Below are 132,500 nucleotides of genomic sequence, written 5' to 3'. Positions count from 1 at the left end.
CTCAGACCTTGCTGCAGTTTCAGTGCATTTCAGTGTATTGAAGATCCATTCATCTATAATTTTCAAAGCTCCCTCCTGGAGTGTTGCAGAGTGAGGGGGAGCAGGGCTTCCTTTCGTCCGACGGACAGGCCCCTGGTCCCCATCTTCTCCATGTGCAGTAATCCTGAGAGGAAGGTCCTCCCCAACGGCTTTTTCCACTGTCAGACGCCCAGCCATAATGCCACAGCGTGTTCCCTCACCCTGCAGGACAATACTGACTCTCTGCCAGGCCAGGACACCCCTCACACACACACACACACAATATCACACACACACACACACACACACACAATATCACACACACTTGACACGCATACGCACACACACAAATCAAATGTTTGGCCATCCTCTCTGCAGTCCCAGCATGCACCCTGACTACCTGGCTCCTGTCCCACTACCAACAGCAGCTGCCTCAGGACTGAGGGCGATGTACTGGAGGATCCACTGTACGCTTCAGAGAGCCACAGGCTAGAGTTTATAGGACCAAACACCCCATACTGGCCCCTTACTGTATATAATATGAGATAAATCTTTGTCATGTGATATTTGTTAGTAACTGTTTGTTACTGCAATCATCAGAGTGGACTCGTGCTGAAATGCGTTGTGTGTTTCTTTCATTCTTGTGGATGGCTTTTAAAATGTACACAGAGGTGTTGGGTAGCAGATGGTGAGGTTCATAGAGAGAATAGCATGATCAGGACACCTGACCTGCATTATGAAATAAGAGAGTAATTAGTCCTGTACTTCTGGACCGTTACCGGCACATTTGGGTGTAAAAAAAGTGAAATTATGTGAAAGAGCGCTGTGGGTGTTGGGACTGCATCTCTGCTTGTGCTGCAGTGAGGGTCAGTGCCTCTGGAGGTTATTACATAACAGCAGGGCTATCTCCATGACTCTCCCTCCAGCCACAACGACATACTGCTCTGCTCTGCTCTGCTCCAGCCTGCCTCTCCCCTCTCCCAGAAACAAGCAGCCTGGACACTGCACCACTTATTTCAGGGGATGTACTGTGACAATATCATATTGTGACATATTAGGATCTTTGTCTTTGACCAATGAGAAGAACTGCTTTGGTTGGTGAAAGTTGAGACAAGCTGGAAATGCTACGTATGTAAAGATGACAATGGTCCTCCAAAGACTTTAGGTTAATGGAAAATATGGAGGGGACCTTGAAAATCCTTTTGAAAATCCTCATTTTTGCAAAGAGTGCAAAATATTATGCATAGATCTCTCAAACGGGCATTCTGAGGGACGTCTAAATGGCCTGCGAGGCCCTCTCAGGGTCCTCCTCATTACCTGCTGAAGTGGAGGTGAAAGCAGTTTTGCCATGATGAGTCAGAGGATGGTGAAGCTTAATTACTGTACAGTAGCTGGGAAAGTTCTGACTGAAGTCAGCCAAATATGTGCATAAGCCCTGGGCACAAGGACATACAGCTTGCAATGTTAGCTATATGGAATGTAATTATATTTTACACTTATCCTGTTAACATGGGGAGGCCTTTGCTGCTTTAAGAACTCAAAGCTGACACTGCCCTTCTGGTTTGTATCCAAATGGAGGTTAAAAGATGACAACCTTTAAGCAACTCTGATAAAGTTCATCAGAAAATGTCACATTTTCAATTACGTGTATTGATAAATAAAGGATATACAGTACAAGTACAATGCATGAGAACGCAATATACTAAAACATGGCTTTAGATTCAAATACATTATAGATGGTGTATGGTTTCCGACACATTCACATGTAAAAATCAATATGCAAATTATAACATCTTAACATAACTCTCATTGAAAACAATGGTATAATACGTATGGTTAATCTGTCAACAAAACCACAGGGAGTGCCCAGCTTGGTGCTTGCACTGATTTTCTGTGTATGACGTGTAAAGTGGTGCAAGGGCCGGCAGCCCAGCTGCAGACTGCAGTCCTCTCTTCTGTGAACATGTGGACCAGCCTGCAGCAGCAGAGCAGAGGGCTGCCATCAGCCAAGTCACCTCCTCCCACACACAGGAAGGCTGTAGGAGGATGGCATGGGGTGAAAGGACCAAAGTACTTGTCTAGTGGCTCTGCTGTTTGTACAGAAATCATAAAGGTGTACCATCACGTCAGAGACATGGGTGAATACTTTTAATACATAAGCCTATTGAAATAATGACTGCCTCTAACAGACCACAAGCACAAACATCATGGCCTCCAATTCAGCCAACCTTGGGCGTCAATCTGAAGGCCAGCTGACTTGTACTGTACCAATTAACCACATCTGCTGTATATATTATTGACTGAGCCGTCATCTGCAGCTTTCCAACACGCTGACACAGGCAGACTACAAGGCCACCACTGACCAAATGCTTAGACTCACTTCAGTTCACCCTCATAGGGACGATGGGCGAGGAACAGACATTCACATTTATGGCATTTAGTTGACGCCTTTATCCAAAGCAACTCACACCAAATACATTTGTTTAAGTGAATCATCTATCCATCAGTCATCATAAGATAACGTAATCAATGCTCAGACCAGGGGCCACTGGCAGTCACAATGCTAACAGCCAGCCACTTTAACAGTCAGCTGATTCTAACCATCCATGTCGACCTTGTCAAGTTTAAAGTTTATCGTTGATGGGTGCACCTGTTAACTGTTTACCTGACTAGACTGAGTACTCATGGCATGGTTCAAAGGCATTTTATGACAAAGGAGAAAGAAGTCTTGCCTTTTTTATTATTTTTTTTATTAAATAACTGCAGTGCTGTATGAAAACTCATTCCACCAGACACCGCTGGAGGACAAGGACTTCAGACAGTCTCTTCCTTGGTAATGCAGTCCTTGAGTAGTCCCTGTAGGAGAGGAGATGGTTCAGTCAGTGATAGAGGCATCAGCAATTAAATCACTACAGTTAAAATAGTGGCATGAGGGGCAATGTTCCCAGAGAGTGAACAGGGAACAGCACAAGAAGGTACCGCTCCCCTGCCTCACTGAAGTTTTATATAGCACATGTATAAAAAGCCTAGTTCATACTGAGCAGGCGAACCAGGTTCCGAACAGTGCAAGGGGGCATGAATACAGTAGTACATCAGAAAAGAGTTCAAACATACCAAGAGCGCCTTCATTTCCTCCACTGCCTGAAATGGGAGGCATTTGTGGTGATGTACCCTTGATCATCAAGCTCGATAGCTCATCCACACCAGCAGACTACAGGGGATAGAACAAACATTATTCAATAATTCAAACATTTATTATAACCAAGGGCTTACATTATTATATTGACATGGGGCAAACTCACCTTGCACAGGGTGACCACGCTCTTCGTCCCCATCACAGCTCTTCAGCATGACAGTCATTGATCACCATCTCCATACTGCAAGAGCTCAGAGTGCTCTTGTTGGACAGCTCACTCAGTAAGAGCTCACCAGCGTGCCATCCTTGGTGTGGTAGCACCACTGGCTGATCTTGTAGATCTGGAACAGACAGAACTATTTAGGTTGCAATTTCAGAGCGTTCCTGCAAGTGTCCAGTGATGGGTTCCATTCTTTGTCAGCACCTCCCATGTCACTCACCTTGTTGATCTGGCACTGCACAGGCCACTTTACACCAACCACAACAGGTTTTAGGTGGGAGCTTCTTCAGTTCACCGCCAGGGTAGGCAACCTCTACATTGATAAAACTATAGCCGAGGAGAGGGAACTTCAACTGGACGCAGATTCTAATCATCCATGTCGACCATACCAAGTTAGCTTTTAACTTCACAAAAGTACCTGTTAAATCCATTTACCTGGTTAGGCTCACAGTACATAATAAAGGAGAAAGGCAGGACTTCTTTTGGTCTTTTTATTAAATAACTCTGCAGTGCTGTATGAAACATGCTCATTACACAGACAGAGCTGGAGGACAGGGACTTCAGGCAGTCTCTTCCTTGGCAATGCGGTCCTTCTTGAGTGGTCCCTGTAGGAGAGAAGAAATGGGTCAGACAGTGCCAATACAGAGATCAGCAATTAACCACTACAGTGGCATGAGGGGCAATGTTCCCAGTGAGTGAACAGGGAACAGCACAAAAAGGTACCGCTCCCCTGCCTCCCTGAAGTTCTCTTTAGCACTGGAATGGAACCCAAGTTCATACTGACCAGGTGAACCAGGTTACGAACAGTGCAAGGGGGCTGATGGAGTAGGGTGATGTCGCAAGGCGTGAAAGCAATAACAGCCATTTTCAAACATACCATGAACGCCTTCTTCTCCTCCACCGTCTGGAATCGGCCATGGCCAAACTTGGAAGTGGTGTCGATGAACTTAAGGTCGATCTTCTCAGTGGCACGACGGCTTGTCTGCACAAGCAGAGACTACAGGGGACAGAAAAAAAAGCTCTCAATACAAAAACTATTAAATCATAATTTCAGGGGCCTTCAGAACTCTTGTATATTGCAATGGGGGGGGGGGCAGACTCCTCACCTTGCGCAGGGTGAGCACCCTCTTCTTGGTCCCAATCACACAGCCCTTCAGCATGACAAAGTCATTGGTCACATCTCCATAGTGGACAAAGCCTCCCTGAAAACATACAAGTGCAACATTTAGCCAACTGTTCTTCTTCATGACCACAAACTGTGACGGAGGAACAGACTCAAAAAGAGCCTTACAGATGTTCGAGGAACTTACCAGGGGATTGATGCTCTTGTTGGACAGATCATACTCTGTGGAAGCGTTGTTCTTCACCAGCTTGCCATCCTTGGTGTGGTAGCCCTGGCCGATCTTGTAGATCTGGAATGGACAGAATACAAAGATTAGACTGCAATTTCACAGAGCAAGATGGATTTCTGCCAGTAACAGGTTCCATGTTCCATGTGTCCAGTAACAGGTTCCATTATTTCCTTTATTCTCGTCACCTCCCATGTCACTTACCTTCTTGTTGATTTCTGTGCGGTGGTGGTAACCCTTCTGACCAGCACGGGCCACAGAGAAAGCCACACGGGCAGGATGCCAGGCACCGATACAGGCCACCTTACGCAGACCACGATGGGTCTTGCGAGGGAGCTTCTTTGTGCCCCAACGGCTGGTGACACCTGTAGAAAAAGTAGTGTGAGTGCAACTTCCTGAATCCAACACACAGTTTGGTCAAATGAATAAGTGCAACTAGTCTCAGAAGGAAGGCAGCATGGAATATTTCTTCACGCGTATCAGGCGTCGTGCCTGACGCAGATTTCCGTGGTCTCATCACCGACAATATTGCTACAATCTCTTGCTTCTACCCAATCGATACAAGTGCCATGTCAGCTTTTCCCACCCATTCATTAGAGCTAAACTGTACACCAGTTAAGCCAACATACCCTTGTATCCGTGACCCTTGGTGACTCCAATGACATCGATCATCTCGTCCTGGGTGAAGACGTTGGTGATGGGAACAGCCTGCTCCAGCTTCTCACGGGCCCAGTCGACCTTGTCACCGATAGAGCCTCCGTTCAGCTGCACCTCCATCAGGTGAGACTTCTTCTGCTTCAGGGGCAGAAGGCGCATCTGTGGGGAGGAGAGAGGGGCAGATTAGAGACTGGTCCAGGTACACAGGCCTTCACCTTAAGAGTTACACTAAATGAGGGAAATTTAACCTGGGACAGGAGTTCTTAATGGCAAAATCATGATACTAAGGAAGTGGTCTCAGAAGGAAGGCAGCTGGAACGGTCCTCATGCGTGTCGGACGTCATGCCTGACGCAGTGTTCCGTGGTCTCATCATAGACACACAAAGGGTGGCAGAATACATAAGGGAAGGTTCTGGCTATTCCATGTCAATAGTGGGGTGTCAGAATACTTAATTCAGACCAACCTGAGTGTGGGCAATGATGCGGACGACCTGGCAGTACTTCTTCATGGAGGCAAAGTCCTTCTCTAGCTGCTTCTTGCCCTCATCATCCTGCCACTTCTTGCAGTACTTGGTGAAGGCCTTCTTCTTGGACTTGTACCTGAGAGCATGCAGCGCGAGCGGAGGGTACACAGGAGCAGACACGCACACGGTTTGGCACAGGTCCTTCATAACCCCAGAGGGACAGCGGAAGAACACTGCGCACAGCTGCTTGCCTTCCCCTTACAGGGGGCAAAGACAGCTTGAAGGAGGTTTCGGCTCATGGCACGGTTTCTAAGAAGCCCTTTCCACCGGCCAGAGGAGCCCGGAGCTCATCAGGGCACGAGGCACCTGAGAGGAGCTGCCACAAGGGGGCACCGTAATGTTAGACATGCTCAGTAAAACACAGGACATGTTTTATACACTGGGCAGCAACATAAAAGCTCCAACATCCAAACAAACTAGTAAAATGCATTTAACAAACATTTTAAGACTGCTACAGTAAGTTTCACAAATTAATTTGTTGACAATGTCTCACCAGTTTCTGTAGAAGCGACGCTTGCACTCGTCACTGACATGCTCGGCGAAGATGGTCTTGAATGAACGCAGGCCACGGGGGGTCTCGACGTACCCAACAACACCAACCACAATCATGGGAGGAGTCTCCACAATGGTCACTGCCTCAACCACTTCCTTCTTGTTCACCTCTGCAGAAAAGGAGGGGAGAAAACTGGCGGTTACAGGTTGAATACAACTCAACATCCCCATTAGTCTCATGGATTACTTTTAGCCAATGACATTAGCCTAATGTGCCAATTGTCATCATAGCTCGGGATAATGTAGACTGCGCTCAGTGCTCGACATTCAGCAAGGGTTAGACCCAATATGTCCGCCCGTCGAGGGTATCATCACAGGCAGAAATCTAAATCAAACTAAATCCCCATACAACAATTTCATTCACGTCCAGCAACACCCAGAATCCTGAGGGCTCCAACTCACTTGAGCCAGGTCTGTCAACTTCACGCACGATGTGGGTCATGCCAGCCTTGTAGCCGAGGAAGGCGGTCAGGTGGACGGGCTTGCTGGGGTCATCCTTGGGGAAGCTCTTCACCTTACCACGGTGACGTCTGCTCCTCTTGCGGGGCAGGAAACCAAGGGAACCGTGGCGAGGAGCCGAGAACTTACGGTGGGACTGTGGATAAAACAAATAGCATTTAGATGTGGCATTTACACGCATAAAGGTCACCGAGTAGATGGCTAACACTCGCACGTTAGTATACGTCAGTACTCGACATTCAACAACGCCAGCACGAAGCTTGCCAGTCTGTCCGCCCGTCGAGGTAATCATCATTCATATATAGTTGCTCAAAAGAACAGAAAAGTATTATAATCCTGCCTGCAAAGTAAAAAGTAACTAGCTACTGAACTCTGGCTACATAGCATCAGGCTGTTTAGGCCCTGCGTCATCCTTAGAAACGTCACTGACCCATAGATTAAATTAACTAAAAACAGATCTATTGGTACTACACATTCCTTGATTTAGACCAACCGTCCCTAAATATAAACAGTTTGTTGCTAAATTGCACTCTAATCCTGATTAGGCCTCAGTGACTACTTCCAGCTACCATTTTGGAAGTGACCGGTGTGACAGTGACTGCGTGTACTATCCAATAATTATACCATATCATAGATATCACACGTCAATGACATAGTCTGTGTGTAAAGCACTAACACATTGTTATTATCATACTAGTTGCAAGACGAAAAAATAACGGATGGCTTGGATGCCTGTCGGATTGAAGTCATAACTTTGACAGCGGGAATGCGGACTCACCATCTTGTCTCCGATCCGAATGAAAGAGGCCAAAGAAACGGGGATGGCTTGTATTTATACAAGGACGTGACCAACACGTGATTGAGCGTGACTCCGCCTTGTGCCATGGATTCTGCTGCTACTTCGATAATCTTTGGTAGCCGCTTGGTGTCGCTCTCACACAGCAGGAGCTCAGGAAGCTCAAGATGCAGGATTCGTTTTTTATACCATTGAGAAATCTACATTTGATATAGATTACGTATACTTTGACAACATGGTTAATTGGAAATGTTGTGTGAAAAGTACTGACACAAAGCTTATTTACAACTGACACCAAAATCACTATAAAGGCATGGAAATAAACAGAGAATAGGATCACAGCATAACATTTTTTTCTTCCATACATTCAAGTTAGGTAGACAAATAAGGCAATTACACAAACAGTTCAGAAGGCAATAGTATTCTGTCATATCCAGTTTATTTGTAAAGACCTGTGAGTCCAATTTCTGGGGTGTGACTTATAAAATTAACTATGCACACCTATCTAGATGTGATTTCTAGATGTGTCAATCCAAATAATGGATATCCATGGAGGAAAAGCCATGCAAGAAAAGGTATCCCCACCGCTTCATTTTCTGACCAACCCTAAGTACAACTTAAATGCTTCCAAATTATTCGGACAAATAAGAAAATACAAATGTTGTCATAACACTATGTTGACCCCAACTTTCCCCCCATTCGGAAATGCATCGACTGAATACAGCACACATTCAACAATGTAAAAACAAATATTATTACCCTCTAACAAATAGATTAGTTTCACTGTGGCCACATTGAGAAAGTTAAGTGCTGAGGATGGTCGAATCTTAAAGGCTTCATTCCTCAACCTCTCTGAATGACCCATGTATGGATAAGTGTTTCTTAATACTGGCCAAAAGGTATTGGTGTTATGGGCCATTTCATTTAAAATGCAACCAAACATCTTAATTTTTGTGCAGATTCCAGGTGTATTTTCTGTATGAGTTGGTAATTTGACATCTGAGGTACCACTTGGTCTAGTGGCTAGCTGCACATTTAATTACGTATTTTGCTGAATTCTGGCCTTACCATTGAACATAACATGAGAACTTTCATTGTTTTTAGGTGTTCCATTTTTCAGGAGTATTTGGAACATCCCTTCACAAAAACTGATGGGTAACTCATCAACTGGCACACTGTCCAAACGGTCATGGTACATGAAGAACAATAAACTATGTATTCTAGCTTCACCATGCATTCGAGGTGGTAAGGATCTTGATTGAGTGACTGAAAATGCATGTAGGTTTTTGTTGTCTTGTCCAGACTATGATTTAAGCCTAGACACATTCCCAGGTTTTAAAAGCAGGGGGCTCTCCTGGCAAAGATGAACAACACCTAAACATGCACCAGTGCTGTTCAGTCCTTCAGATGGGCATTTACACAAGTTACACACCCAGATCAAGTGAGTGCTAAACAGTCTGTTTAGGAGCCTCTATCATCATCATCATCATCATCATCATCATCATCATCATCTCCATCTGTGTGGTTTCCTATGCAGGCCAATGACATGCGACAGTGTGCTTTGGTATCATTCCCATCTAAGGCATCAAAGGAGGTTCTCAACAGTGCTGTCATTTTAAATCAAAGAGCTGAAAACTTTACAGGAATCATGTTCAATCATGGATACCCATTTCACATTTCAGAGTGTCAAAAATACACCATCACAGTTTTGAGTTTGCACAACAACAGACATCTGAAGATTTAGTGTCAATGTGACAATGTTCACAGAGTTGTAAGGAGCAGCAGCCTCACTGAAATGTGGGTCCACATATGGGCCAAATAAACTCTCTATTCTTGTCTTCGCCCATGTCCATATTGAAAGACTAATTCCAGGGTATATTTGCTCAGGTTTTGCAGTGCAAAGACCAGGGTGGTCTTGCACAGTGTGTATGTGGTTTGCCGATAGTCTCTTCCCATTGCACTACAGAGGAAGCCAGCTAACCCTCCTGTACACACACAGCTCTTCAACATGCCTGTTGCTCCCGGTCAAGGTTTAGCTTCTGAAAGAAGGTCTTTCCAAACTCGTAGGTGCTGATCATGACAGCACAGGCTGGAGCCACCTTGATCACCCTGGGCAGGAAACCTGAGGGTGATACAGACACAATTCACTTTCAGGCTGCCATTCATTCAGAATAGACAACATAGCATACAACATTAGAATGTTGCCTGAGATTACTGAAATGTAGACTGACAAAAGAAGAAGTCTATCCTATCCCACAGCTGAAAAGTTCTACTAAAAAAACATACTGTGCACGTTGTGGTAAGATCATATCCACTTTGACTCACCGGCAAATAGGCCCCTGTAGCCTGATTCAGCCATAATTCCCTTCATGATGTGCCATGTGGATGTGGGCTTCTTAATGGGGGCTAAGAAGGAGAGGAGCAGTACAGAGAGACAGAGAGAGAGAGAGAGAGAGAGAGAGAGAGAGAGAGAGAGAGAGAGAGAGAGAGAGAGAGAGAGAGAGGTTTAATGGAGAATCCTATACACAATCAGAGGAGAAGAGAAAATACAGTCTCACAGAAAGTGCGTTGTCTCTCACACTCACACTCTCTCTCTCTCACACACACACACACACACACGGAGGCAGAAATCGGGGGATGGGCTCATCGTAATGCATGGAATGGAATGAGGATTACAATGAGCCCATCCTCCGATTTCTACCTCCACCAGCCTGCACTGGCACACACATACAACCCCCCCCCACCCACCTCCCAGTGTCTCCATCTCTCCCAGTTGAATCTGTCTCCTTGTCTTCACCACGTCAAAAGGCAAGGTCATGACTGCAGCAACCTGGAATAGAAGGCAGACACATCCTGCATGTTAGCAAGCCATGTCCACTCACGTGTGCTATTACTGAAAACAGCGGTGTTACACAAATGGAACAACTCCCATGTTGTAATTGTTCCATTTTATTCAGTCAGCTTTTCTTTCACCAAGTCACAGCAACTTCCAAATTGTTCTACTTTCCACTCACTCTTCAGGATTTCGTGGAGAATTTCCTACAACTCTTGTAAATCTCATTTCATATAATACAAATATATACACAGTACTGTAATATTGTTGTGCAACGAATGCATACTCACAGCCCCAGAGATGGCCCCTGCAGTGAAGCTGATGGAGAAGGTGGCCTGAGACACGTTGTGCTGCTCACACAGCCTGGCCTTCACCAGCTCATAGTTAAACCAGTACAAGGCTGCACAGAACACAACCAAACAGAAACAAAGTCAGGGCTGAACACAGAGAGAGACAGAGAGAAGAAACACTCACTGAGATCACATTCTTTCTCCACCCCCTACAAGCTGTTGTGTGGTGTGTGACACTCGCAGGTGGGGTAATCATGATAAGTATAGTATGAGTGACAGTCAGGTGACGGGGTTATGACGTGACATCCACGGTGGTGACCTTACCTGAGAAGGGGACGTCCCGTAGGACAGTGGGGCCCCAGCCCCTCCACAGGGAGAGCCAGCCGTCCTGGGCCACGGCGGAGCGGATGCACACCCGCAGCTCGCTGTAGGTCTGCCGGCGGGACTGCATCTTAGTGCGCACCAGCTCCAATGGGCTGATCACAGTCACAGCTCCCACTGGGGCAGACAGAGGGTCGGGGAGAAGGGGGGGGGGGGGGGAGAGAGAGAGAGAGAGAGAGAGAGAATGCCAATGAATGGGAGAGGGATGTCATGTCACTGTTGATCTATTCACTTAGGGGAGTGAGTTTGGGTGTGAGAGAGATAGATAGATAGATTGATAGAGTATACTGTGTGAACAGTATTGTATCTCAAAATTGTATCTCAAATTTAAATGTGACTTTTGTCCCAGGCACACTCACATCTAGCGAGACCTCCAGCTACGAGGGGAATATGGTTGCCCTGGAAACCCATCCCATAACGCAGGAAGTCCCTGAGCTGGTCGTAGCAGGTGAAGTAGATGACCGTGGCAGGCACGGCCATGACCCTACAAACAAACAGCAGGAGAGAGGGTGAGACGTCTTCAGTCCCGGGGGTTCTACATGCTGCGGCATGCAGTCGAACCAAACGACAACCTTTGAAGCCAAAATGTCACAGTCGCTATACTTTCTGCTAGTGCTAGTACCCTTTGTCAGTTTAACTGTTTTGTCCATATTTACTTCCTTACCAACTGAAAAAACTACAGGAGGAGGTGTCAATGTTAATACTTGTTTTCTTCATGTAACAGGTTGATTGAGTTTATGAAGCTTGTTTCATGATCATCCACTGACTTGCAATAGCAATGTGACTCACAGTGTGGGGGGCAGCCCGCTCCACAAGGACCGGGCTCCCTCATGACGCGTGATCTTCACAAAAGCATCCTGAGGGGAAAAGAAACACAACCCGTGTGTTAGTCCTTCACGATAGTGAATAATCAATTCAAACTAAAGATAAACATTTGGGACTTCCAAAACAGGCAGGCACTGTTGATTTGAGTTCATGAAGGGTGAACATGAGGGTGAGTGGCAAAGCTCTTACCAGCGTCCCACTGAAGTGGGTTGGAGTTTTGTACCAGCTGGAGCAGCTGGCCCCATTCTGACACACGTAGATGTGATCCATCAGTCCATTACAATACAGAAAACACTTCCCTAAGAGACAAGCACAGGGAGAGGGTCACCAAAACATAACAACAGCTTACTGCATGATCCAGGGTAATGTGGACTTTGTTTTTTTAAAAAGGGTGATAGTGAGCCCACGAGGAGTTTTATGACTGAACAAACATCCACAATGTAAAAATGCACTCGCTCTGATGTAGGGACATTCTTCAACGTGTAATGAATACGTAAGGATTCATAGATTGCTTCGAGTGAATCCACTGCCACGTTAATGTTTTTTTATTCAAGTTGATTTGAGGATGTCCCTGATGAAGGTAAGATAAGCTATTACTAACAGAGGTAACAGCAATGACCGTGCAGACACTAGAATGATAACATCAAGGTTGCTCTCTGCGCTGGTTTACTCAGGCTTGTTTACTTCAGAGATATTTTTAGGTATTAGCAAATGTTTCAGAGAAAAATCGAACAAATCAAAAAACAAACAAATAACACACTTCCTGGTCGTCCGTCAATCAAACCTTAGACAGATGAGTGAATCAACAGGTAAACGCCAATCAATTAATATCACCGATTGAAAAGCAATACTGATTTTCACAAATTTGGCAGTACTCTTTTATTTTTTATTTTGCTTCTTAACCTTGCTAACTTTGCTAAACTTAAATAACATCACCATGTCATCGTAAATCTGTGTGACACTTAAAATCGTGTTAGTTAATTGAGTGGACGTGACTTCATCATGTATTTTTATGTTGATTTCTGTCAGTGTTCAGTCAAGTCACAGTGTGTCTGAATGGAGAGACAGAAATAGGCCACGACAGTCACATAACTATTCACTATCATTAACTGAGCTGAAGGTTCACTGGGAGAGAGGGCACACACAGACAACCAGACAAACAAACACTCCTAGGGACCAAACCGTCTCTCTGCCAACTGAACTCACTGGATCTCTTAATCCGTTTAGTCAGCCACTGGTCTGGTGTGCATTTGTTTTTTTATCTGAGTAACCTTGTTTGTAAGTGGGTCATGTTGGCACACTGACAGAGCAGTGCCAGACTGGCACGTGTTGTCAAACTGGGCAAAGGTATGGGCATGCAGCAAGCGACGGGTCACATACTCACACTTAGAGGGACGGAGAACACCACTCCAAGGAGCGGATTCAGAGGCTAAAGCTAGGAAACATAGCAAAGGTAGAGAGAGAGAGAGAGACAAAGAGAGAGAGAGAGAGCACATGAGACACACAGGACCAGCATTGGGCAGAGAGTTAGCTAAAGCATGCCTAACTGTCGGTCCTCACATTACAATAAATGCTGCCACATATCGCAATCTATGGTAAAAACCCCTCAACTTAGCCTTCCCTGTCATTGTCCACTTAGGTACAGGTTAACTTGAGCAGACAGGCCTTGTAAGGGCAAGAAGCTAAAGGCAGCTATTCTCTTCAATAGAAAGGCAAGGACAGTGCAGATTTCAGTGTTCTGGAAGGAGGACCTACTTTTAATCATTATCAACTTAACTCTTAATAAGAAGCACAAGCAGAGACATGTGCCCTGTTGCCCTGTTCTACCTTGATAGAATGGTGTTTGCTGGGCCTGCAGTCTTATCTTCACAACGTCCAGCGGTGTAACTGCAAGAAAGGGAGACAGACTCAATTATACTGATCCAATTACATGAGAACACGAGTCTTTTCAATGAAGAGCATGTGTGTGTGTATGTGTATGTGTGTGGGGGGGGTACTGTAGGTTCATAAATTGATTGATAGAGGGCATTTTGTTACGTCTCTATTCTTACCAAAGACAGATGTGAGGAGGGCACCAGTTCCAGAGGCCAGCATCTGCTGCACTGGAGTGATCCCAGCCGCGGGGATGACAACAGGTCGGTCCTCCATCCTGACCACCTGAGAGCAGCAGGGAGAGGCAGAAACACAACACCACTTTAATCACACAGGCCAAAGCCTGCTTGTCATTGTCTCACATTCTTTCATCTCCTTAAGGTTCCTAGATCCTCCTGATGCTCTTGTTATGGTGAATAAACACAGCTGTTGGGGAGTGTGGTGTCAAGAGAATCAACTGCTGCACACTGCTGAGTCTGGGGTTGCTAGGTCAGTGTTTTGTTTCTTTAATCTGCAGTGTAACGGATATCCTGGAAAATGGGCTCATCCACTGCCGCCTCTGCTTCAGGACACGACAAGACTGTGTGGTCAACAGCATTGAAAACGATTGGAAAGCTTAACACTGGGCTTCTGAACATGCCTAGTTAATCCAAAATCCAAACATGTGGTATTATGCTGGAGACTATACCAGTGTGTGCTTAAAGCCATATAAGATACATGCATATTCATATGACCAGACCAGACATCTATTCACATGGGTTAGAAGGAGGAGGTTATAATAGATAACTTATCTGCAGTGCACAGTCAGCCCTCTCCTCGTACACCCAGTTTTCAAACCCTAGACTCCCATATACTCCACTGATAATACAATGGCATGGCTGGTGAAAGATAAACACACAAAACTCCCATCCCCACAAAGAGACACAACACCTGAGTTTGACTCTAATTGTTTAGTTGCTCAAAATAAATGCAGCACTGGCAGATTTAGAATTTGGCCAAATAAGTCTACTCATGTAACATGCTTGAGCAACAACAGTCTTTCCTGCAAACCAAACGGTAATACTTCATCAAGCGTACTGTTGTTAATGTAAAAGCCTACAAGTGTCTGTTGCTTCTATCTAGATACAGAGACATTCAAAAGCGTCTTCATCAGAGGGAACGCTCTCATGCATATGGTCGGATGTGCTGAATGTGCACTGCGGCGATCCACTGAGCGCATAATCAAGACATGCTGTGTTTGGTTCGTGCTGTACTTAATGGTCACGTTACTATCCCCCTGACTGGCATTTCCCCCACTGCAGCTACTGGAGATCACCATCAGAAAAAGAAATCCCACTCCAATTCCAATACCACATAAGCAGCCTAAATGCACAAGAGAATGTTTGGTTTCAGGGCTTGATCCATGTCATGACACTCATATCTGTGTTTTCTTTTGGAATAGGCGTACAGCCTAAATTGTTCCAATACAAATGGCATGCTCCTCTCTACACTTTTATCTGAAACACTGACTGCCTTGCCTCACTTCTTAAACGGGTCATATACAGTGTAGAAATAGCTATATTCCGATCCAGAACAATATCACGTACAACACACTAGAGAGAGTGTGCATTCATTGCATGATATTGCATCTCATGTAAACCCAAACGCCAATTTTTCTGACCTTGTAGCCCGTGGTGTGTGTTTATGCAACAACTGCCATACACTGATGTCGCCGTACCCCCTATACACAATTACAAAACACTCAGGGGCTAGCCAGTAAGCGTCGATGGTGGTTATTCGGTAGGCATCCCGTATAGACTTGCCCTTAAGGAGATTGTTCCTAGATCAAAGGAACGCAGTCCTTCGTCATTCACTCTACACGAAGCAAGCTAGCTGCTAAGATAGCATAGTTGGCTACTCACTCAGGATGAATTCAAGCTAGCTAGGCAAGTTAGTAGTGATTCGGATAACGTCGTTATGTCGCAAAACACAGAGCAGAGAGAAGAGCTCAATACTGAACTCACCTCAGTTGCCTATCTCAAAGGTTGTCTGTAAAGTGAATTTGTTGGGGTTTCATCAGGGCTGTTTTCTTCTTCCCCTGGTTGTTGGATTTCCATGCTTGTCCCACCACCAGACAATCTGAGTACGCAAGCTAAGCAGCTAGCTACTCAGGATCACAGATGGTAAACTGCGCAGAAGCAGGTTGTCGCCGTGCCCCTTCCCTGATGGTAAATGTTAAGTGGGATCCATGGGACGACCCGACTCTCATGTCACCCATTTAAAGTTTACATTTAAAACAGTGCGGGAAGGGTTAGGTCATGGTAAGGGTTATGGTTACAAGTTCTTTCCAGGCTTAGATATATCAGTATATCCCCTTCATCTTTGGTGGTAATGTGTGTTGAGGTGAGCTATGCATTGAGTCATGTAATTCATACTCATAAAACATTTTTAGAAGTTGTATTATTAAGAAGAAAAAAAATATAAAAAATTGCCATACCATCAACATTTTTGAAAATGTGATATGATATTTAGGCCATATCGCCCAGCGCTACGGGGTCGTCCAAAGGATCCCACTGAGCATTTTCCTTCCCTGTGATGCAAAGTGCACTTCCATACTCCGGATGTAGTTGCACTGTGTGTGGGTGTGTGGGTGTGTGAGAGAGAGAGAGAGTGTGTGTGTGTGTGTGTGAGAGAGAGAGAGAGAGAGAGAGAGAGAGAGAGAGAGAGAGAGAGAGAGAGAGAGAGAGAGTGAGTGTGTGTGAGTGAGAGAGAGAGAGTGTGTGTGTGTGAGAGAGAGAGAGAGAGAGAGAGTGTGTGTGTGTGTGTGTGTGTGTGTGTGTGTGTGTGTGTGTGTGTGTGAGTGAGAGAGAGAGAGAGAGAGTGTGTGTGTGTGTGTGTGTGTGTGTGTGTGTGAGAGTGTGAGAGAGAGTGTGTGTATGTGTGTCTGCAGAGAAGGAGGAGATGCCTCTGCCCGTGCAGGTCTTTAACTTTCAGGTAAACTTATCCTTCTAAAACTACTTTCTCGCTGTTTGTATTTGAAGGAGAATATCCTACCGTGATCCTCGTTTCCATAGAACTGGACAATGTGTTTGTTTCTAGTTAGCGTTAGCTAACTAACACGCTAAGCTAGCTTGCTACATGGCTAGGGCCCTTACAATGTAGCAGAGGTAGCTAGCTAACTAGTATGCTACCCTGCCGATCAAGTCAGCAAGTCAGTAAAGTTCAGCGTTAGCGCCGGTTGAACCGTTGCGAAGCGAAGGTTATGTCTTCTTTAGATTTGCTTTCTTCTGAGTGGTATGAGTCTAAAAAGCAAAGACGTATCTGGCATATTTGACAGGTGTTTAGAAAATGTAAACAATTCGATGGAACGTGTTGAGAGTTGTTTGATAGTATCTGTTTCATGTTATATCTTGCAAGATTTAGCAATTACACATACCGACGAGTTACAGAAGCAGTTTAAACAAACATGCTAAGAAATAGAACCCAACTAAGTTAAGTGTGCCGGCTTGAAGAACAGAATAGATTGCAATCGAAATGTTTTAAAAGTCATCATCATAGCAAACGTTAAATGGGCAGTCAGGGATTAAAACAACAACAATAATAAAACAGTCACCCCCTTTTCGCCACTTTTATAAACACCTGAAGAATGGGGCTGAAGTAATTTAACCACTCTGAAATCCATAGATGGAGCTATGGATGCAACGACTGACCATCCATGAGATCAACATGATAGTTTTAACCATGTTTTGAAGCTATACAGTGTTTGTTTACAAACAATGGAGTAAAACCAGCATATATTTTGGGTTCTGATATGGTAAGACAGTTAAACTAAGCTCATGAGGCATTTATAAGTTATATTCTTCAAGAATCAGTGGATCAAAAATGGATGTATGAATCCCAGATTGCTTCTAACCGGCGATTGGATTAAATGGTTGTCACTCAGAAAAAGGCTCCATTGCAATCGTAGTGACTGCGCCTCTGCATGTACAAGGCTCTTAGAGAGAGAGAGAAAATGTTAATTATCTAAGAACAGTACCTCTTCTGTTCATGATGACCCACCTTTTTGATCACTTATCACGTGTGCAAGCGATTAAGTATTAAGCGATGACATCCTCATCTCACTTGGACAGAAACCCATGTAAAGTGATTGACCACCCAGATGTGTTTTTTGTTAGAAAGGTGAGGAATCACTTGTATCCGGTCCCCCTTTCTCCCCTCCCTTCCCCAGGAGAGTGCCGTGTCAGGGCTGGGGGTTGTTGCAGGGGCAGAACAAGTTCAGGCACAGGATAGAGACAGGGCCAGAGAGAGGGAGCGAGAGAGAAGCAGCAGGGCTAGTTCGACTACCAGCTCAGCGCAGGCCTTAACATCCACCTCAGACCTGTACTGCACACGCCACAGCAGCAGGTCCAACCTGCTCCTCCCATTCACGGCGGGGGACTATGTGCTCAGCACCAGCCTCTCTGCATGCTCCTTGCTTTCAGAGGTAACTAACGCATCATAGCACAGCATGGAACAGAACAGGTCTGTCCCTAGCAGACATTGCTAGAAAGAAAGGGGATGTTGCTTTATAACTACAAATGTGACTTTCCAAACAAATAGCCCAGTTAATGTACTTGATCATCAGTTCTGAACACATTTGAACTTTTTGACCACTCTAGCATGACCATCTAGTGACCACCAATGAAACAGAGCTAAGCAGAGCAGAAGCCATAGAAATATGATGCATAGAACATACATGACCTTCAAATGTCATTCATTATTTCCAATGTGGCTTTGTGCTTAAATGGCTGCATTGGGTGATAGAGTTCTCAGACAGATTTGTGACCAACATGTGATCATTTCAGTGATTAAGCTACATAGGTTGTAACTCTGAGCCTACCTAATGAAACATGTTATTCCCCAAGAGGTCCATTTGGCTCATATGCAATGGTGCTTTCAGAAGTGATGTTCATATACTGTTCATTTCTACGGTAGCAAAAGTTAGCACAGATCTGTAGAACACAGACAAACAGACAGACATACTAGCTTTGCAGTAGTAGGTTTGAGTAAGGAAAATACTGTAAAGAGAAGAACCATGAGAGAAGAGAAGAAAATTAATTTGTTCCTTTCCCTCCAAGTGAATCTACATTATTCAACATCCAATCATTAAGTCCATGCAAGGTATAATTGCTCAACAACCAAACAAAGTTGGTAAGCTATTTATGGTTTGTCTCTTTTGGGTTACAATGGATTCCCAATGAATCTGTTGCCAGCTGTCCTTGAAGTTGCCTCTGGTCCATAGCTCTAGCCTGTGAGGTACGCGGGAGCCAGACGACACAGCACTGCTTTCACCTGTTCACACCGATTTGACCACTTTTCTTTTTTTTTTTTTGAGGACAACAACAAGCTCACGTTTCACTCATCGGCCATTGTGTCACTGATCCTCTCTGTTCTCCTTTCTCTCTCCCCCAGGGGTCCGTGGAGCCCATGCAAATAGACGCGGACCCCCAGGAAGACCAGCAGAATGCCCCAGACACTCACTATGTGGTGGAAAACCCTACTCTGGTGTGCACTCTCAACCATTAGTACTGAGTGTAGGCTGTCCATTACAATGATTGGTTCATCTATTGGCACCTAAGCACTGATGTTCTTGTTTTCTATAGCTTTGTACCTGGGTGTTTACTTAAGGGAAAAATAAGTATGGATTTGGTTGTGTACAAATTGGAGTCCATTGGCCCATTTGCCTACAATACACCTGCCCCCCCTCTTCCTCCCTAGGACCTGGAGCAGTTTGCATCCAGCTACAGCGGGCTGATGCGGATCGAGAGGCTGCAGTTCATAGCGGAGCATTGCCCCCAGCTCCGCGCAGAGGCTCTAAAGATGGCCCTGTCTTTTGTCCAGAGGACCTTCAATGTTGACGTGTACGAGGAGATCCACCGCAAACTCACACAGGCCACACGGTAAGGGCAGTATGAGCGTGTGTGCGTGTGCGTGTGCATGTGCGTGCACGTGTGTGCTAAAACCCCTCTACGTGTGTGTTGTCCAGGGAAGTCCAGGGGGTCCCAGACGCGGTGCTTGAGGGGGCTGTGGAGCCCCCACCCCTGGACTCAGCCTGGGCAGAGTCCACCAGGAAAAAAGCCCTGCTCAAACTAGAGAAACTGGACACAGACCTGAAGAACTACAAAGGAAACTCCATCAAAGAGAGCATCAGGTAGAGCACCACGCTCAAATACTCAGACTGGTCATCTGGTCATTCACTAACAAAGTATATAACTACAAGACTCACTGGGGGAAAAACTGAAAATTACATTTATTGATTTATTTTTTCTGAATGACATCATGACGTCAATCCTTTTGAAGGTCTAGTTTTCATAGTGACCATATGCCATATTCAATCAAGGGCAAACGGACACAACACACATGGCCCGTGCAAGTTTCTACACCGCGCACACAAGTTGTACGCAATAACATTCCCTCCCGTCTCTCCTTGTGTTTCCAGGAGAGGTCATGATGACCTGGGGGATCACTATTTAGACTGCGGAGACCTCAGCAACGCCCTCAAGTGCTACTCCCGAGCCAGAGACTACTGCACTAGCGCCAAGCATGTCATCAACATGTGTCTTAATGTAATCAAGGTATGGCATCATCAACAGGCACAGTCAAGTCAACAAGATATGTCATTGATTATGGTTCAATATAATCAAAGTATTATATATACTATATTATATACTATATACAGTACCAGTCAAAAGTTTGGACACACACACACGTATGGTTGTCTTGACTCCAATGTGTTTCAGTGCAGAGCACCTGTGCATGTGTTTTAGTCTCACTGGACACATGTCTGCTATATGATAGTATTAGTATAGTATTACCACATATTATATGTTATAATATTGTTATTTCTGGACGTAATGAAGTTCTCAACTGTCTGACCTAACCTCCTCTAAAGTTCTGGTTCTTCTCACATTCTCTCCCTCTCCCTAGGTTAGCGTCTACCTCCAGAACTGGTCTCATGTTCTAAGCTACGTCAGCAAGGCAGAATCCACTCCAGAGATAGCAGAGGTGAGGACCGGCAGGTGCTAACTACACTTCACATCCTAGCGGTCCAGTCTAGTGTTGAATTAGGGTTCTGTCTCTCCTTGTTTTCCTCCGTCTGTAGCAACGAGGAGAGCGAGATAGTCAAAACCAAGCAGTGCTCACCAAACTAAAATGTGCAGCAGGTAAGACAATGTTAGTCTGTGGTGTGAATGCTGTGTTCTGAATGACTTGATTGTTTGTGTCTCTTGTACTCTCCATGTACTCCTACACAGGTAGTATTACTAAAGTGTGTGTCATGTTTCATGACATGTTCCGTCAGGCTTGGCAGAGCTCGCCTCTAGAAAATACAAACCGGCCGCCAAGTGCTTCCTGCAAGCTTCGTTTGATCACTGCGACTTCCCAGAGGTGAGTCAACCCTGAACTTACTCGACCACAACCTGAACACAGCCCAACCTCAACACTAATTCACCTGACTGCACCATCAAAATATATCACCTCCCCTGGCTGACACACCCATCCTTGCTCTTCTTCCCACAAGCATCTTGTTCTGCTGTTTTTGTTTCTTTGGCCTTGCCTCTCACTCCTTTAGTAATTGCTTTGTACTCAATGTAACTTACATTGCACAGGGTTTTAATTAGTTTGTGTGTGTGTCCTTGTCCCTGTCTGTGTCCGTCCATCCCCCCTCTTCCAGCTTATTTCCCCCAGTAATGTAGCTGTTTACGGGGGCATGTGTGCTCTGGCCACGTTTGACAGACAGGAGCTGCAGCGCAACATCATTTCCAGCAGGTAGGTTGCCTAGCACGCTCATGCATTATTGCAAATATTCCCGACGGTCTCAAGTCATTGTGTATATCATGTCTATATGTATTTCTACATTCTACATGTATTAAGATGCCATTCTGTTGTATTTCCCTATGTCCAGCTTCTTTAAGTTATTTTTAGAATTGGAACCCCAGGTCCGGGATATAATCTTCAAGTTTTACGAGTCAAAGTACGCTTCATGTCTGAAACTGCTGGACGAGATGAAGGTAGGATCAGAGTTTTTCCACAAAAGTTAGAAGGGGGTTGAGTTTACCCCTTTCCACCAACTCGAACCTAGTTCTGGTTCTTGGCTGGTGCTGGTTCGCAGTTGGTTCAACTAGGGAACCTTCTAAGAACCGGCTTGCTTTTCTACGGGCTAGAGAGCCAAGTCATTATGTCACTGTATTCGCCTCCGGTTGCCCAGCAAGGCTAACGCAAACTTCAAGCACAACAACAACAACAATGGCAGACTACATCATCACTTTACAAGTGTTGCTCCTGGCTTTGTGAGCCTACTTCGGCATCCAAACACGACTGATACAACACATTTGTGCTGCTCATCGCGATTGCTATGGACAGCGATTACGTTCAAGAAAGAAACTACCTGGAATGTTTTGATTCTTATTAACACTGAACGTAAGATGTTAATGTTAGCCTTAAGCTAGCTAGCTAGCTAGCTATGTTTACACTGTGAAACTTCCACGAAAATTGTTGCACAAAGTTGAGATGGTTGCTACTTTCATCGAGTTTCAAACTAGTTGCGAGTGAGTTCAACGATGCTTCACACTTAAAAATGGCGGTCACAAAGTTTTTCTTGGTCACGATAATCCCGCCCCCAGCCCCTGACGTAAGCAGTTCGCAGTTCGAAGCCGGTTCTTTTGCTGTCGAAACGCGCAGAACTGGTTCGAGATTCGGCACCGGTTCCGAACCGGCCCATGAACTGCCTTGGTGGAAAAGGGGTATGAGTCTGCATATAAACACTGTCCCTTGCTGACACCCATCCTTTCTCTCTCTCTCTTTCTTTCTTTCCCCTCCGCCCCTCAGGACAACCTTCTGCTGGACATGTACCTGGCCCCCCACGTTAGAACACTGTACACGCAAATCAGGAACAGAGCCCTCATACAGGTGAGCAAGACGACGACACCAATGACACACACTTCTCACAGGTCTTCCAACATCCAGGACACTGCGTCATTTTGCAGTATTTTTTTTCACAGCGGTTAGTGTGCTTTCCAGCACAATATTAAGTGTGTATGCAGATTTGAGTGGGATGTTAATATGTGCATTGCAGTACTGTAGCCTGCGTGTGTATGCAGATATAACTAAGACATTTTGTGTGTGTGTGTGTGTGTGTGTGTGTGTGTGTGTGTTGCAGTACTTCAGCCCGTACGTGTCAGCAGACATGACTAAGATGGCCCAGGCCTTTAACACCACGGTGGGAGCTCTGGAGGATGAGCTCACACAGCTCATACTGGAGGGCCTCATCAATGCACGCATCGACTCACACAGCAAGGTAACACACACCTGTCCTCCTTTTCTCTCTCTCCAACTCGAGCATCAACTCCAACACCGCAAGGTCAAACAAACGTACACACACACACACACACACACAGCCTCACACTTTTTCCCCTCATTCAGTGTTTTGTGATGTAGTACTAGTGTAGTGATGATGTGTGACAGTCTTGCTGAATTGTACTTCCTGTGTGATTGGCTTCCTGTTCCTGTGTTAGATCCTGTATGCCAGGGACGTGGACCAGAGGAGCACCACGTTTGAGAAGTCTGTACAGATGGGCAAGGAGTTCCAGAGACGAGCCAAAGCCATGATCCTACGAGCCGCTGTGCTGCGCAACCAGATACACGTCAAGGTGAGAGGGTTGAATGCCCTACAAGCCAATTTTCCCTGTTTCTACCCCCAAAGGAACATACCATGTTTGGTACTTCTCCTAATACTGGCTTTCAAGAGTGTCATACCATGTTAATCATACACTACATTGTCCATAGATCAGGTGACCGCCACTCCTTGTCTTCTGTGTTTATCTTGCCATTTTGAGTAGAGTTAATGTATGATCATCACAAATAGATAGTTGGGGCAAAAGCTGCTTGGGTTCTGACTCAAATTTTGGATCTGTCTAGAAATATTGCTTTGTCAATTTAGTGGGTCACAAGAAAATGTTCAAGCATTTGGCAACAAAAAGATTGGGAACCACTGCCCAATGAGATGCCTTTCTTGACCCCCTTTTCCATCCCTCCCCTCCTCCAGTCCCCACCCAGAGAGGGCAGCCAAGGGGAGCTCACGCCTGCCAATAGCCAAACACGGATGAGTACCAACATGTGAGGAGGAACCCCCCTCCCTCCCCCCCCCCCCCCCTCTGCCTGGTGCCTGGACGACCACAGGGGTCCGTCCACACCAGCCATAACGGACCCCATCACGTCAGCAAAAAACAACTCTGCATTTCCCCGCTAAAGAGAGGAAAAAGCCCAATCTAAAGACTTTATTTAAAGTTGGGGAAGATGATGTCTGTAGCAGAGACAAGAACAAATCAACCAACACCTTTTGTTGCTCAAATGAAATGAAAAGAAAGTTTGAAAGAAAAAGAAAAGGAGAGGAGAGAGATGTGGCACTTAGCTGTATCGACCTGTTTGTTCTTTGTAAGAGATGCACTTTCCTCTGTATCTTGTGACGAACATTGATTTACACATTGACAAAAACCTCATCACAGAACAAGCTTTTAAAAATAAATCTACATACAAAAGGATGATTTGTCTCCCTTTCTTTGGACTGTAGTTGCACACAGGTACAGTGCGCTGGCCGGTTTGCAAATGATTATTGAATTCCACTTAAATAGATTGACTCACCTAAATGTCTGTTAAGACCCCATTCACATCAGTTCTGAAAAAGATTTAGGTTAATGATATAATCCAAGGTCCTTGCAGTAAAAACACTTGCCTCATTGAGTCATTGGCTATTTCTCCCTTTGTAAAACAAATGGTATGTCAGTGTAGTGGTTTTAAAGCAACATTTCAGGTTCATCCTCATCATGACAAAATGCTGTTGGTATTCCCCCTTTCTATTAGATTTTGTCTCAAGATTTACATATGAAGAGCAGATGTAGTCTGGAGCCTCAGTATCATTTCACTGCATGTCCTTCTCATCCTGCAGTCATAATTCATAGAAATAGACAACAAAAGAACAGTCTTCAGTTTGTTTATTCAGGGGATAGGTAGAGAGATGTGACAGAATAAAAAAGTATAGCACAACTTCAGTTCTCTGTCTAAAACAATTGAGAATCATATCAAAGCTGTACCTCGCTGGTCTCTGTGCCAGTCTTCGTGTTGTACTGGATGTCCCAAAACTCAGCATCAGAGCACCATCTCCCTCTCCCTGCATTGTGTTTGTTCAGACAGCTCAGCTCAAGTTCTGGATAGACCCATCTCAACCCCAAATCATCTCCTAGCTCGCCACTATGAACCTGTGTAGATCTGAAAGGATTGTATAGGTGTAAGCAATATGGTGAATACTCAACCATGCTGATTGTCGAGCAGGATGGGGTTATTACAATGTTTGTTTATACCTATCCAATCATTTCAGATGTTACTATATGATGTTCCTGATGGGTTGATTTGGGGATTGGATGCTAATGTTAAATACATCCCAAGGCACAGAACCCAATTCACTACAAGCAAACCCCAGCCACCATATAATAAATAAATCAAATAAATCCAAAACACCTAAATCAAAGAAAAACAAACATCTTTCTAATCATTGAGTTGCTCGTTTTGGAAAAGAATGACAGAAGAAAAAAAATGTGCCAACTATTGAGTGCCATTTACTGTGTTCAGATTGCAGCTGGATAACTCCCTTGTTCATTTCAGGATCTCAATCACAAATAAATATTACAAGTAATAATCAGCAGTATAATCTTTTGACTTTGGTAACAAGAGCAGGAAGTGATAGAAACAGTCCATGAATGATTTGGCCTTTCCGGTGCTTGACTCACAAATCGTATCACAGGCACACATTAAGACTACGATACTGTAATATGAAACTGCCTGAATGTCTATTGTAAAATGGAGGAGTCACCTGAACAGTCATCCATGTTGGACAGAAGAGCATTTCTTGGATGCTGAACGGTTGGCTACCTTTCTGCCCCAAGTCTGCACTTGTTCACTCGTAATTAAACTTTTTTTTAACTCTACCTCATGCTTAGACCATTTCAATGCATGAGGGGGAGTCAACAAAGTGCAGGTTTATGGGACAAGGACAGAGAATTTGACAGCAGCCACTGTATAGAGCAACAACAACAAAAAAGACCACCATGGAAAAAGTCCCATCAACCACAGACGAAGACAATAAATGACTGTAGGGAAATAAAACAGTACTGGGTCGTACCACTCAAAGCTTTCTCACTTCTCAGTGAGACAGAGATGAGTCCACACATCAGTCCTGGAGGACTCCTACATGTTTAGGGGTAGGGGGGTGTAGTAGTGGTAGAACCCCCTGAAGACTACTTGTCCAGGGTTAAACCCAGCAGCAGAAAAGGACAATTGTGTGTGTGTGTGTGTGTTTCTGTATGTCCATCTGCCTTTATAGTATGCACTACTACAAATATGTATGTGACCTCTTAAAGTACTCGAGTGTCCATTGTGAGCTCATGTCAGGCCACTGTCTGTCCTCTGGACTGCTCTTTGTGAAGGTCTGAATGAGGGTCTGACAGTGTGCTGGGTGTCCCGTTCTCTAGCCCTCCGTTCCCCTCCTCCTCTGCTGCCTTCTGTTTCTCCGCCTTCGTCTTGAACCTCAACCCATGACCTTTGAACCAGGGGAAAGTAAAGATAGTCATTTGAATTCAACCGAATTTTTAGACACTGTAGACATGCACACAATTGTGAGAGCTGGCATAGGTACATATTGTGTGTGTGTGTGTGTGTGTGTGTGGGGGGGGAGGGTGTGTTTGCATGTATGTGTGTGTGTGTGTAAACACACTCACTTGGGCAGTCTGCCACCTCCTTGTAGGCTTTCTTCTTACAGCAGCCTCGACACAGGTTGAAGACACATTTATTACCCTACAGACAGTGAGAGAGGGACGAGTTAGGGACCTGCAGAGACTTAGCAATGGATTTCCACACGATAACAATCACAATATACAATAAAGCCATGCTGACACTCACACACCATCTGACACGGTGGCATCAGAATCTCTACCTTTCCACCCTGAGTGTTTAGGTAGTGTAAAAGCATTGGATTGGTGTAAGAAATAGGGTGGGAACTCGTTCTAGTTAGCCCATGCTTCCACCAAGACTATCCTTATAAATCCATGATGGAGTTAGAAAGGTAGAGAATCAGAATTCAGCCATTCAGCTAGCAGTCACTCTACCTATCTAAAAAAAATCTCTGGCATGCTCTCCAGTCTACTCACCTTTGGGTTTCCGCACTGCTCACACTTGAGGTACTTTGCTGCAGAGGGGAAAAAGGGGTGAACACTGTGTGTATAGTTTCAAATATTTTTTTCAATAACACAATGGTGTTTCTTTTTAATGGTGGGGGCTAACTTGCCCTTAGCTCCTCCTGTACAGTGGTTTTAACTGTGTACCAATCGTGTCTCTCTATTTGTGCAAACAGGCACTAATATAACAGGGGAATAATCTCACGTCTCTGCTCGGGACAGAAGTTCTTGTGGGGGTTGCGAGCTTTCTTCTTCAGTTTGTTTTTGGAGAGAGCGTCGGTCGCCCCGTCTGTGTCTTCCAGCGCCCTCTTGTGACACACCGCCTTCACCTCTGCAATACTCTGCCCGTTATCATTGGCAACTGGATCCTTTGGCCTGCGATGAGTAGTCATGTTCAAGTTCAGAGTTAAAATGGTGATTTTTACACAAAACATTTGAAAGTTGTCTTATTATTGAAGTGTTATGTCTGTGCCTACTTTTTTTCATGACTGAAATACATGATCCCCTCAAGGGCCAAAAATGTGTCATTCATTCAGACTGATTATTTTCTGACTAAATTGAACAACATATTTACCACCCTGTACATGGACAATCCTATGCACATCCTTATGTATGTGACTGAACAGTATGCAAATGTTTGTGAACTAACAGCCAGTTGGTCAAGTGTCCCTTGTACATATATCAGTCTGAATGTAAATAAGGTCAAAATGTTTTATACTCACACTGGTCTGACGTACGGCTGGCAGATCCAATGAGGGAACGGCCCGCCCCCCTGCTTCTGCCCCTCCTCCTCTCCTTTGGCGATCTCCTCCTGCAGAGGAAGGAGTAGAACAGACTGGTTCAACTCAAGGGTAACTGTGTGACATATGTTAGAACCATGATTTTTCCTGACCAGGTGGTCTATAGCCTTATATATGCTTTACTCCAGGCCCTCATCATAATGGAAGTGGGTAAAGAGGGAGAGTGGTAGAAGAAGGGGAAGATGAGGAGGACAAAATGGAAGAGAGGAGGAGGAGGAGATTGACGACTTTGTACCTGGCAGCGCAGTTTGAGCTTTCGGCTGACCTCTGTGAGGCCCTCCAGGTTCTTGACCTTGGCCAGCTCCTCCCTCAGGTCCTGGTGGATCTGTAGCCTGCAGACGGAGAGGGACCGGAAGAGGTCAGAGTGAATACAGCAAGTCCAGCCAAAAAGAGCTTGTCTATGTTTATGCTTGAAACGATAGAAGTATAGTGGGTGGTCTAGTTGGTGTCTAGTTAGTGAACTGTCCCTTTAACCTGTGTGTGTGTGTGTGTGTGTGTGTGTGTGTGTGTGTGACGTAACATACGTGTGGTGCCAGAGCTTGAAGAGGTGGGCTCGTACGTAGGACAGGGTGCAGGGGGGGTACTGCTGGACCACCTCCAGATACTCTTCTGCCATCTCCCACACGGGGGGGCTGCGCCCCTCAAACAAGGCTGGGTTATGCAGGTTCCCCTCTGGACACAAGCGCGCACACACACACACACACACACACACACACACAAATCTGTGTTATGATTAACTAATTTAAGGTTTGGTGTGAGAGGCTGAGATGGAAAACGTGTATGTGTGTGTTTGTCAAGTGTGCATGAGTGAGAGAGGTGAAAATTGTGAGTTAAAATTGAAGAGATTGAAGAGTGATAAAATTGAAGAGTGAGAGAGTGAAAAGTGTGTGTGTGTGTGTATATGTATGTGTATGTGTTCTCACCTGCACTCATGACTCCGTGCACGCCAGTCTCTTCCATACACTGCTCCACATCGCTCAGGTGCTGGATGTTGCCGTTGGCGAACACAGGAATGCTCACAGCATTCCTACGGCAACCACAAAACAATTACCTCTAAAAAAATCTTCATCAAACCTACACTATTAGATGGTGTCAATCTTTTTCATTCATTTGGGATGGAGGACTGCAGATTTCCCCGAATGCATACAGCAGAAATCTATACAATAGCAAATCTATACAATTATCTCTAAGTGTGTTGATGAAGGTTGAGGGTGAACAGAAAATACCATCTTACCGTACAGCCTTGATGTGCTCCCAGTTGGCGATCCCCGTCATGGGTCCCTTCTGGTCTTTAGTTCGACCATGAACTGTCAGGAGCTGAGACAGAGACACAGCGTGTGTGTGTGTGTGTTAATGACTGATTGAGACTTAACACCACATCTTTGTTGCATTTAAGTAGGCCCAGACCTGGTGCAAGTGAGCTGCAGGGTTGTGCAGGCTTTTGTCCCAATCAAGCTCAACCCACACATGACTCAACAAATGAACTACTGATTGACCAGGTGTTTTGGTGCTGGGTTGAAACCTCCTGTAGCTCTCTCTCCAGTACCAGGGCATGTAAAAACCTAATGCCATCCCACTCCTCACCTGGCATCCAGCCTTCTCCAGCATCTGGGCGTACTGAACTGTCTTCTCCACCTCGTTGAACACACGGATCTTACATGTGATGGGCACAGAGATCTTCTCATTGGCGAGCTTCACTGCAGAGAACAATGGAACATTTCTTGGGTAAAAAAACAAACAAACAAAACAAAACACAGCATCATCACCCCATAGATATGTTTCTCTTTCCCCTCCTCTTTCTCGGTTGACTTTATTAACTCACCCATCTTTTCCAGCAAATCCCACTCATCCTGTAGGTAGGCTCCGTAGTGCCCTGTGGAGCAAGATCATTGAAAACAGGTGAACCCCATACGTTAAGCACTTACTGCCTCTCTGAGTGTGCTGTTGAGGGTGAGAGTACCTCTCTTGGCAATCATCTGAGGGCAGCCCAGGTTGAGGTCGATGGCGTCACAGTGATCCTGGGCCAATAGAGCCGCCTGCACAAACACTTCTGGGTCGTTGGCACAGAACTGAGACAAAAAACAACGAGGATGGTGAGTGTCTTCCAAATAAACAGCTTATTCAGGTATCTGTTAGCTATCCCATGTTTTTAAAGTAAAAGGTCTGTTCAATAAATCAATGAACATGCTGCCCTATCTTCCTCTCTCTACCTGTCCTCACCGGACTGTGTGTGTGTGTTAGGTATCAGTCTTCCCCCAGTGGGATGAGGGTCTGTCTTCAGTGTGTGCGGTGTATGTGAGAGTTTGTGCTTACCTGTGTGATAAGAGGTCTGTCCTCAGGGCACGCCTCACTGTACAGGTTATCTCTACGGTAGTTGGCGTCACGCACAAACACCTGTGCATGAAGCATTGGAGTGTAGCAGAGCTCGGCACCGTGGCGACGGCTCAGGAGGCGCCAAGCCAGCTCACTCTGGTCCACCATAGGCGCAACAACATAACGTGCCCCCTTCAGAGTGGTCTGCCAGAAGTCAAAGCCCTTCAGCTTGGCCATTACAGCAGCCTACTAACCTCACTTTACATGGGGAAGAAAAGGAGAGGAGGTTAGGGTTGGGATGATTATACTTTGACATCAGTCAGTAAACATGAAGATCAAAGGATAAATGTTAGTAGACCAGCAACAACGGGGTAGGCTAATCATTAAAGTTTAGGCACCGTGGAGAACAAAAAGCTCTGACTACTGACTAGAATAAAGCGGACATGTTCATTTGATAGCCGGCTCAGGAGCTACATAAAGTCAACAGTCCTCAATCTCACTTATTCAGTTTGTACATGAAGAAACATCAGCATGGCAGCTGAGAAGTGCCAGAATGAGTAAGTGAAATGGTCTTAATGCCGTTAACAAAACCTAATCTGATCAATTTAGAACATATAGATCTATAACAAACTACAACACATAATGAAGGACCGAGTTACACCAAAATCAGCGAATGTATATCAGGTTTGTCAGCGCTATAACAGGCTGCAGTGACAGTGACATGATGGTGCACATGATGGTTTGGTTAGCTGGCTAACTAGTTCGTTAACTAAATGCTGAAAATCCCGTTATTGAGGTTGATAGATGAACACAGGTATAGCTACATGACATGCTAGCATATACATCTGACATGCCATGTAAACACTTTATTTTCTAAATGCTATTTACCTGTAACAACAACTTTGAGACAGTCCTCGCAGTGGTTCCCACAATCAGTGTAACAGTAATGTCTTACCGAAGGGAAACGTAACCCCCCTTTTTTTATGTTACTGTTACCAAAGAGAGTATCTCTTTGCTGTTACTGATCAGTTGAAGTAAATCATTTTCTCTGTTAAAAGTAGCTAAAATAAGTGATAGGCCTTTTTAAAAAATATATATTTTACATTACAATATTTGTACAATGACAATACTGTGTCTCACGCGAAAAGCGTCCTTTTGCAGGTTCACGTCTGACTTGAAGCACTAGGTGGCGACAAATAACTTTGTACTGATTCTGCATAATGCTTTTTGACGTGTAGTCCCTCCCGCTTATCTACATTATTAGATTTTTTTTCTTGCCAATTTTCTGAAGTTGCAACGAGTGCGATTTGTTAACTTTCCATCATGCCGCGCCAGGTCATCTAGAAAAGTAATGGTGTTTTAAAGATTATTTTCTGCAATTCTTTGATTAATCTGATTTCCACGCAAACCCTGAAAATCAACCTCTTAAAAACGTTCAAGTGTACCCATATGAGTGTCACCCTTGTTTAAACAACCAAACAGAAGAGGTGGTAACCCATACCACAGAAAGGCATAGTTGGTACAGTTCTTGTCAGTATGGTATATCCGTCCATGAACTTCAGCTGCTCCCAGCTTCATTAATGAATGACAGACACAATGAGGAACGAGTGATTCTGAGGTCCTCTGTTGTTTTGCTGTGTCATGGTGAGACACAGTAAAACAGCATCACCATGACACAGCAAAACAGCAGAGGACCTCAGAATCTCTGTCTCCTAGACTCTGTGTGGTGGTTTAACTCTCACTCACAAAAATAGCCCTTCACTGAAGACACAGCTGCATCTCACTCACCAGTAGAAAGACAACCATGTAACGAGTATCCTTTATAACACAGGAGCAATGCAAATGTGTCAGATAACCTCAGTCATTGGACTTACCTATACAGTATGTGATTGAATGGAACAGAGAGACTGCCAAAGGCCTGTCTCTTAAGTCAATTGAATATTGAGTGGTTTTATTGACATACTATTCTCTCCTATTATTTGCCACAAAGTCAACTGTATTTCTGAGAAGTACAGTAACTAACCAAGTCTTTAATCATTTTTTAATGGACCCTCCTCCCCCTTATGAGGGTTAGAGCAGCTACAAAGGTGTCCTTTATTTTACTGTGCCAACTCCATTGCAGAGAAGCCACAAGCCACTTCTAACTGCAAAGACGTTTACAACTGCACCTCGCCTGTTTACAATCCTGCTGATGTTGTATGTTGTATGTTGTATGTGTATGTTATGTGTGATGTCTCTATGTCTGTAAGCTACTTGGAACCTGAATTTCCCCTAGGGATAAATAAAGTTTCTATCTATCTAAGCCACAGCACTGACACCCACTCTGAGAGGAGGTGGTATGGTCCTGTTGGGGACAATCCCCTGGTTTATTGAAACAGGACATAGACTCACAACCACGGCTGTAACAAAAAAGCTGACTCATCGCCTTTTTTTTTTACATTACAGACCGTTGCATCATGTTGCCATACTGAGGGGCTTGAACAAAAACTGTGGTTTTCTTTATGTTTCAAGCACTAAAACAATTACACAAACACACACATGCACGCATGTGCGCACACATACACACATACACACAACAATGAAAGCATGGAAGCCCCCCAGGGACCCCTTACATAGCAATACGGTGACCCCTGCAGTTTTCACATGTGACTGTCCTTATGCCGACCTGCCTTGGGGCTCATTCAGCATTGTGGATGGACACTATAAATGACTGTACTGTACTGGATTGGATAATTCCAACTGGTCATGTTTACCAAACAAAACTCTACTGGGTTATGGAAATGTCTTCACCAGTACTGTGTTTGCCTATGAAAATGTGTGTTAGTACATAGATGTTGGAGCATCCAGAGCTCTATCAGGTAAATGGCAGACCCACATGTTTCCACTCAACACTAGCCAAAAAGTGTTATTTTGTGGTATGTGAGATATGTCCACTTTAGTAGGACAAACGGAAGTGGTTTTTCATCTTATTTGCTGAGACAAACATTTAAAACCCCACACTAAACCAAAAACACAATTTCTGTACTACAACCTAGATCTGATTGCAAACTCAATCTTCCGGTATTCCCTTCACTCAAACACAGTGGAGTCTAACAGTGTGGTGTTTTCCACAATTAATGGATTTCAGAATGGCAGCAGTGATTGATTCACATTATGCCCTGAAGACCATTTTAAGGGGTCAGAGCATTTCAGACCACAGAGCCCTGGAGGCTATGCTAACCAAAGTGCTGTTGTGTACATGCCCACAGTCAGTGAGCTGTTACAGTGGTAGTAACCTGGGTTCAGGCTTTATTTAGAAAGTAGTCTCCCCCCCCCCCTCCCTTGTAGTATAACAAGGGGTTAACATGGAATTTCAAAAGTTGTAGCTCTGTATAAAACATTATAACTCTTTCATGATAATGCCATGCTTCCCAACGACCAGGGTTATAATTCTCTCCCCATTTAATGAACAGCCTGAATTTAACTGTGTTCCTTTCACTTTTTGTCAGAATGCTATGATATCTAATAGTGTTGTCGTTGAATAGTGTATATAGAGAGCCAAGGCTTATCACATGAGGACACGTCCTTCCTCTTCTCCCCAGTGACTGTGACAACATTGCCATGTCAATCTACAACTGGAATTTGGATATAAAGTTGGCCTGTGTTTAACTTTACTGTTAATCTCTGGTTTAAATAAAGCATCCCCATGTGCATTCAAAGGAGCTACGCTACGACTGGCAGACCAAATTAGGGTTAGGGATTCAGAACGATCTGATGATGGATTCATTGTGTATTGTGTCAGTGTGTCATGTAGGCCTACTTGATATTGACTCTGCATAAACTGAGTGTAAAGCTGTTGGAGTATAGAGCTAAAAGAAGACTTGCTTCCTCTTTCCCATACTGATGGAGGGCACTGTAGATAGATAGATAGATAGATAGATAGATAGATAGATAGATAGATGTGGAGTGGGTACAGGGTTGGTTGGTTGGTTGAGTGGTTTCAGTGGGGTACAACTGGTAGCCAAGGCATTGTTGTGTAATCATTCTAAGAATGAGTTCTGCAATGCGAGTTAGACCTCTCTGCATGTTTTAATTGGTGTGAATAGTTGGATTGGTGTGAATAGCTTAACATTTGTAGGAGGAGTAGCAGGTGGTAGAATTGGAATAATAATAATAATAATAATAATAATAATAATAATAATAATAATAATAATAATAATAATAATAATAATAAGTATGTCGAAGAACAATTGCTGAAGCAACCCCACCTAATAAGTGTGTCGAATATCAATAGTTGGACTTGCTGAAGCAAGCCTACCTAATAATAAAAGTGAAAGTAAAATCGCATTCTTCGCAAATTTCGAAGCGCCTACAACACTGTAGAACGAGGAGGAAGTTTCCAACATGTTCTCCACATGCACGCGTCATCGCACCGGAATGCTGCGCTCCAATTGGTCAGTGAGTAGTCGGACTGAAAGACCGAGAAATATCGAGAAAACAACACCAATGACATATATACAGGTGAGGTTCTCACAGTTTGGACATTGACACAAGAAATACGATTCAACAGCGAGGGTTGAGGAGACGAGCCTTTTCCTAATTTCATACACTGTAAGTAAGCAGCCCGACGTTTTTCGAGTCTGATTTAATGCTGCATTAATGCTGCATCTTGTTGAAATTGTATTGTTATAAACAATATCATCGGTAATATTAGCCATACATTTGTAATTCGTGTTTATTAATAGGTGTGTAAAAATAACGAGCTGTAAAGGTGTTTTGCAGTGAGACAACAGAGTAGATTCACTTATAATTAATTAACTGTGGCAATGTCATCACAATTTGGCCTACCACTACATAGTCTCAAACTCTCCATAATACAGATTCTGGGTTCATTACCGCTAGTTCACAGGAGGAGATATTTTATGGTGTGCTGTTTACTCTTTTTTTTATGCTGTATTAAGACGTGGTTAGCTTGATTATGTTATGCCGTCATTCAGGTTATTTTAATCTGCCTGAATAGTAGAATATCCTAAATGTGCTTGAATTAGCTTGCCTGATGTATACAGTAAGTAAGAAAAAAAAAACGGTCCACCCTTTGTGCTGGGCAAGAGTAATCAATCGCACGTCATATATAGATGTTTTACAAGTTAATAAGGCACTAGCAATATTTTTCGGAAATGTAAATGAATGAAATATACATCTTAATGAAAATCACTTTCTGAATATTTTAATGAGAGTAGTAAAACTGTCTTATCCAAGGGTAAAAGTAAGTTCGTACAGTCTGTACAACCACTTAGAAAAATAGTCGCTGTACGCGCTGCACTGGTAAAACGAATAGAATAGCAGATTAACGCATAGACGGTAAATAGACGGGTGGGGTGACAAACTATGTGATTTTATGTTGCTCCCAGTACAATAGTAGCCTAGTTATAGCTAAATAACATTTTGTTTGAATATTGCTGCGAATGCGCCATATTAATCATTATTTATTGTAACAGAATGCAATGCTCATCCAAAAATGTGGAATCAGTAGCCTGCAGTTGAACACTTCTGCTATACAGAAATCACTGAGTGGGGTGTTAAGGGGTACAATTCAGCTATGCAGTTTTATATGGAAAATTTAAAGGATTTGCAAAATTTTCCATTTTAAATATACTTCTCTAATATCTACTCTCATTCTTTTGTAGCCTACTAACTTCGAGCTGTCAAGATGTCCTCAACCAATGGTGTAGCTATTGGTATTGACCTGGGCACTACCTACTCCTGTGTGGGGGTGTTCCAGCATGGGAAAGTGGAAATCATTGCCAATGATCAGGGCAACAGAACCACCCCCAGCTATGTGGCCTTTACAGACACAGAGAGACTCATTGGAGATGCGGCCAAGAACCAGGTGGCCATGAACCCCAACAACACTGTGTTTGACGCCAAGCGACTGATTGGCCGAAAGTTTGATGAGCAGGTGGTGCAATCTGACATGAAGCACTGGCCCTTCAAGGTTGTCAGCGATGAAGGAAAGCCTAAACTTCAAGTAGATTACAAAGGTGAGAACAAATCCTTCTATCCTGAGGAGATTTCTTCTATGGTCCTGGTGAAGATGAGAGAGATTGCTGAAGCCTACATTGGGCAGAAGGTGTCCAATGCTGTTATCACTGTTCCCGCTTACTTCAATGACTCACAGCGGCAGGCCACTAAGGATGCTGGAGTGATCGCTGGGCTGAATGTGCTGAGGATCATCAACGAGCCCACAGCAGCTGCCATTGCATACGGCCTGGACAAAGGTAAATCGGGAGAGCACAACGTCCTGATCTTTGACCTGGGTGGGGGCACCTTCGACGTGTCTATCCTGACCATTGAGGATGGTATCTTTGAGGTGAAGGCAACCGCAGGTGACACACACCTGGGTGGGGAGGATTTTGACAACCGCATGGTCAACCATTTTATGGAAGAGTTCAAGAGGAAATACAAGAAAGATATTAGCCAGAATAAGAGGGCATTGAGGAGGCTGCGCACAGCATGTGAGAGGGCCAAAAGAACTCTGTCCTCCAGCTCCCAGGCCAGTATTGAAATTGACTCTCTGTCTGAGGGCACTGATTTCTACACCTCTATCACCAGGGCCCGCTTTGAGGAGATGTGCTCTGACCTCTTTAGGGGAACTCTGGAGCCTGTAGAGAAAGCCCTCAGGGATGCCAAAATGGACAAGGCCAAGATTCATGACATCGTCTTGGTTGGAGGCTCCACCCGAATCCCCAAGATCCAGAAACTCCTGCAGGATTTGTTCAACGGCAGGGATCTAAACAAGAGCATCAACCCAGATGAGGCGGTGGCCTATGGTGCTGCTGTCCAGGCTGCCATCCTCATGGGCGACACCTCCAAGAATGTCCAGGACTTGCTGCTACTGGATGTGGCACCTCTATCGCTGGGTATCGAGACGGCTGGAGGAGTCATGACCGCCCTCATAAAACGCAACACAACCATCCCTACAAAACAAACCCAGACCTTCACCACATACTCTGAAAACCAGCCTGGGGTCCTGGTTCAGGTTTATGAGGGGGAAAGAGCCATGACCAAGGACAATAACCTTCTAGGGAAGTTTGAGCTTTCAGGAATCCCGCCCGCTCCAAGAGGAGTTCCTCAGATTGAGGTGACTTTTGACATTGATGCTAACGGCATTCTGAATGTGTTTGCAGCGGACAAAAGCACAGGTAAACAGAACAAGATTACCATCACCAACGATAAAGGCCGGCTCAGCAAAGAGGAGATTGAGAGGATGGTGCAGGACGCTGACAAATACAAAGCTGAAGATGACATCCAGAGGGAAAAGATAGCTGCCAAGAACTCCCTCGAGTCCTTTGCTTTCAACATGAAGAGCAGTGTACAAGACGAGAACATGAAGGGCAAAATTAGTAAAGGAGACCAGAATAAAGTCATTGAAATGTGTAACCAAGCCGTTTCTTGGCTGGAAAACAACCAGCTGGCTGACAAAGAGGAGTATGAGCATCAACTGAAAGAGTTGGAGAAAGTGTGCAACCCCATCATCACCAATTTGTACCAGGGAGCACAGGAACGTGCCAGCTCTGGTGCTGGCTCCAAGGGGCCAACCATTGAAGAGGTGGACTAAAGTGGCCCTATTTGGTTGCGATATCGATGCCTGTTTGTAGTTCATAATGAATACTGATGTGTTTGTGTTTGTTGGTAAATGTTAAACATATCACCTGTTTTCTTAAAGAAAATAAGCCTTTGTCAACATTTAAAGGGGAAAGAGAACACATTGATAAATACTTTTACTGTCTGTTCATATGTGCATTGCTGGACATTGCGCATAAAATTAAAGCTTGGCAATTCCACAATAACAGAATGACCCTGGGACTAAATGTTTCACTTTATGCCAAAGAAAAACCCCTGATAGGAAAGTTTAACAAACTATACAACTCTATGCACAAGGACTGCTTCTAACAATTCTAACTGAAAATGATTTATTTTAAGAACTGTGCAGCTTCAATGTGCGGTAACAGAATTACCCTAAAATCTCCCTGGGTTTTTTATGTAATCACGAACATATATATATATATATTGTGAATGTGCACTGAAATGGAGAATATGCTGGAATATTTGATTGAGAACTGTTCTTTTTGATATAACTATGCCTTATAAAATAAATGTTGAAAAGTCCCTTTGTGTATGCCAGTTTGTTATTAGATGCTTACTGCACTGCCAAGATAACCATAGATAAAGAAAATATGTTTCCCACAAAGATACGGTAGTTGTATCTTATTTACTTACTTATTGTTTTGAAATTCTTACCAAAGAGAGTACCTCTTTGCTGTTACTGATCAGTTAAGTAAATCATTCCCTCCGTTAAAAGTTTGAAAATAAGCGATAGGTCACACATTTTTTTAAATGTATATTTCATGGCAATTTACATTACAATATTTGTACAATTACAATACGTTACCGTATGTGTCAGACACGTCCTTTTGCAGGCTCATGTCTGATTTGAAACACTAGGTGGCGACAAATAGATTTGTACTGATTCTGCATAATGCTTTTTGACTTGTCGTCTCCCCCCTTCACAATTTGGACTGTTTCAATAAACAAATCATTCTGCTGATTTATTTTAGAATAACTTATTTTTGGAAAGACAAACAATAATGTCAACAAAAGAATGCATCGTTAAGATTTTCCAAGCATGAGAGGAAGAGATAAAAAGGAGTAAGACAGAGACGTCTAAAGCTAACCAGAACTGAATTTGCATTGATGCTGCCTTGGCTAGCATGTCAACTGATACTGATGTTTCAAGTTTCAAGGTTATTTGAGTTTTAAGTGCATTTTACAGAGTCACAACAACACATTAATATAAAAGGAATTATGTAAACACATTAAACTATCCCCCTGTAGGTGGTAAGCTAATATCACTAACCAAAGAAGACCAACCACTCCAGCCCAATAATTCATCAGTGTGATACTGACAGTGACATAACAAGAGATTACATCCTTTTCCGTGTTTACCACATAATCTAACTCCATCCATGACCTTCAGCTGCTCCCAGCTGAATGACGAACACAGACACAATGAGGAACAAGTGATTCTGAGGTCCTCTGCTGTTTTGCTGTGTCATGATGAGGTAGTCTAATGTGACGCTCTCTGTCTCCTAGACTCTGTGTGGTTTGTTGCCAGGGGGCTCACAAAAATACCCCTTCACTGAAGACACAGCTGCATCTCACTTACCAGTAGAACCACCATGTAACAAGTATCCTTTATAACACAGGAGCAATGCAAATGTGTCAGATAACCTCAGTCATTGGACTTACCTATACAGTATGTGATGGAATGGAACAGAGAGACTGCCAAAGGCCTGTCTCTTAAGTCAATTGAATATTGAGTGGTTTTATTGACATACTATTCTCTCCTGTGATCTGCCATAGGTAAAAGTCACCTGTATTTATGATAAGTACAGTAACTAACCAAGTCTTTAATCGTTTTTTTTAATGTACCCTCCTCCCCCTTATGAGGGTTAGAGCAGCTACAAAGGTGTCCTTTCACAGCACCGACACCCACTCTGAGAGGAAGTGGTATGACCCTGTTGAGGACACTCCCCTGGTTTACTGAAACAGGGCATACTATGCTCATAACCACGGGTGTAACAAAAGAGCTGACTCCACCCATCGTCTGACGTCTCTTTCAGCTCTCTTTTTTACATTACAGACCGTTGCATCATGTTGCCATGCTGAGAGGCTTGAACAAATACTGTGGTTTTCTTTATGTTTCAAGCACTAAAACAATTATACAAACACACACATCCACGCACACACAGGTGTCAAAACCTTACACTGAAAGCATGGAAGCCCCCCAGGGACCCCTTACATAGCAATACGGTGACCCCTGCAGATTTCACATGTGACTGTCCTTATGCCGACCTGCCTTGGGGCTCATACAGCATTGTGGATGGACACTATAAATGACTGTACTGTACTGGATTGGATAATTCCAACTGGACATGTTTACCAAACAAAACTCTACTGGGTTATGGAAATGTCTTCACCAGTACTGTGTTTGCCTATGAAAATGTGTGTTAGTACATAGATGTTGGAGCATCCAGAGCTCTATCAGGTAAATGGCAGGCCCACATGTTTCCACTCAATATGAGATATCACATTACAATTATAAATACACTAGCCAAAAAGTGTTATTTTGTGGTATGTGACTTTTTCTATACTTAAATGACCTAGATCTGAATGCAAACAATCTCCCAGCATGCCCCTCACTCAAACACAGTGGAGTCTAACAGTAACATGTTTTCCACAATGAATTGAGCTCTCAGAATGGCAGTAGTGATTGATTCACACAATGCCCTGGAGACCATTTTAAGGGCATTTCAGGGCATTTTAAGGGCATTTCATGTAAGAGCATTTCAGACCACAGAGCCCTGGAGGCTATGCTAACCAAAGTGCTGTTGTGTACATGCCCACAGTCAGTGAGCTGTTACAGTGGTAGTAACCTGGGTTCAGGCTTTATTTAGAAAGTAGTCTCCCCCCCCCCTCCCTTGTAGTATAACAAGGGGTTAACGTGGAATTTCAAAAGATGTAGCTCTATATAAAACATTATAACTCTTTCATGATAATGCCATGCTTCAGGGTTGTAGCTCTCTCTCCATTTAATGAACAGCCTGAGTGTAACTGTTCCTTTCACTTTTTTGTCAGAATCCTATGATATCTAATAGTGTTGTAGTTGAATAGCGTATGTAGTACATAAGAGACCCACAGAACCAGACTGAGTGCCAAGGCCTTATTCTTGCATGCTTATGAAATAGACAAGTTGTTGAAAACAGTAGCCCCGCAATTTGACTTGCTGCCTCGAACTTGCAACCTCTGGTTTGCCAACACATGTGACTGTCTCCTCAAATACCAGATGTAAACCAGCTATGCTACTGAAAAGCTAGCGATGCGACAGCGCAGGTGGGGATATTTTAACTTGAGTTTACCATCTCAACTCGGTTACACTTATCACATGAGGACACGCCGTTCCTCTTTTCCCCAGTTACTGGACTCCGACCGAGTCTCAAACTTGCGACCTCTGACTTGCCAACACACGTGACTGTATCCTCAAATATCCAATGTTAACCAGCTTCGCTGTCAAAAAGCTAGCAATTTGACAGGTATTTGAATTTGAGGAGTGAGTTTACCATCTCAACTCGGTTACACCTGGATGTAGCTTTTTAGTCACAACTGGATTCAGAATGATCTAATGGATTAATGGATTGATTGAGTATTGGTGTCAGTGTGTCATGTAGGCCTACTTGATATTGACTCAGCATAAACTGAGTGTAGAGCCAAGGCTTTAACTTTGGCAGGCATCCATTTCTGAACTGCTCTCAGACTACTTACTACTTATGTATTCATTCAGTGAAGGCTGTTGCTTCGACTGATCCAGATCTTGGTGGTGAAAGGCCATAGTCAACAATTGTCATGGGAAGCAGCAGAATCCATGAATGATTCTTAAGTGTTAAGTTCACACTACTCTTAATCTGATTTTAGACAATCAGCATTATGTGGGTGAAACCATTCTAAAGATAATCACTCATGTGATTTCTATCATTTATCATATTTACCATATTATCACATACATTTTCACACAGTAGAGCAGTCATTCACATCTAATGTCATGCACACTGGTGCACACAGATGCCACTATGCTGCATAGTACTGTACTGTGTAAAGCCATTGCTGACGCGCGAGGGAGCTCGATGAGGGAACATGCATAAAATAGGAAAGGAAGTGAACGCGTGAGGGCGTTGAGTCAAACAACAGGAAATTGACTGTCACTTTCCGCGGCAGACTTTAGGACCCAGCGGCCCTTCTGTGGAAGTGAGCGGAGGTTTCCTTCTTCACATGAACGCCTCTGGTCTCTCGTACGTGCAGGAACAAACGTGATTCAATGGTATTAAGGCAAAGGTAGAGGAAGGGACCGGGATACAGCCGCGCTGCTTGAGCATCACTCAGGTAGGTACCACACTGATCATCATTATTATAAAGTAGCATGGGGAGAAGGGGAGAGGCGATAATATAGTGGCATAATAATTAGATAATGAGGATATTCTCATCATGCCCTTATAGGTTACTTAGTCAATGTGGGGAGGAAGTCTGCTGTTGCTACAGTATAAGGTCGGTTAAGTAACTGAGGTATGTAGCCTAAAATAAAATACACGACATAGAGAGGAAGGATGCAGTAGCCTATGGTAAGATATGATGACGGTTTTGAATCGCAAAATCACTCCTACACAAATATGAGCTAAGAATTCATATTGCTTTCTATAATGTATATTTCGTTCGGTGTCAGAAACCTCCAGTTTTAACCGAAAGTATGCCTACCCTTGTTGGGTAATTTAATTGAGTCCTTGAGAGAACCGTTATGCGCGCATCGTGACACTGGCTGACGCACCCCCAGGTCCTGTTCGAGGATGTAACAGGTTATTCTTAGAGCGAGTCCGAGTCATCATCATAGATCCTAATCGATGTCTTTCACTTTAACTACCTTGAGGATAAGTAGGCCTACGTGAAGGTTCGCCTGTTGATGTTGTCTGAAACATTTAGCACACTATTTTACTGTTATTATAACACAGTCGTTGGAATAAACATTGTAAGTAAAACCGTAACTTTGCGCATCACAGCGAATCATAGAGTGGTGTGACTTTAATGACGTCGATGTATATCTCCGGGAAATTTCTCCCTCAACGGCCAATGTGTCCTTCAATTCACTGGAGCTACGTGTGTGGTGAATGACATGAATGAAAATTACATTATTCATATAGGCCCAATGCTGTCCTTTTTATGTATCCAGACATTATGCGCAAATCGGTTCCCCATAAGATTATTTTAGCGCATTAAACTGCCTCCACCGGCTTCGAGTTTTACCTCTCATCATAGTGCCCACAACATGGACTCAGCATCTGCGTAGTTTAAACAGTTGTTTAGATGATGAAACGTGTGAAGCCGATGAAACCACTTTACTTCGTAGATCTTTCAGGGACAAGAGTAGCCAAATTGCACACTAATATGATATTTTTGGAATTGGTGTTCACTTCCAGTTACTTCATCAACGGAGGCTTGCGATGAGTAAGTTGCCAGGAGACGCTGTGTTGCTCTCTTTCACGGTCATTGAATCTGATCAACAACACCAGTCAATCTCTCATCCGACCACACACGCTACAAGTCACTTCGAGAAATTTTAATTAAAGCGTCTTATGAAAAAGAGTGTTTCATGACATAAATAGCCTAGTCCTAAGTGCTGGAGATGTGTGTAACCCAAGCCTAGTTAACCGAATAATCGACTAGCGCGCCTCAGTCACGCACGCACACACACACACACACACACACACACACACACACACACACACACACACACAGAGAGAGACAGACAGACAGACAGAGAGAGAGAGAGAGAGAGAGAGAGAGAGAGAGAGAGAGAGAGAGAGAGAGAGAGAGAGAGAGAGAGACGTCTATAACCATGTAATGAGTATGCAAATGCAAATGTCCTCAGTCATTGGACTTACCTATACAGTGTGTGATGGAATGGAACAGAGAGACTGCCTAAAGAGAGACTGGTCTCTTAAGTCATTTGAATATTTAGTGGTTGTATTGCAGTTCATTGCAGAGAAGCCGCAACTCGCAAGCCACAGCACCGACACCCATTCTGAGAGGAAGTGGTATGACCCTGTTGGGGAAAATCCCCTGGTTTATTGAAACAGGACATACTATGCTCATAATCATGGGTGTAACAAAAGAGCTGACTCCACCCATCGTCTGACGTTTCTCTCAGCTCTCTTACATTACAGACCGTTGCATCCTGAGGGGCTTGAACAAATACTGTGTTTTTCTTTATGTTTCAAACATTTTCAAACAATTATTTCCAAAAATTATACAAATGCACACACACACACACACACATCTGACAGTGAAAGCATGTAAGCCCCTCAGGAACCCCCCCCCCCCCCCCCCCCCCCCACAGTGGTTTTTCATCTTATTTGCTGAGGCAAACCCCACAATAAACAAAAAACACAATTTCTGTACTACGACCTAGATCAGAATTCAGTCTCTCAGCATGAGAGAGAGAAACCTATGGTTTCAGGCTTTGGCTACCGTCGGGACCAGTGTTTCGGTCTTCAGATGTCCAAATGAGAGTGATGCTATAGATCTATACTGTGATTAGATGTATACATAATATCTAGTAAATACATCTTATACCCTGCAACGGATACCACTGCCGCAGATCAAGTCTCATAGCCTATATTTTCAAGGAGCGCACAATCGTGACTATTGTGGCAGGGGCGGGACCTGCCAGGAATGCTAAGCTGTCCTTGAGATTTACGTTGGGGACAAGATGGGGATAGGGAAGAGGAACAGTATCAAAGGATAGGGTGTCATTTTATGTTGCCTTCAGATAAATAAAACCGGTTTAGAATTGTGTCTCAAACTGGCCTCATGCCATCTAAGGATTGGATGTAGAGACCCCCAAAATATGCAAATATATTAGCTGGTTTTCCACAGTTAGAAGTTGCCATGGAGTGGTACTTAACTGCCTACCAAGCATGATAAAAGGATTGAGGCTAATGTTGTGAACTCACAGGGTAAACAAATTCAAGGTCATTTATTTCCCTGAAGCCTGTCACGCCACATATGGGGTCCATCTATGCCCGCTTTGAATTTGAATTTGGTTAGAGAGGCTTTGATTTAACCTTAGGGCCAGTTACTTTATCACATCTTATTACCAGTCCTTGGCTTATCGCTCTGAGACAAAGTTTTTCAATAAATGTAGATAGCACCTGGTGGTCAAGGTTTCAACCCCCCTGTCATGCTCAGGCTAAACTGAATTAGGATTTTGCAAAAGGGTTTACAGTAGATAGCAAAGTTTGTTTTAATTACATAGAAAAGCAAGTAGAATATCTCTTCTCAGCATTAGTTCAACGTACAAAAAGGAAACCTTGAATAAAGAAACCCTGGCTGGCACTAAAGATAACTCCTAGGCAGCACAGTGGCAGTAAATAACCCTGGTACATGCTTGGCAGGGCTGGTGTCACACCATGGTGGTGATGTGTGGATGTGGCCATAAAAGCCATGGCTGTCTCCATTGCTGGAGTGAAACTGTAAATCTCTGGGTTCCATTATGGCTCTCCCTGGAGCCATTGCTGGCCATTATAAGCTGTAATGAAGTAGGCCCTGCCTGTAATTCTCATTCATTGTAATGTGGCATGTGATGATTACAGACTGTGTGCCAGGGTAAGCAGAATATACTGTAGTGTCAAAATGCATGCAAGGTTTTCAAAATAGCATCATGGTTTGTAAAATTGGATCTAATCTGGCCAGGATATGGTGAGCTTCCACAGCTTGCCGCACCTCACAGTGCGCTGTGATACAGACACGGCAAGATGTTCACTAGATGGGACACCAACCGATTCTGCAGATGGTTGTGTTGAACACCCAAACTGACCAGTCCTTGTACATGGCATTTTCATGATGACGATAATGCACTGTACCTTCTAAATATTGTTGTCCTACCACTCTCTGTTCCATAGATATGCTGAATTAATAAATGATTCTAATTAGACTTTTCTATGAGTTGTCCCTCTAGACTGGATGCTCCTTGTTTTATGCGTCACACTTCTATGCACAGATATACACTGCTGACCCATTTCTCTCTCTCAACCTTGTTTCAGAACCAACCCTAGAGGATCATGGGAGGTGCGGCGGTGGATGAGGGGCCTGGAGGGGTGAAGGCCCCTGATGGTGGGTGGGGCTGGGCTGTGCTGTCCGGGTGTTTCATCATCACTGGGTTCTCTTACGCCTTCCCCAAGGCTGTGAGTGTATTCTTCAAGGAGCTGATACGAGAGTTTGGGGTGGGCTACAGCGACACAGCCTGGATCTCCTCCATACTCCTTGCCATGCTCTACGGCACAGGTATACACACTCACAGAGCCAAACACACAGAGTCACATAGACACAGGAAAATATACACACACACACACACACACACACACACACACACACACGTACAGGTACAGAGCACAGACACAGACTCAATGTGTGTGTTCTGCTCTCTGCAGGCCCTCTTTGCAGTGTGTTGGTGAATAGTTTTGGGTGTCGGCCAGTTATGATGGTGGGAGGACTACTCGCCTCTCTGGGGATGATCCTGGCTTCGTTCTCCACCAGCATCATCCACATCTACCTGACCACCGGTGTCATCACAGGTCAGTGTTGCTCTGTGTTTGCCCTACATAATACCTTCTGAATCAAAAACACAAACACTGCAACCAGCAATACATTTTCACACTGTTTACTTAAACTCCAGTTCAGTGTTTTCTCAAAACGTTATTAAAGACAAGGTACTATACAGTACAATGAATGCTCTATTCTATTATTTTCTATTCTATTCTATTGCTCGACTTGACTCAACTCTATTCTATCCACAGGTCTGGGCCTGGCGCTGAACTTCCAGCCGTCTCTGATCATGCTGAACCGCTACTTCAGTGAGAAGCGTCCCCTAGCTAACGGACTAGCAGCGGCGGGGAGCCCTGTAGCCCTGTGCTGCCTCTCCCCCCTGGGCCAGGTCCTCCAGTACAACTACGGCTGGAGGGGGGGCTTCCTCATCCTGGGGGGCCTGCTGCTCAACTGTTGCGCCTGCGGGGCCCTCATGAGGCCCCTGGTGGCCCCCAAGAAGCTTGAGGTCGAAGGTGAAGAAAAAGGGGATGGAGAGATGGAAGGAAAGGAGGTAGAGAAGACCAAGTCGAAGCCAAAAGCTAAGCTGTTGGACTTCACTGTGTTTAAGGACCGCGGTTTCCTCATCTATACCATAGCGGCCTCCATTATGGTGCTGGGGCTGTTCGTGCCGCCAGTTTTTGTGGTGAGCTATGCCAAAGAGCTGGGGAATGAGGATACCAAGTCTGCTTTGCTTCTCACCATCCTGGGGTTCATAGATATCTTCGCCCGGCCCACGTGTGGCATAATCGCAGGGATGAAGTGGGTTCGCCCCCGCGTCGTCTACCTCTTCAGCTTTGCTATGCTCTTCAACGGCTGCACGGACCTGGTGGGATCACAGGTAAAGTGACAATATATTGATTTGATTGCAATGTAATGGTCATGGATATAAACAAGATGTTTCTTGTCAAAATGTCCCTGCATCGAAACTCATCTTCATGTATCATACCATTGTCTTTAGTGTCCCAATACTATATCACTGGCTTGTTCAAAGCCGGCTTCGAGGTCTGTGAAGCTTCAGGTTTTATTTTCTCCCTGGTTGCTAATTGACCTGTTAAAGTCTTTGATTGGCCAGAGAGTCACTCACCTGACTATCTCGTCAAAACCAGCAGTGCTACAGACTTCAAGGCCTGGATTTCCCGCTGTATTGCATCATTGTGATGAAAGACCTTTACACCTCCACAGAGTTCTGAGAGATGATGTGATAAACGTCAGTTTATCAAATCTGACAATGGCGCATCAATGGCTACCTATCCGCCATTGTCTACTTATGTCTACTTATTCTTCTACTTGTTCTAACTCTGTGGGTTTCACCTCTCCTCTCCACAGTCGAAAGATTACCAATCTCTGGTGGTGTTCTGTATATTCTTCGGTATCTCGTATGGGATGGTGGGGGCCCTGCAGTTCGAGGTTCTCATGGCGATCGTTGGAACGGAGAAGTTCTCCAGCGCCATCGGCCTGGTTCTGCTTATGGAGGCCATTGCTGTACTGGTGGGACCGCCCGGAGCAGGTACACAGCAACACTATCAAGAACACTACTAATGCAACTCAACCACTGATGATTACAAAAACATAATACTACTACAGCACTGCTACCATCATAAACACAAACAGTGAGCCCACTGCTCCACATTTGTCCTTTGAAATGTGTTTTTAGATCCTCTCTGGATCTTTCCGTCCTCTGTGTCTCTTTCTCTTCATCTCCCTTCCCCTTGTTGTCCATCTCTATATTTACTCATTCTGCCTCCCTTTTGTCTTTTCTCCTTCCTTCCTCCCCATCTTTCTCTCTCTCTCTCTCTTTCTCTCTCTCTTTGTCTCTATGTTTCCTCAGGTCGGTTGCTGGACGCCACCAGGAACTACATGTACGTGTTCCTGCTGGCAGGGAGTGAGGTAGTCCTCTCGGCCATCGTGCTGGCCACGTGTAACTTCCTGTTTATCAAGAAGAAACCATTAGAACCCGCGGCGGAGTTGGAGAACGGAACGATGGCTTCCGAGATGGAGCAGCTCGGCAAGACCCCTGAGGAAGAGGAGGAGAAAGGAGAGAAAGAGGCGAAAGAGAAAGAGGAGGTGAAGAAGAAAGAGATGGCAACGGAGGAGATCAGACCGGACAGCGCGATGGTGGACTCAGAGGAGGTGGAGAGATTCCTGAAAGAACCCGAACAAAATGGCGTTGTGGTCTCCAGCCCAGAGACCTGTCTGTGAGGGGAGGAGGAGATATTGAGTCTAGCGACAGACTAAGCTAGATACATTCAACTTTAAAACAGCCAATGGCACTTCTACTTTGAAGTATGCTAAGAAGGAAGACAGAGCTGTTCCCATCCTCCTGTATTTATTTGAGTTGTTGTGTGTGTAGATGTTCCTTATGGGGCTGTGCCATATCAAGACACCCCAATAACACTGACACACACACACACACACACACACACGCGCGCGCGCACACACACGTGAAAAGAAATAGGTGTTAAGTGATAAATGCTCTGCACTGCCATGTAGAAGATGAAGTGATAAAGTGTAAAACAACCTTTGTGATAATACTGTAAGATCATGTTGCTGCACAAGAATATGGTTCTCCCCCCACAGAAGGTGTTTAGTTGAACCTTATCTCAAAACATTGAAGAACACCTACTGTAGATTAGTTCTTGGTTGGAGAGAGAGAGAGAGAGAGAGAGAGCTTGAGGGAATGTGAATGGATAAATAAGATGTGGATGGATGGCACGGAGATTTAAAGCCATCGGTATTGGGGAATATTGAAAAGTTGTGTGTCTGATGTGTTGAACAGTTGAAGTAGAGGTGAATAGCAATGCAAGACTATGGTGTTCCTGGCTCACGGCACAGCTTCACTTTGGCCCAGCATTCACATCAACGCTTTAGTGTTTGAAATCACCAGGCGTCATTGAAAAGCACTTATCTTGTGGTAATGTTGTTACTGTTGTGGTCTTGGACAATTATGTTAATGTAAATAAGTGGTTGAATTGATTGATTGAGAGGGAGAGAGAGAGTAAGAGAGAGAGAGAGATGGCAGAATGAGAGCAAATTGATACTGTATACTGGATTGCATTTACTGGTGTATTTTATACTGTGTGAAAGAGAGTTAGAGAGACAGAGACAAGGGTATTAAGGGTATTAATCTTACTACTGGTGACATGTTTGTTTGTGTGGTTCACATAACATAAACTATGTCGACAGAAAAGGGTCATGTACCCGTGGTTGCTTCCCAGTTGAATCAGTAAAAATCTTGTCATTGGAGAACTAGCTGACATTAGACATTCCAGAGGAAGCAATGGCCTCCAATACGATATCTTAGACACAAATAGCGATAGTGGCATTCAACATTTCCAATACTGTTATTATTGTCTTTAGAGTATATTCATACCTTAAAGTCAGTATTCCTCAAGCAGGGCGTAAACCCGTCTTGGTTCCACAATGATTTCTATTCGATTACTTGAACATCACTGTTGTTATTACATTGTGTACTATTTTGTAAAAGATAACATGGGTAACACTTTAAATGAGGAAACACGTATTAGGTACTAATTTGTAGTTTATAAGGGTTTGGTTTCTACCCAGCCCCTCAAGACAACCCAAACATACACACCCACACAGCAATGTTATTGGTGTCAATGTTGGCCTTGAGGTTAGGGAGGCTAGCCAGAAACTGCAAGGTTACTGGTTCGATCCCCAGATGTGAGCCATTGGTTAGAGGGTTGCTGAAATCATATAAAACTGGCCACCTACTACATGACTAATAACATGAGGATAAGAAAAATCCTTACCTTATAAGCTAACAATTACTGCTTCCGATACTGAATAAGTGTTTTCTATACTGAAGTGTTACCATAACTTGAATTTAGACATGTTGCTATGTCTTCCTAAGTTGCTGTTATGTAGTGCTCTGGGCATTATTTTAACTTGGTTATCATGTCTGTTGGCAGCTTTACCAAAAAACCTTTAAAGGTTTAGATTGAAAGTACAATAATACAAGCATTGATCTAAACAAGGATTCAAAGTCAAGGTTTACATTTCCCTGTCAGGATTTATAGATTACATCTTTATAATTTAATTTCAGCCAGTTATGGCAGTTATTAGATACAGGAAATGCTGACCATACTGTGAAAGTATGGTTTCTAAACACTTGAAATTAAGACTTTTCACACACACACACACACACACACACCCCATATCGGGTATCCAGTGTAACATCACTGCCGGATGGCTGTTGTCCACTCGGACACTTTTTTATTTATTTAATCTTTATTTATCCAGGCTATTCTCAGTCAGATACAAATCTATTTTTCAAAAGAGAGCTGGTCCAAGAAAGCCGCAGTTGCTTTCAACATTGTCCACTGGGGTGATATACATTTCCCTTTCCTTCAGCCACTAACTGAAATTGCTATTTACCATCTGATGACTCACCCTCACCCTCACATTAAAGAGAAATGAATAAATAAACTGCCATGTTAAACCCTCTGGGGAACTGTCTGGTGTTTTGCTGACGTCACTTGTGCTTGTGTTAGGAGCAGCTCTCTGTACCCTCCCCCTTTGCTGTGTTGCTGCGTGTGTGTGGATGTGTCTGGAGGAGGGAGCTTGCAAGTGCACTCGATATCAGAGACAGCATCATGACCTCACTTGAAGACATTTGCCTCAGCTTCCTCTTTAGTTGCAACATCACATCGCATCACACACACACACACACACACACACACACACATCCTCTCTCAACTCAGCTTATTTATTGCATTTATAAAATTCCACAAATATCTCAGCATGCGCAAGTGTTAGTTTCAGAACTCCGTTGATCATACTGAATCAAACAGGCTTCCTCTCCTGCATCTGCAATCATGTGAAAGAACTGGCCCACGTCTCCTCCACCTATCCTGCTGTGTGTTCATATCAGTGCAGGAGAAGGACAGGACACAGAGAGAGGAAGCGACATTAGACTTTGTAGATGCACCCCATGTTGTGGAACTGAATACTCCTCTCCTTCATCTGAAAACCCAGGCTGGCTGAGTGTGAATTCACAGCAGGGATTCACCATTGCTTTCACCTGACCAGTTCTTCCACATGAATGCAGATGAGACTAAAAGAGATAAGCCAATTTTGACTATTGACATGACGCCCACCTATCCCTTCTAGTGATGCTACAGAAATGTTTCAGGACTGCGTTTGTTTATGTTTGTGTGTAAATGTGTTGCACTGTTGTTTCAAACACAAACTGCACAATGTTATCCGTGACATACATTCTGTCTGTTTTTACAATGACCTTGAGAATAAATACATATTCTGTTGTTATTTCTCCTGTGTTGAGGCCCTGTTCGTATGGATAATTGAGGGAGCAGCTCAGATTGTTCACCATGACCTATTGTATAACTGTCCTGTGACCATGGTGAGCAGGTGGATAATCTAGTGCAACAGTGTCACCTAGTGGTGGGATAGTCACACCACACAATGTTCATCAATGAAGTCACACCACACAATGTTCATCAATGAAATGCAATTTAGGTCAATGCATATGCATATTGACAAAACTGTGACAGGAAATCCTATCAAGGTGAAGAAATCAAATTCCATGGAACAAGCTTCTGTCCGTCATTGAATGGCTGAATCATCCCATTGCACACCACTGAAACAATGACAAGAGTACAAGTACTTATTAATTTATTTACACAATTTTAAAATACACAAATACAGTGGCATTACAAATGAGGAGCAAAAATCTTACAGGGCGAGAAGATTCCCATGACTCCACAGTGAGTGATGCATCGTGGGACGTGAGGTACCGTCTCCACCACACAGTCAAACGCAAATTCAAATCAACCAGGAAAATAAAAACAAAAAAACAAAAGGGAAAACAAATGAGAGACAGAGAGAAAAAGAGACATAACAGACCTGAAAAACAAACTGATCCCACGTAAAGTGTACTTGCGTTTATCGTCACGATAACACCCACACCAGGGGAGAGAAATGAGTTGGGACTTTCAATTGAGACTACCAGTTGAGGATTAAAACTAATTTACCCAAAACTACAATGGAGTGAAGAAGCATTCCAACCCCCTCCACAGACTATCATCATCATCATCATCATCATACTACACGCATACAGTGGCTAATGCAGACATGGTAGTTTGCCATCAGTAGGCACATCCTATATACATGAGCACAGAAGAGATTAATCACCACTACACCCCCTTTTCCCCAGACTACAGAAAAAAGGCCTACAGTACGCCACTACTACTATCACTGAATGATATGACGGTATACACGTTACTTGACCTCTGTGATGGACAGAGCCACCGTTAGGGTTAGACAACATGTTATGTCACTCTTCTGACGGCGTTATGTAGTCCTTATGACAGAGGGTCCAAGGAAAGTGTCACCGATATGACAAAGGGACAGACCTACTTGTGTCTGACCCATGGGTCCCCCATCAGAGGCCTGACTGAACCAACAGGACATACACAACCCAGAGACCCATAGAACCGGTACATGTACAAACCATCAACCCCAAACTCTCTGGTTAACTGTCACTAAAAGCCTGTTGGTAATACTTGAGTTTTTCTTTAAAATCCAATTTGCATAATATTGCCAATAGTTTTAAAAACACAAATCCATAAAAAGTTAAAATTGGTTTCCAATGGGTGTGGAGGGCAGGCAGACTGCTCCCAGCCAGATGAGGTGATCCCCATCAGAAATACATCAAGAGGAGCTGAAATACATTTCTCCTGCTTCTCTCTGAAAAGGCGAGTTGGAGGGCTGTTAGAATAGGGTGATTATAACCCCAAGACACCATGCCTTTTCCACTCCCCAGACTGAGGCCATGGTATGTCCTCCTTTTAGAATCTCCCTATTATGTGTCAAAGCAGACCCTGCCGACCGGCCTTTCACATTCTCACACACAAACCCCTTTTGCTCTCCACCAAGGGTCATAGGTCAAAACATCAGAAAAAGAGCTACACATGAACATCTCTACATCACAGGCGTTTGTTTCACAGCTTTCAGACCCATCACACAATGGTACAAACCAGGCCACAAAGAAGAGCGCTGAGGTGGAGAGAAACGTGTTCTCTTCACCGTAAAGCACAGACCATCCCACACGCCCCCATTTACAAGAGGCATAACCCTTTAGAACGAACCTTGTTATAAATACACATCACTCGAAAGAACAGAAGATGACTGCTTTTCATTCCAGTCCCATTTTCACATTGGAGACTGGCATCTCCCTCTTAACATTGAATGGTGGGATTTGGAGTCTTCCAGGACCCAAAATGGAGACCAAACGGTCCCTGATTACACTAGCAAAAAGACTGCCGATTCCCAAGACGTGATAGGTGTCTGTAGTGTCATGATTATTAATTTGTTTTTCCTTCCTTCCATAATAAAAAAAAAAAAAGAATAAAAAAAAAAGAAAGAAAGAAAGAAAGAAAGGAAACCCAGACCTTTCTCTGAGAGACAATTCAGTTCACATTCTCAACCCATAAAAACAGCAACACAGAGAGTCTGTGCAGTCAGACGAACGCAGCCGGTACAAACAAGTTTTAATCAGCTAAATTACAAACAAATAAAAACAGGAAAACGACAGTTAAGTAAAGACACAAGGTCGAGAAGAAAGCGAGTTCATGGCTTAATCAGCACCACAGTAGCACTGTTGGCCGGCTGTGCGTGCGTTTGTGTGTGTGTGTGTGTGTGTGGGGGGGGTCTTTTTTTTTTTCATTGGGGGAGGGAGGGTGCAGAAGAAGTGGAAGAGTGCAAGGGGTGTTGGGGCAGGTTGGTGTGCCCGTCGACGTTGTCCTCCCTGGCGAAGATGAAGGTGGCAGGTGACTCTGTTCTGGGTGTGCCAGGGTGGTTAAGGCAACTAATATCCTCCCCCCTCCCATTTCTCCTCCCCAACCCCACCCCCCCCCTCTCCCCGTCTTAAGCCAGACATCCTCTGACAGAAAGCCAGAGAGAGAACACGGCCGATCACTCTCTCATACGAGTGTGTGTGTGTGTGTATACATCTCCACCCTTACACCAGTGTGAACGGGAAGCTCCGCTGGGTTCAGTTGATATCAACGGGACGGAGAGTTACAAGTGTTCTGTTCTGATTGGTTGATGTGAAGTCCTTGTCCTGGCGTTTTGATTGGCTTCCTTTTTGTTTTGATAAAGAGTCCTGGTGTGTGTGTGTGTGTGTGTGAGATGAGGGGGTATGGATTTGGCCGTGCGTTTTGAGCCCCTCCGTGGTGTGATGTGATGGGGGGGGACGGGGGACGGGTAGGGGACTCATCGAGGGGCAGCGGACTGGAGGCCACTAGGGGTGACGCGCGAGAGAGCCTGAAAGAGAGAGAGAGAGGAGAGTTAGTACAGGACACACGTACGTACATAACATGGTGCACTCTGAGTGCTTTTTTTGAGTGTAAACAACACAATACTTACAATGTCCTTAATATTAAAAAATCTATTGGTCACAACACAAGAATACAATTGTCAGGTGCATGTGGGATTCTTATGAGAAGAGTGCATTCATTGTGCTATGACAGATCTTTAACATCCCAAGTCCCGTTCTGCAAGGGTCAGTGTATAGACTACATATTGCACAGCACAGGACTGGGTGGGGTTTTAGAGGTGGTACCGAACAGGTACGGGCAAACCCTCAAATATTTCTCCTGAATATTTGTTCTGAACTTCATTCTTAGGAAGATTATACACAGAGGCAGGCAAGCGGAAAAACACCCCTACAGGAACAACGGGGGTTCAATCCCATGCACGGATCATTGTCTCCTCCATTCCATATGCAAATGAGTAATTAATCTTTCATGGCCTGGAATATTCATGAGCTGGGGCTCGTGAAGGTACAATGCTAAATAGAAAGATAAAACAGGGGGAAATTATTTGGTCGTGGGGGAAAAAGGGGATTTAATATTCTGAACACTGCACGTTGCAAGTTCCAAGCTTCAGAAGCAGGAGTCGGATGGGAAGGCTCTGGAGGACTGTGGATGACTGGTGCTGTGGAACAGGCTAGCCTGCCTGCAACGTGGCCTCTGACCTCTAGAGGGCGAGGGAGTTGTGAGTGACAGGAGGAGGAACAAAAGAAGTCACCTCTGCTCCACGCACACGCTGTGTAGTGTAGGCCCTGTTTGAGTACTGTTGAAAAACATTATTCTTTCTTCCTTCCTTCCTTCCTTGAGGCAATCACAGTCTGTTCTAGGAGTGAAAAGCAAGGTCATCATTCCATCAATTTCACCTGTCATGTCAGATCTGTGATGGTGTTAAGGAAGAAAGGAGGGATGCATTTATAGATTATTGGAATCATTGTTCTACACTGCTGTCACGCTTTTCCACTGTGGCGCATTAGATCACCCTTCTGTCAAAGACAAGACTTCTCTTAAAAAGGAACCAACTTGTGCTGTAATTGTGTTTTGCCATACATACAGGATTCACCTTCAATGGCTTAGGTTGGAATTTCATACTCATGAGTGTTAAACTAAATTTCACTCACAAAGACAAAACAATGAGACTTCTATAAACGTGCATTAGGAACATCTTGGTAAGGATTGTGTTGCGGGTGGGAGGACAGTCAAGATGAGCAAAACAGCATGCTGGAGATCTGTGAGATCAGGCATCAGGCCAAGCCCAAGCATGGAATGAGAGGAGCACACACACACTCGCTACCTACAGTAGGCACTGTGTAATTACTCATACACCAGTAACACACTGCAAAGACTTCCTCAAAATAGAAGCCAACTCATTCAAAAAGGAAGAAAACACACAGGCAGGGGGCACTGTAGAACACAGAGCAGCACAATCACCCAACAAACATTTCCCCAGATGAGGAAGAGCTGGGGCTATTTCTGTAGAAAACCTTCTAGAGATGCAATGCATACAGCAGATTTAAAAAAATAATATATATATATATATATATATATATATATATATATATATAAAAATAATAACACAAGATATTTAAATCAGCATGTGGCCTCTTCTGTAGAACATATGGAAGTTACAATAAAGGTAAACTTGTAAAAAATCTGCTTCGATAGACTGCACTTGTTCAAATCTTTGCACCACTACGTTTTAGTAGGAATGCATTAACATGACAATGGGACACAATGCTGTAGTCTTCAGAGTTTGACAGTGGGGAAAGTGGAGTCGAGAGAACTGAACAGCCAAGTGTTCAGCTCAACCTAGAGGTGAATGCAAACAGATGCTTTGTGGTTTTCAGGCCCTTTCAAAAGGAAGCAGGAGGTCGATAATGCACTCCATTTCCTCAACTCTCACACATAGACCGTGCAAGCACTTTCTGGAGCATCAAACTGAACAGGGCACGTGGATTAGGGTTTTTTAATAGAGCAGATGGACTTTAGTTAGTGGATTATTGCTGTACAAACACAGACATCTGGTAGTGCCTGTATGACACTGCAACCCAAAGCCATCTGAGAGCTTCCTAGGACCGGAGGAAATGTGTTCTCTCCTAAGGAGATTCCATTCCACTCTGTCACTTCCAAACTGCCCACTGCTGGGGATGCATCCAAATAGTCTTCCTTTCCTTCATTGACACTCATCTGAAAGAATTTGACAGGTCATGATGGAGGGGACCTACTGTGAACCTGTCTACTTCTTTTAGATCAGTGCAGACGAAATGAATGAGGAGAGGAAGCCACTTGAAATTGTTAAGATGGAGGACATGTTTCTACAGGGGTTGGGATGGGGATAGGGTTGGAGCACCAGTCTTATCTATGGTGGTGGTGGTGGTGGTTGAGATACAGAGAAAGGAGGGGGCACAGAGGGCATACCCACACTGATGCCTACACCCAAAATCAACCCCTTACCCCAAACCCATAGGGCACTTGTATAGATCTGAGAGGACTGTGCACAACAAGGCAGAACTAAAACCACATTGCTTACTCTATACCCTGCCTTCCTACCTATTCAATTCTCTCAGATCTAGGCCAGGTTGGAATACTCTTTAAATGCATCCTTCCTCCCTTCCTTCCTTATTTCCTTGAGGAAATGACTGCTCTGACATGACTTGATTGGTCGAAAAGCAAGGTAGCTGGGAAGCTTGCTTGCTTGACCAATCCAAATCATGATAGGTCAAGTGTTGATGAGGCAACTTCACATAAGGGAGGTAGGAAGGATGCATTCTTTAAGTATTTGAACAGGGCCCTATACTTTGCCTAGGAGGTAGGGGGCTAGTGGTCCATTTGGGATTGGGCTTGTCACTCACCCGGTGCAGCCCTTCACACCAGGACGTGTCGAGCTGCTACTTTCCCAGATGATCGAAGGGAATGCTATTCTGAGTTGGGCGGGGTAGGGGTGGAGGAGGAAACACAACCATTTGTGAGGAATAAAAAAAGAAAAGAAAAAAAAAGAAGAAAAAAAAAGACTAATTTGGCAAGCACATTCTAAAAAGGTGCTAAAACCAAGACATCTAAATGTCAAGAATGCCTTAGACAAAGTATATATGCATTACATGAAGGTTGAGTGCCTTTGAAAAAATATATATATCATATCAACTTAAACTGGAACCTTTCCCATTGATCACATTTATGATCCTTAAGACACCAGAAACCAGTAAAGCCTGGTACTGTGGTTGTTTGTTGTTTGCCCCTTCATCTGAGGCCTGAGTTTATCTCTGACACACACAGCTACAAAGCTCCATCCGTCATCATGCCAACAGCCAGCCAAGCCATATGGCATTACCAGTTACCCACACGATCATGCCAGCCTGTGCAATATTAAGACAGACGCCCAACTCAACCCCCAAGCTCTTACCCCCTACACACTTCTAGTAGATCTGAAAAGATCCGATGGGTGTTATCAAAATGGCAATAGCCCCCCATGAGTAGCTTGCGTAACATTGCGCAACACCCATTGAATCCTCTCAGATCTGTAAGAGGTGTGTAGGAGTGGGGGCTAGGGGTTGAAGTTGGACTGAGCAAAAGACTTCGCTGTAGCCATTCCGTTGCTGAGTCATAAAGCATGTTTGAAGTACAGTCCCTGTGCCCCACCTACACTTTTTACTGCTTAACCGCATCAACAGAAGGAGGGTGTTAAGTGTACCCTTGAGCATTATGAAAACTGAAAATGCTTCACATTCCTACGTGTGGACTCCCTTTTGTGGAGAACTGTAAACGTGTCAAGGGTAGAGGATGCACAGGTAGAAAAGCTTCAAGGCTAAGCTGCCTATGAAGCCGTGTTGACCATTCTTCCTTGTGTGTGCACTGAGAGAACCCTGATGAACTGCTTGTTAATGAGGGGCACAGATTACCTGATCGATAAATCACCTCAACATCAATATAGAGCTGAAAATCAACAGATCCTTACTATTGAGAGATTTGTAAATCTGCACCATGCCTTGTTCAGGCCGAGCCTTGCGACCTGACAAAACAATGTACCGCTACACTGTGAACCAAAATAAAGTATTCTAAAATGTGTGTGTGAGAGATGGTAAAGGGTGTGTGTCTCTCACCTGTGAGGTGGACATGCGGGAGGTGTCTTGGCGTCCTGTCAGGTCAGAGGAGGAGATGTTGACGGGCGCTCCGCGGTGCAGGCGCATGCTCACCTTCCTCTCACGTTCCATGCCTGGGAGAGGGCACAGGGGTTAGACAGACAGACAGACACATTAGATATTGCATAGAGAAAAAAAACACAATAACATAGCCTCAGCCATCGTCAACAATTGACTACATGGTGAGGGGCTTGCGTCAGGTCTCTGAGCAAAACTGACTGAAATGTAATAGTTACACGACCTTGGACAATAACAAATAAAAAAAATGGACTGATGGTAAGAAGTCCTCAATACTTTCAGGAATCTCTGGTAGTCTACCTTCAGGTGAAGCAATTTCACAACCAAGCAATAGCTAGGGGCCTATGATGAATTGCATTTTAATCATAAAAGGAGAGGCAACAGTGCTTCACGCTCAGGTCCATCCACCTACGACTTTCCATGCCTGGTGAACTTTAATGAGGCTTTGAGAAAGCCTGGGTCTGACGCACGTATGCCTCACCACTAGCTCTGATCATAGGCCTGTTTTAATCAAGCTGCCATTCTGAGTGTGATTACTCCACAGTAATTTCACACTACTGCCTTGCTACATGCACAGACGCTGACACACAAATTTGCACTGACTGAGGGGGCGTTTGAAGGTCACTGTATACAAGCGTGTCGAGCGTGTGTGTGTGTGTATATATACTTTCACACACACAAATGTGAAAGTGCGCATTAGCTGGCTGTTAAAATTACAGAGGATGTCAGGGTTTGACATCAGTGTGTGTGTGTGTGTGTGTGTGTGTGTGTGTGCAGCGCCCCCAGGCTATGCTTTGCAGAAAAGCTCGAAACACGTCAAATGTATTTGTGTCGGTGAGGTAAGTCTGAGGGGTATGTGAGGTGCGTAGGCATGCTAACCTGAGTGTGGGAGGTGGTGATGAGGGGTTAGGGTTAGGGGATCGCCATGACAGCTCATTGTAACAGGGCTCACCTGTGTGTGAGGTGGGGGTAAGGGGTGAGGGGGCAGCAACGACCTCCTGAGTTGCGCGGGGTCTCCCGGAGCCGGAGGGCATCCCCCTGGCGGCAGGAGTTCTGCCTTGCCGAAGTCTATCTTCGCGATCTCTCCTCTCCCTCTCCGCATCCTCTGCTGCCCTGTTAGCGCCCTAGACATACCAAAGGCATTGTTACACATTAGACCACACTCAAAATGGCTACCACTGCTGCCATCTTGATCATTTACTGTCACACATGATATAATATAACACATATCAGAGAACCTTAATATCCTCTACCACCCCACCACCATTTCCTTACATGTCAATTAGGTCTGAAGAAATTCCCCAGGCGGGAATAAATCTATCCCAAACTCTTCCCTTTCCTCCTAACCACCAACTGTTCCCTATCATTTACCTTTATTTACCTTTCTTAAGTCACTAACACAACTATCAGTAGGCAAACATAATGGCTAACACCACTATCACCGCCACACAAAACCATAAAATGACTTGGTGTGATTACATGCGTCTGGGACAACGGCTGGAGGAATATCCATCTGATCTCAATGAGACTAATCTGGTTACATCAAGGTTGAATACATCTCTCATAGGGAAGAGGCACACTCACAAACTTGAGCATGTTCCAGTCAAACACGTAGTCGTAGGAGAAGCCTTGTCTGTGGAAGAGGTTTCTGAAGAGCTGCCGGAGGTATGAGTAGTCTGGCTTGTCGTCGAAGCGGAGCGAGCGGCAGAAGTTGAGGTACGTGGCGAACTCAGCTGTAAGGGGGAGGACGGAATGGGTCAAAACAAGGAAGAGTACATGTCTTCGACTTAACAATCCATTTTTACTAATGTATTGGATTGGAACACTCCTTGACAAATCAACACATTTCTAAGGGGGTCCCATGAACAGATACAGAACAAACATGGTATGCAAAATCTAGTTTTTTTGGACCACAGACCACCGTCAACTTTACAGACAGACTTTGGCTTTGACCTACATGGGTATCCTTTGCAGAGCACTTCAATGGGGGTGGACATTTTCTTTTCGCTGATGCGTTCGTACTTCTGCCTCTTGGTGGCAGCCTTGAGGCCCTGCCAGGGCAGAGAGCCCAGGTTGAAGTACATGAGGACATAGCCCAGAGACTCCAGGTCATCACGCCTGGACTGCTCTGTAAGAGAAGGGGTGACAGGGGCGGCAGAGAGTCAGGATATGCATGGACAAACAGGAGCTAATGCTAAGACTAGGCTAAATGCTAATACTAAAAATAACATGATTCAGGTTTAGAAGAATATGCATTCACAGCTTGAAAGTGCACCGGAAAAAACTGCAGGAATTGCGTGACGCAATCATGTCATCATGGACCAGAATCTCAAAGGAATGTTTCCAACATCTTGTGGAATCAATTGAGGCTGTTTTGAGAGCAAAGGGCCCTACCCAGTATTAGTATAGTGTTCCTAATAAAGTTCTCGGTGAGTGTATATATGCCTGTGAGAGATTTTGTGTAGCACACCGATTCCATGGTGTGTAAATCATGTAGTCTAAAAAGTGTGTGCCAAGTTATTTTTCCTCCGAGTGTGTGTGTCTTACCTATCCCCAGATGTGTGTTGATGGAGGCGTAGCGGGCGGTGCCTGTCAGGTTCTTGTTCTCGCGGTAGGGGATGTGCTGATGTGTGCGGGCGTCGCGGTACTTCTTGGCCAGGCCAAAGTCGATGATGTAGACCAGGTTGCCCTTCTTGCCCAGGCCCATGAGGAAGTTATCGGGCTTCACGTCTCTGTGGATGAAGTTCTTGGAGTGGATGTACTCGATTCGACTGATCTGAGGGTGGAGGATGAACGAGAGGAGAACTAGCATTAGCTTGTTACCCAAGTCAATAATGGGTTATATATCCCACAATATATCAAAGCCAACATAATAAACTTCAATACTCCGGAGACCACGAGAATGGTTCAACAGGAAACGCTCCCACTGCCCATGCAAAACACACTCAATGCAAATAGGAAACATTGAGGACAAAGAGGTCCTTCTACACTAGTCTTTATGGTCTGAGTGATACTGCGTCATATGGGGCTTTATGGCATCTATGGAAAGCAACATGGATGGCAAGAGCAAGAGAGTCATGCCATGTTCAGACTGAGGGCGGCTGAGGCCAGGCTTCCTGGCATTTCAAAAGGAAGCTGAAGAACAGAGAGCCTGTGGAGATATATGGTCCTGTGGAGATATATGGTCCCAAACAGAGACATTGATTTAGCGTGTGGACGTCGGCAAAACTATCCTTCATGATACCACCAACATGGCACTAACTCACTCCTCCCCCTCCCCTCCCCCCCTCTCGCACTCTCACCATCTGGTCAGCGAGCAGCAGGACAGTCTTCAGGCTGAACTTGCGGGAGCAGAAGTTGAACAGGTCCTCTAGGCTGGGCCCCAGAAGCTCCATCACCATCACGTTGTAGTCCCCCTCCGCGCCACACCATTTTATCGTAGGGATGCCCACTACAGAGAGAGAGCGGGACAGAGCAATTATAGTTAGCCTATAGCACAGCCATTTTACAGGCCAGCTGATTACATTATGAAGGGGCACATTATTGGCTAGCAAGAAGAGCCACTCCAGACCAGGCGAACTAAACAGAGCAGCATATTGGTCAGAAGGTAAAAATTTAAAAAAGAAAAGAAAAAAGATTTGAAGGAGCTCCAGGAGAGAGTGAGGAGCTGAGAGGAATCCAGGCCACTGTGTTACATAGGCAACACGCCATCAAGGCACTGGCCTATTTTGAATGCAGCTAGACAAGACACCTCAGCTGGTGGAGAGACAGAGACACACACACACACACACACACGGCTGTGAAGGTGACCTTCACTCTCACACAGAGCTAAGGAGGGGGGAGGAGGGAGGACAGGGGGAATAGGTGGAGGGGAGGCCATTTGATTCATTTAGGGCCGAGATGTAATACAAATCAGAGGAGGTCAGCTCATATTTACCAGGCTCTCAAGGCTTGGTCTCATCAGAGACAAGGGGGAGGAGGATGAGAGAGAATAGGTGAACGTGTGTGTGCGCGTGGCAGAGAGAGCTCTGAGGGAGGCTATAAACCATACACCACGCCGACAGGCGACCTTGAAGGTAGTGTGTGCGAGTGTCTGTACGTATGAAATCGATACAGGGCGTCTCCACAGGACAGCAGATACCCAATTAGATCCCCACCACAGGGCAGTCTCTTTCCTGGCACAGAAAGAGAGAGAGAGAGACAGAGAAAGAGAAAGAGAGAGAGAGAGAGAGAGAGAGAGAGAGAGAGCCCTCTGTCGAAGCCAATGCCAGAGCCACAAACCTGCAGGAGGCCAGGGGTGGAACCATAGAAAGGGAACCATTCCCAACTCCATGATACAAGAGACTATTGCCTGCTCCATTACATGACAGCTCTATCTACAAATCTAGCCCTGTGGAATAGCCCAGGTCAGGGTTTTTCATAGTAGCACGGATGACCGGCAATAGGCTTCTTGAGACGCCTGGAAACTCGGGCGGGTAATTTTGGAGCAATTATCTTGTTTTAGCTAGGCAGATGGCCAATAGTGATGAATCAAAGGTTTTTATACGGAGAAGATTGGAGAATCAGATCATGTACTACATTTGGGGACCATATTCTGCCGTCTCAGTTTCAAATATCTAGACTGTTAGCTTGAACCTATTCAGACGTTATAGAGTAGAGGGTCACAGACAGCTGGTATAGTAGTCACGGCAGCTGCTGACGTTGCGCCTAAAGCAGGGGCCACCCTATGCTTGGCATTTTCAGAAAGCAAGGTGCAGTATTCTGGTGCTCAGCACTTTAAACTACACGTTCTCCAGGTCAGCTATTTCCTCACACAGACGCACACACGCACGCACGCACACAGCCAAATATATCCCCTAGACTGGGTCATTCTCCATGCATCAGCGAACCCTCCCGGTCGCCTTACCAACACAGAGTGCGGCACATTTATAGCGACTGTCTGCTTCTGAACAGACATTTTTCAGCACGTCATACTGATCACCTAACTAGTCTAGTGACTTACTTACTAGTTTTGACGGGAGGAGGTTATTTGGAGAGGTAGAGGAAAGATATACAGGCTAGTCAGGCCAGCATATAGGCTAGCAAATGGTACGGTAATCTGTACCCAACTACCCCAGAGTCATATATAGACAATCTCTATCTAAGGCTCTGCACTACAGAGGCTAGGCTAAAATAGCTTCAGTTCCCTTCCTTACCAGTGAATTACCTATACAAGGACTTGAGTGAAAGCAATGGGTTGCCTTTCAGTAGACAGGTTTAGGGCATTGAGTCTATGCAGAGACGAAGAGAATGTGAAAGTGATAATGAAGAGATGCGGTGCCCCCGTGCCCCCCCCAACACACACACACACGTCTGCCAGTGTATGAACACATTAATATTCATGTGGTGGCTGTAGGCTGGAAAGGATGGAGGATGGCGCCCCAGAGAAGAGGAATGCAGAGACTCCGCCCCTCCCCCACACATGCCTCTTCTTCCCGTCGCTGCCCCCCCCCCCTCCTCCTCCCCCACCCCCTCTCCTCCCCAGGCACGCACCATCTGGCCAGAGAGAAAGAGTTAAAGAGCATAGAGATGAAAGAGGATGGAAGGGAGAGAAATGAACTGAAAGGGGAGACAGTGGTGAGAGAAAGTAGAGACACACTGATAGAGGGACAGATAAATTAGAGGATGGGGGTGAAGAAAGGACCTGGAGAGAGAAGAATAGGGGAACACAGGGATGATGACAACAGGGCTCCCAGGTTATCGCTCCATCCTCTCCCAATGTCAGTGCTCCCTAATGGGGTAACACTCCTGAGGGGCAGGCTGGAGGGTGGTGGGGGTTGGCACACTGTGAATGTAGGCAGACTGGAGCATCTCTGAGGAGCAAGGGAGGGATGGAGCCACACACACACACACACACACACACACACTGTGTGTAAACCTCCAGCAACTGCTGCTGGCAGATTGCCAAACATCTACTGGGAGAGAGAGGACCACATTTACTAACACAGAATAAAAAACAACACCTTTCCTCGCACAGATAAGTTAGTGGAGAACACGCATTCTGCAGGGGTTTAAAAACACACACACAGATCATGACTAGCCAGTGAAATGGCTACTAAGCAGGTCTGAGTGACCTGGGTGAAGGGGGGGGTGGATGCTGTGTGTGTGACCTCCATTAGAACAGAACAGGGCAGGGCAGGGCGGGGCGGGGCGGGGCAGGGCAGCTCACTTCTATTACTCAGCAAATTAAAGCAGACTCCCTCATCACAATGGGGATCAATAACTCACACAGGGGCTAGGTTCAGATGGCAGTCCGAGTACCAGGAGAAATGGATTCAACAGTGTGTGCGTGGATGAGTGTGTCAGGTGACGAGAGGGGAGTGTGTGTAGGGTGGGGGGGGGGGTGGGGGGGGTGTAAGGTGACACAAGGTGGTAGATGTACAGAGCATGCAGTCGGGTAGAAATAGTAGTATGTATGGTGTCGGGAGAACACAGTCGCGTCGTGGCGTGCGCCTACGGCCGTGTCATCGCGGAGGAAGTGAAGAGTAGCGCGTACGCTGCAGGGAGCACGTCGCAGCGGTGTCGATACCGTAAGAGAAGTCAATAACACCCCATGCAGATACCGACACACCAGCATGTGTGATAATAGATGTAGGATTTGCATAATGTTCTTGTTTTTTGGGGATTTTTTTTTTTTTTATACTGTGTTTTCCCCCCGCCCCTTATTCTTTGAATATTTGAATATCCACTTACTTTAGACAAATGTACTTTTTTGTAAGTCGCTTTGAATAAAAGCGTCTGCTAAATGACTTGAGCATAAATTAATAATATAATATAAGATACCGCACCTCCTCCCTGCATCATCTTGTAGATCTTGCTCTCGATGTGGAGCTGTGGGTGCTTCGTCTTCACACATTCCAGCTTTATGGCCACCTCCTCCCCCACTGAGATATCCGTGCCTGGGGAGGGAGGGAGAGGGGAGGGAGAGAGAGGGAGAGAGAGAGAGGGAGAGAGAGAGGGAGAGAGAGAGGGAGAGAGAGGGAGAGAGAGGGAGAGAGAGAGGGAGAGAGGGAGAGGTTAGATACATTCCATGGTACTTAAGAGTATAGTGTTAACTTCATCATAGAAGAGTGGACACATGAGGGGGGTGGAGTGGAGTGGGGTGAAACATTAAGCTCCAGGTCTTGGGAGTTCCAGTTCCAGACAGGTTCACTATCTAGGCATAGTGGAATTATCCCACTGGGCGGCGTGACAACGCTTCACTCATATCTCCCCACTACAGCTTCATCAAGTGGAGTATAATAATCCACTCAATTAAAGAGAGGCTTTGCCATGTCTAAGCTTGACTGATCAGGAACATTATCATGAGTCAGCGCGCCACAATCAAATACGCCCCTACGAAAACACAGCCTTGGCGTGATTAAAACCATCTCTGTTCCCATGGATAGCGGTCTGAGTCACAAGCACCAACTCATCCTCTCTCTCTCTCTCTCATCACCGCTGCTGAGTGGGATCGGCATTCATCACTCTCGTTCGGTACAACAGCATTCCCTGTATGTAATAATCCCCGTCACAGTAGCACAGCCATCAGTCACACCCACCAAACACTTCCTCTACCGACCATGTTACAAAATTGAATACATGATTATACAGTCATGCCATTTCAAGAATTGTGTGCCTGTGTGTGTGCGTGTATGTTGTCGGGTACATTGTGTGGCCTTAGGGTAATATTACAATGTCAAAACTGAGTATTAAATGGTTTGCAGCGGGGGGACCCCCCCACACACACACACTTCCCCCAGCCCCTTAGTTAGTCAATCCCCCAGTACAGCCAACACTACCACTGAGTGTTCAGGACCCACTCGACTCCCCTGCGCCAGGCACAGAGCTCCCTTCTGGCGCACAGAGTGTCTGAGGGCTGTTTGGTCGATCCACTATTTCCACCGTAAGCATGGCTTCAATACGATCATATGCAGGAGATGGTTTGTTTTTCTGTTCAACTACAGGGAATACAAAAACACCTGTCAAATTTCAAATAGGCCTACACAAGCAGAGGCCCATCTAAAAAAAAAAAAAAGAAACGACTGGATTATCACGGGACAGATCAGTGTCTTGAGCTGGAATCTCTCCCCCCTCTTTCGGGGTTTGTTCCTCTCGGAGGGGTATACAGAAACTCAATACCACATTATGTAAGCCTTTCCTAGCGAATGCATCACGCCTGCCCGCCTCCTGGAGAGTGTTGCAGTGTTTAAGGGCTTCGTAAAGAGCACTCACTAACAATCCAACATCGATTTCCATGTGTGTTACCGCTAAAATCACTCCCTAGCAGAAACACAACATCAATTCCTCCATGTAACCGATAAATCGTTATACATTGGGATTGGTGACTGACACACAGGGAGAAGGCCTTCTTGCCTGAGGCTAACACAGACACAGGCTAAATGCTAGCATTAATGTTCCAGTGTAAAAGCTCTCCATTATCACACATCCAGCCTGAAAATGACGATAAATGAGGCTCTCCCTTTGCTTAGTATTTTAGTGTTCATTTTACATGTACATACTGTTCACTGTTGTTAATACTGAGTGTATATTGTGTTGTATTCTTTTTACTTGACTTTATTGTATTCCTATCCTTTTATTTCACTGCACTGTTGAGAGGAAACTTATAATAACTAGTTAATTTTACCGTTTACAGCTGTAACCTGCGCGTACGACAAACACACTTTGATTTGACACACTTTTGGCTGTATATTAGCATCATGAATCTGACGTGTCTAGACTTCAGATCATGCCTCTTCATGCCAGACAAGGTAGGGTTCACGCACTGCAGAGCAAAAGCCCTCTTCAAACACACACCAGGCCTGGCCATGAACAATACTCAACGCTGTGGTGCTCTCAAGAGCCCCCAGTCTGGAAAACTGCCTGCCATGCTTGTGAAACACAGGCACATACAAAGAATGAAAAGAAAAGAAAAAAAATCACCTCTCTTATTCTGCTCTAAATCATAAAACAAGGACTGTGAAATCTGCAAGAATTATCTGTTTGCAGTAATCTGAAACAACATTTTTTGGGGAGTATTTGTTTTGCCTTTGTAGGAATTTGATTTGTCTGGACACATTCAGCAGGGGAGTGTTCCTCTCCTCCTGCCCACAGCATGCTGCTGTGTGTGTGTGTGTGTGTGTGTGTGTGTGTGTGTGTGTGTGTGTATCGCTGACTAGACATGCTCAGACACATTCTTGTGCATGAACACAAACAAACAGCTCAGGAACATATAACCAGGAACTAACCCGAGCCAATATGCAAATAATACACCCACAGACACACACACAGAACATAGCTGTTAACATGAGCATTGTGCATACGTGCACTACACCCAAGGCAAAAATATATGTTGATACAGAACATAAACCTGACCCATGTGCAAAGACACACACAGGCCTACACATTAATATGATAATTGTTTCTGTGTGCTTATGCACTCTGGCATTCAATCAATTCAACTCTTCATCAGTATGGGTGATCAAAAGCCTCTCAGACCCTTGTAATAATGGCATGAATACTGTATCAGTGCTGGTGTTGGTGAACTCATTAACAACACTGACTCCCTCCCACACAATGAAACAATGGCACCGGGCCATGAAAGCCCACAGGTTTGCACAACCATCATGCTGGTTTTATTTCCCAACAACAACAACACCATCATCACCACCATCATCACCACCTCCTCCTCCTCTCCTCCTCCTCCTCCTCTCCTCCTCTCTCCGTAGCTAATAAAAACTACAGGAGGAAAGCCAAGCAGGAACTCGTAACGTTCATTACACAACTCCAGGCAGAGATCGACAGAGCTGCCACCACAGCCCAACCCCCCCAAAAGAGAAAAACAATAGGCTAGGCCACACTTTCATTAGTGAACAAAGTCACGCAGGGCCATATCATATTTCTAAAGGGAGAGGGGGAGGTGGGTTCACTTGGCTTCGTGTGGCCATGGTTTTCTTAGTGTCCTTCTTTACGGAGGTCCACTGGTCTGGGACTCTGGCCTGAATGTTTGGTTCAATGCCCATTTAGCCTCGTAAAAAAACGGTTCCAAAATCAGTCGTGCTGTCTGAAATAACATGAGATAAATGAAGAGCACAGTGAGTGCTTGCCATGTATTTCAACATACCATGGCAGAGACCTAACCCCCTAAAAAAAGCCTTTTCTTGTTTCTGAAAAATAATATTAAGATCAATCAGCACCTCAGTCACTAATATATAGGCCTAGTTCTGAATATGGAGGTAACTTGTCTCGATCAATAGCCTTTCCCTCTCTTTCTCTCTCTCCCGCCCTGCCCTCCATAGCCTGCAGGCAGCTGGCCCTCATCTCTCCCTCTTCATCTCTGCCTGCTCTGGGGCCTCAGGGAGGGGAGCAGGGCTGGAGGAGGGGGGTGTGGGGGGGGGCTGGGGGGGGGGCTGGGGCCTGTCTCGAGGATAGACTGTTTGCAATCATCCCATCCATGCGTATAGGACCACAGATCAGCTCGGCGAATGCATGAATGTAGCTCTACAGCACGTCAGGTTACGCAATCAAAGGGAGGGGAGAGAGGAGGGACACCATAGTCTAGTATAAACACACACACACACACACACACACACACTCTCTCTCTCAAACACTCAGGCACACTGTCGAGCCCATGCATGCTCAAACACAAACACTAGTTAAAATGTATTGGATAAAAGCCCCTGTAACCAGGCAGTGCGACACCACAGAGTGCAACACTACGTTGGCTCTGACGCTCATCATTTACACGTGATTAAGAGACTTTCCTCATCGCATAACCACACCTTTGTTTTCATGGCATTTATAAAAAAATAAAAAAAATAAAAAATAAAAAAAACTTCTCACTTCCATTTACCAAGTGCCAGAAATACACCAGTGAAGGGGATGAACTTGGATCTGTTTGCATTGGAAAAGGAGAACCAAGAGCCAGACCGTTGAGGGACGGAAGCCAAGCCACCCGCTAATACTGGATCAGCATACTGCGAGGTGTTAGCGAGTCCGCTAGCAGATGCATTACATTACATTCATAATGTCAAAGCAGTAGCCGTAACACCATCCCTTCCTGAGTGTGTATTAGAGAGAGCGAGCGAGAGAGAGAGAGAGAGCCTGTGGTGCATCCTGATGGTCCTGGTGTTGTCATGTTGGCTTGGACACGAGGAGATGAGAATCTTATCAGCCCCTATCCGGCCCTTCTGCTGGGGGCTGGAGCCAACGCTGCAGTTTTCTTCTACGAGGCTTGGGGTGTGGATCAGGCGGCCTCGGATTTCCAGCGCAAAAGACAGGCAAGCGTAGAACACTGATGCGCGCACACACACACACACACCAGCCCTTGTAATACACATGTACAGTACATGCACTCCATCCACCCCATCAGGGGCATGACAGGGTCAATCACCCAGGTATGAAGAGCTCTGGTGTCTTTACATAAGCTCCCTAAGTAGATGAACGGCTGAATCACCACACTGCGTTGTTGCATAACGCCGTGCACAGGACTCTGAGCTTGGCTGACACCGGGAAAATGTTGCAACACCGTTTTTAAAAGACATGTTACCAACACGATGTGTTTGCAGCTGAGGCGAAGGAGGGAGAGAGAGTGAAAGAGAGAGGGAGCGAGGGAGAGGCCTGTTTGAGTTTCACTGATGTGCTGAGACATACAGTCAGCGGAGTTAACACACAAACTGTAAACACTGATGTCCCGGCGGAGTTCAACTTTCAGCTGGTTTGACATGAGCCAAACACGTGCAGAAGAGGCCTCTCTCTACACTCGGGTCGGGTCGGGGCAAAATCTATCAACAAGGCGAAATTATACACAAAAGCATATTGGCTAATTCATACAACACCACTCACAAAACAAACTGTAAACATGTCAGCGCGGGGGGAAAGAGATTACAATTTACTTTCAATATGAATTTCAGTAGTGTGGAAAGTGCTGGGCTTATCATGCCACTGTGGAAAAGAACACTTTGGCTATATAAACGAATGTGCATTTTTAAAGGAACAGCCCACGCCGATCACTACGACTTCAGCTTCATCCTAGATCGAGGTCGCAGTAAAAGAGCGGAGAATGAGAGTAGAAAAGTTGCTTTTGTTCAGTTGGCGGGGCAAGAGAAAAAGAGAGCAATGCCACAGTCAAGACGTATTAACCAACCTCCTTTCAAAGACTATGATTTCAATATTAATACCGCCAAGGCTTCCATGAAACCAATGACCATTGCACGTCGTCATGCATTACACTGATACAGATACTATTACTGTGGGGAGCCTATTCCACCAGTATCACAGGCCCAGCGGTGACCTCATCACCATCTGTTGCCAATGACAAAAAACACTACTTAGAACACAGAGTTCAGAACACACTACTCAGAGACCCTTAAGAGATTCCAGCTGCTCTCAAGCATTGACCGCCTCAATAAATGAGACCATTGCAACACATTGCGTGAATGAGCCTAGCGTGAACTTGAATTAATGTCCGTCCAACGTTGTCCACGAAAGCTACAAGGACACGTCTTTGGGGCGCTCAGAAAGATGTGTTATTTCCAATGGAGCAGGTAGGCCTACTCCTTTTGGAAAGGGGCAGAAAATGCAGCTGCTTGTAACAATACCTCTCCCCCTCGGGCAACACTGTGTGAAACATATTACATCCATCACTTGACAGGGTCTTTGGAGCTGTGGAATTCTGACATGCAGATGCACGCGCGCACACACACACACACACACACACACACACACACAAAAGAGGGATGTCAGTGAAACTTGCATTCTGAACTGAACCAAAAGGTCACAAGGAAGAGAGATTGTAATTTTCTTTAGAAAACATCAGGGAACTCAGACAAGTGCTCGAAACAAATGGAGAGAGACAGGAGGGACTTCCAAGTTCAAGCCTCCAACTAGAAACCATGAGCAACACATTGTACTAGCATGTAGTCTAGGCTATCCACAGTTCTAGCTGAAAGCTAATCTACCAAATGGACTGGACAAACACACAATAAAGAGAGCAGTCGCCACAGGTTAGATTTCACCTCTCCGCACGAGCTGCCAGCCATCTGCACTAACGTCCTTTTAGAGGACTGGGCCAACTTTCAGGTTGGGTTCTTCTAATACTCCTAAATCACCTGTGTCCTTTCCCTGCTGACTTCTGATGTGACAGAACTTGAGGTGAAAACAACAGTGTGTAGGTCCTAATACAATGCAGACTGTCAAGCAAAGAGGATAAGGGTAGGTAGCAATAAGAATATAGGGACTGACACACACACACACACACACACACACACACTCACAGGCATTATCAGTGTCCTTTATTGTCCTGCATCACTTGGCAACAGACACACATTGTGTTACCTAATAACGGGTAATGTAAACCAGGGGGGAAGACAGAGAGATTCATGGTTCACAAAAGACCAGAACCTGAAAACAGAGGAAAGCTATTAGGAGGCAACTGAAGCAGCAAATCTAGTTTAGACCACATGTGTCAAAAGCAGTGGTCTGACCAAACCAACCCCCCTAGATGGGACAAAGACCACCAGCAACCTCTTGGGCCCGTGACAAAAGAGTACCTGCACCTCTGACACGGTTTTAGGACAATGAGGGGCAAGGCTGCCTGTCAATCATGACAAACTACTGCTCCAATTCCAAATTGACCACTAGACCATAACTGTGGGAACTTGGTGTAGAAAGGCCTTGGTCTGAAATGATTTAATGAAATGTGGTGAAAATTCCACAAATCCTATTAGAGGAAAATTTGAGGCTATAGGCAAATATAAATCTGATTTTGATTGTAAAACCTTCGTCAACAGATAGACAGCAACATTATGCGTCACAAACACGACCATGTGGACAGGACATCACCACTTAATGGAGGCTGAATGAGTAGAGATAGATCAATGAAACATAACAGACCTTCCCATTTTCCTCCGAGGGGACCATGTTTGACCTGCAATTACATCCGACATGATCAAAAAGCCTACAATTACTCTGCTGTATTGACATCTCTCTGGGAAAGCCTGTTGTTTCAGCGCCTAATCCCTCTGTGCATATGTAAAGGCCTAAATAGCTGACAAATCCTCTCATGTCCCTTGCCAGTCTCCATCTCCTGATTGGATTCAACACAGCTGTCACAATGGCCCTTCATCACCTGGACAGGAAGATGGAATTCCTCAATGCCTTGGCTCCTAACCTCATCAAGCAACTTTGAAGCATTTGTCTCACCATACAACAGTGTTGCCTTATCTAAGCTGAGGCAGAAAGGGTAGCTCTTCATCCAAGCACTACTTTGGCCCAGTCTATCCAAGTACTACAAACACCACGATTCAACATAACAGCAACCTAACCTGGTTCATGGATAAAAGGACCACTAGCCTACAGCTGATAGGCAGACTGGGAGTACTGTAGACAAAGCTAGTGCAAATTGTGTTCAATGCCGTCCGATGGTTAACGTTAGTGGACATAATAACCGATGGATAATAATGACTGTCTGAAGATATGACGCTGTGTATTGGAGATAAAAGGCAAGCCTTTATGATTTGGTGTTCATTCTTGGACATGGTTTAAAAAACTATGCACAAACTACCAAGGACTGGAACCCCTCCCATTCTACTAGACAGATGCATTACACAAATAACATGCATTAACATAATCATTCAAATCAAAAAGTGTCAGGGTGAACGTGAGTGTCGTTGTCAGACATTGCACCTGACATGAGATATCACTTAGGCCTAGCCTACTGTATAATTAAGATTTTTTTAAATAGTGCTTTGAAAAGTGCCAGTGATTTGTCATGTGAATTAGAGGCAAATATACCTATTGTCGAAGTCTGATCGCTTCCAGGTATGCTATAGATTACACACTCAACTAAACGTCAGATTGTAACCCCAAACCAGAATCTACGCTGGCCAATATAATAACTAGACATGTGCTGGTTATTTTGCCGAACAAGACCAATTGCTGTGTTTAGTTTAGTCCATATTCTCAGTTATGTATCCCTAGCAATAATTATAGTACAAACTGTATACATGAGCTAAACAAATCGTTACCAATTCAGCTGGCTGAACAGCTGACGACGTTACAGCTCGGTTGGTCTTTGGAGAGCCAGCCAGCAACCATGTTATTGCTAGTTTCTGTATTGTATCATAGCTACCTGGCTACAGATATTACAAAATATCGACAACACTATGAACTGTTTTTGTTTGAAGGACCTAGCTACTCACCCAAATAAATGTCTCCAAACGATCCACTTCCAATTTTTCTGCCCAGTCTGTATCGGTTCCCCACTCGCAATTCCATGATAGACAATTTATAGCTAGCAAGCAAACAAGCTCGCTAGCTCAAAAGTCACCAAAAAAAATATCGGATGAAAGTCCAAGAAAGTTTCAGTCAAGATAGAAAAATTAACAGTCAAAACTATTCCCCAAGTAAATTCAATTTCACTCTTCTTTCTGTCTCCCCTAGTATCTCTCTCCCGGATATAGTAATTCAGTTCCTTAATCCAACAACCTATCTTTCACCATTCGTTTTTAAACACTCCTGATGTCATACAATAATAATAATGAGCTTGTTTTAAAGGTTTAAATGTGGAGTTTATGCTCTTGCTATTTTCGATACCATTCCCTCAACTTTTGCCGAGGATGAAGACGGATTTTGAAGACGTTGTCCTTGTACTTTATTTTCAGGTTCAGTCCTGTCTCTGCGGCTGCCCTCTTCCATATGCGGCTGTGCAGCAATCTGTTGTACGTCGCTGACATCACTTCCCCTACCAACGGCAGGCCACAGCGAATATCTGGCTAAGGGGGAGGGGAGGGAAGGGCTTGGGAAGGGCTTGGGGAGGGCTTGGGAAGGGCTTGCACAATAACAACAAAAGCAACGGATTGAATCAATTTCCTTTGTCCAGTCTGCCCTGTAAGCTTGCATGCAATGCCCGGTGTATTATCTAACTGTCATGTTAACAGTGAGTTTGACTCTCAAGAATAATGTTCAATGAAATATCAACCATTGTTGGACACAACCTATTAGCTTTATTTTTGATTATGTGCATCTTGGTATATAGGCCTATGCCTAATTGTAACAAACAAACCCTTGATAAAGCTTTATCAAATAGCATCTTTGTCACAAACCCCTCTTTGCTAGACCTATGAAGAGACATTATCAATCAAGGTCCACAGTTCATGGTTCCAGGGGGAGATTTACAAGCGAAACCAGGTTAAACGTTAAGCTGACCACAGGCAAAAAAACACCCTCTGTCTTGTCCTCCCAGCAATACTCAGAAACAAAACAAAGTAACAAAGTAAAAGTACAGAATGAGAAAGAAACTAAATATCTAGTTGGTAGGAGGGCCCAACTACATTTCAAAACACCAGGGAATTGTGGGGGTTTATTCTACCAAGTGGTTTTATGCAATGAGACCCTATAAATGTCGCCCATTGTCTCAGAAATGGGTCTGTGGTGTATGTCTTTGGCAGTGTGTTACCTGCTGCCCCTACCTCCCACAACCTGTGGTCACGGAAAATTTAGCCTCATCTCCCTAAATATTTACACTTCCTGCTTCTCATTGTTTTTTTGGAACTGTGTCCCAGCCCTCTCTGTCAATATCTACTCCATCCTGCTTAGCCGGCTCTGTAATGATTAACAGGATGTTTCAGAGGGCTCACAACAGTTATTGCGATATGCCAAATCCTAATTCAACCCCTAAAGGCCCTACCAATACATACTTATTGATGTCCCTTGTAGATCTGAAATAACTGGATAGGTGTGAACAAAATAAGAGAAACTCCATTTAGCCTTGCTAAAGGACTAGATAGAATTGATACATCATGGCTTTTACCCATCTTTCCTGTCAGAACTAAGGAAAAGGGGCATCAGGTTTTTGAGGAGAGGGTAGGGAGTTGATTTGGGATTGGGCATAACCATCTGCCTCACCTACCTATTTTCATTTTAATCATGCTTTTGTGTTTAGACTTGATCAGTCCATTTGGCTAAGCGGCACCATTCTTCCACGGCGGGGGAGATCTGTCTGGGCATGTTGCCGTGACGTTGTGATGACGGGCAGGGCAGGGCAGGACAGAGTGATAACTCAATCAACCTGACTGTGGGGAATTCAGATGGTCTCAGGCTCAGCATGACGTCACACTCCAGTACATGTAGGTCAGGAGGATCAGGAAAGAGGACGAGGATAGCATGAGTCATAGATATGAGGTTGGCATCCATTCAGTGGGTTTGTCTCCTTACCAGAGATAGTGGTTGGCCTTTCGTAAATCGCAGATTGTGTGGAAAGTTTTTGGTGAATCAATAGAACTTTTGAGCATATAATGACTAAACTATCCTATTTCCACCCTATATTCATACTCACCGGTGAGATCAGACTTACTTAGTTCAAAATGCAATTTCTTAATCTACAGAAGCCAATATTTCCAGTGGGCTAAAGCAAGTAACCAAAACATTTTCCACCTTGTCCTTGTCATCCTTTCATACCAACTAATGCATGAAGGTATAATGCTAGTGCCCATTAACTCACTTTCATTTTAAATATAATTACCCCTGTGTGTGACTCTATCCACCACCATCTTGCCTGGCTGCCTGGAACTTCAATGGGAATGACTTCCATTAACCGTGGCAGCATGTGACACGCGTGTGCTTCATCTGTGCTTCCCGGCTTTCTCTCTGAGTGAATTTGGATTTGGAATGATCCGTATCCATTCTGCTTCAGCAGATATAATCCCCAGAGAGTACAGCTGCCGTCTGCTTAATTCCAGTCTGCCAACAACACAAAGGGTTAAGTACACTCTGATATTGCCACAGTGATTCAATTAAAATTCCCTAATTAAAATAAAACACGCACATGCATGTGAATAGTGTACACAAGCACACACACAAACACACACAACCTGGACATAGGAACCAATATACAAGCATGATATAGAGGATTTTGTCAAAATCCATTCAGTGTCGTAACTGAAATAGAGATTATCCCCACTTTTCATTATTTATGGCATGAACACACAATACAGAGTAAACAGGTTGAGTGATCAGACAGGCCAAATATGAATATAACAGTCTATAAAAGTATTTTTCTTCAGCTTTTTGGAGTGTGTATAACCATTTTACAGGTACTAATTTAATCAGGCTGCATTGGAAGGCCCTCTACTGCATCAATGACAACTAGAATAATCATTGAATTGAATGATCATATCATATATATATATATATATATATTCCCAAGTGTATAATTTCCACACCCTTCTTTGACATAAATCTAGTAGGACATATCATGGCCCTGTTGTCCTGGGAATGGTATCCCAAGGTTATCGCCAAGATGGCAGGTGAGCCCCTCTGAGGGGGCAGAGATAGACAGAACCTACAGCTGGTGGTGGTGGAGGGGGGGGGGGGTCGAGCATGATGGGTTTCTGAAAGACAGGCCGGTAGGGAGTCATTTAAATACTCTCACATTTCGAGCCCATTGGATTATAGTTAACGAGGTGCCGTGACGCTCAGTCTTCTTGGTTGAACCTGCACTGTAAGCTTCATTTGTTCACATGCAAGGTTAATATTCATTCACATGCAAGGTTAATATTGTTTCATAGGGGTAAATATAGATTTATAGCCATCAACCACATCATGTGAGATATCTGCAATAGAAGCCATGATAGAACAATGAACCTTGAGCACTCATTATGCCTGTTTGGCCTAAAATGCATCTAATCTTTAGTTTGCATCGTTACCATCCCACTAATCTCACTAAAGTCAGACCTGATTGATGAGATTCTCGGTTCCGAGATTACCATCCCAAGCATTAGTGTTGTGTAGGTTAAGAGGGGCGTAAAAGGTTTTTCCATTGCCCTTATTCACTTTGAATGGCAGCAGTCAAGAACATGGGCAACACCTGATGTACCTCCACTTACAAAGAACTACTGCTGACATGACATATATGGGCAATCTGTAACCTATGCCTCCAGGGGTTAGCATGAAATTTGATCACCTTAGTTACGGCACGCCCACGGGCCCACTGATACTATCTGACAGTGCACTGTGATTGGCCGTGGAGGAACCAATGCCTTAAGCCATGGCAGGAGGTATCACATGGCCTTGGATTTGGCTTTACATTACATAATAGAGGTTCACTCTCTCACGTTGAAACCAATGCGCACTGCAAGCCTATTAACGCCTACCAAAACAATACGTACCTTGTTAAACCGCCTTTAAGTACTAACAGACCAGCATGCTCACCAGAGACAAACAAAACATGTTGGCCATACGTCAACACAGAATGTTCAAGTCCAGAAAAACTCAAGAAACAGATGGAGTTACTGAGTGAGAAATGTGAAACAGTGCAACAGGTTGTAATGTGGAACATATGGAGCAGTGAGTCACTGGGCTGTGTGAGTTTAGAACTTGTCCTGAGTCTCCACACCTGTAGTTGTTACACAGTTAATACACATTTATTCATGGCTTATCAGTGCTCTCTCTCTCTCTCTCTCTCTCTTTCTCTCTCTCTCTCTTTCTCTCTTTCTCTCTCTCACACTCACTCACACACACACTCACACACATGCACTCTCTCTCTCTCTCTCTTTCTCTCTCACACTCACTCACTCACTCACTCACACACACTCTCTCTCTCTCTCTCTTTCTCTCTCTCTCACACTCACTCACACACACACACACACACACACACACACACACAAACACACACACGCACACGCACACACACACACACACACTCACACACATGCACTCTCTCTCTCTCTTTCTCTCTCTCACACACTCACACACACACACACACTCTCTCTCTCTCTCTCTTTCTCTCTCTCTCTCTCTTTCTCACTGAAGATCATAAACAGAAACAGGACTGTCATGTAAAAGGTTTCACATCTTTACACCTAACAGCTCATAAAGATTTTCCCACATATGTCAGTGTACAGATTTTAAAGAGGCTTGTGATGATGGTTTGATTACCACTGCTGTAATAATATCAGTTTACCCGATTACTTCACTGAGGGCGAGAATACATTGAGATGACCTAACTTCATTTTTTTGAATCAGGCAAGCGAGGGAAATAATTTCAAGCCTGTAGGGTCTGTAAAAATCACTTCTCCTAACATTCTATTGCATTCCGGATCTCAGGCTCAACTCACATTCAGTAACTACAGAGGTAGTTACCGCCAAGAGAACATTTCTCTCTGGGGACCAAATTAACTCAAATCAGTATCTAATTCAAACCAGAGATATTAGATCTGAGAATTTCCCACAAACAAAACAGGCTGCAGATCCCTACGGATTCTTTGTCAAAAGAAGTCAAACCAAGTCCATTGTCTGTATTCATCCTGTCTGTTTCGGCAGGGAATATTCCGCACAATTAAGTCCAAGTGCCAATATTGGCATATGCTCTACATTTAATCCAGTGAGGAACATGTGTCTTTGTTTCTTTCTAAGCAACTATCTACCAGCATTGTGAGCTCTAGGAAATAATTAGTCTTGATAAAAATTAAAACATGACCAAAACACAATGTCTATCAGGGTCAATCAAAGCTAAGATTGCTTTTGCATCACCCCCTACTGCAGTTGAGATCTGTCTCGCTGTACACATAGATAGGATGAGATAGAGATAGATAGGATAACTTTACACTGTTTTCATGATCTCATTTTCATCTTCATTACCTCCCTTGTCAGCAGTCATCTTAGAGCATAGTCACTCCTCTGAGTATTGTACTATTGTAGTATTGTCCACTTTTTTCTACATTTACAGTTTTGTAAGATACAACCACATACATAGGGATTTGATGCCTCTACAAAGTAAAGCCCTAATACTATCATCAAGAGCTCACCACTGCACTCTGCTGGCAATCTGCTTCACACTACTGGCTTGAGTTTAGTGGACCGTGAACAGAGCATTGTAAAAATAGGAACAGCTCCTTGTTGAATCACTGATGAGGGCCAGTTGCTCTTTGCTCAACCTCTTCAAGATTGGAGTGATTTTCAAACACTCCTTCTGATCCTCAGTGATTGTCAATGGCAACCTTCCCATAGACTGGTTGAGAAAAGCTGCATATTCGAAGGACAACAAACCTCTAAAACCAGCATCAATGTTGAGTTTCAATTTTGTTAACCTTGCAATTACATGGACACTTGAAATCCCTTGATATAAAAGGTTTTTAAAACCACGGGTGCCATATGCCAGGGATCCATGCCGGGATTTCTGCAGAGCCGCAGACGTCTGACAGACACCGTCAAAACAGACTCGCACGTGATCCTCGCATCTCAACAGCTATTTGTCAGGCAAAACTTACGTTGTTGTAAGCGACTCACTACATGCAGCCAATCGGACAATACAAGGAAATGTGTTTTTTAGTTTTTTTGCGTACTCTACAGTTCCACTGACTCATGTTTTAATTTGACTTGTATGTCTTTACATTGCACACATCTCGAGATGGACGGTGCATTGACAACGGATTCCAATGATGAGGTTTCCTTACGGAGGAGAAAGAGAGAAGAAGGAGCCGATCCTGTCGGGATCAAATTAGCTAAAACAGAAACAAGCGGGTAACTTTTTGACAGCTATCTAGCGCCCAGTGCAGTGGACTTAGGACAGGCCTCCCTCGCTCTGAGCTGGGCTGTGAACTGCTGCAAAGCGAGTGGTGGATGCGCTCATAGATAAACTCAAACAATCTATAAACTTAAACAAGTTTCACAGTAATGTTTAATTGTCACGCCTTGCAGTTATCACATACCACATCCTACCACTATTTTGCATCAGTTAATTCTGTTTATCAATGACAAAATGAATTATTGTCATTTATTGTATATCCATAGTACCCCTGGGGGTTGCACATCTCATACTCATTCACAATGTAGTCGAGGCGTGTGAGTTCATAGTGAAGATGACACACTAGTACACTGTTGTACATCCATGTAACATCTTATTTCCCCAGTTTGGATCAACCAGATCAACCATCTTGTTTGGATCAACCAGTGGATTTAAGAAGCGTTCATGAAGTCATCAAGTATGGACCCTCACCATTGCCAGGTAGGCTTTAGTGCCGTATGGCTTAAGGACCTGACTGCTTCTGAATTCAGCATTGCTACGACATTGCTTTCATAAACAAGACAATGACAACTTGGCTATGAAAACAGAATCAGACTCCCAGGTTAACCTTTTCATCACATTAACCTGACTCTATTATTTTAAATTCAAAACACAATAGTTAATCATGAATAGCAAAACATGTTACCGAATACACAATAACTGACCAATCAGTGTCATTCTCTTAAAGCCAAGCATTATGACCCAGACACCACTGAGCCAATCAGCTCCAGCCTGCAGACACTGGAGGAACTGTTGTCATGGCGGCGGAGTGAGGCCAACCCCTTTAACGTGGCAACGGTTCCTCTGGCTAATCGGGAGCCATCTCTGGCCAGGTGTCAGCGCAGGACTCTGGTATCCCATGACATGATGGGCGGTTACCTGGACGACAGGTATGCGCTCACTTCTGGGGGGGGGGGGGGGGGGGGTCCTTTTATCATTTTGATGTTTTGATGGTGAACCTTTCACCCCCAGATGAGTATTTAGTATTATGTTCTAGTCACTCAGCAGTCTTATTAAGAGCAAAATACAAAAAAGTGTGTTGCGATGAGAAACAATTGAGACTGGAAATAACCACAAATTGCATATGCGCATCAAAAGAAAGTCCTGTCTGTCCTGAGGTTCGTCCAGGGGGTCGAGGTTGAGGCTCCGTACGCCTTCTACCACTGGCAGTACATCGACATCTTCAACTACTTCACCCACAACATGGTGACCATCCCCCCAGCTGTGTGGACCAATGCTGCACACAAGCACGGGGTGCTCGTCCAGGGTGAGATGCGGAAGCTTGAAATTTGTTCGATTTAATTTCATTCAGTTCAGGTCAGAGATGCATTGAAATGACCCTTAGACAAGAAAGATTCCATTTGGGTTTTTTTCCAACTAGCATTTTTTCAATACTTGGAATTAGATCTGTGTATGTGTTGTGTATGTATGTATGTACGTATGTACGTGCATGCGCACCATATATCAGTGGAAACACCATATTCCAAGGAAACTGTGAGAGGAAGCAGACCCAAAAGTGTTTCCCCTTTCTGTGTGTGTGTGTGTGTGTGTGTGTGTGTATGTATGTGTGTTGTGTATGTATGTATGTATGTCTGTATGTACGTGCATGCACACCATATATCAGTGGAAACACCATATTCCAAGGAAACTGTGAGAGGAAGCAGACCCAAAAGTGTTTCCCCTTTGTGTGTGTGTGTGTGTGTGTGTGTGTGTGTGTGTGTGTGTGTGTGTGTGTGTGTGTGTGTGTGTGTGTGTGTGTGTGTGTGTGTGTCAGTCAGAGGAACTGTCTGACCTGGATCACATTGAGTTACACTGATGGGGCCAAAACATATTTGACAGCAGATAAAATGGAATGTGAAGAGTTGTTGTTGTCTTGTGTGGAACTGATAACGTTATTTTCTATGTTTGGAACTTCTGCTTTCTTCTGATAAGGCCAATATTGAGGGTGATGTAATGTGGCTCTACTTGATTGGTTTAAAAGCCACTGCTCCAACGTGCTGATTATTTGATTGGTTTGTTTAAGTGTCACAGTAAGTGATCAGAGGCTCTGATGGGCTTTCTTCCAGGAACTTTCATCACTGAGTGGACGGATGGGGGGAAGATGTGCGAGGTCTTCCTGAAAGAGGAGGAGTCTTACCGCACTGTAGCTGATAGGCTGGTACAGATCGCTCACTGCTATGGCTTCGATGGCTGGCTCATCAACATAGAGAACACCCTCAGCGTGAGTGATGGGTACCAACCAGCAACTGTGACATCACTACATTTAAACTTATTGTGCTGTATAAAAAAGAATGACTCAATGACACATAATAGTGAAATGACTTGGGAATCAATTGAAATAGAAAAGATACTGAATACTAGTAAAGTACTGTTTTAGTCAGCTTGAGCCTTTCTCAAGATAAGTGTCCTCTTATCTGAAATGTTGATGATCCAAAAGGTTAAATGACTGTGGAATGTATTGTATAAGGGCCTATTACTGTGCAATGCAATGTGCATTGGTCTACAGCTATAGCCATTTCTGAGAATGAGACTAGCCTAAATAATGCTAACATCTGCCTCCCTTACGCCCGCCCCCCCCACCCCCCTGGTTGTAGGAGACGGCGGTGAAGAACACCCCTCTGTTCCTGCGCTACCTGGTGGACCAGATGCATGAGAGAGTCCCTGGCAGCCTGGTGCTGTGGTACGACAGCGTGTTGGAGGACGGCCAGCTGAAATGGCAGAATGAACTCAACCAGTCCAACAGGTGGGGGAGGGGGAGGGGGAGGGGAGGTACTGAGGGAAGTAATGCTAGAAGGGAGGGTTATGATGGGGTGCTGGAGAACACACCTCAAATGGTGGAACAAACCTATTTAAGGGAAGTGAGAGGGGTAGGTATGGGATGGAGTAAGAGGAAGCGGGGGGGGGGAGGTAAGAGGGAGGGTGTATGGGGGATATGGGCGAGATAGGGACGGGGGACCCAGTAAGAATTTGGTTGGTGGCAAGGATGCTGGCTAGAGGACTTGGGCTGTGGGATTGAAGTCTGGGTATCTGGCATGAAAACAAATGACCAATAAACCATTTTATGATGGGAGTGCATTACTGAAGAAAACAACAGATAGATATCACACTTGTCTCCTTTTCTCTCTCGCTCTTTCTCTCTCTCTCTCTCTCTTTCTCTCTGTCTCTCTGTCTCTCTCCCAGAGTGTTTTTCGATGCATGTGACGGTATCTTCACCAACTACAACTGGACAGAGACGAGTCTGGAGGGGATGAAGGCCTATTCAGCAGCCCAGGGCAGAATGGCCGACATCTATGTTGGTGTGGATGTGTTCGCCAGAGGAGAGGTGGTGGGAGGGAAGCTTGAGACCAATAAGGTAAACACTGGTATGTGTGTGTAAATGCGTAAATGCGTAAACGCGTAAACGCCAAGCTCTCTAAAATGCCTCTCCTCTTCCTTAGGCTCTGGAACTCATTCGTAAACATGACTTATCCACGGCCATCTTTGCTCCAGGCTGGGTGTACGAGATCCAAGACAAGACGGAGTTCCGCAAGAACCAGGACAAGTGAGCACCTACTCACATTTGAGTCAATGCATTCTTTTTGGATGCATCATCAGAGTTGCGTTCAGGAAAGTGCAATGCATTGATGGTTATGGAATTTCTAGAGATGATATGATCCCTTATTCTCCATGACAGGCATGTTGTACTATCTGCCGATTTGAATCTTCCTTGGGCCCAACGGAAAGCAATCCAACTTGTCTACTCAATTTACACTTTCTACTTGGGCAAGGGCACAAATTACACATTTGACCTTTTGAGAATGCCCTTATAATAATGGAATGGATCATGTTGATATATATTTTATACTCATGGGGGTTACCTGATTTGATTTGCACCCTGGGACACCCCCCTGTAATAAAACCCCTTGTCTTTGCCAGAGATAACACCATAGGGATCCAAGTGGTTCTATATTGTTATCTACTACTTCAAACGATCCCTCAAAACCCATCTTTTTAAACTTGCTTTTAATCATTCATATTAATCAACTGTTTTTGTTTTTACTGACTGTGCTTTTGTTTAACTTTTTATTGATCTATCTATTCCTGTTCTCTCCATAGAATGTAGTGTTTTTGAGTGCTGAGAAAAGCGCTATACAAAATAAATGTATTATTATTATTATTATTATTACTATGGTTGACATCCTTGTATGTCATATCCTGTTTTCAGGTTCTGGGCTCTTCTCTCTGACTTCCTGTATGTCCACCGTCCGACCTCGCCCCTCCCCTTCATCTCGTCCTTCTGCCAGGGATTTGGGAAGAGCCTCTACTGGAAAGGACAGGTACCACACAGCAGCAACATGAACATGGAATAACTAGAACAGACGTAGACTGTGTGTGTGTGTGATATTTTTACCTGTCTGCTACTGGTGGATAATCTAAATACTCCCTGTGCTTTTTTATTAAACTCTTGACATGGTCGCTTACAGTTTTCATCAAGAGGCCAGAGTTATTCCTGGTCAATTGAAGTAGTCAGGAAAAACTCCTGGCCCTATTCATTGCACTGCTCTAGCTACCTCTAAGTGTGTGTGTGTGTGTGTGTGTGTGTGTGTGTGTGTGTGTGTGTGTGTGTGTGTGTGTGTGTGTGTGTGTGTGTGTGTGTGTGTGTGTGTGTGTGTGTGTGTGTGTGTGTGTGTGTGTGTGTGTGTGTGTGTGTGTGTGTGTTCCCCTTATGTGTAGCTGGAGGTGCAGAGGAGCTGGTTCAATCTGAATGCCCAAGAGCTGCAGCCGCTGTACTACTCAGAGCCACTGGAGGGGGAGGGCTGGCTGAGGACCCGAGGCTGCCCTGAGGGTGCCTGGAACGGGGGCAGCTCTCTGCTCATAGAGGGCCTTATCCCCTCCAACCTCTCCAAGGTTTGTGCCAGGTAGGTGTGAGTGTGTGTGTACATGTAGGTGGAGAGGTAGTTACTTTTCTTCAACATAAGTCTCTTAAGTCTCTCTCTCTCTCTCTCTCTCTCAGTATCTTCTCTCTGCAAGTGCCCCTGGCCTTGAGGACGTTTGTGTCCTTCATCTATAAGCCGTCTCCTGGGGTCACTGTCTCTCTGGAGCTGAAGACCACCGACGCTGCGCTCTGCACACACAGTGGCGTCCAGGAACTACCCAGTAAGTTACTGACTGACCTCATCATCCCTCGCCTTTACTCACTGACATCATTATTATACGCAGCTCACCCCAGAGCCACACAGTGAAGTCATCATTGTTGGCCTCACACAATAAATAATTCCTATGACTTCATGTATGTGTAATAGAGTAATATTGTATAGCAAAACTGTGTGTGTGTGTGTGTGTGTGTGTGTGTGTGTGTGTGTGTGTGTGTGTGTGTGTGTGTGTGTGTGTGTGTGTGTGTTCGTGTTCGTGTTCGTGTTCGTGTTCGTGTTCGTGTTCAGCCAGTAGTGTTCATGCTGCAGCCTTGGGTGAAGACAACAAGTTGATGAGGCAGTTTATTCAGAGCTGTGGACAGTGGAATCCAGAAGGGTGGACCGTGAGGTAAGAAAAACAAAAAAAACCTTGCAAGTTGCTGAAAGTTCAATGCTACTCTACTCATGAGCACCAAGGTGAAGGTGAATAGGCTGAATAGATTTCTGCTTCTGTTTACCCAACAAGTTCTACATGAGTGTTCAATGGAAAGAGGCTGAGGAAAGGAAGATGTTGTACCTTCTATCTTTTTTCACCTGTTCTTACTCTCTCTCTGTGTGTGTGTGTGTGTGTGTGTGTGTGTGTGTGTGTGTGTGTGTGTGTGTGTGTGTGTGTGTGTGTGTGTGTGTGTGTGTGTGTGTGCGTGCTTGCAGGTGTTCCTTGCTGGAGCTGAGGGGCTGTGCACTGAGGGACGTTTGTGTGAGCGTGCTCAGGGAAGGAGAGGCTCAGGACACCCCCTTCTCCTGCAGGGTTGGGGAGATCATGGTAAGAGAGATGAGCCTGTAGTGCCATTATCAACCAATTCCAAGCCTTTAGTGCTGGTTTCCTGAACCAGATTGAGCCTGATCCCATAATGCTCAATGGCGAATCTCTATTGAAAGTGATTGTCAGCCCAAGAGTAGGTTTCATCTAGGCTCAGGAAACCAGCCCATAGTGATTTGTCCACTAGAGGGCTTTCTTTGGCACTGTTCTGTGCTGGCCTGTCTGGGTTTGTTAAAGTATTAATGCCTTTCTTTACCCCTCTCCCTCCCTCCATTCCCCCAGGTCCTAGATGCTGACAGTCTGACCGTGCCCCCTCTCGCTGTCCAGGGTGTGTGTGTATATGACGTGGTGTGGCTGAGGGGTGTGGGCACCTCCCCTGACTTCACCCCCCGACTCTACCTCAATGCCACCTTGCGCTGGCGCTACCCAGCCCAGTTGGTGCGCCACTTCCGGGTGTACTGGCGGCGGATGAGGGGCCCGGACCCTCGGATACCCCCCGGAAAACTGGTTCTAGTGGGTCGAGCTTATTCCACTTTGTTTCGGGTGTCGGAGCTTGCCATTCCGGACCCACCAGGATTAATGGAGCTTGTGGTGGAACCGGTGACCAGAGAAGGGTTCCTTGTTCCAGAGACCCACTGGGGGAGACGCAGCCTTACCTATACGGAGGAACAAACTGTCTCATCATAGAGAAAAGGACTGGACTTACTGTACTTCCTGCTTTCTGTTCCTAATGTTAATTATATTATTGTTAAGAATAATTGCTTGCCACCGGTTGGTAAACTCCTACCAGTCAGTCTCCACTTGTCAGTACATCAGTAAATTTGTTATTAACTGACCCGCCTGGATAAATGAAGGTTACATTGAAACATTTTAAAAAGTAAGGGAAACACTGCCTTAGAGAACCTTTCTTTCCATCTCCTTATCCTCAGTACATAACTGTTGTCTTATCTGCCATATAACTTAAGAGTGAAGTTTTGTCTGGGTTAGGGTTAGTTTCTCCTCAAATAGGTTGTGGGGAGGATAAACTGATCCTAGATCTTCTCCCTGAGACCCACCTCTTCTCTCTGTTCAAACAAGGGCTCCGATATTCTTTTAAGCTGAATGCCATTCCTCTTCTCTGTATCTTGTGTATCCGCTTGCTTTTTTTTTAGGAAGTTATAAGCTTTGCAGAGCATATTTATGGAATTTCTCACTTTTGCAGCTTTTAAAGAACAATTGTATGATGCAGTGTTTTTACAGACGACTCTATTGCTCTTAAAATGAAGAATATAACATGTATGGAAAAATAAATAAACTACATTCCATAACTTCCCCCCCTCAACATCTCAAGTACAGCTTTCAATGTCAGTTCAAAAGATTATGCTCAATTTCCGATCTGAAAAAAAACAAGACAATTAGAAAAAAGGTTTTATTGTTCTCATGGCCAAATTTACAAAGAAAACCATCAACATTAAGACAAGGATCTTTAGAATTCCTGATAAGAGCATTATGGAGAGAAGAATACTGAGATTTAAGGTTGGAGAAGTATGCTGGATTGTGCAGTTGATTTCATTGGTGATTTGGTGATTCTTGCTGATTGTCTAAAAAGGATGAAGAGCCATTCCAGCTGGCATTTGTGTGGTGTGTGTGTGTGTGTGTGCATTTCAGGATCAGGCCTGCTGGGTCACCATCTTCAGCATCTGCAGAGCCATGGGCCCCTGGTCTGAGGGGATCTGTAACAGAACAGAGAGAAATGCATCATGAGTACCACTGACAACTTACACCTGATGGACGCACCACTGACAACTTACACCTGATGGACGCAGCAGAACAGCAACCTGTGCATGGCGTAGGTTGCTGTTCTTCTGCATCCATCCTGTGGATGAGGAAAGACGAAGCTCCACAGCTCTGCTATAGCCTGTATGTCCCTCACCATGTGGCCAGCCTTGAGGATCCAGAAGAAGGCAAAGTTCTTGTAGGTCTTACAGAAGGCTCCCGTCACGCCCGGTGAGACGGGGTCATCCAAAGGTGTCCATCTCAGGCTGCTGAAGCCTGGTAGACCCGCCCACTTCAGCTGCTTCACCCACTGCTCCTGACCTGTGTCCATCACCAAACACAACCAATGATCAGTCTGGGGCCAACACCAAACACAATCCATTGTGGCCAACATTCTCTCCATCAATGTATAACAGTGTGTATTCTCGACTTCCACAATTCTACATGTCACTTTATTTTCAAATATCTAAGGGTTGATCTTATTCCTTTAAGATTTGTGAACCTTATGGTAATTCTCTTTTGCCACCATGTTATCTTAGTCCTTCTCTTGTATGAAAAGAGTCAATGTTTGAGGGTGATTGGACACCACAACAGTGGTGGATGGATTTGTATATCGGTGTATTCTCTGGTGACCAGTTGTAGTCATACCCATGGTGTCCACTATGAGGTCCAGCTGCCCGTTGTAGACAGTGACATTGACACCAGCATCCAGAAGCTGGTCAACGACATCTACCACAGGCTTCATGAAGTCTCCTGCCATACTGCTGAACACGTTCTCTGCCTGAGCTACATACAGAAAGCGACAGAGAGAGAGAAGAGACAGAGGAAAATGTAAGAAATAAAAGCATAATGTTTAAATTGCCTTCACAATAAAATTAGAAATCACTTTCTACTGAACTTTTCATCTAAGATTGGCAAAATAACTAAATAGCAGGCAGTAGATTACCTCCCCAGGTGACATTCTGAGGGATGATCCCTAGCTTCTTCCTGATTTGTCCGTTCATCAACTGGCTAAGTGACTTGCGGTGGAGGGGGTGAATGTGATTGTGCATTAGCACAGCTGAAGGGGGAAGCATGGGGGGAAAAGCACCAGAAACTTAACAACAAGTACTTACTCAAACAGGGTTATTGCATCAATATGAGCAAGAATACTTTATTTTTTTAATAAAATAAAAATTTCTGGCAAGTTTAAAATTGATATGAAAGGTTTTACTTACAGAGGAATCCTTCTCCTGCCACCTTTGTCATTTTCTCATCAGGGTCCTGGGTGAGGATGTTATAGAAGTTGACACTATTTGTATTCTGAAATAAAGAGAGAGCAGGTGAAAGGAAGAACTGGTGAGAGAGCACATATTAAACCAGACACCACATTTTGCATACTCCACCACTATCGTTGCTACTGTGAGTGTTGTTAACACTACAAAGTTAACATAACATAAGCCTTTTTTCTTACAATGTACACCATCCTCAACCAACATGAAAACTAAAAGAAAATACTCCTTGGAAGAACAGGTGTCACAAGTTAACAGGACTCAGAACTGAACGATATGGTAAATGAGATCCAGTGTCTGTGTCCACTGACCTGCTCCACCACACTCTCAGTGACAGACCACAGCTCTGTGGCCTTCTCGTAGAGGCCCTGCTCCACTGCCTTCTTCACCGCCTCCGCAGCACTGGTCACCTCCGCCAGGCCGACGTCATCCAGCAGGGACTGGGATATAAAGGGCAATGGGATGAAATAACTACACTACCCAGCATGCCTATGCCTTTCCGAGAAAACTCAGGGAGTTTACTCGGCAGAGAGAAATATAATGGGGGGGGGGGGGGGGGGGGTTGCAAGGACTCTCATAAAATAATCCAAACCATAAACAAATCTGTGTGTACAATAAAACCAACACACAAGCTTTCACTAGGCAGTGAGTAGGAGTTTTACTCACGGTGGTGTAGAGATAAGGCCCCCAGGTCATGACAGAGTCTGCAGACAAGAGGAAGAAAAAGTTGCTTAGCAGTGCAACTCATCAGAACTCATGACATCACTGCCTCTGCAGTCAGGAGGGGACACTCTAGCTATCCTGAGTGACTTTGACCTGAGCAGTACAACAGCTTTCTCATGCATGAATTATGACATGCAGCCAAAGACGGTTTTAGGAGAAGAGGACAAAGCTGTGTTAGCTGAACTGTTTGTTCCAGCTAATCATATTTAGACCACATCAGGAACAGATCACTTCAGGTGAAGTTAGAGATGATATACTGCAGGGTCTGAAAAGGGCAAGATTACTGTGAATATGAATGAGTAAGACGTAAGTCACAAGTGTGTGTATGTGCATGTATGTATGTATGTATGTATGCATGTGTTTAAGATGTTCTAATGAGGATGTACTGAAGTTCTTAGAGCTTGGTGTTCATCGTTTGTTTTCTGATGTTTAAGAAGGGGATATAGTGTAACTTTGAGGGCTGTGTTCAGGTGCTCTTAAAAAGGTACTCTGGAGTTCATATTTGATGATTTGAGGCAAAAACTGACCCAGTGGGGAGATCCAGGAGTCTCCTAAAGCCACCCCCGCAAAGTTGCATTTTAGTGTGCCTTTCTCTACGGCCTAGACAAGAGAAAGAAAATCTCTATTAAACATTTTTATTTCTCTCTCTCACACACACACACACACAGGAATGGCGCATGATCTCACAGTGCAGTGGTTAGTGTGGGTGGAGATTTTAGGAAGTGGATACTAACTGACACCAAAGCAATTTGGTTCCTCTATCTGTCATACTTTACTCAGCACATGACAATGAATGTTGTAGTCTTGGGATTTGAAAACCAAGTACCTAGCTCAGACATGTTTCATTGGTCCCATTCAGTCACAGTAGCTAGCCTTTCATTTCGACATTTACAAAAGCACAAAGACAGGAGAAGCACGCGCGCACACACACACACACACACACACACACACACACACACCTTAGTGAGTTCCAATGAGATAGCTGCTGCCATTTTCCCTCCATAAGACTCAGAGAATATGTAGAATGGGACAGTCTGTGGAGAAAGAGACATTTTGTTCAAATATATCAAAAGTACCCATCGACTTTACTCGCAGCTAGTTCATCTAATTCATATTTCATGCAATGGAATCCAAAAACGTATCAAACAAAAGGAAAACAGAGGTCCTGTTTAAACATCTTTAAACATGCGGGGGTAAAGCATACCTGGAATTCTTTACTCTTAGCGAAGAAGTGTTTGAGCAGAACCAGCATGTCTGAGGCCACCGTAGCCACGTCTGTGGCGTAAGCATCTGGTGTGTCTGCGTAGCTAAAGCCCGTCCCTACTGGGTTATCCACAAACAGCACACTGGCAGCCTGGACCTGCAGGCCAAATCAAACAACATAGCACCTGTATTCTAGTTCCATGTCTAGTATAAAAGCAACTCCTATCCCTCATCACATGAATCAAATATCTATTCCATGATGGCAGACTAGAGACTGATGCTAGTCATTTGTGTTCAGTATGGACTGGGTGTGTCAACAGGAGAAAAAGGTAACATGTAGTGAATCATTTATCACATAAACTACCATGTGTAATATCTTTGAGAGATGTATACGCTTCTGTGCCCACTGCCCAGACAGCAGTGTGTATTACCCAGTTGCTTTTTCTAGGCTGCAGGTCCCTGTCCAGGGGTCCAATCTCCTCAAAGTTCCCAAAGCCACTGCCCGATCCTCCTGGGCCGCCCTGGGAAGACATGAACAATTTACAGAGCTTGGTTTCGTGGTAGCGCTGCCTTCTGCACATTGGCAGAGGATCAAATCCTCATGACTGTCCATTCCTATCATCCTTCTCTCATAGGTTTCCCCCCCTAATTCACATGTTTCTTTCCCAAAATACATTAGGAGAGTGGTATCAGTCCCCCCCCCCCCACCATTGTGTGATTTAATCAAACTTTATCTGTGATTTCTAAAACAGATTCCCCCTCTATCAGGTTACTGAGGTGCGAGGACAGGTCAGGCAACCTACCTGCAGCCACATCACAAGCGGCAGCTGAGTGTAGCTCGCTGACGGGTTGTCTGCATAGTAGAGCCACCAGAACATGTGTGCCCCCTCGCGTACATCTACGTAGCCCCATGACTCCTTGGCTTTCAGTGGATTCGAGAACCCTACGTATGAGAAATGGGAGGCTATTTAAGACTATGCACAACAACATTGACATTTTGTAGCCCTTGGACAAGTGGTATTTTCTTGTCCTGATTAAGGGGCAAAGTTCGGTTGCCATCCTCATACGGTCAGGGCGACCACAGATCTTAGATACAAAGGCAAGTCGTGTCGGCCCGAACGAGTTTTACAGCCACTAGCTAGCGCATGATGATGACTTCCAGCTGCGTCAAGCCAACTTTCGCTTTGACAAAGAAAATAGTTAAAAGGCGGCGATAGCTTGGCTAGATGATAGGGAACTCATATAGTTGTATAGACATATAGTTGTAGCTAGCTTTAAAGTTAACTGTCAGTACGGTTAGTTTCTCATTAGCCTTACGGCTACAGCCTTTGTACATCTGTTACTGATTTCTCTCGAACACACCGGTCTCTCTGCGCAGAGAAGGCAAAAGGCAAGCCCTGTAGCCGTCCACAGTTTCCTATGTGAAAATTCTTGACTGCACAGTCGATATCTGACATGATAATCTCAAGAACCACATACCCGTTCCAATGACCATGATCAGCATCAATACAACGCCGCAGGCGCCTGTTCTAGAACACCTCATATTGTCCAAAAATCACTGCTCTCAGAGTCTGACTGGACGACCAAATCACCGACAACTTGATGCTAACGCTTGTGTTTAGGTGTGATCCTTAATCACATGATAAAAATGATCAGCTGACCTCAAATCCAGCCACACTAATACTATCGAAGTGAATACGCACCGACCAACGCGTACGGATGATCACGGCGAGGGAAATTATCAGTGTGTAGTGAATGTAATTTACATAATTCACCCTTGTTCTTAAGTGTGGTTCTACACTGTTATTTCATGCAGTTGTTTAATGTGTTATGCATGTAAGTATGACTGTTCCGGGATCGTGGTCCTGTGTGTGTGATGACGTTGTGCCCCATGCTTGTTTGGTTACTGGACAGCGCCATCTTACGCTTCAGTGGTTTTTTGCTAGTCAAATAAACGAGACACACATTCGTGTGCTCAACTTGAGAAATTGTTTCTTGCGATTCAATGCAATTTCCACAAGTGGATGAAATGTTTTCGCTGACTGGCGGCGCAAGGGTGTGGGGGAGGTGGAGCTCCGCTGTTTGAGCCGAAAAAAGACACGGTTCCCAGAGGAATAAAAACTAAATAAAAATGAAATATCCCAGTGTTCCTAACAAAACAAACAACCCAAAACCATTTCAATGGAAACGATCGGAGTTTACCTTGGAACGTAGCGGACGGATGAGCGCGGCATTCAATGCATTGAAATGGTTTTGGGTTCTTTGTTTTGTTAGGAACACTGGGATATTTCATACAAAGTATACAAACCACACAAAATTTCAAAAGCAAGCTTTGACAAAGGAAGTGTTGGAGGTAACTGGCATGAAAATTGGACATTGTTGCGCTTGCTTCCTTTTATGATTGGATACCAGAACACGAGCCTGCTTGGGAGATTTTAATGGACCTTAAGGAAATTGTTGAGATTGTCGTTTCACACACTCTCTCAGAGGAAGCATTGTGTTATTTGTCTTCCAAACTACGGGATCATCGCAAGTTACTCACTAGTACCTTTCCGCAGTTCAGACTTAGGCCAAAACATCACTTTATTGACCATTACCCGCATCTAATTCGCTGTTATGGGCCGTTGGTGGACTTGTGGACGATGAGATTTGAGGCTAAACATAGCTTTTTTAAAAAGGTGGTCCACGACACTAAAAATTGGAAAAATGTGCTGCTCACACTTTCTTCAAAACACCAGCAAATGTTAGCCTACCATCTAGATAGGCGCAACCTTTTCAAGGCAAAGCTATATGTTGAAAAAGTGAAAGTGGTCAGGGTTTCAGAATTAAATACATCACTCAAGTGTGAAATTGAGAAGAAGTACCCACATCTTCACAGTGTGTCTCTGTCTAAAACTATTCACCTGCATGGCACACAGTATGCAGAGGGAATGATTTTATCTTCTGGGCAGTGCAGTGGCCTCCCAGAATTTCATAAGATTGTTATCATTCTTGTCAATGCAGAGGAAGTGACATTCATTTGTAAAAGGCTCTCTTCATGGTACATTGAACATTTCAGATCTTATGAACTTGTTGAACATCACTGTTCTGAAATTGTAGCCTTGGATCCAGATGCGCTGACGGATTACCACCCTCTAGAAGCATATAAAGTCTGTGGAAAATTTATGGTGACCACAAGGACATTCATCCTCAATTAAAGCAGCTGAAATGGTATGTTGTCTTGTGCCAGCGGTTTTGTGCCAGCGGTGTGTGTGTGTGTGTGTGTGTGTGTGTGTGTGTGTGTGTGTGTGTGTGTGTGTGTGTACACTGTACACTGGACTCTGAAGCCTCACAGATAAAAGAATCAAACTACAGTACTGTAACTGAATGGAACACCAGATATGCTATCACGGCTTTGACACGTGATGAAGTGGTAAGAGAAAAGTTAGTCAGGGTTTTTTCTCTTTATTTATTAAGTGTGGCCTCATTATTAAGCATGTTATAATAACCACCCTCAAAATGAAACCCCCACAACTTCCACACTTGCAACATTGCGGCACGATTCACCGACCGGGTGTGATGCTGTGGCTGAGAACACCCAGGCTGAGCCCAAAGGAAAGAGGCGGTCCAGGCGGTCCAGGTTCCTCACGTTCCTCCCGAAGCTCAGCCAGCTCAAGGCCGGCTTCAAGGTAAACAAGATTTTACTATACTTCATACATTCCAGTCCGATTTTGTCAGTTTGACATTTAACTGTCTCTGTAAACATTAAAACTGTTAAATGTTATCTGTCATCTATATACACAATCTGAAAGTGTGTGTGTATATATATATATAGTGTTTTTTGTTATGGTGTCTTACCAATTCCATTTATTTCAGTTAGGCCTATCATGTTATTTTGTTTTGTAATACTTGTTTCTTTCATAGCGCTCCAAGAAGAGCAACCGCAAGGACAGCCCGGCCCCAGAGGCAGCACAGGAGCCGAAGGTTGAAGGCTGCATCCGTAAGTCTACTGATAGGAAGATCCTTCTGCTATAGGGTTGATACTGCATGAATCAGCGACTCAACAATATTACTACAAGCATCAATCCACAATGAGAAAAAATGTAATCCTTGTAAAACATGAATTCTATGTTAAGTTAATGTCATCTCTCTCCCCCCCCCCTCTCTCTCTCCCCCCCCCCCCTCTCTTTCTCCCCCCTCTCTCCCCCCCCCTCTCTTTCTCCTGTCTCTAGCGGCCCTCTTCAGGAGGATGAGGTCAGCTCTCAACAAGGGCCTGTGTTCGCCCTTCAAGAAGACCTCCAGGAAGACCCAGAAGCCCACCTAAATGATTCACTAAATGTGTTTGTGTTGCATCGTATCTATTGTCTTTTCTCATTTCACAGTTGGATTTTATCATGCACATTAACAGTGTGATTCATTGACACCCTATGAATAGGAAATACTCCTACATTTACTGCTTACAGCCACCAGAGGGTGCTACCACTACACCATTGTGTGGGTCCATACATTAAGGGTGAAACATAGAGCACTTACCATTACTCACTGATAGGTGGCAGTAGATCCATTCTGACCCTGCTCCAGTGAGCCTCACACACTCTAACATACCAGTTGTATTTTGGTCTGAACCACAGCCAACTAGCTTGTTTATCTCTGTGCCTTATGTCATGCAGGATGTATGTGGTGTGAGATGAGGTAAAAGAGTGTGGTCCCCGACAGGCCAAGATAACACACTGTAAGAATAAAAGGTTTATGAGGAGACGCATGAGGAGAGTATGCAATGTTTGTGTATAATGTAACACAAACATTGATTAGTCAAACCACTCACACACACACTCACTCACTCACTCACTCACTCACTCACTCACTCACTCACTCACTCACTCACACACACACACAGTGCCGCTACCTGTTCCTTAATGCCCTCACCCTCTCACACACACAACTTTTTTCATGTTCATACTCACTCAGTTGTTCATACAAACTCTGAAGCCTGTCTCTTTCCCTCACTAGCTGGTCTCTCTCCTCAATCAGATTATTGTAGCTGGTCTCTCTCCTCAGTCAGATTATTGTAGCTGGTCTCTCTCCTCAATCAGATTATTGTAGCTGGTCTCTCTCCTCAATCAGATTATTGTAGCTGGTCTCTCTCCTCAGTCAGATTATTATAGCTGGTCTCTCTCTTCAATCAGATTATTGTAGCTGGTCTGTCTCCTCAGTCAGATTATTGTAGCTGGTCTCTCTCTTCAATCAGATTATTGTAGCTGGTCTCTCTCTTCAATCAGATTATTGTAGCTGGTCTGTCTCCTCAGTCAGATTATTGTAGCTGGTCTCTCTCCTCAATCAGATTATTGTAGCTGGTCTGTCTCCTCAGTTAGACTGTTGCAGCTGGTCTCTCTCCTCAGTCAGATTATTGTAGCTGGTCTCTCTCCTCAATCAGATTATTGTAGCTGGTCTGTCTCCTCAGTTAGACTGTTGTAGCTGGTCTCTCTCCTCAGTCAGATTATTGTAGCTGGTCTGTCTCCTCAGTCCGGTTGTTGTAGCTGGTCTGTAGCTTGTCTCTCCTCAGTCAGGTAGGCTCCAGTCATGCGATCTGCATAGTAAAAAGCTAAATACTACTACAACACTCTTTGGTAAAACTAAAGTACTACTTAATCGTACTCAAACGTTCTCACCAACTGTTGCTGTATTACAGATGCTGTGTGTAATAACTATGAGTGTCTGTATGTACCAAACTCACAGTGGCGGTGGAGGCATATGAGTACAGTCAGTAGGAGAACACACAGCAGCTCCAGATACACTGCAGCAGCTCTGGAGGATCTGGCTCTGCTCTCAGAGAAGAGACAAGGAGAGGAAAGGAGAAGAGAAGAGAGGAAAGGAAAGGGGAGGAGAGGGTTAGATCACTGAACAAACGTTCTACCTCCACATGTTTGATACCATTCCGCATTCCATTACATCTATTACAGTGAGCCCGTCCTCCGATTTCTACCTCCACCGGCCTCCACTGACCTGTACATGTAACAGGTGATAAAAGACATCCCACTTTTCAGACACTCTCAAACAAGTGCTATGAGATTTGAGTAAATTTGTAGTTTTCCTGGACTTCTGTTTTACTCTTCCCTTTAACAGAGGTGATAAAAGAGATTACACACATCTCTCTCTCTCTCTCTCTCTCTCTCTCTCTTACATACAAACATACACACTCACTCTCACACACACACGTACATATACACACAGACACACACACACACTCTTTCTTTCCCTCTCTCTCTGTCTCTCTTTCTTACATACAAACATACACACTCACTCTCACACACACACATACACACACACACACTCTTTCTTTCCCTCTCTCTCTGTCTCTCTTTCTTACATACAAACATACACACTCACTTTCACACACACACATACAGGCACACAGGCACACAGATACACACACACTCTTTCCCTCTCTCTCTCACAAACATGCATACTCTCACTCACACACACACACCATGACTAGACACACCATCTTAAGATTCTTTAGATTCCCTCTTGTGTGTAACGTTTGTATCCTGCTGTCCCACTTTCTAGAAGCTTCCACAGTTTCACAATAACAAGCCGATCCATCATGTGTCTTTATGCTGTCTGTCAGTTACGTGTGTGGACAAAACAGGCTGTATCACAGTCACACTGTTTTATTACTGACAATCTTCTCTAGTCAACAAGTATGTCTGTCACTACTGACAACGTGTGTGTGTGTGTGTGTGTGTGTGTGTGTGTATGTGTGCATGTGTGAAAGTGTGTGTGCATGCGTGCTTGAGTGTGTGGGTGAACATGTGCATGCCACAATTTGTGTATGCGTGTATACATATGTGTGTGTGTGTGTGTGTGCGTGTGTGCGTGTGTGCGTGTGTGTGTGTGTCTACCTGGCCAACTGGGCCAGAGTTCAGGCACCACTTATAGCACCAGTCCGCCACGCCGCCTATGGCTCCATGCCACGTCACCTGCTCTGCTATTCCGTCACAGTCTGGCGTCCTGCCTCCCGCTCTCGATTCACTCCACATACTGACACACTGACGTGGGTCTCTGAGGTCATCGTCCCGAGACAGGACTGGAAAGTACAGTAGGTTAACCAGCCCAGTGGGGGAAAGGGACACAGCTTTGTCTGTCAGCACGGGGCACTCATTCAGCGGCTGCCCCCCATGTGGGTCCTCCGGAAAATTCCCCCTGGCACCTTGGCAGGGTGTTGGGGTAAACAGTTGTGAGAACAACAAGCCTTGTTTGGAGAGGAAAGAGCCAGGGAACAGTCAGTGATTGGTCAGTGGTCAGATCCCTGTGTTCTCATCGTAGCAATGGGGGAGATACCTCATGGAATGTTCTGGTTCATTCTGTACCGCAGGACGTCTTAGAGTGTTATTGGGAATAGGCCTAAATGGCATTCAATATTTTTTTTAAATGTCACATTGAGACGAGTCTCTTTTTCAAGGGAGCCCTGCAAGACAACTGATACAAATAAATAGGATGCAAACAAGAAAACAAACACAAGATAGAATTTCACACAAAACATGAAAAAAACATGAAAACTACTCTGTAACCAGGTCCCCTAAGAGTGACCTAAAATGCCTAAGTGGCACTAGAGAGTCTAGTTTTAGTATCACTTGGAGTTCGTTCCACTTTTTTCAACCATACTGGCTAAAAGCAGTTTTTTTGTTTGTGGGAATATCTATAGCTCAATGCCATGACTGTTATTGACTACCATGTCTGTCAAAGCAGCGTTCCTGGTTAATAGGACATACTGCAGCTCAGGAAAGAATGTTTTCCTGTATAACTTTTTCTGTAGAATGTTTTCCTGTATAAGTATTCCACAGCCCCTCAGGTCGGGTTTGGGGGGGGGGGGGGGGGGGGTGATTATGGGACCCAATGGACCAGTGGAACCAGTTACCAAACCATCCAGCGGGGGGTAAATGTAAATGTAAATGTAAAATGGGAAATGTAAAATGTAAATGGGAAATGTTACAAAATGCTGTTTTCAGTATGTGGAGTGAATCGAGAGCGGGAGGCAGGACGCCAGACTGTGACGGAATAGCAGAGCAGGTGACGTGGCATGGAGCCATAGGCGGTGTGGCGGACTGCTGCTATAAGTGGTGCCTGAACTCTGGCCAGGTAGACACAATTCTAGGATCATCTAATAGGAAATTATACCAGAGTACAGTATACACAGACACATTACCCCTTTTCAAAACAAAGAATCGAATATTTGAAAGAAATTAAACATGTAGTTTGAAGCCACTCAACATTCCTTCAGCATGAATACAACACAGTACCCTCCTTTCCTCCCTCCTGACTACAACAGAGACAGCCAGAGTAATTACCTAGACTTACTCTCTAAAGAGTCTCTCTCTCTCTCTTAAATGTTAAACAATGCTGTCCTCTTCAGCTCAGAGCCCAAGGGGAGGCAGCAGCCTCGTTTGGTGCTGGGGATTTAACTAATTTAGTGCCAAGGGTGAATAAAGTCGCCCAAATTGTCAACATTTCAGAGTGCCAAGGGTGACTTTATTCACCAAAAAATGCATAAATGATGATGCTTAATTTTGTAGCCAATTAGGTAAATACCGCATAAAACACTTGGCACTCACTTGTGTCAGTGAACAAGACAAGCTAATGTTTGACCATACACTTCTTCAGACAGTAATTCTCACTTTAGCCTGGGGACCCACTAGACAATCACCAGTCCTAAAGCCAGAATAATAATAAACCACCCTGACCAGCATTGTCTTACGACAGGTGGGGTCATTCCTACACAATGTTCTGGCCTTCAACCAGTCATCTGATGTGAGATAATAATCACACCAGTCCTACAGCCTGCTGCTACACCCGGGGGTGTTCTCACCTGTCCAAGGATCTTCCCAGGTGTCTCACCCTCTACCTGTAGGGTAGAGGGTGTTATTATCTCATCTGATGTGAGATAATAACCACACCAGTCCTACAGCCTGCTGCTACACCCAGGGGTGTTCTCACCTGTCCAAGGATCTTCCCAGGTGTCTCACCCTCTACCTGTAGGGCCTCTAGCCAGAATGTAACCCCCCCCCCAGATACCACCCTGATGTCAGCCAACCACCTAAAGCTCAACCTTGACAAGACTGAGCTGCTCTTCCTCCCAGGGAAAGCCTGCCCTCTCCAAGACTTCTCCATCACAGTAGAAAACTCTACTGTGACCTCCTCCCATACAGCCAAGAACCTTGAGGCGATCCTCGACAACCACTTATCCTGTGTGGCGAACATCACAGTGACAGCACGCTCCTGTAGATCATCAGGAGGATACGTCCATTCCTCACCAGAGAAGCAGCACAACTTTTGGTCCAAGCACTTGTAATCTCTCGCCTTGACTACTGCAATGCACTCTTGGCCGGACTCCTCGCCTCCTCCATCAGGCCTCTGCAGCTCATCCAGAACGCTGCTGCTCGTCTGGTGTTCAATCTCACCAAATTCTCCCATGTCACACCCCTCCTCCCTACTTGCGGGCAATGGTTAGCCCCCAATAACATGGTAGTTTTTCATTTACACGACAAGGTCTCTTGACTGAAACGTCAGTGATTATTAGGGTTAGGGTTGGTGATTATTAAACGTGGCGATTTTTACAAGTACTATAAGTAGTGTTGCATGAGTTTTTCTTTCCAGTTTTATATCCTACTCCGTTCGCACCTGCAGTGACAACATCAGGCGTGCAGACATGTTCTCTATTTGAATAACAAGATCGTAAAAAAGGATTTACAGTGAGAGATATTCACATGTAAAGCCATTATCCCGACAATATAAAACAATATCTGGATAAAACAATATAAATGTTTGATGTATCCTGGGTGACACTCTGACACTACGCAGGGTCAGACAGGTTTAGCATTGGCTTACTCATCAAAATCACTGCAGAGCAACAAGCATGTAAAACAATATAATAGACTACTTTTTGGAGTTAAACCAAGAATCTACAGTATGACTGGGAGCGGTGGAGGGGCTGTGGTATGAAGGTGTACTTGGCACAACATCAGTACATTTAGCTTTGTGGCGACACATGAGTGTGTTTGAACAACATGACGATAAAAACTGAGATATATTGAAGACATATGAAATGATATTCAACAATACAAAACAAAATGACAAACAATATCAATGGTTAAAACAATTTGGTTGGCACTAAGTGGACTCAACCAGCAGGAGTTGGCTTACTCATCAAAATCACTACCTTACAACAACAAGCATGTAAAACAATATAAAAGATTACAGTTTGAACCATTTTGGCTGGGTTAAAGAAACAAGAAGTTACATAAGTCTGTTGTTGGTTTACTTATCAAAGCCAACGGGGTCACGGCTCTCTAATGTGTCTGTGTGCTGGTTATGTCATATCCAGGTCAATTGCTGCTCGCAGGAAGTTGTGTTGTCAATATCGGGCGACATGTTCAAAGGTTGTATCCTGATTCTATACCCTTATCTCTGTAGATCACTCTCGTTCACTCTCTATAGTGTACACTCACTAGTTCACTCTGCAGTTTACACTGGTTCACTCTCTAAAGTATACACTTGTTCACTCTCTGAAATGTACACTTGTTCACTTTCTGAAATATACACTCATTCACTCTCTGAAGTATACACTCATTCACTCTCTGAAGTATACACTCATTCACTCTCTGAAGTGCACACTCTTTCACTTCCCTGGACCCTTGGGATGGGCTGGTGGCCTCATTGGAGGCTGGTGGAGGTAGAAATCGGAGGACAGGGTTTATTGTAATGCATGGAATGGAATAAGGAATGGTATCAAACATTCCATTCAATGCATTACAATGAGCTTGTCCTCCGATGTCTGCCTCCACCAGCCTCCACTGAGGCCACTGCTCTAACTCATGCTAACACTAACCCAATGTTTGTACAGTGAGTGTAGACTTGCAGGGAGGAGGCACAGAGATCAGAGGTCAGAGAGGTAGGAGTCATTAGCCATACTATTGTTGGACTTTGCTTTCGAGTGAAGAGATAGGCCTGTGGTGCCCAAATCATGTCCTCACCTATATGGCTGAGGGAGACATGGCAGTATAGCCTTCATCCTGGTTACCTGTGTAAATATTGGTATATAGTTACGTAAAGGGTCTGGGACACTCGTACTCACTCACACACACACACACACACACACACACACACACACACACACACACACACACACACACACACACACACACACACACACAGACAAACCCTAAACCCTGCTGCCCAGTCCTATACCCTGTGGCCCAGTTCTAAACCCTGCTGCCCAGTCCTATACCCTGTGGCCCAGTTCTAAACCCTGCTGCCCAGTCCTATACCCTGTGGTCCAGTCCTAAACCCTTCTACACTTCCTGTGTGGCCTGGTGTTGTCTTCATATGACAATAAGGTCATTGTAGAACATTGGAAACATTGGAACTGATAGATATCCAGAGCTGTTTGTGATTTGAGGGTCTTTTCAATGAGTGGAAATTCAACAATCTCTTATAACCTTTTTACCCTAAGGATAACCTATTTAACCTAATGATAACCTCTTTACCCTAATGATAACCCCTGCACACTAATGATAACCTCTGCACACTAAGGATAACATCTACACTCTAATGATAACCTCTTTAACCTAAGGATAACTTCTTTAACCTAAGGATAACCAATTTACCCTAAGGATAACCTCTTGACTAAGGATCAATTTCATTGCAGATTTGTTTTTATGCATTTAACCTCTAAATGACATATGTATACCTAACCTGTATAAAGTGTTTAATGGTATCAACATCATCCTGCACCCCTGTACTGACTCCCGTCAGTGGCTCACCTACCACCAGTGAGTGACTCAATCCTTTACTACACCTGTGAGTGACTCAATCCTTTACTATACCTGTGAGTGACTGAATCCTTTACTACACCTGTGAGTGACTGAATCATTTACTACACCTGTGAGTGACTCAATCCTTTACTACACCTGTGAGTGACTCAATCCTTTACTACACCTGTGAGTGACTGAATCATTTACTACACCTGTGAGTGACTCAATCCTTTACTACACCTGTGAGTGACTCAATCCTTTACTACACCTGTGAGTGACTGAATCATTTACTACACCTGTGAGTGACTGAATCCTTTACTACACCTGTGAGTGACTCAATCCTTTACTACACCTGTGAGTGACTCAATCCTTTACTACACCTGTGAGTGACTCAATCCTTTACTACACCTGTGAGTGACTCAATCCTTTACTACACTAGTGAGTGACTGAATCCTTTTCTATACCTGTGAGTGACTCAGTTTTTTACTACACCTGTGAGTCTCAATCTTTTACTACACCTGTGAGTCTCAAGCCTTTACTACACCTGTGAGTGACTCAACCCTTTACTACACCTGTGAGTGACTTAATCCTTTACTACACCTGTGAGTGACTCAATCCTTTACTACACCTGTGAGTCACTAATCTAGACAAGTACTCTGCTTTGTCCTACAACACCCTAATGGTGTTCAATGGTGCCGTTCCCTGGCTCTTTCCACTCCAAACAAGGCTCATTGTTGTCACAACTGTTTACCCCAACACCCTGCCAAGGTGCCAGGGGGAACTTTCCGGAAGACAGACAAAGCTGTGTCCCCCTTTCCCGCACTGGGCTGGGGAACATACTGAACTGTCCAGTCCTGTCTCGGTATGGTGACCTTAGAGACCCATGTCATGGTAACAAACACGTGTGTGTTTGATACCATTCCTCATCCCATTCCATGCATTACAGTGAACCCGTTCTCCGACAACTGCTTGGCCAAGCCCTACAGCCCTCCAGCAGTTTAAAGGTGCAATCTGTAATTCAAAGAACAACAAAGCGGGCTCCCCGCCACTTTTTTGGTAAACAACTGAGGGATGGGGCTGGAGAAATGTAAACACTCTCAAATTCATAGACGGAGCGATAAAAAGACTGACCATCCATGAGATCAAAATGCTAGTTTTAACCATGTTTTTAAGTTGTACAGTGTTTACAAACAATGGAGTAAAACAAGCTTGTATGTTGGGTTCTGATTGGCTAAGAAAGTTGATCTGAGCTCATGAGGCTTTTATAAGTTATATTCTTCAAGAATCAATGGCTCTATTTCATTCATTTAAAAGTCCAAAAATGGAAGCACCAATTACAGATTGCCCCTTTAATGGTGTCCCTGTCAGCTCTCCTAGTCATGCTTGGCTTGTATTCCCAGCTGAATCAGGGCCAGGGGCACAGCATCACACAACGGCACGCTGGCCTGACCGTCTGGCAGAGCAACGAGTCCTCCGCGTTCCCGACCTCAACATCCCCCCCCCCTCAACACCCCCCGTCTTTGGCAGCTGGGCGGGGATGTAGGAGGAGGAGAAGGAAGAGGAGGAGGAGGGGGGAGATAGGGTTTATGTAACTGCGTGCGTCAGAGCTCCCCTACCCATGCACTCCCTCATTCCCTCTCTCCCCCTCTCTCCCCCTCTTATCTCAGTGAGCACTGACCCCCCCCTACCCCACCATGTCTCTCCCCTACTGTTTCTCTCTCTCTCTACCATGTCCCCTACTGTCTGGCTCTCTCTCTCCACCATGTCCCCTAGCCTGGTTCTCTCTCTAATAATAATATAATATATGCCATTTAGCTGACGCTTTTATCCAAAGCGACTTACATTGCAGTGAGTGCATACATTTCAGTATATATGGTCCCAGCAGGAATCAAACCCACAACCTAAGTGTTGTTAGCGCCATGCTCTACCAACTGAGCCACAGAGGACCTCTCTCTCTCTCTCTCCACCATGTCCCCTACCCTGGCTCTCTCTCTCTCTCTCTCTCTCTCCACCATGTCCCCTACCCTGGCTCTCTCTCTCTCTCTCTCTCCACCATGTCCCCTACCCTGGCTCGCTCTCTCTCTCTCTCTCTCTTTCTCTCTCTCCACCATGTCCCCTACCCTGGCTCTCTCTCTCTCTCTCTCTCTCTCTCTCTCCACCATGTCCCCTACCCTGGCTCTCTCTCTCTCTCTCTCTCTCCACCATGTCCCCTACCCTGGCTCTCTCTCTCTCTCTCTCTCTCTCTCTCTCTCTCCACCATGTCCCCTACCCTGGCTCTCTCTCTCTCTCTCTCTCTCTCTCTCCACCATGTCCCCTACCCTGGCTCTCTCATGTCTCTCCCCTACCCTTTCTCTCTCCTGGCACACTTGCTCGCACACACAGTGAGGTGGCAGCCAGGAAGATCATTAGGTTTTATAAGGTTGTTGTATTTTTATATATATATATATATATATATATATATATATATAAAAAACGTGATTGTGATAGCATTCTTTTTTATATCTACATTGGCCTTCATGCACTGAGAATATACTGTATCATTGTTAAAGGTGCAATCTGTAATCTCTCTAAGCTCCCTGCCACTTTGTTAATAAACAGCTGAGGGACGGGCCTATCGCCACATTGATCAAGTGCTACAGCAGCCTAGCTAGGAGGAGACGTACTGTATGAGAAGGTCCATGTCTGCAGGACATAACGTTCTAATATGGGTCGAGTTGGAACAGCAGTCTGGCACAGATTCTCTCTCTCTCTCTCTCTCTCTCTCTCTCTCTGTCTCTCACACACACACACACACACACACACACGCATGCACACAGACACAATCTTTCCAGGAATGTATGAATGTACTAGGAAGAGGATATGCAATAGACAACTGTTGAACAAAAACATTTTCCTAAAACTTTATCATAACAGTCCCAGTTTGTATTACTGTACAGACTGTACATTCAGAGCAGCTATCAATGTAATGATTAGTTTAATGTATCACCAACATCTGAGAATTAGCCAGGCTGGGGAGTCATACAGAGGGCAGTCTTGGTCTCACAACATCCCTATTCTAACCCTATTCTAACTTTCAAAGAATCTTTGAAAGCAGCGACCGCATCACAGCAAAAGTACATAACATCAGGGGAGGCTGGTGGAGGTAGAAATTGGAGGACGGACTCATTGTAATGCATGGAAATGAACACACGTTTGATACCATTCCAGGAATGAACACACGTATGATACCATTTCATATTTCATTTTATGCATTACATCCTCAGATTTCTACCTCCCCCAGCCTCCCCTGCTTTTCATAGATCAGCTCAAATCCATCTCCATGCCTGGCCAGGCCTCGGCTCATGGCTTGTTTTTCTGTTTCTAAAAGACACGTATGCAAACGCATCTGATTGGCTGCTGGATGCAGTCTGACAGGGGTTGAGATTGATGGCTTCCTATAGCAGGGTCCCTCCCTCTCCCAGACACACATGCGGGTACATGTACATACATATACACACACACACTGGAACTGCTCTCTCAGCCCTACTGCAAACACACTGACTGTGGAGAATAGTAATGCTGATATTGATTCTGAGTCAGCTCTTATTCCATGACCTTAACTCTAAAACAGAAACGCTTACGCTGATCCCAAAACAGCTTACACAAGGCTTATATACTTGACCTTTTAGTTGTTTCAGTATCAAACTACTGCTGAACGTGTTGTTCACGGACACTTGAGATCAATACAACAGAGAAAAGGAATTCATATTCAACATGGTTTATTTTGAATCACTTTCTTTATTAAAAAAATAAAAGACCTTCCAAATGTACATTTGTTCATGTATGATACAATCCACACAAGCTCTGGGCTTACTAACTACAGGAAACTCAGTTGACGGTCAACTACAACTGGGTGGGTATACAGTATATAACACAATTAATCTGGACCCCTTTAAGTTTGATAATATCACACAACAGGACAAACTGTCAGTACAGTCGTACCAGTAACACACATCTGTAGTACAGGACATTTTATTCACAATGGAACTTAACTACAACCACTGTTACAGGACATATTCTGATCAGTCTGTTTTTGCGTTTGGACATTTTGTTCAAGCAAATGGAAAGAAAACAAAAGTTGCATATACTCTTCTTCACTGACCAATATCACACAAAAGTAGGTCCATAACACTAAATAAAGGAAAGGTTTATTTATCCCCACCCCCCCCAATGACGAACAATGACTATTGGCTAACGTTTGTTTACAATCTGTCGTCTGCATGCATAGGCACTTAACAAGGACTTTCAAAGAACAACACTTGACTTTTAAAATGTGGGCCACTTGGCTAAAGGCACTTGTGAACTTTGAACTACAATCAACTCTTCACAACTGATACATTTGACTAGCTATGTCGTGTCACCTCCAGTCTTCTTAACGGAGGTTATAAGCTGTCATAGCTGCTCTGTCTGACATAGGGAGGGGTCAGTTAGCCCCTCCAGCCTCTCTCTCTCTCTCTGTGTGATCGTGGTTTAGTTTACAACACTGGGTAATGGGTAACCATTGGGTCACATCCTCTTTGAGGAGTGTGTTTGTCAATATTCTGCTAATAAGAGGAAACAGACCTCCACTAACCCTCAAATGACACGGTCCTTTTTCGAAGGAAGACACATACTATCTTACCTCCATACTTGACAAAAACCTTCGAAACCTTGAAATACAAGGTTTAACCTTTCATGTTCTCCTTCTGTCTCTCCCTCTCTGACCAACTGTCTCTCCAGGCCCTAATTCATGTACAGTATCCTGGGTCTAACCGGCTTCCACGCTGGCCAGCATCCCTGACCGTCTACCCCACATTCAGACTCTCGACCTGAGGCACGAAGCGCCCTGTCAGGGCCTGGGGGGTGTGGAGGACCGAACCACATTAAGGCCACTTGGGGGTTTGGTGGGCTTACTCTAGAGCTCTACAAATCACTTGCACTTTGGACGACAGCCATGCTAAGGAAAACCTTCACCCTCTCCTGTCCCTGTTCGTTCCCCAGTTTCCGCAAATCAGGGAATGAACGGCAACTGTCCGGGGGGGGGGGGGGGGGACTTAAAGCTGTCCAATCAGGGGCTTCCACTTCCTCTCTTTGACTTCCTCTGTTGATTGGCCGTGGCAACAACATCCACCAGCTCGCCGTATTGGTCCCGTGACGCCCCATGCGGGGCAGTAAGGTCTATGTGACGAGGACGGCGGTCCTCACTTCGCTACACGGTGCACCGCCAGGTCGAGGGGCTCCTTACTGGGGACGCACCAGTCATCTGCCTCCAAATTGAGCTTGTAGTGCTTCAGAGCGGTCTTATTGAACACCGGCAACCGCTCAATGGAGTCTGTAGACAACGCCTAGAGAGAGGGAGGGAGAGGAGGAGAGAGAGAAGGTAGTTAGCAATCAACATCATATATGAGGAACTGTTTATGTGCATTTGTACGGGGTTTTATAGGAGTGCTAGATTAATGGATTGTATGTGTGTGGTAACATGTGTATACGGTCCAATCAGAGGGTTAGTGTGAACATTTTTGTCTTTCTATTGGGTCCTAAGAGTTTGTATGAGTATCCTTGTATGGCTCATACTGTATATGAGGTTTGTGTGAACACGTATGAGGTGTATGGGGTGTATACAGCACACCAGGGGAGGCTGGCGGAGGTAGACATCGGAGGACGGGCTCATTGTAATGCATGGAACGGAATGAGGAACCATTCCTCATTCCGTCCTCTGATGTCTACCTCCACCAGCCTCCCCTAGGTGTACCTGAAGCGGTAACGGTCTTGCACCTTCAGGTGGATGACGGCGTCCGTCCCGTGGCCCTCCATGGAGTAGAGGTGCAGGTCCCCCTGGAAGTAGCGGGCGTACAGGCGGGAGATGGGGAGGCCGTAGCCAAAGCCAGCCTGGAGGGGGACACACAGGAGGGACATGTTACAGCTAATGGAGATACATGGGTAGGTAATTCTGCATGTGTGTGTGTTTGTGCGTGTGTGTCTCACCAGTGGGGCTCTCTGGTGGCTCTCTCCAATCTCAGGTCTGGGGGCTGTAGAGTACATGTAGCTGAACAGCCTGTCGATCTTCCTCAAGGGAACTCCACCACCCATGTCACTCATCTGGAGGGACAAGGAGAGAGAGACACACACACGTTCAGAGACATTCGGCATTGGCGGTTGCACCTTGCATTACTTAAATGTTCATGTTTCTATTTGAACACTCAATCATAAATGGATAAACATTACATTTTTACCCTACATACTGGGTCATGACCATGACGTAAGACTGGGCTCAGTGGGGTTGGAACATTGGCCAGAACATTCTAGAACTATTAGTGTGAATCGAATCAAAGAGCGAGAGAATCGAGTTGAGCAGATTGACCTGGTGAGATGGATTATAAAGAGGCTTATCTCCAATCATTCACCTCAGTGCACTAATATGCTAGCTTAGCTCCATTCATTACAACAGGCGTGAAACTATCCTAGCTAAGCTACGCTATAAATCACCACATTCGCCGCTATGGGGACTTCAATTGGGGGAAAGGTTAGCGCTGTCGACCGATGGCGCTCTGAGCTAATCCCCTCTAAATATGGCGGTGTTGCATCGTGTTAATGCCAGCAAAGCTCAGAGGTTTAACATTCATTATTGATGCTAACGTAACGTTACGTAGCCTAGCGAAGGTCGCGTGGGGTGAACTGAGGCAGGAGGACAACAGGGACGAGGTATGGCAAGGCGTCGTCACGACCACCATTCTGTCACACAACCACAAGGTGTTAGCTCAGGGATTTATCAGTTATTTATAACTCAGATTAATAGTAGTCACGTCGTTCAGGAGTTCCTGATGAATACAGGGATTGTGTTTAGGGTTACATGTGTTGGATCTATTTCTGGTTTGTTGTTTCAAGGCACTAAAGATTTTAAAAACACTTAATTCGTACATATTGGTTCAGCTTGCACTAATTCTATAATTAGGAGATAAATATCCTTCTCATGGACCAATGGGCTACCAGAAAACCCTCCAGATTCTAATGACCTCAGGTGAGGTCAATTGAGCCCTGTGATTGGTTGCATGGGCCGTCACTCACCTTGATGGTCAGGTCCTCTCCTCCGAGGGCGACCAGGACTTTGATGGAGGGGAGGGAGGCTTCATGAGTCTCTATGGTGGCTCGCATGGCATTCTGGGAGGGAGGAGTGGAGGAGGTACAGGGTTAAAGGAGGGGTGGAGGGGGTAGAGGGTTGAGGGGCGGAAGGAGGGGTGGAGATCAAATAAAGAAAAATATGAGTATGCGTTGGACTCACCTTGAAGAGCTCAAACAGCATGTGGTAGAGGTGAGAGGGGATGTAGGAGATCTGGATAGGCTGTCTGACATTGTTGGCTGCGAAGGGGACAAACAAGAATAGTCATTTAACTAATGAACAAAAAAAATAATCTTCTTCTAGCATTGTGACTGCCAATGGCCCCTGGTCTGAGCATTGATTACTGTATCTTATGATGACTGATGGATAGATGATTCACTTACTTAAACAAATGTATTTGTTGTAAGTCACTTTGGATAAAGGCATCTGCTAAATGCCATAAATGTAAATGTAAACCAAAACAACTCCATTGGCTTAGAGCAGCCAGTGTGTACACCACTGTCCCTGCTGCCATGTGGCTTCAAGGGATGCATTTCTGAGAATGATGACAGCTTGGTATAAGGCAGGCTTTTGTTTCGACACTGAAAGTGAACTTGAGTACAGCAGGTAATGAGGTCAGGGGAGAGAATGATAAACAAGACGAGTTTGGGCCAGATTCCTGACTGTGGTTGCAGTTGTGTGTGTGTGTGTGTGTGTGTGTGTTTCTTACCGTTCATCTCCCTCAGCTCCAGTTCAGGGGCTCCGAGATAGTACTGTTCACACAACATCTTAGCACTCTCATAGGCATCTGGAGGAGAGAGGGGAAGAGAGAGAGAGGGAGAGAGAGAGAACGACGGGTGTTAATCAGAGACCAAAAGCAGATAAACAAATAAAAACTGACAGAACCAAAATGGAGGTGGAACTTTGTAAGAAAAGTAGTATCTTAGCAGCTGAAACCCCCCACCCCCCTTATGTCCTGACCCATTGACCTATGTAAGGACTAAGATCCAATCTTACCTCGAATGACCTCTGTGACGTCACACTGGGAGTCAATGCAGCCGATGGTGTTGGGGTGAGCTGGGTTGGTGTTGCCGTCGAAAATAAGAGCTACAGACAGACAGAGAGACAGAGAGAGACAGAGAGATTAGAAGGCTACTTGTGTAGTGGCTGGGGTCCAGCCAGTGTGGGTGAATGATTGAAAGAGCCGGAGCTGGCCGGAGAGGATTGGCTAAGCCCAGCTCTGTCTGGCAGACCCTAGCCCAGCCATAATCGCTGAGGTGGACTTTCTCCTGTTGCCACAGTAAAACAACTGGCACCAACCCTCAGAGCAGTTTCAACATGCTTCTCTACTACAGGTACGAAGGGTGCCAACTCTAAATACTTATGTCATATGTCCAAAATAGTCCTCTCATTCCTCACACACCAGACACTCATTACACTATGGATAAACAAGTCTAAAAGCCATAAATCTAAATGGAGTCATCATTCCCTGTTTTCTCCCTGCTATCCTGAGGCAGTCTGAGGACACCGTTTAAAAAGCATATTAAAAACTGTGTGTGTGTGTGTGTGTGTGTGTGTGCCAGTCTCTCTGTGCCAATTAACCTTGTATAAGGGCCTGCCAGCTAAGGTGCCTGTGCCAAGCCTGCTGCTCACCCATTTAGAAGAGCTTGGACGAGTGTCAAGGCCAACAGTGCTAGCTTAGCATAACTCTTAGCTTCAAACAGCTCATTCATCACCAGGGCCAAATGGTTGGGTTGTAGTACATGTAATCTTTCTGGAGTTGGATTTGGTTAAAAGGGGGAATTGGGAAGACTGAATTGAGAGATGTTTTGGTTGGAAAAAACCTGGTTGTCTAGAGTTATTCCTCTAGAATGTCTTAGTGGAAAATCAACAGTTAGCTTGAACTTTTTTTTTTTTTTTCCCCCATTCAAATTGGTGTTCCTAGAGCTTCAAAAAACAAACCAAAAAAAACATCCAACCAGAACACTTCTCCTTGAGGTGTCTGCCTGTATTCTGCCCAGCGACAGAGGCGGGGCCAGGGCGGGGGGCGGAGCCAGGACTCACTGTGCTGGTTGATGAGCATCCGGATGGAGATACGGCTCATGTAGAAGCGGTCCAGGAAGTACTGGATGTTCTGGCTGGTGACCGGGTCCTGTCCGAAGGTGTCCTTGTACTCGATGATGCCCTGGGCCATGGTGGGGACCACGTCGTTGTGCCTGTTCCTGATGGTCTCCAGGGACTCCACAAACCTGGGGGGAGGAGGAGGAGGGGGGTCATTGTCTTTAATAATCAATGACAGCAACCTACAGCACATGGTGTTGTTGTTATGGTGATTGGATTAGAGGGAAGGATATGAATCTCTCTCTTTAACATTGAGGGTCAACTGTCAGGAGGTGGTCAATAACTACAGTAGTAACCTGGGGTGGGGTTAGTAGGAGGTGGGGGGGAGGGGGTAACTCTGAGGTGGTCAGTGACTACAGTGGTCTGTACAGTAGCTAGTGTGCCATGTTAGCTTAGAAGTTAGCCTTGAAGAACTTGTAGGAGGAGTGAGTGGCCGCAGGTCTAAACATACGTTTCTAACACACTGTGGTCGTCAGGGCTCTTGTCCAGAAACTGCAGGATCTCCATTAGGCTCTGGATGTACCTGGAACACAGGGAGGAAGACGAGGAGGAAGAGGATTTATGGAAAAGCTGGAGCTCACCAATACTAACACTGTGTATTGACCACTGCAAATGGAGTGATTGCCTCATAGGGAAAAACCATGAAACAACAACACTGTTGACTTTACACAACTGGAAAAACCAACTGACTCTCTAAAGTAAACAGACCAGGGTGTTGGGTCTGAGACGCTGTCCGTAGGGTAGATGCAGAGGGAATGTAGTTTAGGTTGGAGAGGGAAGGGAAGGTACTTTTCCAGGCTTCTGGGTCAGCTATGCCATACACATCCATGCCCACATAGCTCTGATACCAGGCCACCTCACACCCCGCTCCATGTCACATTACTGAGCAGACTAGGGTGCGTGTGTGTGTGTGTGTGTGTGTGTGTGTGTGAGACTGTGTATGCGCACAACTGTATGTATGTGTGTGTGTGTGTGTGTGTGCGTGCAGCAGCAGTGAATCTACTCCCCTGACATGCTAAAGGGCTCTCCCCATTAAGTAAATCAAGTCAGCGTGAGCCATAATAAGCTGCCACAGCTGTCCAGGCCCCACGAGCCTCACCCCTCTCATGACTCCACACGAGGCTAGCTGCTGCACGCTAATCAACAAGATGGAGGAACTCATTAGCATTAGCATATTACAACAAGCCTGGAGGCATGTGGAAACACACAAGGCTTGTTTATTCAGAGCCTACTCGGGAGAGAACGGGAGGTCAGCGTGTGGTAACAATGTTTATATGTTTCTATGAGGTTAGAAGTCCAACTGATAGGAAACAAACCACAATGCAGTTATAATCTTGTAGGTTTAGCCTACTCTCCAGTTTGTGGACACGAGTTACATGTTGACCTTATTCCGAGTGTCCCACCCTGACACTAGTTGACAGAAAAAAGCTTGAGGTGTGATTACCTGCTTCCACCACACAAACATTCTGCGTGTGTTTTTCAAATGAGCTTCATCATTTGTTATTCTCACACACACACACACACACCAAGCCCCCCCCCCCCCCCCCCCCATCCTCCCAGCCATAATGTACAGCACAACAGATGAGCACCCTGCCCCCCTTCTCCACCAAACAGAGGGCAGTATGCCAAGAACATTCCACCCCCAGCCCCCCTCCCTGCACCCCTGCCTGTCTGGTGATGTTGATGTGTGTGCAGCAGAGAGACCGTCATGGGGGAATTAACCTTCAGAGGACAGGGTTTATGTATGTGTGTGTGTGTGTGTGTGTGTGTGTGTGTGTGTGTGTGTGTGTGTGTGTAAACCACCTTACATAGCAGGTCAGTGTACCATGTCTTTACATAATGTTGCCATAGCTAATATCATGTTGGGGTGAACCCTTAAGGATAGTCAGATTAGTTTATACTGTACTAGACTAGATTAGTTTATACCGTACTAGATAATGACCTGCATCTGTTACGTATGGGCGATCACATATCACTTGCTATCTATCTAGATTAGATCAGATTGCTTATCCACCTATTCTTGCTGCAAATGATGGCGACTATCTATGGCGACTATCAAATGAGGGACTGACAGATGTGTTCATTAGTTAGGTTTCAGGGTCCTGTCTACAGCGTAGTGAATTTCGGGTCACCTGATCCGACTCTTAATGAAAGCAGATCGCTACAATGACAGTCAACCGTTACTTTGGGAAAGTTCCCTCGCTGCCAAGAACAGCAGAACAACAACTCCCGTTTCGCCGAACGGGGACGCGCCAGCTGCTGGAGCGCGGGTCACATTTCGTTCAAATGACTGTCAACATCGCATCATACAGTATAGCCCGGGGCTCCGAAAACAACACTACAATTTGAAGACAAAATAAGAATTCGCCACATATAGAAATATATCAAATAGTGTCGAACAATAGGCTGTGTGATTGGTGAATAACCAAGTGCATTTATGACAACGAGTTCTAGGGAAAATGTCCATGCAGCATTTCACAACAATAGCCCTTTATTATCATCTCGACAAATGTACTTTGACTTCTTCCATCATCAAACAAAAGTAGGACAACATGCTTTCATAAGAGCAACCATAAAACCGCCCGAGTTCCCCTTTCTGTCGTTGCGGGATAGGGTAGGGTACATACTGTATTGCTCTAGCGGACAGCCCTGCGTCGAAAACAACGAGGGAGGGGAGGGGAGGGAGGGAGGGAGGGAACTGGGACAAAGTTCACCGTGAGCGCAGCAATGCCATCGAGGGGACAACAAGGGAAGTATGCTGGCCCGCACACAGGCGATAATAAGCCCCATTAGGCTCTCGGTTATTCCAAAGCCGCAGGTATTTGGGCTACACATCAGAAACACTTCGGTGATGACAGCGACTCCATATAAGTCTTTCCTTACTGATTAAACGTCTATAGAGCGACATTATGCTCATAGGGCGACATACGCACCGCTAGAGGAACAGTTACTTTCTTACACACAAGACAGTTATGTACAGTAAAACTTCCGGTGTTTACCAGCTTTGCACGAGCTGCACAGACGCTGTGGTCAGCAGCTTGTTCGGTAGGAGGTTGATCTCTTTCATGATGTTGGACAACCGGACCGGGAGCTCCTGTCTCACGAAGGCGAAGGACGTTTTCTCACAAGCGTTAGTGGAGCCTAGAGAGAGTTTCAAAGTTAGTTGATCACCACAAACACAAAATACCTGCTCAAGATCACGTTCACGAGCACTGACTGTATGCCTATATAGTATAAGTACTAGTAGTATACAACTGACTAGAATAGAATACAATTGAATAGAACACAGAATTGAATATAATATAATAGTCCATTAATGGTAGTACGATACTGCAGTACGATACTGCACTAGACAGTGGTGTTTTTGTCATTGGAATAAACGCCCTCTTTCAACAGCTTCGAATAAACATTGTAACAGTATCCTGATCGTTTAAATTAGTGCATAATTGCATTATAACGCAGCCTATTATTGATAATGTAACCATTATTAGTGATATGCCAATCCTCCTCCTCATCAGTACATCCCAAACTGCGTTACTATAGTAGCAGCCAGGTTATCACCGTCCTATCCCAGCTTCAACAATAGTCACGTTCTATAGTTACACTGTATACAATAAAGCGTTATTATTGGCTAAAGAGCACCAATGACGTTTGTCTTTATGGTAAACATGTTATGGATGCACGTGATTGCGAACTCAGCTTGAACCACGACCACAATCACATCTCGCTTGTGTATCACAGCCCGATCACTGCTGCACACGATGAACTTGACAACACATCCATAGAGTCAAACATGGATTAGTCCTACTGTATATAAGTGAATGTTGTTTATTTAAGGGGCCACTTTCTTGAGGCCACATATTTGTGCCATCAGCGTTTTTCTGCATGCAAGCAAACAGCATCTGCTACCTCCCCTCTCGCAGGGAGAGACACGGTCATTATAAAAATTATATTGAAACATTGTCTCCTTCGGTTTTCTTTGCATTGCAACATTTTAGCACTGTCGGTAGGCCCATTCTTGATGGCTAAAAATGATGAGTTTTCATATTCTACTCACCGAAATCCAAAAACTGCTTCATGGAGAGAGGCGACGGTGAGAATTTGGAGAAATGATCAACATGCTTTGGCACGTTGGCCAACGCCGCGTTCTTCATCAAAAATCTGACAAACTTCATTTTGCAAATCAAGGAAAAATTCCTCCGATTGATTAAAAACAAAACCTCCGTTCAGAAGACGAGGTGTAAAATCTCCTTTTACCGGTGTTGTTTTCTGAAGATTCCGATAGTCGGGGTAGTCATGAAGTATACTCCTCCAGCCAATGGGGCTGAGGTATGCGCATGAGACCAATGGGATGGCGCGGTGGGCAGTACAGAAACCCACCTAACTCGATATTGTCAACAACCTGGTGGTTCAGGAATCGTGATGTTGACAGCGAAGTGTGTGACTGACATCTCGGATTTACATAACGTCACTGCTGTGACACGTTGCCTGAATGGAAAATCAGGCTGTTGACAGACTCATAACAAGGTGACATTTAGCGTCGGTACAGTAAGGTTGGCGATGTCCCAACAACAAGTTTGTGTGTGAATAGCTTTGAAAGATGTAGGACATAGGTCGTTGCATTGTCGTTCTCGTTGTCATTGTCGTTATAACAGTTTGGATTTAAAATAAATAAATAAATATATATATATATATATATATATATATATAGCCTACTGGCATTACGACTGCCAATGGCCCCTGGTGTGAGCATTGATTACTTTGTCTTATGATGACTGTTGGATAGATGATTCACTTACTTAAACAAATGTTTTGTTGTAAGTCGCTTTGGATAAACGCGTCTGCTAAATGCCATAAATGTAAATGTCTCACATAGACCTGCATGTCTTTACATAGAGAAGGTGTCCGAATTTTAATTTGAAGACTAGTTTGAAGTAAAGTAGAAAAAAGGAGGCACCGCACACCGTCTGTGCTTGCAGATGGTCCTCTGTGGCTCAGTTGGTAGAGCATGGCGCTAGGTTGTTAGGAAAAATGTATGTACTCACTGGATACTTTGGATTAAAGCGTCAGCTAAATGGCATATATATATATATATATATATATATAGGTGAACAATTCAAGCGCAACGTTTCACTCGAAGACCTTCGTCAGACAATAACCAATAACAACCCCATTTGATAATCGTCAATGATCTCACCGGTTCAACTAGTTTACAGATGGAAAACCCTGACCCTTTACCCTGCCCCTCCAGGGTCGCCCCCCCTATTTGCATCGCATCACCCCCCCCCCCAATGAATCAGTACTGAGAGGGGTCAAGGAGGACACTCTGGTAGTGCGTACCTGCTGAACTTTGACCTTCCACTCTCACTTGCGCTTGTTGAGGGCGGCACCACCAGAACGTATGTCATGGTACGATACAGATCAGGGGAGGCTGGTGGAGGTAGGATTCAGAGGATGGGCTCATTGTAGTGCATGGAATGAGAAATGTATAGTTGTCTACAATAAAGCATTATGATTGGCTCAAGAGCACCAATCACGTTTGTCTTTATGGTAAACAAGTTATGGATGCAGGTGACTGTGAACTCAGCTTGAACCACGACCACAACCACATCCACATCCCGCTTGCACATCACTGCTGCACATGACAACAACAGAACTTGACAACAACAGAACTTGACAGCGACACATCCACAGAATCAGATATGGATTAGGCCTACTGTATAGAAGTGAATGTCGTTCACAAATTGCCCTCCTGGATGTGCCCCCCCCCCCCCCCCTTACTTAGAGGGGTCAAGGAGGACACTCTGATAGTGCAGGCATGCTGAACTTTGACCTTCCACTCTCACTTCCACTAGCTGAGGGCGGGACCAGGACCAGGACATGACTCATGGTACGATACAGATCAGGGGAGGCTGGTGGAGGTAGAAATCGGAGGACGGGTTCATTGTAATGCATGGAACAGAAACACGTATGTTTGATACCAATCCTTACTCATTTCCATGGATTACAATGAGCCCATCCTCCGATTTCTACCTCCACCAGTCTCTCCTGGAGTGGACATGGTGGAGCGGGCAGTGGGCATGCTGTACATACCACTGTGTTTCCATAACAAGGTTAAGGATGCCTATAGGAGGAGGCCAGTGGTGTGTTTCCAATAACAAGGTTAAGTACTGTACAATGGTACAGGACAGAGGGAGGGGTTGGTGTGGGGGGAGAGAGAGAGAGAGAGAGAGAGAGAGAGAGAGAGAGATAAAGAGAGAGCGAGAGAGAGAGAGCAGCCCTGGGGACTATAAATGGTCAATGAATGTGTGTGTGTGCGTGGTTGCATGTGTCATTTAGCAGACACCCTTATCCACGGTGTGTGTGTGTGTGTGTGTGTGTGTGTGTGTGCATGGGTGCATGGTTGCATGTGTCATTTAGCAGACATCCTTATCCAGGGTGTGTGTGTGTGTGTGTGTGTGTGTGTGTGTGTGTGTGTGTGTGTGCGTTGTTTATCAGACGGGTGTGACTCTATCAGATGATGACTAACCGTGCTATGTAGAGGAGAGGACATCACCGTTAATGAAGGCAGCCTGCACCAGAACATAGCAGTGTGTACTAATCAACTAGCTCACAGGAGGAGAGGAGGGGGGGGTACACACACACAGGGAGAAGAGAGGGTATGGGGTACACACACAGCCGTAGACAGACGTCCCTCATAGCCATGGGGGAATGAGCCTTCAGAGGACAAGGTTTATGTGTGTGTGTGTGTGTGTGTGTGTGTGTGTGTGTGTGTGTGTGTCTGTGTGTGTGTCTGTGTGTGCAGCAGACAGACATGGAGGAATGAACCTTCAGAGGACAGGGTTTATGTGTGTGTGTGTGTGTGTGTGTGTGTGTGTGTGTGTGTGTGTGTGTGTGTGTTAGTGTGCGCATGTGCGTGTGTGTGTGTGTGTGTGCAGCAGAGAGACAATTTGTATAAGGATTGATCAGTTCCATCCTGGTAGTGACTCATATGGGTTCATTGCGCCTCGCTCAGGTTTAAAGTAAACAGCCGGGTGCTTTGACCAGAGACACACTCGCAGATAAAAAAGGGTTCTTTGGCTTTCCACAGAGGGTTCCACATGGAATACACACAGCTCCAATAACGGTTCTTCAAAGGCTTCTCCAACAAGGACAGCCAAAGAACCCTTGCTCTGAGGTAGAATTTATTTTTTGAGGAGTGTATATGTGTATGTTTATGTATTGTAAATCTAGTATACGTATGTCTATGGTTTTTATAGGAGTAGTTTTCGTCAGCGCCTAGTTGAACTGACATGAATGAAGTCTTCAAGTCCTTGACAGGGTCAGCTCTGGTCAGTACCTAGTTAAACTGACAGGGCTCTGGTTAGTGCCTAGTTAAACTGACAGGGCTCTGGTTAGTGCCTAGTTAAACTGACAGGGCTCTGGTTAGTGCCTAGTTAAACTGACAGGGCTCTGGTTAGTGCCTAGTTAAACTGACAGGGCTCTGGTCAGGGCCAGCTCTGCTCAGGCCTCAGTTGAACTGAGTTCTTGCACAACCACCATACAAACACCATAAGCACCACACAGTTCACCTTGGAAGTTCATTGCATCCCAATGTTAGTGTTCAAACATATTCACCTGTCCTGGACTATCATGTGCAGATCTAAGGGCTCACTGTAGTTGATATGTTTTGACACAACACATTCATCATCCGCTTGGTTGGAAACAGAGAGAGAGAGAGAGATGTGGATGGTTTGATCATCATAGATATGAGAGATGTGTTGTGGTGTCCTCAGATCAACTCATTGTGTCAGCACAGAATGTGTGTGTGTGTGTGTGTGTGTGTGTGTGTGTGTGTGTGTGTGTGTGTGTGTGTGTGTGCATGTGTGTCTACCAAAACATACAAAATATGCTTAAAACCCTGAAATATAATAGGGTATACCATTTACTACTTAGGGCATACCATTTACTACAGCCCTTACTACTTGCGGATCAGTTGCTGAGGATGCAGGTGGACTCCCCCATTGGTTCCTGAATTAACTGAGCAACAGGCCGCAGTTTGTACGGCTGCAGGGATGTGTGTTGGACTGGGTGGTGAGCAGCACTAGCGCCCCCCAGGGGACAGTTCCGGCTCCATTTGTCTTCATCCTCTATACTTCAGACTTCACCCTCTATCCCTCAGGGGGCAGCATCATGTAAGGTGACACCAAGAGGCTGAACAAGCTTATTAGGAAAGCTGGTTCTGTACTCGGTGTCACCCTGGACACTGTGGAGGAGGTGGCCAATAGGAGGATGAGGACCAAACTCCTGGCCATCATGGACAATCCCTCCCATCCCCTACATGTCTGAAGGGTCATTCCCCCATGACTGTCTCTCTCTGCTGCACACACACACACACAAACTAACTAAACTAAAACTAACATGAAGCCTGTGGATGTTTGATGACTGTATTCCTATGATGGAGGACGGATGTCCCATGTAAACAGTGTGGTCTGAGACGAGTCAGGTCTTGATTAGGAATGTTTGGCTTAGTACCAGAACACAAACCTCTCTTCCTAGAAACATCCCCCCTTCCCCTTACAAACATATACACTCCTCTCCTGTGCTCCCCTTTCCCCTCTCCTGCTCTCCTTCTCTCCCCCTCTCCTCCCTTTCCCTCTCCTTCTCTCCCCGTCTCCCCCTTCCCTGGCCTTACCTGACCCCATGTATACACCCCTCTCCCCCCTTCCCTGGCCTTACCTGACCCATCCCCTCTCCCCCTCTTTCTATTCCTGGTCCTTACCTGACCCTGTGTAAACGCCTCTCCACCCACACAGCCTAATATAGTGTGTTTACAGTCTGGGAAGCACTGGTCAAGTGTACCTTACTGGGAAATGTGTGTGTGTGTGTGTGTGTGTGTGTGTGTGTGTGTGTGTGTGTGTGTGTGTGTGTCAAATCGAAATTACATTTTATTTGTCACATACATTCAACTCTAAATAGTTATACACACTGAAACCAAGTCTGTCACTATATAAATTCGTCTACAATTTCTTGATTGTTGTTGACTGTTGTTGAGCGAGGGGCTGAAATGGTTTGGGACATTGGTCCTTGCTCAACAACAGTCAACAACAATCAACAAATTGTTGACGGATTTTGGTGGCGCCAGACTTGATTTCAATGTGTATACCTATTTACAGTTGAATGAGCCTGGCGGACATCCTGAAGAAGTCGCACCCTCACCATTTGTCAATTCCAATTCCGATTGTAATGTGTCTGAAGAAATCGCTCCCTCGCCATTCCTTTGCGATTGTAATGTATCTCACACCTTGTCCTTTGTTGGGAATGATATTTAAGGAGAGGGACAGCGAGATATTCTTTGAGTTTTGGGTTAGGCCCGTCACGGGCACATTCTCCCGTGATGTCCTTGACGCACGTTAACCTGTGGTTAAAACTTATATGTTGCTTTGAAACTGTTAAATTGGTTATTTTGTTGATACTCTATTCTCATTCTTCCTATGTGCATTAATATGATGTTGTGCGCTCGATAAAGGTTCTGTTAATACAGCACGACATAATCATGACCAGGTTCTCCCATTTAATGTCTAATGTTCACATGCATCGTTAACGACACGTAGATTGAGTCATCAGCTTCAGATATTGGCCTGAGCGTAAACTACTCGCAATCCGATTTATCTTAACTTGATGGCATAGCAAAAATAGCATTTTGGGTATTCTTAATGGAATCTAGGATCCGATATGATCGACAGGGATGAGCAAAGGATTATCTTTTGGAGTCAGAAAAAACGTAATGTTAACTTGTTATTTGGTCATGTGACACTTGTGTTGAGTTCGTTCGATCATGTCCATGTTCTTATTCTATAAAATCATCAATACAATATATTATGACAATAGTAATAGGGCAATAATATGTGGAATAATGTCAGATGTTCAGTAATAATGTCAGAAGTCTACTGATCAAGGGGGGGGGGGGGGGGGGGGGGGGGTATTAAGACTCAATTGAGCAGTTTTATGGCCTGTGTGTGTGTGTGTGTGTGTATGGGTGTGGGTGTGGGTGTGTATGTGTATGTAATGTACATTTCCCTATGAAGCAGGAATGGTATAAAACACACGTATAAACGTATAACACCGTACATGTAAAACTAACATTAGTGCCACTGTACAGTATGTATAGTAGGTCAGTGAAAAGGGTAGAAAGATCGCCCCCTGCTGGATGAAAGGTATTTAACATGTAGGACATTTGAACTTCACCACACCACGTTGTTGTTCTGAGGGGGGCTGCTCTATAAAGGGATGTTGATAATATCATGTTGTAATTTGTGCTACAGTGTCGCCCTCTACTGGACAAATCTCAAAAGTCTAGACTTGATTCCTCGTGCCCTCTCTCCTGACCAGCCTCCTTCTCAAAATGTATACATGTTACAGTGTATGAGAAGGTCTTGGCAGGGGAGGCTGGTGGAGGCAGAAATCGAAGGACGGGCACATTGTAATGCATGGAACATAATGAGGAATGCTAACATGTACATTACAATGAGCCCCTCCTTCGATTTCGACCTCCACCAGCCTCCCCTGGTCTAAGGGATCTTTGGATGTTCTCCTTCAATGCATTTTGAGGAGGCAGCGAGAGGAGAGGACCTTAGAGATGTGGTCTGCAGCATGTGGCTCTCTGGGTCTCCCTGGCCTGGTTGGAGACATTCCTGCTCCTGATTAAGACACTCTGCTACATTTAGAACAGCAGAATATAGAGTGAATATCTGGGGAGGGAGAAGAGGGAGGAAAGGGAAAGGGAGAGAGAGAGAGGGGGGAGAGAGGGAGAGAGACAGACAGAATGAGAGAGGGGGAAGAGAGAGAGACAGACAGACACACAGACAGAGAGACAGAGAGACAGACAGAATTAGACAAACAGACAGACAGACAGACAGACAGACAGACAGACAGACAGACAGACAGACAGAGACAGACACACAGACAGAGAGTCAGAGAGAGACAGACAGAATTAGACAAACAGACAGACAAACAGTCTCTCTGATGTGATGTGATGCTGTGTGACAGCCCTGTCACCCCCCTGCCTGCCCGGCTGGTTGGCTCTCTGTAGGCAGCTCTCCGTAGGCAGCTCTCTGTAGCCAGCTCTCTGTAGCCAGCTCTCCGTAGACAGCTCTTCCCAGGGACTCTGGTACTGGACCATTGTGTGAGCACTCAACCAGAGCAGATACTGAGGTTAGAACTTGTCTGGCTCCTCATGGCCTCCCCCCTCCGTCCCTCCCTCCCTCCGTCTGTCTGTCTGTCCGTCTTTTCTTCCGTCCGCCCATTTATGTATTTATTTTGTACATTTATTTTGGCGTTTATGCTACATTAGCCCTTTTCTTATGGGAACAGGTCAAAAATGTAGCTGCCGTGATTTCAACAGATACGGTTAGGTTTATTTGCTTTCAAATTTTTTGTGGGTCTGTGTGATCTGGGGAGAAATCTCTCTCTCTCTCTCTCTCTCTCTCTCTCTCTCTCTGTGTGTGTGTGTGTGTGTGTGTGTGTGTGTGTGTGTGTGTGTGTGTGTGTGCCACTACTATATTTTCAGCACATCAAATTGGATGAATAATGAAGGGAGAATGAACAACGGCTTCATAGATATCATTTTAATGATAGTCAGCATACATAGAATAGAACCCCCTTCATTCCACAGACTCATAATCCCTATGTTCACAATCTGGAGCAGAGAGAATTATACGTTACCTCGAAGAAAAGAGAAGTCAACTATAACTGTCCTTTCTACTGAAAGGAATCGGCTCACCCTACATTCACATACTATGTGAATCACACAGGTCTATCACCTCTTCTATCTCTGAGTGTGTGTGGGAACAAAGAGAGTAAACCCAACCACACAACCATGTTGACTCGTGGAGAGTAAACCAACCTTGTTAACCACTGGAGAGTAAACCAACCTTGTTAACCACTGGAGAGTAAACCAACCATGTTGACTACTGGTTTTAATCAAACCAATCATGTTGACTAGTGGAGAGTAAACCCACCATGTTGACAAGTGGAGAGAAAACCAACCATGTTGCCAACTAGAGAGAAAACCAACCATGTTGACAAGTGGAACTGTCATGGAAACAAGCTGTTTCAGTCATATTGGGAAACATCTATCCATGTTCTAAATGGTGTCTGCTCTCTGAGAATCATACATTACCTTGAAGAAAAGAGAAGTCCACTATAACTGTCCTTTGTACTGAAAGGAATCGGACCACCCGACATTCACATGCTATGTTTTCACTTGTCGATGTCTAACACAGTTGACTGACGTAGTATTCCGAACCTCTTATATCTTTGAGTGTGTGTGGGAAGAAAGAGAGTAAACTCAATGACCACTGGAGAGTAAACCAACCACGCTGACAACTGGAGCTGTCATGGAAACTAGCCGTTTTAGTCATATAGGGAAACATCTATCCATGTTCTAAGTGGTGTCTGCTCTCTGAGTTTAATCGACGCTTAATTTTGTTGGCTGTTTTCAGCACATCATATTGGAGGAAGGAAGTATGGAGAACGCTAAGCCTACCCTTTCACGGATATCATGCTATTAATTCCACAAACTCATATAAACATGACTTTCGTCATCTGGAGCAGAGAATGATACATCATCTGGAACAAAAGAGTAATTAAGCTCTAGGTCTCTCAATATAGGCTGAGGAAATGTTTTTCCATGCCGTAACTGAGATTAAATTAATCATCAACGTATTTATACAACAATTTAATTAGCTCCGACGTCATTCACTTTCTGTGTCAGAAGAAGTCTTATTTTTTTCCTGCCGATGCTGGCAATCAGACGGCAGTGTTATGCAACCAGCATGGGACGCAAAACATCGGAGGCGAGTGTGACGGTTGAACACAAAAAAAGGAGAGGTTGTGATTTTGTTTTACCATTTTGTTTATAAGTCTATTTTCGTTTGTGTGTATCCGTGTGTCTCATTTGCAACTCCTCATTGGCCAGATATCTCAACCCTGCTCCATCCCTCTCATTCTTTCATTATAAAAAAAAACTAAAAAACCCGCTCAGCTCATCAGAGGAGGGGAGTGTTAGTGTGGAGGGGCTGGGGGCTTCACGTCACACACGCATCCAGACTCCAACCATTGCTGATGGTGAACCGCAAATGAATGCCGTTGACCCCCTTTCTCGTTATGGTTTTCACAGAGATCAGCGCGGCGAAACGTAAGTATACCACGGCTGTGTTTCACTGACATTCTTGTGTATTCTACGGGGCAGCTGCGGAGGGTTTAGAATCAGGTGAACTGAACGCTCGCGGAATCAGTTTCTTCACTCGAGCGGAGGAGAGGCGGGCAAAGCGCGAGCCGCGAGCGCACTGTTTTGGTGGCTTGAGACGGAGCGGGTATCCACAGCCATGTTGTACCGTAGTCTAGCACAACAACGGGAGATCAGAGCCACACACCAGCACTAGTGTCTCATAGGAGACTCATAGCCTCTCTATGCATTGTCAGTGCGTAAAAGATACAGCAGTCAACAAACAAACGAACACTAGGCCTATGTGGTTGTTAGTTTGCTGACGAAACACACGCGTTCGCGTGACGGATTGTTGTGTTTTGGTGGTTAGCCAGTCTTGCACCTACAGATGTAGTATAGCCTACATTTCATCAACAATACAATCCCTCACTTCCCTAGGTAGGAAAGACGTGAGATGGACACTTCCTTCCTTATTGATTACTACTACACTATCACCACCGCTTCAACCCAAAATGTGACGGATTGTATAGGTGATGACGTGTATACTACGCCGGCATGGCTGGGAGCTGTCCACAGGGCTAAATGCGTGTCATGTGGCGGCGAGAGATCAGCACCGCGGCGGGGGACAGCTCCGGTACTGGTCTCGGAGTAGCTGTTGTCAAAGTTGCGCTGTCCACATCCCAGTGGTGCTGAAAGTGCATGTTGACAAACGCTTAGCCTCGGAACAAGATGGTTGTCTTGTCTACAATCATTATCGATAATCTCTAATTATAATCATCGAGAAATGCAAAAACGTGCTGCAGACGTCATACTCACGAACCACCTGTGTGTGTGAGTCATTTTAGGTATTTGTGCATTTATAAAGGCAGTGATAACCACAAGCATGTACTGCCTATGATGTACTATGGGAGGCACTAAAGATGAGGGTTCATACACACAGGTGGCTCGAAGGAATAGGTGGCCTTTTCTCCTATGCCACATCATCATTAGCTATACCAGGTGTCTGGCACGTTGGTTCAGGTATAGGTTACCTAACATATAAGCCTAGATTCTGTACACAGTCCATTGACCCAAGGTGCCCTGCTAACATAGACTTGCATGGTGCCCTGCTATCAGCCTACATACCATAGACTTGCATGGTGCCCTGCTATCAGCCTACATACCATAGACTTGCATGGTGCCCTGCTATCAGCCTACATACCATAGACTTGCATGGTGCCCTGCTATCAGCCTACATACCATAGACTTGCATGGTGCCCTGCTATCAGCCTACATACCATAGACTTGCATGGCGAGTGGCCAGTATCCCTCCAATATCCTGCCAGCGTATTGCGTTCCTGCCAGGGCTCTGAACAGACAGTGCTGCTGGCCCTGCATTAGTAAACAGACACACCGTTAAATCATATGGATTGATTCTGCTGTTCATGGCGGTATAGAGCGAGCCTCACCCGCTCACCGGCGGGCCGTGAGTAATAGACAGTCCATTAATCGACCCGGCAAACCAGTAACGGGCTCTTAACAATGCCCTCCCCCTAGCGACCCAAGCGTAGCCCGGTAGGAGCTTGTATCTGGGCCGGCGGGGGGGTCGAAGACTGGTGACCCACCTAGGAGTTTGGTAACTCATTCAGTACCGAGGATGAATAAAGTCGCCCAAATGGTCAACATTCTAGAGTGCCAAGGGTGACTTTATTCACAAAAAATGCATAAATGATGATGCTTCATTTAGTAGCTAATCAAAGTAGCGTTGCTAGGTAAACGCCACGTATAATAAAACACTTGGCACTCTAGGTGGTGAGTGTTCCGGAACTCTTTGGCAGTTGGTGAGTTAAGAGTGAGTTCATGCAGTAAAAGCTACAGAATGATGCGTTGGTTTTTTAAAATAGCACAACTCTACATCCACCAAAAGCTTAGTTGGATAACATGCAGCCCAAGCTTTTCCATGTGGTATGGCTTGAGTTGATCTGCTACCGGGCCTACGGCATAGATATATGACTTACTCTGTGGACTAGGGATAGTACTGCACTGAAGGACAGTAGAAACAGTACTGGCCTGCCGAGCCTACCTGCTCTGTGAAGCATGTTTGTTGGGCAGGGCCTACAGTAGGTAGGTAGTAGGCCTAACACATCCCTGCCTGCCTGTAGCCTAGCCTGCCTGCCTGTGGCCTAGCCTACCTGCTCTGTGAAGCATGTTTGTTGGGAAGGGCCTACAGTATGTAGGTCGTAGGTCTAACACATCCCTGCCTGTCTGTAGCCTAGCCTGCCTGCCTGTGGCCTAGCCTACCTGCTCTATGTGAGGCAGAAGTCTGCTTCTTGGCCAGAGCCTCCAGTAGGTAGAAGCCTAGATATCGCTGCTAGCCTGTAGCTAGCCCACCTCTCTGCTAGCCTGTAGCTAGCCTACCTCTCTGCTAGCCTGTAGCTAGCCTACCTCTCTGCTATCCTGTAGCTAGTCTACCTCTCTGCTAGCCTGTAGCTAGCCCACCTCTCTGCTAGCCTGTAGCTAGCCTACCTCTCTGCTAGCCTGTAGCTAGCCTACCTCTCTGCTAGCCTGTAGCCTTGCAGGTGCGCTGTGTTGAAGCATGCTTGTTGGACATTAGCAGGGATGATGGTTATAATGTTGGATGGTTACGGTTATGTAACGCTGTTCATCGAGTCTAAAGAGCTCTCTCAGCGTGTGGGTGGGAATCACCTCTTCCCGCGCCGGCCAATTACCGTCTATTATCCACACACAGGTCTGATGTCCTCGTGTGACACGCTGTACTGCGGGAACAGAACACTTCCATACACAGGCCTTTCAACCAGGGGAGGCTGGCGGAGGTGGAAATAATCGGAGGACGGTCTCATTGTAATGCATGGAATGGAATGAGGAATGGTGTCAAACACGCATTACAATGAGCCCGTCCTCCGGTTCCTACCTTCACCAGCCTCCCCTGTATTCAGCTCAATGTGTAAGAGATACACTCAAAAGGGGGAACAATAATTACATAATTACAAACATGTAATCACCTAACCTTTTTATAATGTTGTTCATGCCTATATCCATCAGCTCAGGAATGCTGTGATATGGCTCCAGTAGGGGAGGCTGGTGGAGGTAGAAATCGGAGGACACAGACTTTTGATACATGCATTACAAAGAGCCCATCCTCCGATTTCTACCAGCCTCCCCTGGACCTCAGCTATCTCTTGCGTTGCGCCCTGTGGTTGTTCATTGTGTTGTATTGTAGTTGTATTAGTATGTGGTTGGAGGCTCAGTATTCCACTGGCTTTGTTTCATGTCAAGGTTGATGAGAAAGGCTACAACTAAACCCTCTCCCCTCTGGCTTCCACCATTGGACATCACCAGTGTGTGTGTGTGTGTGTGTGTGTGTGTGTGTGTGTGTGTGTGTGTGTGTGTGTGTGTGTGTGTGTGTGTGTGTGCGTGTGTGTCCTTCCGGCAGCTGTGTCTGAAGTATGGAGGTCCTTCTGTGTGGGGTGACTGTGGAGCAGGTCACATGATACCCAAGTGGGACAGCTTTGGGATACGCCTCTCAGCTGTTGACCATGCACAAGTGTGTGTGTGTGTGTGAATGCCCCCATCCCCCTGAAGTATTGGCCCCAGTTCTCCGTCACAGATATGATGCCAATCCTCAAGGACACCCTCCATTTCTCTCCATCCATCCCGCTCCATTCCCCTCTCCCTCCCTCTGTCTCCATCCACCCCCCTCTCCCTCCGTCCCTCCCACCCTCCTCTCTTTCATTTGCTTTCTCTTTTCTTCTGCCTGTTCCCTCATCTGCACTCTCCCTGCCCTCCCCCCTCTTCTCTCTCTGTTGTCTTTTTTTCTTTCTCTCTCTCTTTTCCTTTCTCTCTTTCCCTCAGTGTGTCCTTTCTTCCCTCACTCCACTTATATTCAAATAAGGCAGCGCTCAGCCCCAAAATAGCCATTTCAAACTGCTCTCCAAGACGTATTCATTATGTTCCATTTGTTTGTCTCAGCAGAGGCCACTGGCAGAACACTCTAAGTGCTTCTACGTGGCGACTTTTGGTCTCTGTGTGCTTTATGCCAGGGGGCGGTCATTATTGTATGTAAGCATGTGTCATACTTTACCATGCAGGACGTGCAGGCTTATTGGTGTCCACAAACTCCATAACATACACAAGTGTTGTGCTAAGCTAACGGTAAAGCCCATGCTCTACAGAGGTGTTGTGCGAAAAGCTAACAATCAACCCATGAAGTACAGAAGTGATGTACTAAGCTAACAATAAACCCATGCACTACAAATGTGTTGTGCTAAGCTAACAATAAACCCATGCATACAGTAACAGAAGCATACCGTTAAACCAGGGCTAAATGAATGCAGTACAGAGATGTAGTGCTTAGCTACCTACAGTAACACTAATGCAGCACAATGCTACTTAACTAGCATTTAACCAATGCATAGAGATATAGTACCAGTCAACTCTAAACCAGTGCAGTGTGGGAGTGAGTTGTTGGATCTTTTCAGTCCATTAGTCTAGTGTTTGCTGCAGGCCATTGGTGGGGGACATGATCTTTCTGTGTGTGTGTGTGTGTGTGTGTGTGTGTGTGTGTGTGTGTGTGTGTGTGTGTTGGGTCACTGGAGGGGGACATGGTCCATTTCTGCTGCTATCAGGAACATTAATATATGAATTAGCCATGTGACATTGACATATGGGCCTGGTTTAATTAGCCTGTGGGTGAATGAGCAGAGTGCTATAGCAAGCTTTGCTTCAGTTGGTGTGTGTGTGTGTGTGTGTGTGTGTGTGTGTGTGTGTGTGTGTGTGTGTGTGTGTGTGTGTGTGTGTGTGTGTGTGTGTGTGTGTGTGTGTCTGTCTGTCTGTCTGTCTGTCTGTCTGTCTGTCTGTCTGTCTTTCTGTGTGTTTGGGGTTGGTTTAATTTGCCTGTGGGTGAATGAGCTGGGTGCTGGACCTATGGTTGTTCTATTGTTGGAGTGATGCTGCTCTCTCTCTCTCTCTCTCTCTCTCTTGTTCTCAACCTCTAGATCACAGATACAGGATGGCTGTGTGTGTGTGTGTGTGTGTGTGTGTGTGTGTGTGTGTGTGTGTGTGTGTGTGTGTGTGTGTGTGTGTGTACTATCAGGCAGTGAGTTTGTGCATGTGTGGGTGGCTGTGTGGGTGTGACTAAAGGCAAAATGCTTGACCCTTCTTGGCACAACAGAAAAAATAAATACATTGTCTCCAGGCCACACACACACACACACACACACACAAACATTATTATTATAGATTACATACAAAGCTTCACACAACTACCCTTTGTTCTGATTCCGTAACAGAGCCATGGTATTCATCCTGGTAGTGAAACCCAGCAGTAATCCAACAGACCCACATCTCAGCTCAGATATACACAACATACATACATACACACACACACACACACACACACACACACACACACACACACACACACACACACACACACACACACACACACACACACTCACTTCCAGCCCAAACACACCCCAACATAATAAGCAGAAATATGACTAGAATAATATTCCTCATTCCTCAGCCTATTCGTGCATAAGTTTGTACTCATAACCTGTCTGTGTGTGCTCAAGGTGTACCTATATGTGTGTGTTCAGATGACTATCGTCCTAAGACCAAAAACACATAACTTTATTAACAAAAGATTTCAGTTCCCTGCAGTACATACAGACATACAGTGCATACAGTCATTAGTCAGTATGCTAAGCTAACAGGAGTCAGCCCTGAAGGCCTGTGAGCCAGGGTGGTTGATTATGTATGTATGTATTTAAGGATGTATTATGCATAGAGAACATACAGTATATGTTGTATGTGTGGGACTGAGATGGGAGAAGACAGCATTGTCGGGCAGGGTGGATAAATTGTAAATGTGGAGTTGTTAGGAGACTATGGTTTGGGTTAGATATGTGAAGAGGCTTATTACGTCTGACTGGTTCTATGGCATAAGACAAAAGAAACAATGACAACATTGGACGGTTCCGGGGGCGCTCAGTGGTGTAGCACACTAAGGCGCATGCCATATGTTTGTTGGGCAGGCAAGGTCCCTGGTTCAATTCCGGCCATCGACATATCCTGCATGTCATCCATCCTCTCTCTCACCCACCCTTCCTGTCAATCTCTACTATCTCTATCCCCAATAAAGCAGACATGCCCTAAAATATTGAAAATGTGGTCAGATGAAGTTGGCTCTGACGTTGTTAGGTGTGTGTCATACCGTTCCATGCATTACAATGAGCCCGTCTCCGATTTCTGCCTCCCCTGGTACACATAAGCACATACCACCAGAGAGACATCCACGAAAGACAGAGTCCACCTCCATGCCTGGCCTGAGTCTGTGTTTCAGGACAGGAATACACCTATTCTGACATAACAGGGGAATGGTTCCGCAACCATGGCAACGGCCAATCAGAGGCAGCCAGGAAGTAGGAAGCGAGGCAGCCGGGAGCAGATGGAGTGGGCGGCAGGAAGCGGCCAGTGGGCGGGGAGTGGGCAGAGTAGACACCAGACTCATGCTGCCTCACTCATGGCCAGAGCAGGCACGATGGCAGGGATGGAACGTTGGCAGGAATGGAACATTGGCAGAGATGGAACGTTGGCAGTTGGAAAGTTGGCAGTTGGTAGAGGTTTGAATTACAGGGATAGGTTTGGGCACTCCAGTAATCAATAAGAGTTTGAAAATCAACACACACATACAGTATATCTACGTAACTACATTTAGCCCCCGAGAGTCAGATAGTCATTCGTAGCTTGGTAGTTGGCTCTCCTCTGCCCTCCTGGGGATTGTGGCTCTCACCCTCGCCAGGCTCCACAT

At 45.0% G+C, this 132,500-nt stretch overlaps 10 protein-coding genes across 13 annotated transcripts; 4 read left to right on the top strand and 6 right to left on the bottom strand.

Annotated features, from left to right (window-relative positions):
* Nucleotides 1-3,851: 3,851 nt before the first annotated feature.
* On the bottom strand, nt 3,852-7,715 carry rpl3 (ribosomal protein L3). Its single transcript, XM_083676848.1, has 10 exons — nt 7,694-7,715; nt 6,859-7,051; nt 6,398-6,566; nt 5,845-5,980; nt 5,353-5,539; nt 4,928-5,088; nt 4,685-4,786; nt 4,481-4,576; nt 4,252-4,371; nt 3,852-3,979 (listed from the first exon to the last, which is right to left on the bottom strand). Exons 1-10 carry the CDS (start codon nt 7,694-7,696, stop codon nt 3,935-3,937), a joined length of 1,212 nt encoding a protein of 403 aa, XP_083532974.1. The 5' UTR covers nt 7,697-7,715; the 3' UTR covers nt 3,852-3,934.
* Nucleotides 7,716-8,133: 418 nt separating this feature from the next.
* On the bottom strand, nt 8,134-16,350 carry slc25a39 (solute carrier family 25 member 39). 2 transcript variants are annotated; one of them, XM_083677943.1, is made up of 12 exons: nt 15,916-16,346; nt 14,092-14,197; nt 13,868-13,927; nt 13,425-13,475; nt 12,230-12,339; nt 12,005-12,072; nt 11,575-11,699; nt 11,159-11,332; nt 10,835-10,944; nt 10,460-10,541; nt 10,037-10,117; nt 8,134-9,833 (listed from the first exon to the last, which is right to left on the bottom strand). In XM_083677943.1, exons 2-12 carry the CDS (start codon nt 14,186-14,188, stop codon nt 9,715-9,717), a joined length of 1,077 nt encoding a protein of 358 aa, XP_083534069.1. In that variant the 5' UTR covers nt 14,189-14,197; nt 15,916-16,346; the 3' UTR covers nt 8,134-9,714. The 2 variants fall into 2 exon arrangements, with proteins under 2 accessions (XP_083534069.1, XP_083534070.1); XM_083677944.1 differs by lacking the exon at nt 13,425-13,475 and having other exon boundaries at nt 15,916-16,350.
* Nucleotides 16,351-16,653: 303 nt separating this feature from the next.
* gps1 (G protein pathway suppressor 1) lies at nt 16,654-24,459 on the top strand. Its single transcript, XM_083677852.1, has 14 exons — nt 16,654-16,885; nt 19,343-19,435; nt 19,649-19,830; nt 19,917-20,081; nt 20,370-20,505; nt 20,858-20,935; nt 21,033-21,093; nt 21,231-21,316; nt 21,603-21,697; nt 21,834-21,939; nt 22,757-22,837; nt 23,088-23,225; nt 23,443-23,577; nt 23,973-24,459. The coding sequence occupies exons 1-14, from the start codon at nt 16,853-16,855 to the stop codon at nt 24,045-24,047; spliced, it is 1,464 nt and encodes a 487-aa protein (XP_083533978.1). The 5' UTR covers nt 16,654-16,852; the 3' UTR covers nt 24,048-24,459.
* A 442-nt stretch (nt 24,460-24,901) lies between these two features.
* On the bottom strand, nt 24,902-31,253 carry dus1l (dihydrouridine synthase 1-like). Its single transcript, XM_083677914.1, has 14 exons — nt 31,155-31,253; nt 30,267-30,524; nt 29,914-30,022; nt 29,776-29,826; nt 29,538-29,650; nt 29,188-29,270; nt 28,877-28,980; nt 28,478-28,625; nt 28,189-28,285; nt 27,876-27,964; nt 27,359-27,528; nt 27,127-27,164; nt 26,698-26,773; nt 24,902-26,519 (listed from the first exon to the last, which is right to left on the bottom strand). Exons 2-14 carry the CDS (start codon nt 30,501-30,503, stop codon nt 26,368-26,370), a joined length of 1,467 nt encoding a protein of 488 aa, XP_083534040.1. The 5' UTR covers nt 30,504-30,524; nt 31,155-31,253; the 3' UTR covers nt 24,902-26,367.
* A 3,493-nt stretch (nt 31,254-34,746) lies between these two features.
* On the top strand, nt 34,747-38,710 carry LOC310809622 (heat shock 70 kDa protein-like). Its single transcript, XM_083676979.1, has 2 exons — nt 34,747-34,856; nt 35,933-38,710. The coding sequence occupies exon 2, from the start codon at nt 35,956-35,958 to the stop codon at nt 37,861-37,863; it is 1,908 nt and encodes a 635-aa protein (XP_083533105.1). The 5' UTR covers nt 34,747-34,856; nt 35,933-35,955; the 3' UTR covers nt 37,864-38,710.
* Nucleotides 38,711-45,970: 7,260 nt separating this feature from the next.
* Nucleotides 45,971-51,744, top strand: slc16a3a (solute carrier family 16 member 3a; the record flags this gene model as incomplete). The annotated part of the gene is made up of 5 exons (XM_083677248.1): nt 45,971-46,193; nt 46,340-46,483; nt 46,706-47,331; nt 47,820-48,000; nt 48,322-51,744. 5 exons carry the CDS (start codon nt 45,971-45,973, stop codon nt 48,690-48,692), a joined length of 1,545 nt encoding a protein of 514 aa, XP_083533374.1. The 3' UTR covers nt 48,693-51,744.
* A 2,654-nt stretch (nt 51,745-54,398) lies between these two features.
* On the bottom strand, nt 54,399-74,696 carry csnk1da (casein kinase 1, delta a). Of its 3 annotated transcripts, none has more exons than XM_083677851.1 (10): nt 74,214-74,696; nt 65,823-65,933; nt 62,298-62,446; nt 61,543-61,771; nt 60,953-61,123; nt 60,580-60,728; nt 59,948-60,119; nt 58,939-59,051; nt 57,694-57,762; nt 54,399-54,797 (listed from the first exon to the last, which is right to left on the bottom strand). In XM_083677851.1, exons 1-9 carry the CDS (start codon nt 74,287-74,289, stop codon nt 57,730-57,732), a joined length of 1,203 nt encoding a protein of 400 aa, XP_083533977.1. In that variant the 5' UTR covers nt 74,290-74,696; the 3' UTR covers nt 54,399-54,797; nt 57,694-57,729. The 3 variants fall into 3 exon arrangements, with proteins under 3 accessions (XP_083533977.1, XP_083533976.1, XP_083533975.1); XM_083677850.1 differs by having other exon boundaries at nt 57,694-57,757; XM_083677849.1 differs by lacking the exon at nt 57,694-57,762.
* A 5,690-nt stretch (nt 74,697-80,386) lies between these two features.
* Nucleotides 80,387-88,057, top strand: engase (endo-beta-N-acetylglucosaminidase). The gene is made up of 14 exons (XM_083677760.1): nt 80,387-80,532; nt 80,922-81,016; nt 81,264-81,465; nt 81,694-81,842; nt 82,642-82,796; nt 83,170-83,318; nt 83,756-83,927; nt 84,013-84,116; nt 84,780-84,891; nt 85,289-85,473; nt 85,569-85,711; nt 85,996-86,095; nt 86,398-86,509; nt 86,789-88,057. The coding sequence occupies exons 1-14, from the start codon at nt 80,393-80,395 to the stop codon at nt 87,191-87,193; spliced, it is 2,223 nt and encodes a 740-aa protein (XP_083533886.1). The 5' UTR covers nt 80,387-80,392; the 3' UTR covers nt 87,194-88,057.
* On the bottom strand, nt 87,901-93,256 carry scpep1 (serine carboxypeptidase 1). Its single transcript, XM_083677761.1, has 13 exons — nt 92,938-93,256; nt 92,262-92,401; nt 91,890-91,979; nt 91,460-91,615; nt 91,215-91,289; nt 90,783-90,855; nt 90,199-90,236; nt 89,844-89,972; nt 89,479-89,563; nt 89,208-89,321; nt 88,910-89,047; nt 88,419-88,582; nt 87,901-88,218 (listed from the first exon to the last, which is right to left on the bottom strand). The coding sequence occupies exons 1-13, from the start codon at nt 92,999-93,001 to the stop codon at nt 88,156-88,158; spliced, it is 1,329 nt and encodes a 442-aa protein (XP_083533887.1). The 5' UTR covers nt 93,002-93,256; the 3' UTR covers nt 87,901-88,155.
* A 13,744-nt stretch (nt 93,257-107,000) lies between these two features.
* On the bottom strand, nt 107,001-116,735 carry LOC310809058 (pyruvate dehydrogenase (acetyl-transferring) kinase isozyme 2, mitochondrial-like). The gene is made up of 11 exons (XM_083676187.1): nt 116,540-116,735; nt 115,482-115,623; nt 112,934-113,005; nt 112,426-112,610; nt 111,379-111,468; nt 111,092-111,169; nt 110,545-110,621; nt 110,331-110,423; nt 109,251-109,364; nt 109,041-109,154; nt 107,001-108,610 (listed from the first exon to the last, which is right to left on the bottom strand). The coding sequence occupies exons 1-11, from the start codon at nt 116,655-116,657 to the stop codon at nt 108,467-108,469; spliced, it is 1,227 nt and encodes a 408-aa protein (XP_083532313.1). The 5' UTR covers nt 116,658-116,735; the 3' UTR covers nt 107,001-108,466.
* Nucleotides 116,736-132,500: the final 15,765 nt, after the last annotated feature.

The sequence above is a fragment of the Argentina silus genome, assembly GCF_951799395.1.
Source record: "Argentina silus genome assembly, chromosome: 9".
In the NCBI taxonomy this organism is placed as follows: Eukaryota; Metazoa; Chordata; class Actinopteri; order Argentiniformes; family Argentinidae; genus Argentina; species Argentina silus.
The sequence above is the reverse complement of the archived record's forward strand: the minus strand, read 5'-3'. Positions and strand labels throughout refer to the sequence as shown.

Coding starts and splice junctions, on each gene's coding strand:
- LOC310809622 (XM_083676979.1), top strand. CDS start 35,956: ATGTCCTCAACCAATGGTGTAGCTATTGGTATTGACCTGGGCACTACC.
- gps1 (XM_083677852.1), top strand. CDS start 16,853: ATGCCTCTGCCCGTGCAGGTCTTTAACTTTCAG. Junction 20,082..20,369: donor TCCATCAAAGAGAGCATCAG/GTAGAGCACCAC, acceptor TTGTGTTTCCAG/GAGAGGTCATGATGACCTGG. Junction 21,940..22,756: donor AACTGCTGGACGAGATGAAG/GTAGGATCAGAG, acceptor TCCGCCCCTCAG/GACAACCTTCTGCTGGACAT.
- LOC310809058 (XM_083676187.1), bottom strand. CDS start 116,657: ATGAAGTTTGTCAGATTTTTGATGAAGAACGCGGCGTTGGCCAACGTG. Junction 110,622..111,091: donor GGAGCTGAGGGAGATGAACG/GTAAGAAACACA, acceptor TCCCCTTCGCAG/CCAACAATGTCAGACAGCCT. Junction 110,424..110,544: donor TGCTGTTTGAGCTCTTCAAG/GTGAGTCCAACG, acceptor CCTCCCTCCCAG/AATGCCATGCGAGCCACCAT.
- csnk1da (XM_083677850.1), bottom strand. CDS start 74,289: ATGGAATTGCGAGTGGGGAACCGATACAGACTGGGCAGAAAAATTGGA. Junction 61,124..61,542: donor CAACACACATCTGGGGATAG/GTAAGACACACA, acceptor CTTCTCTTACAG/AGCAGTCCAGGCGTGATGAC. Junction 57,758..58,938: donor CCCGCATGTCCACCTCACAG/GTGAGAGACACA, acceptor AACTCAGAATAG/CATTCCCTTCGATCATCTGG.
- slc25a39 (XM_083677943.1), bottom strand. CDS start 14,188: ATGGAGGACCGACCTGTTGTCATCCCCGCGGCTGGGATCACTCCAGTG. Junction 12,073..12,229: donor CCCACTTCAGTGGGACGCTG/GTAAGAGCTTTG, acceptor TTTTCCCCTCAG/GATGCTTTTGTGAAGATCAC. Junction 11,333..11,574: donor AGCTGGAGGTCTCGCTAGAT/GTGAGTGTGCCT, acceptor TGTCTGCCCCAG/TGGGAGCTGTGACTGTGATC.
- scpep1 (XM_083677761.1), bottom strand. CDS start 93,001: ATGAGGTGTTCTAGAACAGGCGCCTGCGGCGTTGTATTGATGCTGATC. Junction 91,290..91,459: donor CTAAGAGTAAAGAATTCCAG/GTATGCTTTACC, acceptor CTTTCTCCACAG/ACTGTCCCATTCTACATATT. Junction 89,322..89,478: donor GGCAGGAGAAGGATTCCTCT/GTAAGTAAAACC, acceptor TTCCCCCTTCAG/CTGTGCTAATGCACAATCAC.
- rpl3 (XM_083676848.1), bottom strand. Junction 5,981..6,397: donor CGTCGCTTCTACAGAAACTG/GTGAGACATTGT, acceptor GCATGCTCTCAG/GTACAAGTCCAAGAAGAAGG. Junction 5,089..5,352: donor CAAGGGTCACGGATACAAGG/GTATGTTGGCTT, acceptor CTTTTTCTACAG/GTGTCACCAGCCGTTGGGGC.
- engase (XM_083677760.1), top strand. CDS start 80,393: ATGTCTTTACATTGCACACATCTCGAGATGGACGGTGCATTGACAACG. Junction 80,533..80,921: donor GCTAAAACAGAAACAAGCGG/GTAACTTTTTGA, acceptor TTATTTCCCCAG/TTTGGATCAACCAGATCAAC. Junction 84,117..84,779: donor TTCCGCAAGAACCAGGACAA/GTGAGCACCTAC, acceptor TCCTGTTTTCAG/GTTCTGGGCTCTTCTCTCTG.
- dus1l (XM_083677914.1), bottom strand. CDS start 30,503: ATGGCCAAGCTGAAGGGCTTTGACTTCTGGCAGACCACTCTGAAGGGG. Junction 30,023..30,266: donor ACAGACCTCTTATCACACAG/GTAAGCACAAAC, acceptor TTTTTGTCTCAG/TTCTGTGCCAACGACCCAGA. Junction 28,626..28,876: donor GCACGGAGTCATGAGTGCAG/GTGAGAACACAT, acceptor GCTTGTGTCCAG/AGGGGAACCTGCATAACCCA.